This window comes from Henckelia pumila, chromosome 2 (genome assembly GCF_033568475.1).
Source record: "Henckelia pumila isolate YLH828 chromosome 2, ASM3356847v2, whole genome shotgun sequence".
Classification (NCBI taxonomy): Eukaryota; Viridiplantae; Streptophyta; class Magnoliopsida; order Lamiales; family Gesneriaceae; genus Henckelia; species Henckelia pumila.
In genome coordinates this window covers 177,649,645-177,793,123 of record NC_133121.1, presented here as the reverse complement: position 1 = coordinate 177,793,123, position 143,479 = coordinate 177,649,645, and the positions used below count along the sequence as shown (strand labels likewise).

General features: G+C 33.4%; 15 protein-coding genes and 1 long non-coding RNA gene across 26 annotated transcripts; 10 read left to right on the top strand and 6 right to left on the bottom strand.

The window, feature by feature from the left end:
• Positions 1-3,985: 3,985 nt before the first annotated feature.
• On the bottom strand, positions 3,986-9,136 carry LOC140882878 (serine/threonine protein phosphatase 2A 57 kDa regulatory subunit B' theta isoform-like). Its single transcript, XM_073289110.1, has 3 exons — positions 9,014-9,136; positions 7,030-8,544; positions 3,986-4,600 (listed from the first exon to the last, which is right to left on the bottom strand). Exons 2-3 carry the CDS (start codon positions 8,224-8,226, stop codon positions 4,256-4,258), a joined length of 1,542 nt encoding a protein of 513 aa, XP_073145211.1. The 5' UTR covers positions 8,227-8,544; positions 9,014-9,136; the 3' UTR covers positions 3,986-4,255.
• A 2,678-nt stretch (positions 9,137-11,814) lies between these two features.
• On the top strand, positions 11,815-18,934 carry LOC140882877 (ATP-dependent DNA helicase Q-like 5). 4 transcript variants are annotated; one of them, XR_012150296.1, is made up of 20 exons: positions 11,815-12,952; positions 13,053-13,106; positions 13,346-13,458; positions 13,617-13,829; positions 13,926-14,004; positions 14,148-14,201; positions 14,308-14,382; positions 14,482-14,535; positions 14,939-14,983; positions 15,094-15,188; positions 15,274-15,403; positions 15,736-15,834; positions 16,101-16,156; positions 16,251-16,353; positions 17,269-17,397; positions 17,588-17,799; positions 17,884-17,908; positions 17,999-18,114; positions 18,275-18,566; positions 18,671-18,934. XR_012150296.1 is itself a non-coding variant. In XM_073289107.1 (19 exons), the coding sequence occupies exons 1-19, from the start codon at positions 11,819-11,821 to the stop codon at positions 18,360-18,362; spliced, it is 2,874 nt and encodes a 957-aa protein (XP_073145208.1). In that variant the 5' UTR covers positions 11,815-11,818; the 3' UTR covers positions 18,363-18,934. The 4 variants fall into 4 exon arrangements, 2 of the variants coding, with proteins under 2 accessions (XP_073145208.1, XP_073145209.1); XM_073289107.1 differs by having other exon boundaries at positions 18,275-18,934; XR_012150297.1 differs by lacking the exons at positions 17,884-17,908; positions 17,999-18,114; positions 18,275-18,566; positions 18,671-18,934 and having other exon boundaries at positions 17,235-17,397; positions 17,588-17,724.
• Positions 18,935-20,741: 1,807 nt separating this feature from the next.
• LOC140881977 (uncharacterized) lies at positions 20,742-24,832 on the top strand. Its single transcript, XM_073287676.1, has 5 exons — positions 20,742-21,196; positions 22,247-22,403; positions 23,148-23,198; positions 23,768-23,860; positions 24,134-24,832. The coding sequence occupies exons 1-5, from the start codon at positions 21,009-21,011 to the stop codon at positions 24,209-24,211; spliced, it is 567 nt and encodes a 188-aa protein (XP_073143777.1). The 5' UTR covers positions 20,742-21,008; the 3' UTR covers positions 24,212-24,832.
• A 1,862-nt stretch (positions 24,833-26,694) lies between these two features.
• LOC140881730 (uncharacterized) lies at positions 26,695-28,954 on the top strand. Of its 7 annotated transcripts, none has more exons than XM_073287271.1 (5): positions 26,695-26,900; positions 27,011-27,059; positions 27,234-28,297; positions 28,378-28,459; positions 28,560-28,954. In XM_073287271.1, exons 3-5 carry the CDS (start codon positions 27,510-27,512, stop codon positions 28,767-28,769), a joined length of 1,080 nt encoding a protein of 359 aa, XP_073143372.1. In that variant the 5' UTR covers positions 26,695-26,900; positions 27,011-27,059; positions 27,234-27,509; the 3' UTR covers positions 28,770-28,954. The 7 variants fall into 7 exon arrangements, with proteins under 7 accessions (XP_073143372.1, XP_073143373.1, XP_073143371.1 ...); XM_073287272.1 differs by having other exon boundaries at positions 27,231-28,297; XM_073287270.1 differs by having other exon boundaries at positions 27,011-28,297.
• Positions 28,955-44,867: 15,913 nt separating this feature from the next.
• Positions 44,868-48,294, bottom strand: LOC140879029 (uncharacterized). Its single transcript, XM_073282663.1, has 6 exons — positions 48,171-48,294; positions 47,258-47,343; positions 47,038-47,149; positions 46,370-46,715; positions 46,064-46,230; positions 44,868-45,125 (listed from the first exon to the last, which is right to left on the bottom strand). Exons 2-6 carry the CDS (start codon positions 47,281-47,283, stop codon positions 44,868-44,870), a joined length of 909 nt encoding a protein of 302 aa, XP_073138764.1. The 5' UTR covers positions 47,284-47,343; positions 48,171-48,294.
• Positions 48,295-50,826: 2,532 nt separating this feature from the next.
• On the bottom strand, positions 50,827-54,159 carry LOC140884280 (U-box domain-containing protein 6-like). Of its 2 annotated transcripts, XM_073290995.1 has the most exons (6): positions 54,103-54,159; positions 53,676-53,733; positions 53,390-53,575; positions 53,191-53,298; positions 51,860-53,040; positions 50,827-51,763 (listed from the first exon to the last, which is right to left on the bottom strand). In XM_073290995.1, the coding sequence occupies exons 2-6, from the start codon at positions 53,724-53,726 to the stop codon at positions 50,965-50,967; spliced, it is 2,325 nt and encodes a 774-aa protein (XP_073147096.1). In that variant the 5' UTR covers positions 53,727-53,733; positions 54,103-54,159; the 3' UTR covers positions 50,827-50,964. The 2 variants fall into 2 exon arrangements, with proteins under 2 accessions (XP_073147096.1, XP_073147095.1); XM_073290994.1 differs by lacking the exon at positions 54,103-54,159 and having other exon boundaries at positions 53,676-53,774.
• Positions 54,160-56,869: 2,710 nt separating this feature from the next.
• LOC140882436 (small ribosomal subunit protein uS2-like) lies at positions 56,870-59,451 on the top strand. The gene is made up of 5 exons (XM_073288435.1): positions 56,870-57,094; positions 57,786-58,048; positions 58,165-58,362; positions 58,715-58,919; positions 59,204-59,451. Exons 1-5 carry the CDS (start codon positions 56,962-56,964, stop codon positions 59,287-59,289), a joined length of 885 nt encoding a protein of 294 aa, XP_073144536.1. The 5' UTR covers positions 56,870-56,961; the 3' UTR covers positions 59,290-59,451.
• Positions 59,452-61,159: 1,708 nt separating this feature from the next.
• On the top strand, positions 61,160-65,005 carry LOC140883840 (65-kDa microtubule-associated protein 8). The gene is made up of 11 exons (XM_073290435.1): positions 61,160-61,297; positions 61,379-61,582; positions 61,939-62,193; positions 62,290-62,502; positions 62,667-62,822; positions 62,895-63,054; positions 63,137-63,288; positions 63,562-63,649; positions 63,819-63,892; positions 64,238-64,312; positions 64,420-65,005. The coding sequence occupies exons 1-11, from the start codon at positions 61,214-61,216 to the stop codon at positions 64,741-64,743; spliced, it is 1,785 nt and encodes a 594-aa protein (XP_073146536.1). The 5' UTR covers positions 61,160-61,213; the 3' UTR covers positions 64,744-65,005.
• Positions 65,006-65,336: 331 nt separating this feature from the next.
• Positions 65,337-66,107, bottom strand: LOC140885198 (uncharacterized). Its single transcript, XM_073292143.1, has one exon. It carries the CDS (start codon positions 66,033-66,035, stop codon positions 65,628-65,630), a length of 408 nt encoding a protein of 135 aa, XP_073148244.1. The 5' UTR covers positions 66,036-66,107; the 3' UTR covers positions 65,337-65,627.
• Positions 66,108-73,704: 7,597 nt separating this feature from the next.
• LOC140879028 (uncharacterized) lies at positions 73,705-76,078 on the top strand. Its single transcript, XM_073282662.1, has 3 exons — positions 73,705-73,776; positions 74,375-75,912; positions 75,962-76,078. Exons 1-3 carry the CDS (start codon positions 73,731-73,733, stop codon positions 76,076-76,078), a joined length of 1,701 nt encoding a protein of 566 aa, XP_073138763.1. The 5' UTR covers positions 73,705-73,730.
• Positions 76,079-77,827: 1,749 nt separating this feature from the next.
• Positions 77,828-78,962, bottom strand: LOC140885149 (uncharacterized). The gene is made up of 3 exons (XR_012150819.1): positions 78,819-78,962; positions 78,463-78,504; positions 77,828-78,347 (listed from the first exon to the last, which is right to left on the bottom strand). It is a non-coding gene; the product is annotated as an uncharacterized lncRNA (long non-coding RNA).
• Positions 78,963-79,176: 214 nt separating this feature from the next.
• LOC140883821 (transcription and mRNA export factor ENY2) lies at positions 79,177-81,760 on the top strand. The gene is made up of 5 exons (XM_073290413.1): positions 79,177-79,316; positions 79,398-79,485; positions 79,625-79,719; positions 80,243-80,319; positions 81,125-81,760. Coding segments are annotated over exons 1-5 (336 nt in total). The 5' UTR covers positions 79,177-79,314; the 3' UTR covers positions 81,199-81,760.
• Positions 81,761-84,091: 2,331 nt separating this feature from the next.
• Positions 84,092-89,894, top strand: LOC140880347 (meiosis-specific protein ASY1). The gene is made up of 22 exons (XM_073284703.1): positions 84,092-84,132; positions 84,219-84,275; positions 85,347-85,443; positions 85,530-85,598; positions 85,701-85,793; positions 86,040-86,163; positions 86,273-86,342; positions 86,445-86,486; positions 86,617-86,745; positions 86,825-86,938; positions 87,051-87,093; positions 87,178-87,213; positions 87,300-87,424; positions 87,558-87,570; positions 87,668-87,741; positions 87,839-87,922; positions 88,332-88,482; positions 88,558-88,634; positions 88,726-88,783; positions 88,899-89,065; positions 89,200-89,334; positions 89,615-89,894. Exons 1-22 carry the CDS (start codon positions 84,130-84,132, stop codon positions 89,666-89,668), a joined length of 1,815 nt encoding a protein of 604 aa, XP_073140804.1. The 5' UTR covers positions 84,092-84,129; the 3' UTR covers positions 89,669-89,894.
• A 2,510-nt stretch (positions 89,895-92,404) lies between these two features.
• On the top strand, positions 92,405-94,565 carry LOC140880348 (REF/SRPP-like protein At1g67360). Its single transcript, XM_073284704.1, has 3 exons — positions 92,405-92,602; positions 92,707-92,940; positions 93,929-94,565. The coding sequence occupies exons 1-3, from the start codon at positions 92,588-92,590 to the stop codon at positions 94,382-94,384; spliced, it is 705 nt and encodes a 234-aa protein (XP_073140805.1). The 5' UTR covers positions 92,405-92,587; the 3' UTR covers positions 94,385-94,565.
• Positions 94,566-104,456: 9,891 nt separating this feature from the next.
• LOC140883227 (F-box protein At1g67340-like) lies at positions 104,457-106,256 on the bottom strand. Its single transcript, XM_073289610.1, has 3 exons — positions 105,881-106,256; positions 105,575-105,737; positions 104,457-105,463 (listed from the first exon to the last, which is right to left on the bottom strand). Exons 1-3 carry the CDS (start codon positions 106,102-106,104, stop codon positions 104,723-104,725), a joined length of 1,128 nt encoding a protein of 375 aa, XP_073145711.1. The 5' UTR covers positions 106,105-106,256; the 3' UTR covers positions 104,457-104,722.
• Positions 106,257-126,235: 19,979 nt separating this feature from the next.
• LOC140882729 (chlorophyll a-b binding protein, chloroplastic) lies at positions 126,236-127,815 on the top strand. The gene is made up of 5 exons (XM_073288900.1): positions 126,236-126,389; positions 126,486-126,674; positions 126,868-126,905; positions 127,001-127,515; positions 127,613-127,815. The coding sequence occupies exons 1-5, from the start codon at positions 126,334-126,336 to the stop codon at positions 127,628-127,630; spliced, it is 816 nt and encodes a 271-aa protein (XP_073145001.1). The 5' UTR covers positions 126,236-126,333; the 3' UTR covers positions 127,631-127,815.
• Positions 127,816-143,479: the final 15,664 nt, after the last annotated feature.

Below are 143,479 nucleotides of genomic sequence, written 5' to 3'. Positions count from 1 at the left end.
ACCTTTGTAGAATTTTTCTAAAATCTCGTTTGCCGCCAAACCATCCGATCACCGCCCCCACCAAAACTCATTTCAACGGTTGGCTGCTATGACAATTGCCGGCTCTACGAAAATCAGGCGCGCAAATTTGTGCTCCACCATCGTTGCCCACGTGAATATCTCTGTTTGACTCTCCTCTCACTCACCCTCGCCTTTCCAAAGCACCCACACTAGTTCTAATGTGCTTGTTTGGCGATGCTCGCGAGCCTTTGAGGACGATATTTTTAATTCCCGGAAGAATTGCAATTTGCATGGGCACGGTCCTTGCTTTGTCTCAAATTTCAGTTGAATCAACCCTTGTAAATATGGGTTAGCACTGTTGTGCGATGAATCTCTTAGCCCATGAGGGAATCATTACCAAAAATTTTACAAGAATCTTCTTGTGCTCAAGCGGTGGTTAGGGCCGTGTTTTGAAAGATAAAGTAGCATTGGTCAGGGCCGTGTTTTGCAAGATAAAGTAAAAAAATATATTCAAATCTAAAAGTTGCACTCCCACCGACCGTTCGATGAAATCACTCAAGGAGACTGGTCTGCAGATTTTTCTAAGGGAACTGGACTCGCATTATTTATCTACAGTGCAATTCCAAATTCACTCGGCAGCTTCATACTTTAAAAGATAAGTTTTTTTTTCCTCTGTATCAAATTATATCAAATATCTATAGAATCTCTTTATAGTGTGGTTGAGAAAGGGGCAAGCACTATTTCCGGGATTTCCCGATCGCCCACGCCACTATTCGGTGGAACTCAAAGCCCAGACATGTCTGGCATTCAAGGACCACATCGGTGGAACTCAAAGCCCAGGCAGGTCTGGCATTCAAGGACCACATCGGTGGAACTCAAAACCCAGACAAGTCTGGCATTCAAGGACCACATCGATGGAACTCAAAGCCCAGACAGGTCTGGCATTCAAGGACCACATCGGTCGAACTCAAAGCCCAGGTAGGTCTGGCACTCAAAGACCACATCAGTGGAACTAAAAGCCTGGGCAGGTCCGACATTCAAAGTCCACATCAGTAGAACACAAAACCTGGGCAGGTCTGGCATCAAAAGTCCAAATCAGTGGCCCACATCAGTGGAACACAAAGCTTGGGCAGGTCCGGCATCAAAAGCCCACATTAGTGGCATCAAAAAATCCACATCAGTGGCGTCATAAATCCACGTAAGTGGTATTCTCCAAAGCCCGACCAAGCTCGGCATCATGTAATCCCATGCAACTCGTGATTATCTTAAAAGCCCGATCCGCTCGGCAACATCAATTGTTATCTACAGCTCTTTATTTGAGCTCAGTTTCATCAGGTTGTTGTCTCTTGCTCTTTATTCGAGCTATGTTCTAATCAGACTTTCATCTAGACCGTTCGTTGAAAACACATCACGCAAATTCAAATCTAGGCCTTCCAAAGAAGGCACAGGTAGTTCGGGGTTCGGTCTACATTCTTGGTCTAAATTCATTCTTATTTTAGACCAGTTAAGGAGGTACTATTGTTACCCCGAGAAAATATTTTAACTCAAGCCCGTTTATAATTGGACTACCCGATATGACCCAACATGTCAAGGTCCAACCCAGTTTAGACTATGTTGGACTTTGACCAGGGCTGGTCATTATGGGCCGATCTAGGCTGTTTCTAATGGGCCGCAAGTGTTCTTTTCGAGTTCAAGTAGGACTCTGATATATATGAGATAAGCCTGGATCTTTTCAAATATTCACAAGATAGAGATAAACTTAAAGAGGATCCAATGGATGAAGAGTCCCAGTACATGACTTGTTATAATTCAACTAGGTAACTTACTTTATTTTTCCCCTATAAATACAGGTATTGTTATGGTTGTGATTATTCATTATTCATTATTCACTACTCATTATTCATCACACATTAACTCTCACTTTTACATTCATGCACTCATATCTCTCAGTTTTCGCATTAATCATACCCTCTGCCTTCAAGACACTGACTTAGGCATCGGAGGGGTCACGCCGAAAACACCTTCGGCGCCCTTTGACCTAGCTGTTGCTTGCGCAGATTTTGTTGATACCCGACCCGACCTGTTTCATAGAAGATTTGGAGGATCCATTCTACCAGACCGAACCCGAGGTAAAATTTCGACATCATCAAAATGTTTTAGCACACTTGTAGTAGAATAGTGAGAATTCCCATGTTTTATATATTCCATTATTTTTGTTTACATCTTGTATTCATAGAAATAATTAATTTTATAACAAATATTATTTTTGCTTAAAAAAGACGAAATAATTTCTTTTACAATATTTTTTTTCGTGTTTGAGTAATTTTTATGTAAAAAGTTCAAAGATTATGTAGAAACTGATAACTTTAGAAATGATTTTCAGCAAAAAAAAATGTAACTTTTGTTCAATATTTTTTTTTCTGTTTATGGTTTTGGTTTTATATGTGATCAAAATCTAATTTTAGTCCGCTGAATTTGTTATTTTTGTAATTTTACTCATTTTTTTACGTGACGGTATTAATACAAGGTACAATGTGTCAAAATGATGTTGACATATGCAATATCACATCAATACTTTTGTAGAAAAATAATTAAAATTCCTAAAAGTTAAATGCTACATGTTATATGACTTGAAAATTAACAGTACATAGAACCAAAACCGTTAAAAAAATATATATAAGGCCAAAATTATAAATTTCTCAAAATTTTTAATAATTACTATAATAAGTATTTAAGTGGGACGAATATTCGTTATTTTTAAATCTTATGATGTTCTATAAAATTTTTTTTTTGAATTTTTAAGATTGGTATCAATCACGTTGTGATTATATTATTATTATATGTGTGTTATATTTATTGACAATTGGCATATTATGTGCGCTCTCTTCATGGGGGGCAACTCTCTGTAGTTTTGTAAATCAAAGTCTGCTTCTTTTTCATTATTTCAATTAATTAATTCAGTTCAAATTAATAATTTATCACAAAAAACACATTATCAAACTGTGTCACAAATTAACAAATCAATTTGATGAGACAAATTTGTAATTTGACTCAATTTAAAAAAAGTACTATTTCTTACATCAAAAATATTATTTTTTCGTTGTAGATATGGATTGTGTAGATTTATCTCACATATATAAATTTCTAAGATCGTTTTCGGAATGTTTTTTTTAGTCGAAAGAAGTGATATTTGTTATAATTGAGTCTCGAACTCGAGATCTCGTCTCATACTTAAAACCTTGATGTCAAATGAGCTATACACCATCAACGCTTCCGGGAATGTTCTATGCATCAAATCTTTATGTGATTCTGATATTTAATGTAATTTTATCGCAAGGTCTTTTTTTTTAAAAAAAAATTTATGGTCACGACAAAATTTTGTATGAGATCCCTTAATTTAACTCAATAATCACCGTCAATCATAACTAAATTATAAACTATACACGTCAGTACATATATATTTTTTATGAAATCTTTTTTAAGATAATATATTACATATTATATGCTACATGATTTTAAATTTGGACAAACTGATGCCTTGTTTCAATTATTGCTCAAATACAAATTAACTCTCCAATTCCGACACTTCTTTCCTTTATAAATTATCAATCCTCACTGGTCTCTCCTTTTATTTATTTTTTTTTTTTCTTTTGGCGGTCTTTTAATACACACAAGATAAGATGATATTTCGTATAATTGAAGATCACGTCCAATATAATATTCTTTACTCATGGTTTCATGCTAGTCTGAGGTGCCATAATTATCCTTACTAGAAAACCCGGTTGAATTTCGTATGACCATATGGTTTAAAATATCAGAGTTGCATGCATCTTCCCAATTAACTATAGATTTTGGTAAATTGACAAGAGTTTGATTCTTATGATTAGTATCCAAGGCAATGTCGGATGTTCGATTCTCATAGATGACAATTATCTGAGTAACACTTTGTATACAAAACATGAAATTAGAACAAACAACACAGTGATCATATTTCTGCATGTTAAACATTTTGAGATGCTTATACACACTAAGACGGAAGAGTAAACAATCTTGTACTGCTATATAAGCAACAGAGTTACGAACCATGTCTGAACCACTAAAAAAGTAATGTCCAACTGCTAAATCTTACTATCAAACGGATTTCCTCAACTCAAACAAAACACTGAAAAAGAGAAACCCAAGCAATAATTCAAATAAACGTCGGCGGGCAGGCGGACGAATAGGAGTGAAAGGAAGTGTACATCTTCTCCTGTGTCTAAGTTGCCCCGGTTCGAGGGACAAGAATAGCTTGAGTACTAGCAGCCCTTTTCGCGGCAAGCTCTTCCAAGCGTATCCATGTGGATTCACGTTTCTCTTTTTTCTCGTTTTCCTTTGCTTCGTCGTCCTGGAACTTGATCTGGCATGCCTTGAATAGATCTGGGTCGTGATCGTACAAGTTTTTGCGAACATTTAATGTCAAACTGTGCACAACCTGATTCCAGTGGTGTATGGCATTTCTCTCCAAAGCAGGAAAGATGACGGGCAGAATGATTTTGCGGTTTTGTTTGATGAGGCTGTCGATGTGATCGTTGTTCCACAAAAACAGCGCTCTCTCCGCCACCTGACAGCGAAGAATACTCGTAAATTTATTGGTAACCCACAAGGTTCTATCCTCCAAAATTTGATAAAATAATATGAGAGAGCTCAGACAAATCCATGTAATCTTTTCACAGTGCAGAAATTAGTATGATCAGTAACACGAGAATCTAAGACGGTGCTACCATTAACATAACATGCTAGCAAGCCTAGTAAGTAGTAACTTTCTTTCAAAAAGCCTAATCAGTATTTTTCCCACCCCTATGGACGAAAGTTCTCATTTCCCTGTCGAAAAATGTACTACTGACTTTGCAGCCTTATGCCCCCAAAACCAATAGAAGTAGAAAACGTCACGATACTAAATCGAGGGGTCAACCATCACCTCAAGTAAGAACAGCAAGTGACTCCTACTAATTGCTGCCCATTTTCTTGACCATGCTAGTCGAACTGGAGCTACAGACTGTCTTACGAGATGAGAGAGGAGAATTTCAACTGCTGTCTTCGAGATGTCAAAAGGGTTTTCTTTACCTTGTACATACACCGATTGGTCGAAATCATAACATCATTTTCCACCAAAAATGATGTTACTTGATAAACCTTAACAAAACTGAAAGCACTCACTTTATCTCAAAATAAGTCTACTAATCTAGAAGGCAGCCAAAAAATAACAGGATAGCGTGGAATAAAATTTTATGCTAAAAGAGACACGTATGCATCTTAAATCGCACGGTATACACCAATAAAATGTTCCCCAGCCTCTGGCTTTTCACCTGTTAATGCGATAAACACAAAAATACAATTTCATGTATTCTTTCTCTTCAGGGACAATGCCTCTCTCTCTTGACGGAAAGATGCCAATAGCAACACAGGAAGCAGAGATATTATCAATGTCCTCCATTTGAAATTACGAAATAAGGTGACAAAACGAATACTCAAGTCAAAACACACAAGTTTCCATCTCAACATTTCACAGCAATGCAATTTTTCATGCTTTCATCAGAAACAATGGCCACATGCTCAGAGCTGATCAATATCCCAATGGTTGAAAACTCAATTGGCCTACCAAAACAACAAGGTATAACAAGTCGAAATCTTACGAACTTCATAACATATATTGGTCACTGACTTATCACAGATCAAAGTAAACTCAGCTAGAAATACGGATGATTCCGAGCTTGAGCATGACAATTAACACAATTTCAGTAAGTTGAAGCTCAAGGTCAACCATTCGGGAAAAAATATTTTTGCTTTCATAAGTTAAAATTAAAACGTTAGGAAAACACTACTTGCCATATCATAAGGGTCAGTATGGATACGAAAGCTATATAATGAAAAATAATTTATTAAAGATAAGCTATTTCAACGCTATTTCAAGTGCTATTTTTTTATTAAAAAAAAAAAGCAGCAGCAGAAGTAGTAGTAGTAGTAGTAGTAGTAGTAGTATTAATGTTTGACTAACAATACTACACTAGTATAAATGTTTTTTGAAGAAGTAGAAACAAAAGACTAGGAGTCACATTTCCTACATTCTAGCTTCTGGTTGTTTTAAGCAAACCAAACATTACAAAAACAGTTTTTAAAAGTATAAGCACTTGGAAGGAGATCTTCTCTAACAGAGCTCGTTCTAAGAATCAAAGTTTATTACAAAAGAAATTAAAAAGAAAAGGCCCATTTGGGACCACTTCCCAATGTGTGCAAAAATCATTTAAAAAACTAATGGTTCAAATTTGAACACACCCACCTTGCACATAATATTCCAAAAGCTTCAATCTGATCAGGTTATTCCATTATACTTTGTTAAAGAGGGAATGTAAGAAAAAAATAAACAGCATCTGTGATACTGCATCACAGCTGTCACAACTCATAAATATTAAATTTACCACAAGCAACCCTTTATTCCTTGGATCATGAAGGGTCAAACAAAACAATAATTTATCACTGCATTGTTTAAAATGCAGTAAAGAGCTTAATAATAGCTTCCAAACAGATACATCACTTGTAACCACACATCAGCTTCCAACAAAAAGTACTGAAAACATGAACCATATATAATAATGTATTGCCACTGAATCAGAATCAACCTGTTTCCCTCGTATCAGATCCTATCACTAATGTGCATGACAATTACTGAGATAAAAAATCATGGTTCAGTCAATCCTCTAAGCTAGACAGGTCAGGTTTCAAACAAACAAGGTGGAGTTAAGGCAAAACAATCACCATAAACTAAGTTCCACTATCTTAGTAATCTTTAAGAGAAGATAATATGTCACGGCACATTGTAGATATAATAGTTATTTTATAGAATGTAAATGAAACGCCTCAAAGGATTTATGATAAGCCCATGATGAAATTGAAATAAAACCGACTACCATATGTCCGGAAAACATACAAGTAGAGTGAAAAAAATGAACAAAAAAGAAGAGATGGGATAGGCTAATATAAAACAACACATACCTGAAAGTGTAAGCTACTCAAACAGTGTGAAATTTGATGAAACAAAGGTACCATGCAGCGTTGAAACTCAGGTGGCTGCGTAGCTTCTAAAACCTCCTCCAGCTCATTAAGAAACAGAACTTCTTTAGAGCTATTAGTGACTGGCCAATACTTGATCAGTCCCCTAATAACAATATCGGCAAGCTTCGAATCTTTCTCCACAAATTGTGTAATGCAATAAGATAGCTGTTGGTGATACATGGCCAGGCATTTTGGTTTATGTAGAGGAATTAAAGTTCGGACAAGAAAGAGTTTGTGCTCTTCTTTTAGCGGTAAAGCAAATCCATTGATTATACTACCAAGCACTTCGAGAAATTCAGCAATGCCATTATGCTTATCTGTCTCAAAAACAAAATGATAGAAAATGTTGTTGATGGCTTTCCTGATAAACGGCCGATGCACCATAAATTTCCCGTAGATACGGTGTAGTATGGTTTTCAAATATTCCCTCTCTCTAGGATCTTCAGAGTCGAAAAGATTGAGCAATTTCAGAACAAAGGAATGATCAATGTATCTTTTGGCAACCTTAGCATCAGTTTCTGGAGAAGCAACAAATCTTAGCAAAAATTCATACACAACTTGCAGATGAGGCCATGCAGGATCCATGGCAGGCTCTTCCTCGTCCAATTCAACACCATCTATAACCTTGTTATCCCTCGGCTGAGGAGTAAATTCCCGAAATATATTCACAGATACCATCTTAACAACCTCCTGCATTACAGTTTCTGTAAACTTTCCATTCGCAGACGTTATATACTCCACTATCTCTAACAGGGTCTGCCTCTTGATCTCCTTTTCCTTAAGGTTCTTTGTAGGGTCGGTGAAGTCAAACAAAACACAGCACATCTTCACTTTTCTGATAAATAATAACTGCTTTTCAGAGCTTGAGGTATCTTTAAAACTCGGCAATGCTTCATATGAACCGGAGATAGAATTTCCATTTATTTTCAAGTTTTTCTCTCGAAGAAAACTATCTTCTGAATTATTCCCAGTACTTAAAGCCGAAAAAGGGGCCGAAATAACTTCATCAACTGCACTGCTTAACCGTTTACCCCCTCCATCACCTCTCTTCGAAGAAGTTGAGGAACTTGAAGAGAGGCTCGAGTCTCCAGCAGACTTGTGCTTTCTGGGAATCTTTCCGAGTATTTGTTTGATCATGTTTTGAGGAAATTAACCTACTTTTACGCCGATAAAACAGGCAATAAATGATGGAAAATTCAACTTCAAGAACGCCAAATTCTACCAAAATCAACAGAGAGGCGTTGAATCTTTCCTTCAATACAGATTCCCAGACCCAATTTCAAAAGCTATGAAAATTAAACTACTGATCCAACAACAGACAGTGAGGTTCTAATCCAATTTCAGAAAGATCTTTCTGAGTCTGAACTCACCAAGTAGCTGAAATACGCGTCAATCCTTCACGAACCAAAGTCAGCTTGCATTAACTTCATGTTCTTCAAAAAAGGGAAAAGAACCCTTTTTTCCACCCAGAAAAAAACAAAAAATCAACAGTCTCAGAATAAAAGCCACACCAAACCAGAAACCCACTTTCAACCAAAGATCAAAATTCTTCAAACGCATCGATCGACCAATTAAAACCCATCTTTTCCTTCACGACCTAAACGAAACCCACCACTCTCCACCAAAATCAAACCACAAATTTCGAGTCTTTCCACTGAAAATCCAAAACCCAGATACAACGCGAAACCCACCAAAAGAAATCAGCTAAAATTTCAATTATCGCACCACAAACATACTAACAACTAATCAAAAAGCCATCATACGACTCCCCTCGAACTCAATCCGTAAAAAAACAAAAAAAAAAGGAAAGGAAAAGAAAAGAAAAGAAATATTATCAGATAAAACAAAGAGGAAAAAAGCAAGCTTTTATGAGAAACACAAATTTCAACATACAAATAATGAAGGGTTGTTGGAAAAAGCTTACAGTATAATACTCCTCAGTAAACAATCAACATCGTTCATTCGTTCTCTGAATTTTCTTTTACCATGGTAATATATATTCCTTCTTCTGTTGTTTGTTAACGCTGAATACTTTCGTGGATTAAAAAAATTTTCCAAATAAAATTGTTAGATTAATTTCTTTTATTTATATGATATATCCACCATTCCATTATACTTCACCATTCCAGTCTTAGCTGGCCAGCAGGTCAAAGTCAAACTACATTTTCAAGATTAATAAGATTGGAAAAATAAAATAAAAATAACTTCTCTTTTTTTCGACCAAAAAATAACTTCTCTTATGAGTATAGTACTCGGAAAATGGATAATTTCTTTAAAATAATATTTTTTTCGGTCCTGACTCATGTCAATATATTAAATCAATAAATTTGATTAATTAATAAGACCGATATTTTTTTTAGAAAATCCTCGTATAATTTATAGTTCCATCAAAATTATAAATTCATAATTCATTGAAACAATTTAATAAAATATGATTATGTTGTTGTTTTTTTCCATATAATTTAATTATATTATTGTTTTGGTTTATAGGCGTCCCAATAATTAGAGATGTAAATAAGACGAACAGTTCGGGTCACGGCTCGTTAAAAGCTCGTTTGAGCTCGTTTAATGAGGCTCGTTAAGGAAAACGAACCAAACTCGAGCTTTACAATATTCGGCTCGTTAGCTCGTGAACATGCTCGTTAACAAGCTCGTAAGTCATCTCTTAAACGAAAAAATAATAATATTGATATTTAATTTATAAATTTACACTTTACTTATGAAAAATATTGAAAAATCTATAAAAATTAATTTATTAGAATAAAATTACAAATTTTAATAATAATATTATATATATTTCAAATATATAATTTAGTTTTTAATTAATTTATTGAATATTTAAATTTATAGTTTAAATATATTAAGCTCGTTTAGGCTCGATAAAAACGCGAATAAGTTCGTGAGCCATGAATATATTCGTTAAATAAGCTCGGGCTCGACTCGTTTATAAATAAACCGAGCTTGAACATTCAAAAGCTCGACTCGGCTCGACTCGTTTACATCTCTACCAATAGTATTAGTTTGTGTTGTTTTTATTGTATTATGTTTTCTCTTAATTATTGTTTTCAAGTTGCTCAGTTGATGAAACACAATTTAGGTGCTTTACTCCATAAAGAATTCGCAGGCATAATAATTTATTTTATTTTATTTTTTTGTCGATTATAAGGTTTCTAACTTGAATTTGTGCTTAAACAAAAAGTTATATTAATACTGTATTTCCTTTCTTTTTTAAAACGAAAAGTGAATACTTCTGTTAATTCGTTTGCATTTTGCACCAATATTTGACTTATTACTAACTTATTAATAACAAGATCTCAAAATTTAGATAAAATATCGAGTTTGATATCAAACTGTAAAACTCAGTCAAATAAAAACGATAATAATAGCATATTCCGCATAAGAGCTAATAGGTGATTCGATTCTTAGATTTATGTGATTCAGTGGGCATTCTAATGGAATCGAGGTTGATGGGAAGTTGGGAACTATTATAAGCTTTTTAAGGTTATTTTAGATGAATAAAACTTTGATTTTGAACTTGAATATTTCGTTTTTAAATTTTACATTTAGTCAAATAATTATGCATTTGGCTACAGTCAAAATAAAAGTACTTACATTTTTACATTTTTAGTCAAATAATTATGCGATTGGTTATCGTCAGAATAGAAGTACTTACGATATCTTGATATATTTTGAATATGCAATCTTTTATTTAAAACAAATTAATCATGTACCAATTCATTATTAAATGATGATTGAGTACACTATTCTTGGGCCTCCAGCCACCAAAGAACGGCACCTAACCAAAGTTGAAAATTGAAAATTATAAGCTTTTTCTTAATATCACACACACACACACACACATATATATATATATATATATATTATACATATACATATATAAAATTAGATTAAAACCATAAAATTTCGTTATTTTCGTCTTAAAAATACATACATGTTTGAAACATGACAAATGATAAACACTAAACAATATTACATTTAGGGGTGAGCAATATATCGGTCGATTCGGTTAATTCGGAAATTCGGTTTTAGTGTTAGGAAATGTCGGTTAATTCGGTTCGGCTTTCGATTTTCTAAAAAAATTTCGGTTAATTCGGTTAATCGAATTATAAATAATTAAATTTTAAATTTTTTTATTAGGCTTTACATATAATTTATAATATATTTTTAATGTGTTTATATTTAATATTGTACATAATTTTTGTTATTTTAATTTTTTTTAAGCTTAATGTGTTTTATTATGATAAAAATATCATATTTCAATCAATAACTTAATAAAATTTTGTATTTTTTAATTTATTTTGTGAAACAACCGGTTAATTCTGTAACCGACTTAATTAATCGATTTTAATTCGGTTCGATTAAATCGGTTTTAGCATAAATTTGGTTCGATTAGTCTAAAAATACTTCAATTAATTCGGTTCGGTTTTTGAACGAATTAACCGATAATTACATCACATACCATTAACTCGGGATTTTGGTGCGAGATAGATGCAAGTGATCTACAATATCCTAAATAGATCAAGTCAAAACTTTATATTATATGAGTAACTTATTTGAGAATTTATCATCAAAATTTATTGATTATTATTAAAATTGTCAAATTATTTTTTTTTAAAAATGTCAAATAATTTGAACTCTATGTAATAACATTGGCGGGAATTAGATATGTAAGCAACCAGTGGGGAGGCGGCACTCGGCAAATCTTCCGATGGATTCCGATTCAGACTCCGACGGCTCTCACATCTCCTCCTCCCCGCCGCGTGGTCCACCAGCCACCTCGGTTCCACGGCGGTCGCAGGCTCTGATGACCCTTCTGTCTTCCACCAAAGCTAGAGCCAAAATCTCAGCCTCCGCCGGCACCAATTCTCGGTTAACTTTGAAGCCCAAAATCTCTAGGATAAACCCCAATCCAAAACCGAATTCGGATTTGAATGCGTCTAAATCCGAGCCGGTCGAAGCCCAACCCCAGATCTTACGTGATTTGTTTTCCAATTTACCTTTACAGATCAATGAACCAGACAACCTTCAAAATTACAAGAATGCCTCGGAGTTCATCCTTCCTGGAGGCCACTGCACATCCAGATTTACTTCATTAGTGAGCTCAAGGGGTAAAGATCTTAACTTTGAGGATGATGTTTCGGTTCAGACAAAAGGTGAAGGTTGCTCCGAGAGAAGTGCAGATTTCAAAGAATTTAAAATCGAAGCTGTTGATAAAGGGATGGCAAAGAGAAAAGGAAGGGCGGGCCTTAATTTGATAGGAGGTAATGTTCCCGATACACCAACCGTGAAAAGGCCTAAATGTGTAAGTGAAGGTAATTTTGTGAAGCTTAATATTAACGGCTACGGGAGGAAAAAGTTCAGATATTTGAATAAAAGGAACAGCTTCAGTAAATCAGGTAGGCGATGGAAATTTAATAAAAAAAGTAAAGGAAGCAGAAGAGTTGGAGGAGAAGACAGTGGGGCTCTTGATGAAGAAGGTTTGGTTGTGGATATCAAAGAGGGGGAAATTGGACTGTGTTTTGATGATAATGAACTGATCGGAGAGGCCGTGATGAAGGTGAGAAACGAGGCATCCGAAAAGAATTTGTTGAATTTGTTGAAGTTGACGCATGGTTATGATTCATTTAGGAATGGTCAATTTGATGCTATAAAGATGGTGCTTAATGGGAACTCCACAATGCTGGTCTTGCCGACTGGAGCTGGCAAGTCCCTTTGTTACCAACTGCCTGCTATGGTTTTTCCAGGAGTCACACTTGTTGTGAGTCCTTTGGTTGCTCTGATGATTGATCAGCTCAAACAGCTACCTCCCTCGATTCCGGGCGGTCTCTTATGTAGCACTCAGGTTATTGCTCTCTCGGTTTCCTTTTGTGTACTTTGTTTTTTATAGTTTGTCCATCTGTGCTTAGAATTTGTTTACTATGAGTTTCTTGCTTCTTTCTTAGACGGCAGAACAGGCATCAGAAACACTCAGGTCACTGCAAGAAGGAGGAATAAAGGTTCATTTGTGTCGAATTCTTCCATACACTCTCTGTTTCCGCTACTACTTATTAAAACACACATCAAGCTATTTAAAAGTTTCCTGCTTATGCATTCAATTTTTAATCAATTTGTGTTATTAAGTTCTTTTTAACCATGAACTGCCATTGATCTTTTCACTGGCTTATGTTTTTCCCTTGTAAACTTTATTTTTCACCAAAATTGATGGAATTTTAACTTGTTAAAGTTAATGATTCAGGTCCTTTTTGTCTCACCAGAAAGATTTTTGAATGAAGAATTCATATCAATATTTTCCAAGACTTCAATGTTATCTCTTGTGGTCATTGATGAGGCCCACTGTGTTTCTGAATGGTGAGTGCTTGGAGGTTTTTGTTTAGCACTTTACTTATCATCATCATGCTAATAAATGCTACGTGTTGATTTTCTTTGCTTGGTTGTTGTCTTGCTAAACTTAAACATCTCTTAAGCCTTCTTTCACAAAGTTAACTCAGCTTCATTTTCTGGGACAGGTCACACAATTTTCGACCTTCATATATGAGGCTCAGAGGCTCTTTGCTGCATGGTAGGCTTAATGCTGGATGCATTCTTGCTATGACTGCAACTGCAACAACCAGAACTTTGCATGATGTAATGCACGCCTTAGAGATTCCTGCAACAAATCTTATTAAGTCGGACAACTTGAGGGAAAATCTGCATCTGTCGATTTCAATGAGTGGAAACAGGTGAATCCCAAACAGTCTTCTTTCGCTGCCAGGTTGCCTTCGTAAGACTCTTGTTAGTGCTGGATCTCAATAGCTTCTTGTTAAAAACATTTTCAGAATGAAAGATTTGATGGCACTGATAAAGTCTTCTCCATTTTCGGATATCAAAAGCATCATTATATATTGTAAATTCCAGGTATACTTTCCCAACCATATGCATTGTTTGCCTAGAATTCAATCATTTGATTCTCTTGTGGTGCATAGTGAACTTAGTTGGATTTATTTTCCTTTTATCATATTGAATTTTATGCAACTTTTGCCTCTCAATTTGATCTGCAGTCTGAAACCGACATGATAAGCAGATACCTCTGTGATAACAATATCTCGGCGAAGGTTAGACTTGCTAACTTCATTCAGTTGAAAGATACAGAGTTTGATTTAAGGGGTGGTTCCTTAAATGGATGTTGACTATACGAAATAAATTTTGAATATTTCCCAGAGTTACCACAGTGGTATTCCTGCGAAAGATAGGAGTCGCGTACAGGAGTTATTTTGTTCTAACAAGATAAGAGTGGTAAGGAAATATTTCTCATCTTTTCTCGCGGGGTGATTCTTTTTGGATGCTTGCCTTATAATATCTTCTTGTTCACTGATTTGTATTCTTTCTGGGAAGGTTGTTGCAACAGTGGCTTTTGGCATGGGGCTTAATAAAAGAGATGTTGGAGCTGTAAGCAGATCTTTCATTACCCTTTGTTTGAGTCTTGAAATTGGTTTTACATTAATACTTGCGAACTTCTTGTTTTATCATCATGCTTTGCTTTTTGAATGAAAGGAATCGAAATAAAGGAATGTAAATCCAAGATTTAACTGATCACAAAACTGCCCCATATTTAACTCTAAAGCCCCAGAAGTGGGCTAAAAGACATCAAGAAAGAAATTTCAGGGATATTTAACGAATAAATTAAGTACATCTCATGCTGTTTTTTCAAAGTTTTTGTGTGTTAGAAGATTTCTGAAACTCACTACTGCTACAACATTTACTGCTGTGTTTTCTAGTGCATGATAAGCATTTCCACTATGTCAGTGTATATGGAAATTATTGATGAAGTTTCTGAATCATGCTGTTTCAGGTAATTCATTATTGTTTACCAGAAAGCTTGGAAGAGTATGTTCAGGTCAAATTTGGCTTCATTTGTCATTTCAGCTAGTTCTTGCTTTTTTTTTTTTTTTTGAATATATCATGATCCAAGCATCTGAAAATAAATTTGTCATGCAATGAATTCAGGAAATTGGCCGTGCAGGACGAGATGGCAGATCATCTTATTGTCATCTTTTCTTGGATCATACCTCATACTATAAGCTTCGGAGTTTGATGTACAGGTATAATAAACACCATTTTGCAGTACAACCCTCTGTTTGGGTGAATAGAGAATCCTGAATTTTCAATCCACAATCTGATTCACAGTGATGGAGTTGATGAATATGCTATCAACAAGTTACTGTGTCACATTTTTATGACTGGAAGACTCTCAGACAACGAAATTTGTTCCCTAGTCAAGGAATCCGCAGCTCGCAAATTTGACATGAAAGAAGAGGTTCTTCATTTTACTGTTTTTGCTAAAGTTTTTCCATGCTGTTCATACCTCGCAGTTTTGTTCTGGTTATGTTTTCATGAATAAACTCAATGACCAACCTTGAGGCCTCACTCACTTACTCATGTTAATATAAATTTGTTTAGATGCTATATCCAATAGTTCGAGATGGTGTCACAGTATGTAACTATGCATTGTGGAAATATTGTGCTTTGTTCCCACAAACAAATTTACTTGAAAATTGAAATACAAAAAAAGTTTGGTAGTATTGAATTCCTTACTTTTTGTTGATGACCTTGTAATCCTTGTATACTTATTTTGTTCTTGGTTTATAGGTAATTCTGACGATATTAACACAGTTAGAGTTGGGTGAAGTGCAATACATGCATTTGCTTCCACAAATAACAGTGTCTTGCACTTTAAACTTTCATCAGGTGGGTAGCATATGTAATTGTCAGAACTTTGCAAGTGCTTATGAATTTAGTCATCCCATATCGACAGTTCCGTTTAGAAACCATTTTCACGAACTTGGGGAAAAAGTGCAACTCTACCATAGTCTATAAGCTACACTGCATTTTGGAATTTGATCTACCATATAACTGTTTCTAATTGATTGTAATTAATACAACCTCAATGTTGATCAACTTTCGTGAATTAATATTCTTTCTGCATGGAAATTTTGATTATTTGCCTGCTTCAGACATCGCCAGCACTGCTTGCAGGTGGAAATCCTGTGGTCGGGGCGATTATAAAGAAGTGAGCATTTCGTTTTTCTAGTTCTTATTGACATAACTCAAGTAATCTCTGATTGAACAACATTTCCTTTTCTGAATATGACTTGAATAAACAGGTCTGAGGTGAAGGATGGACAATATCTGTTTGATATACCGTCCATTGCAAATAGCCTTAGAATGGAACCTTTTGACTTGTCAAACCATTTGCAGAGTCTAAAGGTTAGCTTGGTTTAATTTGCTCCAAGTTTTTTTTTTTCAATCTTGGGCTGCAGTGTCTGGTTTAAAGAACATCTAGTGACTCTATCCTCTGCATGTCTTCTATAAGCTGAAATATTCATATATTACAGTATCAATCTCTCTCATTCTGGCGCCCAATTTTCATTTTGTCATAGCTAAAAGATTCAAGTTCCTTCTTTTCTTAAAACTATTATACACACATGATTTATGCTCTAGAATTATTGTGCCTATGAACATTGATATTTAAATTAAAGTTTAGTGGAATAAGGGATGTTTAAGAGATTAAATAATACGGATTAACACTAAAAACTGAATTTCGGCCAAATCGATACATACATGTCTGTGTGTATATGTATGTATGGTGTGTGTATAATATTCTGGTCTAGACCCCCCGTTCCCTAAGCCCACATTGGTCCAAACTGATCTGAGTCAAGTTTGGTCGGATCTATTATGGAGGAAGCTCCGTGAGCACGTGGTTGTTCCATTGACAAGACTTGAACTGAAAGCTTGCTTAAGAATAATTGAAATTCTTATCCTTCGAACCAACAGATGTGATCGACATATTAATTAAATGATGTGGTATGGAGACGGGTAATTTTGGAAACCAAAAAGCCACACTAAATACAAGAAAAACAGTTGCTTCATGGGACTCTCTTTACCACATGATATAGATAGATAACTTATAGGGTCATCGCACGTGGGACTTAAAAGAGAAACTATAAGAGGTAAGGAGCAATTTTGCCTGAAAAGTAAATTTTCTTGATCATATAAAATGAAAGATAACTAGAGTAAGGGACTTATTGTTTCGGACCAATGGTAGTATATTTGCAGTCCTAACACAACATAACCATTATCTATTTCAGTGTATTGATAAACTAGAGCATTTTCTTGCATCAGTTGAAGGGGGAAATTACATATGAATTGAAAGATCAGGCCTTCTGTTATCGAGTTATTGAGGTCCCGAACGATATATGTTCTTTGGCAGCAGACCTTTCGAACTGGCTACGTGAGATTGAGACCTGTAAGGTGATTGTTGTTAGTCATCTTATTGGCCGCCTTTCATCCTTCATTCTGCTCTTTCCTTTTGTTTTTGTTCCTTTTCTGTTTCATCCTTCAAGGGTATCTGGTGCAAGTGGAAGATTCAGTACTGAGCATATGCTTCTTGTACTTTACCAGTTGCATTTCTTTAGTAACATGTGTTCTGCCTTTTATTTAGATCCGGAAAATTGACGCAGCGTATAATGCTGCAGTCTTTGCTACAAAATTTTGTGACAAGGCCCAAGGTTGCTACAAGAACCAACACACAGCATGTCTGCAGAGAAAAATTCTGAAGTACTTCACTCGGGATGCTGATGCTCACGATGATGCTGATGCTGATGCTGATGCTGATGCTGATGTTGTTCTCACAAACCAGATGGATCAAAGCAGGTTCAAACTATTGTTGCCAAGTTTTTGCAATTCTTAGCAACTACTGTATCATTGGACTAACATCAACTTTATTTCCATCTGCAGTCCATTTTTACGAGCTGACGTGAAGGTATAAATTTCTGAAATTCTAATTCTTTTTTCCGGTGGAGTGGGACATTATTAGGCAAAGTTGTAACCTTGGTCCCTTTATTGGTGTCAGGTTTTTCTCCGGAGTAATTCACATGCGAAATTTACTCCCCGGGCAATTGCAAGAATATTCCATGGACTTTCCAGCCCTGCCTTTCCCTCAGCTACTTGGTCAAGAACTCATTTCTGGTATATCTACAAAAAAGGGCAATAGTCTATATATCCATAGACTGCAGGGTGTAGTAGGACAGTCAACTCATTAAACTGAATATATCTGATATTTTAGTTGTAATCCGCTCTCGTTTTTTCGAAACTCAAACTGAATGGCCGTTGCTATACTAAATTTCAGGGGAAGGTATGCACAAATGGACTTTAAAGTGGTGATGGATGCAGCAAAGGCAGAGCTCATGAATTTTGTTGGGAAGGACATGATATAACTTCTACGTCCCCTCGGGTGGATGGTGTACTATTACGCAAAAACAGCTCATGTGGATCAAACTATGCAGAGGAGCACATAGTCATAGACTGACTCATAGCTAAAGAAATCCTTCCTAGTTCTTTATCTCCGTGCATGCTCATCATCTTTTTTTCTCAGTGGCCAACTGAACAGGATAACAATAGAAATGTTGGTTCTCCAGGACGTAAGTTTCGTGTTCGACTTACACAAATAATCTTGTTTATGAGATCAATCAAGAAAATGTTCGTTTAATCTAAAATATTCTCTGTTTCTGTTTGTCCTTCGCAGCTAGCTCACCATGGGCCATCAGAAGGTATAAGTTCTACACGCTCTCCGACATGCCGTGGCTCGAAAGATGTAGGAACACCAACAATTTCCAAGCGAAACATTGCTTGCATTGTCCTGCTCGTGTCGTAGTTCTTCATTTTGCAAGCACATAACATAACTTTATATCATTTGCAATGGAGGAGAGAACTAGAATGTAGAAGGTTTTGGATCAAATCATATATAATATTCATGTTATATGTATTATTTGTAAATATATTCCCCATAGTGCTGAGTTTTCCTTTTTATTGCAATACGTGAATAATGTGTAATATTCATTTTGGTACACGAATTTTTGAAAAAATATTAAATTGGTACATGAATTAATGTAAATGATTTAATTGGTACATGATCAAATTAAAAAGTCATTATTATCCATAACCTAAATTTTTGTTATGTCTAATTATTATTATTATTATCAAAATTTGATTATGTACATAATTTTATTTTCAAGTGTATTTTATTGATTAATTTAAAAAAATTTATATTTATTTAAAATTATATCATGATAAATATCATCAACTCAAATTATATAACAACAAATATTATAATATATTAATGAAAATATAATAAAATAAATATATATCACTGGAGCCAAATATTCAACATTAAAGTTTAAGATCATGAAAAAATAAATCTCATAGAAAAAAAACATCACTCATTGTCTCGATTTGCATGACTCTGATTACCTAAAATTTCTCCATTTGATCGAATAATTTGTAAGTATAATTCTTTTAATTGTGCTTGAATTTAAATATAAATAAACAAATATTTATTTATTGTATTTTTATCGATATATTAAATATATTTCAGTCGTATATATGATTTATTTATTGAGTATAATTTATTAATCTATAATTTCTATATCAATTTTTCCTTAAAAAAAGATAATTATTTGATATAGATAGAAAAAAAATACCATTTTATTACATACTTATTAATATTTTCAAAATATATTATATTTGAATAAATAATTTGTTAATAGTAAAATGTAATTTTTTGTAAATTACTCTGAAAAATAAAATGTGATTTTAGTTGAATGTACTAAAAAACAAATTGGACTTCAATGAATTTTACTCGTGAATAATTTCAACCAGTATTTTAACGTAGTGTGGCTCATGGAACTTGACGACGATGGAAGATGAGAAGATAAATTGAAAGACAAGAATAATATAACAATTTTTTTTTATCTTAATTATTGGGGTATCATAGACTTTCCCCTCAGATAGAAAGAAAAGTACAAATAATAACGAACTTATGTCTATTGTAAGACAATAGATAATCTATACTCATATTTATAATAAAAAGTAAAATTTTTAGCATGAAAAATACCTAAAGTGATTTGTCTTTCTCCTTAAAATTCGAAGATACATATATTTAGTAATTTTAAAAATTTGAGAGGAGATATAAATTTGCTAAAATACATGTTTATGGTATTTTGTATCAAATGAAAATGGATTAAATTTGTAATTCGGAAGGAATGCTTTTTGGTATTCTAAATTAAATGTTACAAATGACATATAAGGTAGTAATCTAAAACCTTCGATCTCATCTCAAATAATAAAAACATTTGGGACTAAATCAGCACATTAAATTGTTTAGAATTGAACCGGCAATGACCCCACAAATGAGACTAAACTGTGAATTTTCTTTCATATCATTGTTAGATGATGAATAATTTGAGACTGTAGGGGTGTAAATTAAGTGAATCTAGCCAAATTTGAAACAATTAACATTCGAATTTGAATGATAAGTATATTTAAGGTCGAATTCGATTAAGCTCGAGTTTTAAAATATTATAAAAATAGAAATCGACTTGGAACTAGACTCGAATTATTCAAACATACTCGAATTTCAATTTGAAGCTCGAATTATAAATATGAATTGAGTAAATGCGTTTTATAATCAACCATTCCTATCTATTTTGCGATAGTTTTTGCTTGAATTGGATTCGAAAAATTTCAAACATGTTGAGTTTAGAAATTATTTATCACGTGCTAGTAGCTTCGCACATTTGTAACCAAAAATCCGAACATCACTCGTCAAAACACACGACTCTTTGGTGGTTAAGACTACCTCTTCCCCCCAAGATTGATTCAGCCCCCGTTTCGTCTCTTTCTCCATTCTCTTAAGCTGAAACGTCAAAAATAGGTGTCAAGAGCACAATTATTTGCCTGAATCTATACGGAGTTGAAGATTGAGGAAGAAAAGGACGTGAATAATTGTTGCCCAGATCAGTTTCTTGGTATAAAAGTCGATTTTGAGGATCGGAGGGGGACGAAAGGACAGATAAAAAAAATTGATGGGAATGGATGAAATAGTGGGATCGAACGTGGGGTTGATCCAAGATTCGATGCAGAAGTCAACTGTAGCAGCAGCTGGAGCGACAACCTCGTATGATTCTTCGTCCTCGTTTTTTACGAATGCCCCGTTGATGTCTGCCCTCCTGGCGTTTGCTATCGCCCAGTCCATCAAGCTCGTGACTTCCTGGTAAAATCTCGTCTGTTATGTGTGTTTCTTTGCTATTCTTTGATGGATTTATGTGAAATTTAATTTTTTTCCAGAGATGTTGGAGTTATGATGTTGGGTTGGTGTTCGTTTCCTTCGGTTCTGATTGTTTTAAATTTTTAATTGGTTTGGGTGTAATCAAGGATCAGATCTTATGTGTGTTGGTATATTTTCTTTATATGTGTGAATTTTCTAAACTTGTATTCTTAGAAGATTTCTTTTTAAAATTCTTTTTACATTATTGGGGGTTTTGCAGCTTCCTGCTTTAGCTTGGATTCAAATGTCCAGCTGAAAAAAAACATATATACGGTCGTGGTAGGGGAATTTTAAAAGAAGGGTCTTGAGCTATCTGGCAGATTTGTATTTCTTTCAACATATTATACCAATTACGATATTGAATCAACTAGTTGGAAACAAGGAACATGCAAGGCTCAAATTACTCATCAAGAACTGTTGAAGAATGTGGCTCATGATGATGAATAAGTTCATCAAAACTTGTTCGATTTCGTTCAGACGTCAGATATAAGCATGAATAACTTGCATATGGAATAAATGACATTATATCAAATTGCTATTGGCAATGTTACTCCTCCATTCTTACCTTTTAAAAAACAAAAGAAACATAGATGGCGTCTGATAATGTTTCTACCTTGAAATTTATGTTTTGCATTGGGGCAGAACAATAAAAGTTACGAACTCAACTGCGATGGTTAAGATGATGAAAATGAATGCATATGTTCTTCTTGTTTTCAAGACCAGAAAATTGAGAGGGGGCTTCAAATGTTTGATCTACTTTCGATTTCCTTGGCACCATTCAACTCCCTCAACCCATACCTTTCCATACTAAATTGAACTAAAGTGAAATAAAACTTTAAATGACCAACAAAATAGTCCATTGGTAGATCTGCTGGTTTTTCAGGCAAATCTTGTTTTTGAACCACATTAGGTGTGAATGTTGTACTTTCTGGTCACATGTTTGTGTGAGTGCATGTGTTTTCTTCTGAAAGTATTAAGACAGTTGTATTTCTGTAGGTACAAGGAAAACCATTGGGACCTTAAGCAACTTGTTGGATCAGGTGGCATGCCATCATCTCATTCAGCAACAGTAGTCGCTCTTGCAGTGGCTGTTGGTTTGCATGACGGTTTTGGAGGATCACTGTTTGCTACTGCATTTATATTGGCTTGCGTGGTATGGTCTCTACTGATTTTTTTTCTTCTGTAGCCTTGTGTTGCTTCATTTCCTGTAAGAAAATGCATTTTATCTTAGCAATCGACAACATTCAAATTCAATTGGCCTAGTTCTTCTTGATGATGGAATCCTTGAGAGTCAAATTGGAATCTTAACGTGTCTTTATGCATTGTTGGGAATCAACAACGGTGTGACACTTCTAAGTGCTTCAGTTTTTCAATAGCTGAGGTTGTGTTTCCAAAATAAGTGAAAAATGTCGAGGGTTTTGTTTAAAGGTTAGGTTTATCCTTTTATTTCTGATCGGCGATTCTTATTTGAACAGAAAAGGGTGAGAGGTTAAAACAGGCACTTTTTGAATATCAAAATTCCGTTGAAAGATAGAGATTACATGAATGTTAATGAAATAGTGTAAAATTGTGATAACAGATCATTCCCATATAGTTCTCCAAATCCGCATTTCATCCGCCTCATAGATTTAAAACGCATGAGTATTTTTTGCAACATAACGTTGGAAAGAGAGTTGGATAATGATCCTTTCCCTGCCTGAGGATGTCAGAATGTCATATGCATGTTTCCTTCTTTGAAGGGCCGCATTGGAGAATGCCTAAATTTCCAGCATACTTTGCTTGAGTGTCATAATTTTCATCTGCAGCTTGGTTAACTGTCTGTTGTCGGAAATGGCCTATTGCTCTTAGCTATGAATGTTGCCACAGTAGATTTGTCTTACCAGAGTAATCTTGACAGGTGATGTATGATGCAACTGGTGTAAGATTACATGCTGGACGCCAGGCAGAGGTATGTTTGGATTTTGTTTGTCCATAACATACCTACAGATATCTGTGCAAAGATCCTTTCATCTCCACTTATTTTCGCTTGTAAAGTTAAGAAAGTTAAACATACACCCCATATAAATTATATGTACCAGTGTCTTTTCACACGCCATGCGTGCATACATATATTTAAAAAAAATTATTTTAAATAATTTGTTTAAAAAAATTGAGATATTGTATTAAAATTTAAAACCTAAAAACGTTTTTTTTATAATAATTCTTTATGTTACGAGTGATATAATTATTCAATTTAGAAATTCAAAAGTATAGATAAGGTAAAACAATATTTTATTACGATATGATAAATATAGGTAAGATGCTAATTTACTAAAATAGCTTTAATGATATTTTTTATTAAAGAAAAATATAAATATTTGTAATTTGAGAAAAGAATATTTTTGGTTCATTAAAAACATATCATGGCACTGAAATTAGTTACAATACGTGTCTCAAACTTAATAATATAGTAAGTATAAATATGAGTTTCTAATGCTATGTTTATTCGTGACATGCTTCTCAAATTGCCAATGTCAGGTTCTAAATCAAATAGTATGCGAACTTCCAGCTGAACATCCTCTTGCTGAGAGCCGACCTCTGCGTGAACTTCTTGGCCACACTCCTTCTCAGGTACCGTAAAGGATCGCATGATTATTTGCATAATTGTGCAGTCACTCTACCAAAGTTATACCCAATATGTAAGTGTAAAAAAGTTTCTTAACCTGGCAATATTTTGAGTGCCACGAATCGTCTCTTCCACGTTTCGATGGGGTTGAGGCCAAAGATGGTTTCATGATTTAACTTAATTAAGACAACTGATTGTCTTTTTCCTGTATGATCTAAAGTATCTTGGTTCTTACAAACTCTGGGATGATTCTGTTCTGAACTATGTTCGTATGACAGGTCATTGCTGGAGCATTGTTGGGACTTTTTACTGCGACAGTGATTCATTTGATCGGCGGCTCTAGCAGCCAAGCTTGACACTGTCACTGATCATCAACGTGTGGCAGCATTGTGGTTTGATACATCTTACAGTTGATATAACCACAGATCAGGTCCCAGAATATCCCCTTAACTTGGAACTCTTCAAGATGGGCTAACTTATTTCACTTCAGCTTGTAGTTGTGTGATATGTCTTCTTTCAACACGAACAAGGACAATAATTAGCTTCAAGGTACTTTCTTTTGCTTATGTTTGATTGATGAATTGTAGATATCAGAACGGATTCAAATTGTAGTGGAAAACCACATGGCTTGCTCAAACAGTGCTCTATCACTATGCAATACCATATTTGGGATCATTCAAGATGAAACTTGAGACTTCTTCTTTAAATTCTTTACGCTTTCGTGTATCGCTTCAATGGCTATAGTATGGGTAAAAAGATGGTGGCAATGCTGTGCCTCGTCCTGGAGCTCCACTCCCATGTCTTCGAACCCGTTGGATCATGCGGGTTCCCCATTTTTCACTCGTTTTATTGATCTAGTGGCTAAAATTTTGCCACAGTGCATGGGGTAAATTTCACCCCATATGCCACTGTGAAAACCTGAAAATGGGAACTTTTAGGCTGGAAATTCTTGCAAAATCCGACAATAGAGGAGTAAAATCGATGTTAATTTATGAAAAAAAATTAAAGATATAGGCTCAAATTTTAGTTTATGTAAATTGAATGATTTATTATACACTTCAAGTTGTCTATTATATACTCGTACAAGGCCTAACATTTGAAGATTAATTTACTATTCTAATTACAGTTCCACACTGTTACAGTTTCGGTTTTTAGTTTTAGGAACCGAAACCTAACCATATCTCCTCGGTTCCGAATTTTGATTTTATAGCCAAAATGAAAAACAATTTGATTTCAATTTTCAAGTTATGATTTCGATTTTGACCCCGGTTCCAAGAGAACTGTGAAGGCGCACACTAGTAGGAGATATTTTATGTTACACCGAGACACTTCGTTGTATTTGCACTAAAACATTTCGCTAAAAAAATCTAAGTACAAAAATTGCATCAAGAAAAAACTCTTAGTTACCATAGAATCAGCACACTGATGACCCAAAATTTGATGAAAAGTTGCAATCTTTTACTGCTGGCAATGCCAAGAATCAATTTTTTAAAAAATATATATACACATATATTTCCCCATTTCATTGACGAAAGACAATATAGTAAGGAGTAGGAGCAATCCCTTTCGCAAGTACTATTTTTGTGGGACATTGTTTCTTGATGGGATAGATGCATAACATGGCCATACATTGATAATCACGCCACATACTTGGTGCTCCTATTTTACCATTTTTAGACCCATTAAAATAATCCATTGGCTTAATTATTTAATTCCTTTGTCCTCTAATTAAATACAATTAAGTGTGGCCTTTCGTGCACATATACAAACATGGCATTAATGACATCTTTGGATTCATAAGGCAATGCACATGGCCTTCTTTCACTAATTTACACAAATGGCAATGTCAAACTTGGTTTGGGGGAGCAATTATGCACATGGCCTTCTAATAATAGACCTTTTTAAATTATTTTCTCGTAAGTATTTGTTAAATGATTGTATTAGCGACTCGGACATACGTCGTATTTCATATGTGTGCGATGGATTGCAATGGAATCGACTCTCTTAAGGCCCGTGATCTACTAGAACTTTAGTGTTGCCACTTCATATGGTATAAGCCGTTGAGAATGTGGTGGTGTTCGTTTCAATTTCGCTAGAAAACTACGAAATTATTAATAATCTAATTAATTTTCTCCATATGTTAGGATTGTATGCAATTTTTTAAAATAAGTGATTATGAATTATTTCTTAACAAATTTCTTTTTCATATGTTAGATAGTGTTTGCAACCTCTAAAAATAAACTTTTGACGATTTCTTAACAAATTTAACCTCGTTTTGACTCATTAAATCGATTCGAAATCACATAAAGGGAAATGCCAATGCGGTTAATCAGTAAGAAAAATGACATATATACATCATGATGGTTAAACCTACTACCAACGTTATCTTTAAAATTAGAAATTTATCTCAACGAATAGATCTTTCCATTAGTAGATGATTTTGTTATTCAAAGCTAATATGTAACTTTGTTTAACATTCATTGTATATATATCATTGCTCACAATAACATAACGACGAAACCATACCGAAAAAAGCTGGACAAGAATTGGTGGTTGGTGTAATTATATTGTTCGTTGTCATCCGTTCGTCTGTATGTCGTAACTCCGTCGTTAAACAGCGATGGAATCTCCAAATCCCATTGTTAAAAAATTGTTGTGAATTTGAAACAAAACCCAATTTATAATAAGGTCACTGTCTGCATAAAACAATATGAAAAAAATTATAAATTTTAGTAGCAAATTATTATTCTAAAAATAATACGTGCACCTGGTCAAATAGAACTTCTTCCAAATGATACCGCTCTATCTATATATAGCAGACACCGCATTATCTTCCCCATCCTCTCCATGTGAAATATCTGAGGAAAAATTATCACAGCTTTCGCTCTCGAAATTAAATGGCCCCCCAAACTGATCCTGACACATTAAATTATCAAATTCTGAAGCGCATCCACATGCCACCATTCCATTGGATTCTTGTGCATAATATCCAGCTCCAGCTCTTCCAATCCCTGACATTTCCATGCATTTTTTAACTTGTATTTTGTAAGATTAATAATATTGTAAAGTTTTTTTTGTACACTGATTCCGTTTGATTAAATTACTCTGAAACATCTGGGGAGATGGCAGACTGTGACACTTGAAATGTTTAGCAGCTATACTGGAACTCTTCAAAAGATTCCTCTGTGAGTAAAAGATGTCAAGGTAAGTTTGAACCCACCCCCCAGTGTAGTTTTCTGCTTTTGGGCGCAAAAGGGCTGCTGTGTTTGTGATTTTTGGAGTATTTTATTGTCAAGAATCGGACTTTTTTTTTTGGGTACCATGCATGTGTTGGTGTTGGCGAATTAATTAATGGGTTTCTTGTTTTTGTGGCAGTAGTCGGTGGATCTGAACTCCATTCCCAAACTCTGCCATCCTCGAAAGTTTCTTGGTTTCTAAGTTTTTATTCTCTGCAGTAGCATTTGCTTTGCTTTGCTTTCCTTTTTTCTTCAGTGAATCCGATGGGAATGTGAAGTGAATGAGAGCCCCACAGAATGTACAGTGTTTGTTGTTTCCTCTTTAATTCTTTCTACTTCATTGGTTTTGTTATTTTCTGGGTGCATTTTGAAGCGTGGAGGTTCTTTTGAGTCAGATTGATTTCGAGTACCGTGGAAAATGAGAGGTGTGGAGGATAAGGGATGCTTGAACAATGGCAGCACTACACAGGAGATATCCGGTGGGAGTTGCATTAGTTTCGACTTCCACAAGAGAAATGGCGTGAACCGGGCCGGCGCCTCGCATCACCATCGGACGGCTTTGGGAAAGCCGACGCCATCGAAGTGGGACGATGCTCAGAAGTGGCTGGTGAATCTGTCTAGAGGGGAGAAGAATCAGGCCAAGGCCTCGCCGCGTAATTCGAATGCGGATGACCGGAGATTGATCGTGCCCGTGCCGAAGAAGGACTACTCCAGCGACGAAGAGGAGGCCGAAAACGGCTGCCCTGGCTCGGAGAGCATGAACCGAGACGAGGCCGAAACCAAGACCGTGGACTGCGATGAGTCGGTGTGGCGAATCAGCAAGCCTGTTGACAGTTCTAAATCAGTTGTGAGATCTGTTTGTGTCAGAGATATGGGCACAGAAATGACACCAATTGCTAGCCAAGAGCCATCGAGAGCGGGCACCCCGATTCGGGCGAATACCCCTGCTCCAAGGAGTCCTATAGCATCGGAGCCAGCTGCTTATCCGAGGTGTCAAAACGGGGTAATGATGGCCCCCGAAAGTGAGGCGAAAAACGAGCCGAAAAGGGCCAATGGATCAGCAAGAAAAGCTAATGGAGAAGAACAAGAACCCGATAGCATCACTGAGAACATGAGCAAGACTACTGATCAATCAAGAAACCTGAATGCTCTGGAAATTCGAGCAACTGCTTGGGACGAGGCCGAACGCGCAAAATACATGGCAAGGTGATTGATTTCATGGATTCTGTTCCCAGTTTTAATCGTGTGGCATCATTTTCACCAAATTCATCTATCGATCGTTTTAGGTACAAGCGCGAAGAGGTCAAGATTCAAGCTTGGGAGAATCATCAGAAAAGGATAGCTGAGATGGAAATGAGAAAGACAGAGGTACTAATACTGAATACTCCTATATATACAACATCATATATATTGCAATAACATATTCCATGATCGAAGAGTTGAAAGATTTTGAAAATTTCGCGTGTAGTCGAAGGCCGAAAGATTGAAATCTCGAGCCCAAGAGAAGTACACGAACAAGCTTGCAGCAACCAGGAGGATAGCGGAGGAGCAACGAGCAAACGCGGAGGCGAAAATGAACGAGATGGCTGTGAAGACATCGGAAAGAGCAGATTATATACGAAGGACCGGCCATCTTCCCTCCACTTTCTCCTTCAAGTTGCCTTCTTGCTGCTGGTAGCTGCCTAGTGGCACCATAGAGGATGCTCGGGGGTGGGTCGAAAAATTTTATATTTCGTGAATAATTTTCTCAAAATCTGAGTTTGATCACCTTCTCAAAAATATTAAATCAACCTCTGATGTTGAAAATTTTTATGTTTGGCCAACATGTACTTAGTTTTCAATTATCAAGTGTATTTACTTGTTGAGTTTGTCCTAACTTTGTGCATACTGTTGCTAATGAATAAAGTGTCCCAAATAATATAGGAGGGAGTGTAAATGACTATCAAATTTTGACAGAATGTCGATTCAAAGTCGTGGTTAGAATTAGAATCAATTAAATTGTTCGACACGTATGATTATGGAATGTAATGATGCATAATGACGCTCTCATGCGATGGTGACGTAGCCGTCAATTTTCAGTGGGGGTTGTCAATTTTGCTCTCCAAACTTATGGTTTGTGCGGACTCGAACCTTGAAGTTAAGTGTATAAGGAGAGATCTCACACCAATGAATATATGGTGTAGTATCAATAATAAATACTAGTATATCGTACATTTCGTTTTTTTTTCAAAAAAGATAATAAATAATAAATTGTAAAATTAAAAAATAATAAAACAATAAATAATAAATTGTAAAATTAAAAAAATAATAAAAATATAATGTTTTTCTAAACAAATATTCACAAAAAATATATATATCTTATAAAATGAGTGTCATATTTGTAAATAAAATAATATCAAAGGGCACAAAGTGAGCTTTTAATGACTAAAAAAGAGGAAACTGTATAAAATCACTATTTCGCCTAATAATTTTGGTTTTATTGAAAATTAAGTTAGGAGATAATGATAATTTCAAATCAAGTTTCACCAATTAATTGAAAGTTTGTTAATTAAAGGGTCTCTACTTTGATAATATAGCAAGGTAAAGTAATAGGGTTTTAAAAATTTTCAAACCCTACTTTTTTTGGTTTCATTGACTTTATTTTTAAAATTTAATTTAAATTTAAATTTTTTTTTCAATATGAAAAAATTGAGTGAAGATAAAATTTAAAAAATTAGATTTTGGTTTCTTGATAAATGCTTGTGCAGACACACTTAACGTGTATATATATATATATATATATATATATATATATATATATTTAAAAAAAGGTATAGTCACCTCAAGTGTAACCAAAGATCCAATTTTAATAATAGAGATTTAGATTGATACAATTGATAAGGATTTTAAATAAGTCGATTAACTCACTAAGCCCAACAAAAACAAATAAGTAAAATTTTAAAAGCAAACTTGAAAATGAGAATGAAAGTTGGAAGAACCAAACAAAAACACCTCTATTCCAGTGTAGACTGGAATTACAAGTTTCCTAATCCTACCAAATAAGCTACATGCCCAATTGTTAAGTTTTCTTAAGGGTAAATTACTTAAAAATCCCTAAATCTAAACTTAAAATTATGTCCATGGATTAGTATCCATGTCAGAAAACATTTGTTTCCACTCCCTCACCGAGACCATTTGCTTTTTTCAATTCCATGATCTAGTCAAAAGACACAAAAGCCCTTAACCACCATTGTGAATTGCACTTGAACTCCTCGTTTTTGTCTTCTTCTTACTTCTAATTTCTCACTCTTTCTTCTATAATTTTAAAGATTGATTCCACTTTCTTTTCCTTTTTTTTTAACAAATTGATTCCTCTTTATTGAATCCAAAATAAGTAACAAAAAATAATCAAACCCATCCAACATACCATCGCAATTTATAATCCAATAGATGTTATGTACATAATTTAAAACGAATAATCATGATTCGCATTTATGCTATACTTAAATTAAATTATTTTGTGTCTATAATGCTTTTGTTAGTGTCATTTACTCAAATTCAAGTTATGTATCGAATTTAAAATGAATAATAATAAATTTGTGTTAGTGTCGTTTAATTGATAATTTAAAATTATGGTACACAGTTTTATGAATTTGGATAAAACGACAATGTTTATCAAAATTTAAACTTATATTTCGAGGTTATGTACCCAATATTAAATGAATAATACTGAATACACGTTAAATTATTTTAAAATTAGCATATTTTATATCAATAATAATGTTGTTAGTGTCGTTTAATTGGCAAGAGAGTTTGAAAAATGATCTTGGTCAACCAAATTTTTTGATTTATGACATTCTTTTAAAAAAAATTTGTAAAATAACCTTCAAATACAAAGAAAATGCAAAAAAAAATAAAGAAAAAAAATTGAGAATGTTATATTTTCAAATCATGGTCAAACGGATGTTATTTAGTGAAATAAATCCTTTTTTTATAATATCTTACTCATCAAATATACATATGAGTTTGGATCAAGATAAATACAGTATCCCTCAATATATATATATATATATATATATATATATATATTACCTATATAAAATGAATAATACTGAATCTATTTAATTCCAAAAGTAGCATATTTTCTATAAATAATTATGTTTTTGGTTTCGTTTAATTGGAATCATGATAAGAAATTAATTTTTTTTTTTACCTCTTACTCATTAAATATACATGAGTTTGGATCAAGATAAATATTTTTTTTCTCCAAAACAGGGATTTTTAGAATTTGAAAATGATGAAGATGATCAAGATAAAGGTATTGTCCCTCAAAATTTATATACAAATTCCAAGTATATGTACCCTATTTAAAATAAACAATACTGAATTCGAATTAGATTATCCCAAACTTAACATATTTTGTATCAATATTAATGATGTTAGTTTCGTTTAATTGATAGATCAAAATTGTGATAAGAAATTAATTTTTTTTTTTTACCTATACCCATTAAATAATGTATGTATGTATGTATGTATGTATGTATGTATGTATGTATAATCAAGTAATAGTAGATTTTATTAATAGGTAAAGATCATTACTATGTGCGAACATCTTAATAATAATTAAATAATTGGTGGATCCTATTTCATGAAGTCATAATGTAAACATTTCATAGAGATTTTGTACTTGAAATAAGCTATTTTGTGCCAAAATTAAGTTGATATTGTTTTGTTTATAAAATATACAAATAATGGTAAAAAGTTATTTTTATAAATCTTAGAAATTAATTAGACAAAAAAGTTCGAAAAAAGAGCGTGTTGGTGATCTCTAGATGAAGTCATGTTATGCAAGCGTTCCATAGTCATTCATCCACTAATTACAAATAAGTATATCTCGTGTTTAATAATTACTCGTTGACTTCGATATGTACCCTATTTAAATTTTAATGTACCAAAACTACTAAATTATGTACCTTATTTTAACTTTAATGTACTTGATTTACTAATGTATGACCTTATGTTGGTACTAATTTACCAGATGATGTGCTCAATTGACTCCTATACGTACCCGGTTGCAAATTTAATGTGCCAGATTTAGTTGAATTTGTACCCTCAATTAACAAGTAGTGGAATATTATATTATACTTGTGAATTAGCATGAACAAAGCTTGTTAGACTAACTATGTTATTATTTGTCTATATCGTACATATATCCATAAACACCCCTATGGTTTTGATATTGGTGTTATCTAGATGAAGTCATGTTATGAAAACATTCCATAATCATTCATCCATTACTTAGAAAGAAGTTTATCTCATGTTTGATAATTTTAATCCAAGTGCTTGTGTGAACGTTCCATAAATAATTCAATAATATATGTTTTTGTGTGAAAATCTCGTTAATAAATTCAATATTTAAAATAACTAATCACATTCCGTTCGTTGAATACAACAATCTTCCCATCGAATACTCAAATTGGATCACAATGTGCTCTATTAACTTTTATATGTACCATATTTTGTACTCGGATGTACTTGGTTTTCTTACATATGTACCTTGTTTAACTATTCTATTATTTACTTATCAATTGACATTAGTGTAGTTTTTTTTGTATCAATACTCAAATTGGATAAATATGTGCTATATTCATCACGTTATGTACCTTATTTTAATATTATTATACTTTATTTACTTGGAAATGTACTATCTTGACGTGAGTAATTAAATCTTTAGATTATACTACTTGACAATTGATATAAGTGAAACTTTTTTGAGTACTTATTATATGGTTTTAATATCTCAAAAATATGTCCATACGCACCACTAATGATTGAGAATTTAAATATTGGTGATCTCTAGTTGAAGTCATTGCATATACACATTTCATAGACATTCATGAACCACTTACCAAGACGTTGATCACATGTTTGGTGATCTTAATATATGTTTTGTTTGAACATCTCATTAAAATAACTAATCACATTCACGTTCGGTGGTTACAACAATCTACCCACCGAATGGTTGGAAATTGGGATATTGGTGATCTCTAGTTGAAGTCATAACAAATAAACATTCCATAGACATTCATGAACCACTTACCAAAAAGTTGATCACATGTTTGCTAATCTTGATATATGTTTTTATGTGAAAATCTCATTAATAATTCAATATTTAAAATAATTAATCACATTCACGTTCGGTGGATACAACAATCTTGCCACCATATACTCAAATTGGATAATAATGTGCTCTATTAACTCTTATATGTACCATATTTGTGCTTGGATGTGCCTAGTTTACTTATATACATACCTTATTTAACTATTTTATTATTTACTTATCAATTGACATTAGTGTTGTTTTTTTGTGTAAATACTCAAATTGGAGAAATATATGTTATATTCACCTCGTTATGTACCTTATTTTAATATTATTGTACCTTATTTACTTGAAAATGTACCATCTTGAAGTGAATAATTAAATCTTTAGATTATACTTGACAATTGATATAAGTAAAACTTTTTTGAGTCATTATTATATGGTTTTAATATCTCAAACATATATCTATACGTACCACTAATGGTTGGGAATTGAGATATTGGTGTTCCTAGTTGAAGTCATAACATATAAACATTTCATAAACATTCACGAACCACGTACCAAGAAGTTGATCACTTGTTTTCTAATTTTAATATATGTTCTTGTGTGAAAATCTCATTAATAATTTAATATCTAAAATAATTAATCATATTCACGTTTGGTGGATACAACAATATTGTCACCAATACTCAAATTGAATAACAATGTGCTCTATTAACTCCTATATGTATCATATTTTTACTTTGATGTACCTAGTTTACTTATATATGTACCTTGTTTAACTATTTTATTATTTACTTATCAATTGACATTAATATAGTTTTTTTGTGTAAATACTCAAATTGAAAAAATATGTGCTACATTCACCTCGTTATGTACCTTATTTTAATAATATTGTACCTTATTTATTTGGAAATGTACTTGATAGAATTGATATATTGATAGATTCTGTACAGTAAGAAAATCACAAAAAAATATCAATTCCACCATGAAATTTACACATGATTTACTAAAGTGTGTACCTTATGTTGGAACAAATTTACCGGATGATGTTCACGATTGACTTCTATACATATTTTATTTCAATTTTAGTATACCTAAAATACTCACTTATGTACTATATTTTAACTGTACAAATATATCTTATTTAGCTTTTTTATTATTTATTTATCAATTGACATTACTGTATCTTTTTGTGTAAATATTCAAATGTGTTAAAAAATATGCGGTAATTTATGATTCAGTCCCCAAACCTAAATCTAATTTGGTGATCAGTCCCTGTCAGAAAAAAACTTTGTTTAAACTCTCTGGGCCCACATGTTTTGTTTTGGATGAAATTCGGTACGTAACATGAAAAATATGGTACAAGTACATGATAATTGAGTATCAATTATTTCAAATATTGGTACTAATTTATGATTTTTGAGTACTCAAATATGTAAGCAAATATTGATATAATGACACTTTTTTTTTAGATGACCATCGGTACAAAATATTAGAAATACGGTATTAATATATGATATTTTGAGTATCAAATGTGTTAGATCTGGTATAAATATATGATTTTCGAGTACTAAAAAATATTAATATTAATAACACATTTATCTTATTTGGATAGAAATCGGTACAAAACATTTAAAATATAGTACTCATATGTGATATTTGAGTACTCAATGTGTTAGATCTGGTACAAATATATAATTTTTGAGTACTCAAACATATGTTGCAAGTTCACATTAATAAAGATGTTTAGATACTCAAAATCTTATTTTTGGTACTCGATCTTGAACAATCAGTGCTCAAATATCATGTATCTATACCATATTTTCAATGTTTTGTTTTATTAATTTTTATTTTTTATTTTAAATGTATTATCATTAATTAATTATTTTCTAAAAAATATTATTACTTTATCATGTTATCATTATTTTATTAAATTCACTTCGTATTTTCAAATTTTTCATTAAACATGCATTCATAAACAAGTATTTAAATAATTTCAAGTACCAAAATATTGAACTAAAATGATAAGTTCAAACATGTTGTTTTTCGATTTAGGACTATATATTATTGAACCAAAATTTAAATTTTTCAAGAATATGAATTGCATAATTTTTAATAAATAATAAAAAAATAACATGCTTATATAATTCTAAATCGAAAAAGTTAGCACAATCGCCCCTTCAGATGAGTGGTTGTTGCTCAAGCGCCCCTCATGCGACTGAACAAAGATTTTGATATTTTTTTTTGCACCAAGTACCCATGTGAAATATTAAAAATTCATATTTGACTCATGTGAAAATAATTTTTAAATCTATTCAACCCATAATACAAAATTTTTAATAAAATCCAATTATAAATATTTAGAAAAATTTTTTTGTTTCATTATTTTTTATTTTAAATGTATTATTATTAATTAATTATTTTCTAAAAAATATTATTATTTTATCATGTTATCATTATTTTATTAAATTCACTTCGTATTTTTAATGTTTTCATTAAACATGCATTCATAAACAAGTATTTAAATAAGTTCAAATACCAAAATATTAAACTAAACTGAGAAGTTCAAACATATTATTTTTTCGATTTAGGACTATATATTATTGAACCAAAATTTAAATTTTTCGAGAATATGCATTGCACAATTTGTAATAAATAATAAAAAATAACATTCTTATATAATTCTAAATCGAAAAAGTAACATTCATAAACTTATCATTTGGTTCAATATTTTGGTATTTTTAGATATTTAAATCCTTATTTATGAATCATATTAAATGGAAAAGTTGAAAACACGAATTGATTTGATAAAATAATGATAACGAGATAAAGTAATAATTTTTTTAAAAAAATAAATTAATTAAAAATTAAAAATTAAAATAAATAAAATTAAAATTTTTTGATACTTATCATTCACTTATAATTTTGATTTAATATTTTTGTACTTTTAGGTATTTAAATCTCGTTTATGAATGCATTTTTAATGGATAAGTTGGAAACAAGAAGAAAGTTTAATAAAATAATGATAACAAGATAAATAATAATATTTTTTAGAAAACAATTATATAATCATAATAAATTTAAAATTAAAAATATAATTAATTAAACGAAAAATGTTTGCTAAATATTTTATAATTAGATTTTAATAAAATTTGTGTATTATGGGTTGAATAGATTTAAAAATTATTTTCACGGGGTCAAATATGCATTTTTAATATTTCACAGGGGTATTTGGTGCAAAAAAATATCAAAATATTTGTCCAGTCGCATGAGAGGCGCGTGCGCAACAATCACTGGGGCGAGTGTGCTAATTTTTTAAAAGGTTGTGTTGAAGATGCCTATTAAAATTACATAGGGAAGAAACGTGCATTTTCAATATTTTACAAGGGTGGTTGATGCAAATAACTCCATTTTTTATCATCAATTTTTCTTGCACATTTTGGATTCTCGGGGGAAAAAAAATATTTATGGAGAGAGGATGAGAGGGAAAGATGCAGTAGTGTCGTTAGAAATGTGGAAGATTGACAATTATTATTTAATATATATTAAAGGTTATTTTAGGGTTTAAATAAAAAAATAAGGATATTTTGGTAATTTTAAAACGAAAAGGTAGTTAAAACATATAAATGAGTTTGGTCAGGGGCTGCAGAATTAAATGGGCTGACATGGGGACTGATCCTGGGTTTGGGGATTTACTCTCAATTTACCGTTTTCTTAACTAGTTTATATATATATATATATATATATATATATATGTGTGTGTGTGTGTGTTTGTGTGTGTGTTATTATTGTTATTATTATTATTTATTTATTTTTATTTTATTAAAAATATGTAGGTTGAAATGTGCATTCCTTTGGTGCTCCCATGAATTTTTTAATCCCTTTGGTGCTTCATTAATTGTTTTAGTGCGTAAAATTCATATTCATTTCGCGCATTTGAAATCAAATTCAAAATCATCCACAACATTTCATATTACTTCGATTTCATCCCCATATTTAGTTTTGGATAAAAATCAATCAAATTGATTGTTTTAATAGAGTTTTTTGACTTAAATTTTGGATAAAAATCAAACCAATTAATTGCTTTATTGAGTTGTTTTACTTGAGTACATTTTTGTCTTATTGGACTAATATTAAAAATACATACCATTCTATATTTTGTCAAATATGAGTTTCGAAATTTGGCCACTAAATTTTTTTAAAAAAATTAATTCTTTATCTAATAAATATAAGTATTTTTATGGTTTGATTAAAATTTTATAATATTATTTCAAATATTTTTATTTAAAATTTTTCATATTACTTCAATTTCATCTCCATTTTAAATCTGTATAAAAACCGAACCAATTGAGTGTTTTATTAAGTTGTTTTACTTGAATTCATTTTTGTCTTATTTGAATAATATAAAAAATACATAAATATTCTTCTTCTTTTTTTTAAAGATGATATTCAAATTTTGGCCACTAAATTTTAAAACCTTTAATTATTTATCTAATAAAAATAAGTATTTTTGTATGCTTTAAATATAAGTTTCTAATATTGTTACTATTATTAAAAATATTGTTATTCAAAATTAAGTGTGTCGGTTTGAAACTTAAAATTATTTAAATTTTAAATAATGAAAACAATTATATATTTATATATATATAAATCAAGTAAAATATGATAATAATCATAAAAATAATTAGCAATATGAAATATATTAATAATAAAGGTATTAATAATGTTGTAAGTTTTTTGAATTCAAATAATATAAATAATAACTATATTTACCAAAATAGAGAATAAAAAGTTTAAACTAAAGATGACAATGAGTCGGGTAAACCCGTCCTGACAGGACGGATCCAAAAGAGGGTCCCGAGTTTGGTCAAACTCGCCCACCAAAGTGTATATATATATATATATATAATTATGTTATGCTGCCCACCTCCATGCCCACCCATGAGGTGGCAATCATCCAATGGATGAGATGAATCTTATACAAATAGTTCATTCAATGGATGAGTGTCACCTCATAGGTGGGCATGGTGGTGGGCACGGAAAGTGGGCAGCATAACAAAACTGTATATATATATATATATTATATATATATATATATATATATTATATATAGATAAAATATATATGATATTAATAATATATAATTAATATTTTATCCAAAAATTGAGTGTATGATATTATTTGATTGAAATGAATTTATTTTATTGTGATATGTTTAGTATAAAAATATGTCATTATAATATTTTTTTTTGCTTAATAATTATTAATTAATTAAAAATTAATAAATTTTAATTTGTGAGAATAAATTTTTTTTTCTTAAATATTATCAATATATATTTGAAATTAAATTTAATATTTTTTGTTAATTTTTAAACTTTTAAATTTAATAAATTTATAATTATAATTATTTAGTTTTTGACGGATCCAACAGGTCTAGGAATGGCAACAGGGCGGATTTAGCCGAACCCGAGACCCACCCCGCAAAGGAAAACCCGGACCCACCCCGTCCCGCATTGAAACCCGGCGGATCCAACCCGGGTTGGACCCGTGAACTCGCTTTATATTTAATTAAACACTTTAATATATTATTAATAATTATAATTATTTATAAATATACATGTACAATTTTGCTATCATGCCCACTCACCGTACCCACCTAATGTGCCCACCATGAGGTGACACTCAACTATTGGATGTGATGAATTGTGCGTCCAATAGTTGAGTGCCACCTCACGGTGGGCACATTATCTGAAGACAGTGGGTGGACAGGATAACAAAACTCTATACATGTATATTATATGAAATATATATATACATAATATATTGTGTGTGTATATATAGAAACCATATATATTTAATAATATATCATATATGTACGTTTCAATATATATATATATATATAGAAATTTTCAGCTGCCCAACCAATGATGCCCAACTCATCCCCGACAACTAAAACCCGGTAGTGGGTTTTAGTGATACGAATTTTTTTTTTAAAAAAAAAACTAAAACTCGGTAGTGGGTTTTAGTGGTCGGGGACGATTTGGGCAGGAATGGTTGGGCAGCTGAAAATTACTCATATATATCATATGTGTACATATATTATTTAAATATACAATATACAGTATGAATATATAATATGTACAGTATATATAGCATATATTTATCATATATTTATATATAATATATATAGTATACATATATATAGGGGGGGGGGGGGTCCAGGGCGGGTCCACTCAAACCCGAGACCCATCCCGGACTCGCTATAGGACCCGTTGACTCAGACCCGTCCCGCCCTGAAACCCGTTTGACCGGGTTCGAACCCCCCCCCCCCCCAAATGGGGCGAGTTTGACACGGAACCCGGTGCATTACCATTTCTTTACATGTATAATCCGGATTGGTTCCGCCAGGTTGCGGAGCGGGTCAGGACAGGTTCAAAGGGAGGCGGGGCGGGTCCCGGATTTAACCAGACCCATCCCGTTGTCATCTCTTGTTTAAACCCGAGTGATCAAGATGTAAAACCTATACTTAACCAAATATGTGTGTGGATCCATATTTATTGATATAAAAAAATAAATTAAAGCTGAGTAGTTTATAGTATACTTAGGCACTGTTTGGTTTGAAGTATGATATAAGCAATATATAGATGAGTAATATAATGTAATAAAAATAAATAAAAAATGATAGTTAAAATAGTATTGGATTTGATTGATAGATTATAGTTTATTTGATTTGATTGATTAAATTTTATATAAAAATGTTAAATGACTATTTTGTCCTTTTAATAATAAATAAAAAAAAATTATATTATTTATAAGGGATAATATAGTAATTTAAATTCAATGATTTGATTAATGTAACATAAATAATTAATGATTTGATTGATGTAAAATAAATAGTTAATATATGGATAAATAATATGATGAAAAGAACGTGAGATGAGATGAGATGAGTTATACATATATTAGTAATATGGTGAACAAAACGGTGTCTTAGTTACATATTCTAATAAAAATTGATAGAGACAGACACTTTGATAAAGATGCTTTTATGGCCTATTTTGCTCAGTAAACCATAAATCAAAACGAAGAGGAAAATAATGCAACCCTAGCCCAAATTTGATCAAATGTAACACAGGCCTGCAAGTATCCATGCTAAGAACAGTGTGTTTTTTTTTTCGTTTTTGTTTTGTTTTTTGGTTATGGCATTGCAGTCATCAATGGAACTATTTTTAATGGTTGAATTGTTCTGCAACAATTCAGATGAACTAGAATCCATCCTAGCAGAGTATAACTCAGCCATATTGTCTAGAAGTTTCAATTTCAGAAATGTTTATAAATCATGTCATCTTCAACTATCAAAACCAAAACAATCCAAAGTCCTTTTTTAGTTTTTTTACTATCCTACTAGAAAGCAAGATCCTTATAATTGATAAAAATATCCACTACAAGTAGCAACGTTCAGAGTGTACCTTTGCAAGAAAAAATATACTCTGTCTTGGAAAATATATGAAGAGAATAAATACTCTTATTTTTGTGAACGAGTAAACAGGGGCTCTTATAAAAGAGCAAATACAATATAAAAGGTAACAAATTAGGGTTGAATATTTAACAGATTTCTACTACCCTATTTACAATATTTACTGTCTAAAAATACAAGAAAAAAATCCTATAATATTTTCAGAATAGGAACTAGGTTGGAAAACCGTTGATTGATGAATTTTCAACACTCCCCCTCAAGCTGGTTTGAAGATATCTTCCAAAGTCAGCTTGCTTGTCAGTTTATCAAATTGCTTCTTAGGTAGACCCTTTGTTAACACATCAGCCAGTTGTTCACCTGTTGGAAGATATGACAGACTTGTTATTCCAGCATTGAGTTTCTCCTTGATGAAATGCTTATCCACTTCTATATGCTTTGTCCGATCATGTAGTACTGGATTGTGAGCAATAGAAATAGCAGCTTTATTGTCACAATAGACTTTCATAGGAGCTGAATGAGAAATCTTCAATTCTTCAAGAATTCTTTTTATCCACATTGCCTCGCAGATTCCATGTGCAACAGCTCTGAATTCAGCTTCAGCACTACTTCTAGCTACCACATTTTGTTTTTTACTCCGCCACGTGACAATGTTTCCACCAACAAATGAGCAGTAACCAGATGTAGATCTTCTGTCTATAACACTTCCTGCCCAATCTGCATTTGTGTAAGTTTCAACTTGAAGATGTCCATGTTTTTTTAAAAGCAGACCTTTTCTCGGAGTCCCTTTCAAATATTTTAAAATCCTGTAGACAGCATCAAAGTGTTCTCTTCCTGGCGAGTGCATGAATTGACTCACCATACTAACAGCAAAGGTAATATCGGGACGTGTGTGAGTTAAATAAATTAACTTCCCCATAAGTCTTTGATGTCTTTCCTTATTATTAAGGTTTTCGGCCTTGGCATCTTGTAACTTCAGATTAGGATCAATTGGAGTGTCAACCATCTTACAGCCTAGTAAACCTGTTTTTCCAAGAAGATCAAGAACATATTTTCTTTGATTAACAAATATACCTTCTTTGGATCTTGCAAACTCCATTCCAAGGAAATATTTAAGAACTCCCAGATCCTTTATTTGGAACTCGTTGGCAAGTCTCTTCTTGAGATCTACTAATTCTGTTTTATCATCACCGGTTAAGATTATGTCATCAACATAAACTATCAAGATTGCAACTTTACCGTGTCTTGAATGTTTATAAAATATAGTATGATCTGCTTGACTCTGCACAAAGCCATAGCTAATAACTGTATTTCCAAAGCGTTCAAACCATGCTCTCGGCGACTGTTTGAGTCCATACAAGGACTTGTTTAATCTGCATACTTTATCGCTGCCAAGTCCTTCTTCAAATCCTGGTGGTAGGTTCATAAATACCTCCTCCTCAAGATCGCCATTGAGAAACACATTTTTGACATCAAGTTGATGCAAAGGCCAGTCTAAATTCATTGCAAGGCTTAACAAAACTCTAATAGAATTTATTTTAGCAACAGGGGCAAAATGTCTCCTGGTAGTCAATCCCATAAGTCTGAGTGAACCCTTTAGCCACCAGTCTAGCCTTGTACCTCTCAATACTCCCATCAGCCTTGCATTTTATCATAAAGACCCATTTACATCCGACTACTTTCTTGCCTCTTGGTCGATCAACTATCTTCCAGGTACCACTTTTCCTTAGAGCATTCATCTCCTCCATGACTGCTAATCTCCAATTCGGATCATCCAGTGCTTCATGTACATTCCTCGGGACAAACAAGTGTGAAATCCTAGATGTAAACACTTTATGGCTTTTTGAGAGTCTATGATATGAGAGAGAGTTAGAAATAGGGTGTTCGGTGCAACTTCGAACACCTTTTCTAACAGCTATAGGAACATCCAGATAAGAAATAATTGGTAAAGTAGAGGAAGTAAAATCTGGAATTTGAGTGGGAGTAGGATTACCTGAATTTTCAGTGCCAGAACTCGGATTTTCTGATTGGTGTTGTGCAGGATTGATAGTCAAGTCTTTATTTCTTGAATGAAATTTCTTTCTGGTATAAACGTGAAGCTCAGAATCAAGTTGAAGTACTTTTCCTCCCCCTGCATAAGAGACCTCTTTACTGAGCACCACAGATTCTGGTTTTCCTAAAGGAACAGTACCAGAAACATTTGGTTCTTGTGTAAGACCAACAACATTGGGAAGTGGGTTCGAAACATCCCAAAAATTTTCGTCAACTTCATTCCTCTTCCCCTGAAGGGAATTTTTGGTGAAGTAAGGTTCTGTTTCTACAAAAAAAACATCCATACTCACATGGAATACCCTTTTTTGAGGGTCAAAACATTTGTATCCCTTTTTATTCGAAGAATAAGCCCAAGAAAATACATTTCACAGCACGTTGATCTAGTTTGAACGAAATTGACTTGGGATATGAACATAAACAGTACATCCAAAAACTTTGATAGGTAAGTCAAAATATAACCTTGTTTCTGGAAAGAAATCTTTCAAGCAATCAAGAGGTGATTTATACTGTAACACTTCAGTAGGCATCCTGTTTATCAAATAAGCAGCTGTGAGAACTGCTTCACCCCATAAATATTTAGGTATATGCATGGAAAACATTATGGCACGTGCGACTTCAAGTAAATGTTTATTTTTTCGTTCGGCAATGCCATTTTGTTGTGGGGTATAGGGACAAGTAAATTGATGATGAATACCTTTTTCTTTCAAAAAATCAACTAATTGCTCGTTAAAATATTCCTTTCCATTGTCTGAATGCAAAATACCAACCTTAGCTTGAAACTGATTTTCAATCATCATGCAAAAATCTTTGAATAAAATTTTCAAATCAGATTTTTTATGCATCAGATAAATCCAACATAAACGTGTGTGATCGTCAATAAATGTGACAAACCAACGTTTATCAGAAATTGTAGTTACTTTAGAAGGACCCCAAACATCAGTATGAATCAAATAAAAAGGTCTAGAGGTCTGGTAACTTTTTGGTAAATATGGAGAACGATGATGTTTTGTGAAAAAACAACTTTCACACTGAAATGAGGAACAATCCAAACCTTTAAATAATTCTGAAAATAAATGTTTTAGGTAAATAAAACTAGGATGTCCTAATCTACGGTGTCATAGCATGATTTTCTCTCTAGCAGAGATTGAACTAGTACTACTAAAGACCCGAGCTTCTTTATTATTGGCGGGTGATTCATCAAAGTAGTAAAGACTTCAATTCATTGAAGAGATTGTGGCAAGATCTCGACCTTTTCAACACATATGAGTGGAAATCTATTGATGATTGCAACCACCACAAAAAATTGGTGGAGGACAGCCGCGTCTACAAGCTTCTTGCGGGCTCTGATACCATGTTATAACCATAGAATTTTCAGCATCCCAAGTAGTATATAATGGATCATCAACAGCAGGAATCTTCTTGTCACCTGTGATATACCCGATTTTTCCTTGCCCACGGAGATACATCCGGACAGATTGGGACCAACGGAGGAAGTTGTCGCCATTTAATCGGATGGTCGTGATTCTGACAGATTGTGGCTCAGAAATTTTAATTGTAATCGTAGCCGCAGGAGTGGACTTCGTATCAGAAGGAACTTCGGACATAGCTGCAGAAAAAAATTGGCCGTAAAGGACCAAAACTTGCGATGAAAGCGGTATGGAATGGAGGCTGGCCCAAATACCCAATGAATAGATTGGGCTGGTCAGAAAAGGGCCCAAACCACTCACTGCCCTGTAAACCAAATAACTCTGCGCAAGCGCAAAGTTGAAAGGGATGCCGATGATTTGTTGGAGAAAAAACACGGCTGTGTTTAGCGCAGCAATGAAACTGCAGGCGGCAAAGTGAACGGAGGGTTGTTAGAGGATCAAACCCTCTCTGATACCATCTTGGAAAATATATGAAAAGAAAAAATACTCTTATTTCTGTGAACGAGTAAACAGGGGCTTTTATAGAAGAGCAAATACAATATAAAAGGTAACAAATTAGGGTTGAATATTTAACAGATTTCTACTACCCTATTTACAGTATTTACTGTCTAAAAATACAAGGAAAAAATCCTATAATATTTTCAGAATAGGAACTAGGTTGGAAAACCGTTGATCGATGAATTTCCAACACTCTGTGAAGGAGAAGCGATAAGCGGAGCGGCGAGACGACATCACCTTTGTTTATGAGTGGCATACAGATGCCAATACTATAAATAGAACAGCCACGGCAGAAGAGAGAAACGTAACCATTGATACAAACCCAGCATGCTCCCTGATTCCACAGGGTACATTCCACACGAGAGGGCTACTGTTACAATCGAAACTACAGTCTGTTTGCATGATTGAGCAGTTCCTATTCCTCGCATTTCTTTGTGTGCTGCAGCACATGAATACATCGGGTTTTCCAAATTCGACCCTTGAAAAACCAAGTCCTAAAGGCTGAAAAACCCAGAAAAGCCAGTCAAAATTAATAATTAATAATTCAGAAAAAAACACACACAAAAAAAAAATTGATATAGAAGTTTAAGTTTTGAATATTAAACGAGCATAAAAATAGACCTTACGTGGATCCGTATATCCAAAATTTTAGCAAAATAAGTTAACGTATTTCCATATGGAGAGTTGCATAACCCCCCAATTTGTCAAAACTCAAACATAAAAAATGCTAACTTGGAAATGGAGTCTTCCCTCAAATATCAATGTTCTTTTTAATGCGAAACAACCTCTCGTTTTTTAGGAGGGAGCTTCTCTTGAGCAAATGGGGACTTGAGGGACATGCACCGAAAACTGATGTATTAGTATTTATTAAAGATATTTAGTCCAAAATGTATCTTCATTTCGGAGTTTAAATTTGGATGAAAAAGAGAAAAAAGGAAAGGAAATTTTTTAATGCGAAACGAGGGACATGCACTGAAAACTGATGTATTAATATTTTTTAAAGATATTTAGTACAAAATGTATTTTTATTTCGGAGTTTAAATTTGGATGGAAAAGAGAAAAAAGGAAAGGAAAAATTAAAAAGTGGGTTGTTTGGGATATTTTAAGGGAGGGAAAAGAAAGAAAAATGTTTTAAAATTGAAGAGGAAAATTTTCCTCCTATTTTCTCTTCTTTTCTCCTCTCTTCTTTCCCTTTCTTTTCTTCCCTCACTTCCAAACTGAGCCTAATTGAGTAGCAACCAGAAAACATGAGATTTTATTTTTCAAAGGTATATTTATCTATTTCACGTCACAGTTCAAATGGGGAAGGGATTTTATGCGATTTATCCATTCAGGTACAGTGCTGCTGCCTATTGCCAAAGATAAGTTATCCGAGGATTATTTTGTACACTACATAATTCTGAAAAAATAACTTTATTTGTTAAAATTAAAATTCTTACTTGATACCGTGCATGCAATGGAACCTCAAGGTCAACCTCGAATTCATTATTGTTCCTTGAAAACACTTTGGAAGCAACATCCATATGGATTTCAACAACTGATCTGTTTGACTGAAAAGACGGCAGTTCCAAATTTGTATCACCAAAGACGGCTGCACCAGTGAATACTGCAACAAATTATATGAACTCATGAAACCTCACGAGATACACACAACCTCTCAATCATTGCTCTAAAAAAACCTTAATGTCAGAGACAATGACACATTTATTATTTATGAAGGGTTCAGATAGATCATAGATGCCTACCACCACGCTGGACAAGATGCTGCAGCTCAAAAGGATCAGCAAAGACACCAGTCGGCAGTCTTTCGATAAGTACTACCACACAGGACTGCCTAGTGAGATTGGATTCGAACTCTGGCCGCACTCTGAATCTTAAATATGAATACAGATGGCGGTGAGAACCTTCACCAACAACATTTTGCCGTAGAACAGATGATTCAGTTGTGGCATGGTTATTCTCTTGAAGAACTTTGCTCAAGTCAAGCGGAATTTCATTTTCAATAAAGCTATTGAACTTGGAATCTATCAAATTATCATATTTCTCGAAATACTTCTTTGAGATAAATTCCTCAAGATTGTATATCTTCTCCTGGAAAAGTAAAAGGTAGGATTCAATGAAAATGAATCGTCGTTGTACGAACAAAACTGAAGTATGAGTAGGAAAATTGAATCAACCAATGAAATCAATCCCAAGAAACGGTAATAGAGAAATAGGGATGAAACAAAAAGTTTGATCAAATCGCTCGTAATGTCAGACAAAGAGACTCAGCTTGATGAAATGATCATAATACTAACAATATTCTCATTATCCAGACTTGAAATGAACCAAAAATTGCAATAAGACAACTACTTCCATTTGGAGCTATCAATCCGAATCCTATCACCGAACATATTGTCAGCCTTTAACTTACAGAAGTTGAAAAATGCCGGGCAGACTCAATGATGATAAGAAAAATCAATCCGAATACTATCACCGAACTCATCTTCAATAGAAAACATTTCATCTTCCAGTGCCTAACAGACCTGAAACGTGGGGAGAAAACTGAACCAGATTGGAGCACATCGATAACCGCACCAATGAAATCTCCGAAATCAAAGTCCTACCAAAAATTATGCACCTAAAAACTAAACCTTGATAAAGTATTGAGCTCAAACATTCATGTGATGCAAGGATCGTACCTTCACGGCAGCTAAAACGCAGAAGAGCTTGAAATTCCCTACAAAATGAAATCACATTTGAGAAAAAGCAGCGAACAGGAATTCCTGTAGGAGAAGAATGGTAGAACCATGATTATAATTGACTTGTTGCTTTGTAATTTTAATGATATAGGTAGCAAATCATGTTTTAAAATGGATTGAGATGTAAAATATTTAAATCATTACAGAAACGAGTCAATAGAAACATGGAAAAAAGAAAAGAAGAGAAAAGAAAAAAAAAAGGTATGAACCACATACATGTATGTGTTTCGAAAATATATTTATGCACTTCTTGAGTGTTGATGGATTTGGGAAGTGGAAGGGATACAGCTGAGGTTAAGATTACTAAAATTGAATAAGCACCAATATTTATGAAATCTATTTGATTATTCTGAAGTCTGAACTGAAACTGATCCTTGTAATAAGGGCCGGGGTGTGTGTATATAGTTACATTAGTAATAAAAATTGACAGAGCCCAGCCCAAGATTGAAAAGAAAAACAGTATCTGAGTTTATATACTGCTTCACGAAGTAACACAGGCCTGCAAGGATCTACTCTAAGAGTTTTTTTTTTTTTTTTGGGTATGGCATTGCAGTCATCAATGGATCTACACTGAATGTTTGAATTGTTCTTCAACAATTCAGATGACCTAGAATCCATCCTAGCACCGTAAACTTAGACATATTGTCTACAAGTTTCAATTTTCAGCATCAATGTTTTGTCAATCGATGCCATCTTCAATTATAAAAAACCGAAAAAATCCGAAGTCCTTCTAGTTTTTGACAATCCTACTAGAAAGCAACATCATTATAATTGAAAAATATCTGCTACAGCGTTCAGAGGGTACCTCTGGAGAAGCGATGAGCGGAGCGGCGAACCGGAATCTAGGAGAAGAATGCTGCCGTCCGTGGAAAATCGAACAGTATCTCCGCTAAGCCTCTTTCAGTCTCCATAACAAAACCCCATACCAGACACTTTTCTGTGCTTAATTTTTTACTCGTTTTCGCATTTTAATTTATTTTAAAAGAAAATATATCATTTATTTAAAAAAAAAAACTAAAAATAATTACTCCACTCAGCACAATGAGCACATAATCTCAGAATTATGCATGATATGCATGAATGCAAATAAAAGTCGTCCAAGGCACATAATAGCAAATAACAAACCACTTAATACAATTACACGGCGTCATAGGCATCGTTACATGTTTGAGCCTACCTTATAGTCAAACAAATTACCACAATAAATTTTATGAAACTCTAAAATGATTCCTACTTATTCAAAACATGTGGCAATTATCAGTCCAAAATCAACTTCCATAAAACTTCAAAAATTCAACAATTTAGTCTAAAATTCCAAAATAACTTTCGAGGCTAACATATGACAATACTAAAGCATAATACTTTCGAAAATAACTTTTTAATATATTTTATTCTTTAATTTTTTAAAACATTTTTGTTTGTTTTTTTCATAAAATTTTTGGGTTTTTTATTTTCTCTTTTGGCCATTTTTTATCATACATTTTAATTTTTTTTAAAAAAAACAATCATTTTTTATCTTGTCATTTCTTGTATCATTTTTTCGTCTTATAATTTTTATTTTTTTAGGAGACTAATAATTTATATTTCAATACTATATAATAATGCACTAACTAATTAATGTTAATATAGAAACACAAATAAATAATTCATATGTTGTGCCTTTTCATTTCAACAACATCGTTATACTTTAAAAAAGGTCATTGACTAAAAATGTGTAATAGATACATTTATATTGAAATTAATGATTTTAAGAAAATTAGGGGTGTGTATTGTTTCGGTTAAACCGAATTAACCCATCGAATGAATTCGACAATTCAGTTCAATTAATTCAAAAATTCGGTTTTCGTAAAAAAAATTCGGTTAACCAAATTAACGGAATTATAATTAGTTATATTTTAGTTTTTTTATTAGACTTTGCATATAATTTACGTTATTTTTTAAATGTTTATATATTTATTGTACTTAATTTTTTTATTTTTAATTTGTCCAAACATAATGTGTTTTATTATGATCATGTTCAATTATTGATTTTATAATTTTTATTTTTAATATTAAAAAAAAATCGGTTAATTTGTTTTTTTAGACTTTACATATAATTTATGATTTTTTTAAATGTTATATATTTAATATTGTACTTAATTTTTCTTATTTTTTCCCGTTATAATATGTTTAAAATGATACAAGAAAATGACAAGAAAAAAAATGATATGTTTTAAAAAAAATTAAATGTATATTAAAAAAGGCCAGAAAAACAAAAAAAAAAACCAAAAAAAAATTAGCAAAAGAAACCCAAAAAAATAAATAAAAATAAAGAATTAAATATATTAAAAAAAGTAACAAATTGAATATTGTGTTGTGGGGGTAAACGATGCACAACACCCCCGACTGTGGGGATGCCCACAGTAAGGGATCCAATCCCGTGAAGTGGCCGAGAGAGAAAAAAATATATATGTGTATAAGTGTGCCTTTTTATTTATTTTGTGGCTACAAACTTGACTCGGTCTAAATTATTTAAACTTCTGTGTGTTATAAGTGTAGTGCATCTGCTGAAATTACCATTAGGATCAGCATATCCCACAAAATCTCAATTTCAGCCGAACTCAGATATTATATTATTAAAATAGACTAAGTTAGTATTTTGTTAAGTTTTTAGAAAACATTTCTCAGCTTTTCCTTAGCAAAATTTTGAAAATTTTGAAAAAAATTTGTTAAAAAATTTAAAAACTAAGAAATATTTCCTAGAAGCTCTCACATACACTACTTAACTCAATTATCAGGATATCTTGAGTTCTCATAATGTTTTGGGATAGAAGGACAAATTCAATATGACCATTTGATGTCAGTGTATCAACCTTTTAATGCGACATACTATTTTTGACAAAAGACAATTGACTTATGATATTTATTACTATTTCTTGATAAAGACCTTGCATGATTATATCTTAGCCTCTTCATGCACAAAGATAATAGATTACCTAGTAGAAATTGAAAAATCATTTGAACGTTGCAAAGTTTCCTATAAAAAGCCAATTGAACACTCATATATTAAAAGGCCGAAAAACTCTACTGAAAATTGTGAAGCACAAGCTGAGATTTGTTATTGATTTCTAATAACAGTCAATGACCCTTACGATTTTCAGAAGAAGAAAATTTTATAGGATATTTATTCACCCCCTCTAAACACCTCCACTCATTCTAACATATATAGTGACCGAGATTTAAAACCTATATTTAACTAATAACTTATATGTAATAACTATATATTTTTAAGTTATTTAAATTAAAAAAAAACAGATTAATTTAATAAATGTAAAAATTATATAAATTTTCTATATTAAATTAAATATAGATTCGGTCATTAAGTTATAAATTTTCATACAGTTAAATCCAAACTTGTTAGTTGTTACAATTGGCCTCAAACTCGAAGCCTAACCTTGTACCTGTGACAAAAAATCCGAACTTGTAATTATACACACGAAAGTATCATATTGCATGGTATATATATACACACACTCTCTCTAGTGTCCACCACGAAAACACAAGAGGATCAATAGACTTTACAACACTAATTAGACACATGAAGAATCTACCAGGACTTGTCAATACTGATGTACAGAGCGACTTTTATTCCTCCACCAAAAATTCATAGCTTTCTCCACCGTTCTCCTCGAGATCGACTTGGACAATGGTTTCGGATCATGAGCAGGCAATACCGTATTGCTGCTCTGAGTACTCTCGACCCTCTGTTGAACTGGAGGTGGCGGCGATGCATCCCGCTGCCTTTGTTCTCGGAACAACATGAGAAGCTTTTGAGCTTTCTGTTTTCCTCTCGCGTTCCCGTTTACTGAAATCGACACCAATGATGGTATCACCCCTTCTTGAAGAACAATTTGACTATACTTTTCATTTGCAGTACATAAAACAAGAAGACATGAAGCTGCTTGTTCTTGTTCAACAGGCTCACCAACATCTAATATAGTTGCTAGGCCATTAACAAGACCAGGAGCCTTCATGATTTCGTCTCTGGCGGTGCTACTTGAAGCTAAATAGATTAACACTGCTATGCATTTCTCGGTCCAAGTGTGGTCCTCGGGCTGTGAAATAAGAGCTTGAAGAGAATCAATAATGCCAGATGAGAGAAGGTGAGGAATGTTGGCTGGATGGCTGGAAATGTTATAGAGGGTGTGGAGGGCGTCGAGTTTGCATTGCGTGTTGGATTCATGTTCAAGAACTCTGATCAAGAAAGGGACAGACTCTGAAGTTCCAATCACCGGTTTGGCCGCATCGAGGCAGGAAATGTTGAGGTAAAGTGCTGTTGCTGCTCCAACTGAATCAGTATTGGCAATCATTTTATCAAGTAGTGGAAGTACTCCTGATTCCAACATCAATTCCTTGTTTCTGATCGTCACAACCAAAAAGAAATTAGCAGCGTTTATGATGAAGCTCCTTAAATGTTGAATCGGAAAGCTAACTTATGCTGAGAGACGAGTATACCTATTATTGTTGACAGCCAAGTTGAAGAGAGCCATTGCTCCAATTTCCTGAGCGGTGACAGAACCAGCAGAGACAGCAGAATCTAAAAACCGCAGCAACGCTTCCACGAAACCATGGCTCCCCATATAAATCCTAGCCTCTTCGTCGCCTTTTAGCAAATGTCTTATCCGTTCCACCACTTTACATTTCTTCATCAGGTCATCATCCTCCTTGTCTAAAATGGCCAAACAGTTTTCATATTGTTCGAATGAATCATCTTTTTCGTCACTCTCCAGTGTAGAAACGGCTTCTATTTTCATCTCTCCAGCTTCCTCAATGCCACCACTGACATCAGATGCTGCGTCGATACACTCGAACTTGCACGAGCCAACAGTTCCTGTCAACTTTGAATTAGCAGAATCACCTTCTGACAATACGAGCCTCCAATAATTGAGGTCGAGTGACTCTGGTGGGGCGCAAGGAACAGGAACCCCATTCTGTTCACACCAACTAGCCACCAGGCCCTTCACACAATAATTAGGAGTCAAGGAAAGATGAGGGAGCTGCTGCTGAGTTTTGGGACAAGTAATATGCCCATCATCGAACCATTTCTCGATGCAAACCCTTTCATACGTTTGTCCAGAAGCTATAATAACTGGATCGTACATAAGTTGTAATGATATAGGACATCTAAGCTCTTCCGGTGGGACAGGCATCTGCTCGGATTTCTTCAAGTTTGCCTTGAAATTCAAAGAATTTATTTTCGACAGCTTCTTATCAAGATAACAACCATTTTGCCCAATCTCATGTCCATCGTCGAAAGATTCTTGGATCATTGGGGAGCGAGGTGTTGAAACTTGCGAGTCATTGTCATCCGAGAACTCATTCCTGAATGACTTTGAATAATTTCTCATGAGATGCAGAAGATAAGCTACAATTGACTCTTTCCGGTTGTCTTCTTCAGCTCTGGCTCTTTCTATTAGTTTCTTGAGAGCCCTTCTCTCTCTGAGAGCTGCCCTCAAACAGTTAATACCGAGCTTAGACGCGGCCTCGTTAAAAGATTCAAGCTCACTTGTGTTGTTAGAGTTGCTGTTAAAGTTTCTCCCCTGCTGTAGCAATACAATGATATTTTCCCCAATTTTCTTCTCCATTTGATTAACAGAGAACTCAATCCTCCCAAGTTCAACTAAAATTTCAGCGATCTGAAAGAGGACGTGCAACATTCGAATCAAAAAAATATACTAATGATGCTGCATAAAATTTATTATACTGCATTCAAAACTAACACTTGAAATAGTAAAAAAATATCTTAACTTAAATCAATCAAATAACATAACAATATCCGGTATCACCTGAACACCAATGGGCTGTGGAACTATATCTTCAATCCGCCTTAAACTATCTCTGAGGACACGCCTCGCTTTCTCGAATTTTAGAACAACAGAATCTCCAGTTATAGCCTGATAACAACACCAAAAAACTTCGAATCAAGCCAATAACATATCGAAAGACCACCGCACTTTCCAACGAGTTACAAAGGGGCAGGGGTACCAAGTAAAGTTTACTGCATTCCGCGCAGTGCTGAAGAATAGCATTGGCCTTCTCAAGCGCTATGTGCAAAGCACATAGGGCTTGAATACCAGACGTGCTTCTGGGTCGAGTTGCTTCAATGTTCGGAAATATAGCAAATACTTTCGCATACACAGCGCGTAAGCTCTTGCACATTTCGCGGTGCAGCTGCAGCACCCGCAATCATAAATCTCTATTAAGTCGCAACACGATAATTTCTACAAATATCATGATTGTAGTTGCTTGAAAAGCATTAACAAATCCGTACCTTTGGCTCGCCAATGCATAGCAATCTCTCTTCAATATCAGAATCGTCCATTGAATATCTGCAGAAACATAACACAAACACATAATTGAGATGCTTGGATTCTTAACATTGCACCGGCCACCGAAAAACATGAAAAATACGACACAAATATTAGATTAAAAAAAAAAGTGTCGAAACTCGAAAAAGGAACGAGCTTCGAAATGGCAAAAGGGAAACAATCAGCCGGAATATTCCATTTCCCCGTGAAATTTCATGCACAATCTGCTGATAATAAATTTAAAAAAAAACTCAAAAAGGGAAAAAAAAATCAATAATAAAGAATGATTTTAACACATTTATTCGTGGGATCTCATACAAAACACCAAAAGAACTCAAAAATCATCAAAATATGGCACAAATTCCATATAATCGAAACCAATAAACTCACCCACCCAACAGTCTCGACAGAAGATCATCCACGACGCTTCACGCGACAAAAAAAAACCCGAAAATTCTTCGGAAAAAATATATCCAAATTCAATTGATTATTCCAAAATGAATTCAACATGAAATTTAAAAAATATTTAATTAATATTTTGTGATTATGGAGGGAACGACAGTTGCTGTGGCTGACCCATCAACTTGTCTGTTAGCGGCCGAGCGGATCACACGATGTCATAAATTTTGCATATGAAATGTCCGTTTTGCCCTTGCCGACGCATTAAAGATATATATTTTTTATTGGCAAAATTAATTACTCGGTTACTTTTTAAATTTAATTTTAGTATAGAGTTAAAGAAATAAAATAAAATATTTTTAAAAATTGAATAATTTGGATAAGGTCCCCAAGGCCAAAAATCACGTGTCGGCGTCATCAATATATACTATGTGGGTCATTCGATCCTACACAACGGTATTACCCCTCTCCAGATTGGATGGTTCGGATTGGCCAATTTTCATTCGAGGCCTACAATTTTCATATGGGCCCGGATGAAAATTGCTACTGGTTCATTCGACCCTGCAGCCTTTCTATGATTGGTAGTTTGGATTGGCCAAAAATTATTAGGGCACAACTGACCAAATCGAACGGTTAATGCGAAATTTCGATTTTAGTTTTAGAAAATTTCGATTAATTTGGTTCAGTTTTCATAAAAAAAAAACAATTAATCGAATTATAAATAATTAAATTTTGAATTTTTTATTATGCTTTACATATAATTTACAATATTTTGTTTAATGTGTTCATATTTAATATTGTATTTAATTTTTTTTATTTTAAATTTTTCAAGCTCAATGTGTTTTATTCATTGTTCTAAAAAACGAGATTAAACGGGATTAAACGTGAAACGTGATGAAAACGCTAAGATTTAGGTAAAAACGCGAAAAAACGGTCAACTCTAAGTTGACCATATTAAACGTGATTAAACGTGTTTAATCGAGATTAAACGTGATTTTTGCAAAAAAAATATATATTTTTTTAATTTTTTTAGATAAATTATTTCAATTTAAAAATTTCAAAATAAAACCATTTTCTTAAAAATCAAATAAATAAATCCGGTCATATATTTTTCAAAATTTTTTTCTTCAAAATTCTTGTTTTCTGAGTAATGTTTAAAATTTTTTATACGGTCTAACAATAGATATAGCTAAAAATTATAGTTTTGATATTTTTTTGCTTTTAAAAATTTGAAAAATTATGTGTTATTATTAAATTTATTATATATGTGTGTTATTTATCCTATATATTGGTAATAGATAATTAAAATTTTAATAAAAGTTTGAAACGTTTTTTCATGTTTAAACTTGTATTAAACACGTTTAAACTTGTTAAACTTGAAACTTGATCTCGACGTTTTACCGCGTTTCGCGTGTTTTAGAACCTTGGTTTTATTATGATAAAATATCATATTTCACTCATTAATTTTATAAAATTTTGTATTTTTAAATTTTATTTTGTAAAAAAAATGATTAATTCGATGACATACCATATTAACCAATTTTAATTCGGTTAGGTCAAATCGATTTTATTATAAATTCGGTTTGGCTGACCTAAAAACATTCGGTTAATTCGGTTCGGTTTTCTACCGGATTAACCGAATGTTCACCCCTAAATTAATTATCATTACATGATCCAAAGTGATACATTTGTTTGATAGCTTAGAAGCAATAAGTTGCCATTATAAATAAAAATATTTGTTAAGGAGAAATCAGATGATTACTCTTGGTCTAAATTTATTGATCGTGACTTCAATCTCTAGCAGAATCGAATTGAAACACAGGTAAGATATATGTTTTGAGTTTGGTGTTATATGCATTAAATTTTTATGATATGTATGAGATATTTATTTCATAAAATTAACGCATTAAATTTTCATGATATGTATTAGATATTTATTTCACAAAATTAAGGATGATCTCATATAATTTTTTGTGTAAAAGAAGACTACGAGAAAAAATGCAATTAAATATTTTTATATGTCACTAAAATTTGGGCAATATAATAGGAAGATAATTAATTTTATAGGGATATCTTGGTAGTTAAAATATCACAATAAAAATAAAAATATCGGCTAGAATGATCTAAATTTTTTGAAAAATTTTATTTCGATTCATTTGAAGCCTTTTTTTTTTTAAAAAAAAACATCACCAATTTTTTTTTTTCATATTATGTAAAAAAAAATTGAAAGAAGAGTGAGCTCCGTGTATTCAGCCCATCCTTGAACAATTTATACGGCTGTGGAAATTACATTTTTATCATATAATGTTAATATTTTTCATTTTCCATAATATTATCTTTTAGTTTGCGATCTCAGTCCACTCATATCTATTTTTTTTTCTCCCCAAAATTTTTAGTTATTTTTCACTAGAATGTTCATATTTCGTATTTCATGTCTACCACATCCATCGATGTATGAATTTTTATTGATACGTCATAATTTTTCGATGACATGTAAAAATATGCAAACTAATGGACTCAAATCTTAAATTAACCAAACCAAAAAAAAGAAAAGAAATGTTAACTAACCTGAAATTTTATTCACTCTCGACCCTTAAGTAACCTAATTTTCTAGTTTGGACTTAAAATAGCCCATGTGAAAAGAAACATGGGCCAGTAGAACCAAATAATAAAAGCCCATGAACATTGGGCCTCGAAAGGCAGGGATGGGAGAAGATTTTCTAGGGTTTCTGAGAAATTTGGAGGATATATATCTAAATAAGATCTTCGTCTAGACACTGGCAGCTTTTGCATCGTCGCCTCCTGGAAACCCTAATTTAACTCAGCGGAAGGGCGAAAAGCTTGAAGGAAATGGCGGCTCCAGCTAGGAATCTCTCGCCGAAGGAGGCCGACATACAGATGATGTTGGCCGCTGAAGTGCACCTCGGCACGAAAAATTGTGACTTCCAGATGGAGCGATACGTTTTCAAGCGCCGGAATGACGGTAAGTATGCTCACACCGTTTCTTACGAGTGAATGTGCTTGTTGAACTGTATTTTGATGAGAAATGGTGTTGCTTTGGTTGCTACGTGTGATATACATTTTGGTTTATACACGTGTTGATTTTCTGAACTATATGTGAGATTCAATATTCTGTTTTTAATTGCGTTTATTAATGATTTTTTTTCTTTTTTTACGGTTTTGTAAGCAAAATCGTGAGTGATGCTACCCTCGACTATGATCTGTCTTAGAAATTTGAATCTGAAGGCATTGAAACTGTGGATTTTGCTTAATTTTATGCATGATGTTGAACTCATGCATTCAAGGGAGTAATCACGATAAATTTGGAATAAGCAAGCTCAGAAAATGCGTAAACTTTGATATATTAAAAATGACAGAATGAGCATGATCAAAATTAAACTGGTTGTTATTTTGTTACTTTTTGTTCTAATCTGCTGAAATTAAGTAGCATAGATTATAGTCCAGGAGGGTTCATGGGCCACTATGTTTCATTTGCAGCATTTTACTTATAATTTGGTTGTAAAGTACATTTCAGTGAAATAATCAGTACTGAATACTGTTCACTTACCAATTCTACTTGATGTTTCTTTGTGTACAAAGTTCTTCGGTGCTACTGCTGCACGATTTTTGGTTATTCTGGTTTTGAATTTTCATTCAGATATTTAAATATTCAGGAATTTATATCATTAACATTGGGAAAACATGGGAGAAGCTTCAGTTGGCTGCAAGGGTTATTGTTGCTATCGAGAATCCTCAGGACATAATTGTTCAGTCCGCCAGACCATATGGTCAGAGAGCTGTCTTGAAGTTTGCACAATATACTGGAGCTCATGCAATTGCTGGTCGTCACACACCTGGGACATTCACCAATCAACTCCAAACATCATTTAGCGAACCTAGGCTTCTCATCCTAACTGATCCAAGAACTGATCACCAGGTCTCTTGTTTGAGCATATAGATAGTGCATTACTTTTTTTGTGCTCATAATGAAACATAGAGGGGGATCGTAAAATTCTATGTTTGCTATTTTTATACTTCTATCTATTTTTGCAGCCTATTAAAGAAGCTGCTCTTTATAACATCCCAACCATTGCTTTCTGTGACACTGATTCCCCAATGCGTCATGTTGATATTGGCATCCCTGCCAATAACAAGGGGAAGCACAGCATTGGTTGTCTTTTCTGGCTCTTGGCCAGGATGGTTCTGCAAATGCGAGGTGTCATTGCACCTGGTCACAAGTGGGAGGTCATGGTAAGATGATTTTCTGCAATCTGTCATGTAGCCTTTCTCTTTGTGTGCAAATGCTGCACTTAGTGCATATACTTTCTTTATGGACTACATGTCTTATTTTTCAATCAACTTCATGTGTTTGAAGCGATCCTCAAGAGTAATTTAATCATGTCTTTTGTTTACTTGCTCACTGGCTATATCTTGTTTTTTGACATTTAATAGTTTAAGCCGTTGGACTATGAGTTTTGAGTGACTTTATGGTGTCTGGTTGATTCCTGTGATCAGAAAATTTTGCGTGAATTAAAGGTGGCGGAGGATATTTGTTCGGTTTATTATCGCATGCCATCTCATATAATTTGATTTTTGCTGGCAGGTTGATCTATTTTTCTACAGGGAGCCTGAGGAGTCTAAGGAACAGCAAGAAGAGGAAGTTCCCGCACTCCCTGATTATGCCGATTATTCTGCTTCTGCACTGGCCCCAGATTGGTCCAGCGGTCAGATACCAGATGCCCAATGGGCTCCTGACATGGGTGCAACTGTTCCACCTGTCACTAGTGGATGGACTGCCGATGCGGCGGGTGAGTTTTGTCGTTTTCTTATTATGGAAGTGGTGATACCTTGCTAGTCTAGTTTCGTACTAAATTTTGATTTGTTCTATTTGAGTGCCAAAACTTGCTATTCGTCAACATTGCATCAAAGCAATGAAAGACAATAGCACTCAGCATATTTTTTGTACTGTTTATTGGACCTGATCGCCATCCACAGTTGGGGTTAATCAGCTTTGGGGAATCAAGTTCCAATTTTTTTTTTGTTTTTTATTTATAAAAACTATATTTATTTGAAAAGCTATTTGCGTGTGTAGGTGCGGATGGATGGGACGTAGCTGCCACCCCCCAACCAACGCAACCTCCTACTGTTGATGTCGTGGCCCCAAGTGGCTGGGAATAGAAAAAGAGACTTTGGCTGAAATGAACATGTTTTATTGGTGCTTTCCTTTTTCCTTTCAATAGTATAGATGCTTTCCGTGCATGTATTGAGCTTCATTTGCTTGTGATCTCGTTACTATTGGAATTTTGTAGCAATATTTTGATGAGTTTGGATTTACTTTACCACATGTTTGTTAGTTAATTTAGTCAAGAATGTCTCTGAATCCGACTGGTGAATGGATAGTTTAAAGACTCGGAACTTATTTAATACAGAAACGAATAAGATCGATCCTCCTGTGTGCTAGAGAATGGAGTTTGTGTTGTGCCGATTTCTCTAATTCACACAACGCCCAGACCCATACTGGCTTTGCGTATGCACGTTAACCCGTGTACGTACTGTAGTCGCAAGGGTTGTGGTTAGGAGCAGCTATCCTGGTATTTGAAGTTACATTAGTTTAGAGCAGTTCAGAGAAGGAAAGAATTAACATCTGTAGGTAAACTATACCTCATTTGTCATATATCTCGTGTGCGATGCATCTCATTTGGTGAATAAAATCACGTAACGTTCTGCCAGTCATTAGGCTTTACGCAAAATGGCGGCTAAAAACTCCCCATTTTTGTTGGTATTGTACTAAGAATCCAAGAACTACTTTTTTTTTTTATAGATTATCTTTAAGTTTACCAGTTATACCTGGTTCTTTGCATCTATAGATTATTTTCACAATATAGATTTGGTAAGCCAAAGCATTCGGATCATTATTGGAGGGGGATCGAACTTCAACTCCAGAGGCATACATCTGTAAACAGTCGTAGAAAAACCACAAAAGAAATAAATATAAAGCATTAATTTTGGCATTATCAGTGATTGGGGTTAACATCCTGAGCTTATCTGTGCCACCTAACAGAAGAAATACTGATGGAGAAAGGCAAACTATCGATTTAAGAGTGTTAAAAAGAGTAGTTTGTACCCATCAAAGCACTTAAGAAAGGTGAGCGAGGTGGAAGGTCAGCCTATAGGTAAGGGCATCACTGATCTTCTTGCGAACATGCCAAAAAAATAAGATACCCACAAAGAATCTGGTAATTAACCCACAAATAAAGCTTTGATCTTCATGACCATCAATAAATTATTTTGAAATCGCTACTATCTGTCATTTTATTCAATATTAAATTTATTCTTCATATTTTATTTAACATTTGTTGTTCAAGACAAACAAGTCTATTTGAATCTTACTTGAGCCAGCAACGAACTTTCCACAAATCTGATGCCTTAATTTGATAGTGAACAAGAAGCTGGCACAGGCCACATGGTCACATCCAGCCTTTTATCTCTTACGGGCGAGCTTACTTGGGAATCAAGTTCCGATTAAAGCCTTAAAAAGGGAAAAATAAGAGTTCAGTAAATGAATACTTAATCACTTGATGCGCTTTTATATTTTTACGATGATATAAACACAAATTTATAAAATCTGCATGTCAAAGCATGTAATGGTGGTAAGCGATACGGAGTAATCGCCTTCGAATAAAGATGATTATTTTCAATTCCATGCGATTTTCTATACAAAAATTGCAAGTGACCAAAACATAAGTTAATCAGGTACCAAATCAAGTCGATCCCTTCAAATAAACTTCATGGAGGAAAAAAAAAAAAAAAAGAGAGAGAAGAAAACTTGACCACAAGCGAGGAAACTCTTGAAACCAAAGTTTCACTGTCACCCACCAGTGAAGCCTTATCTTTCAAGCAAATTTTCATACCCAAAGAACACCCCACCCCACCCCCCCCCCCCCCCCACCCCACCCCCCAACCTTATTATGATATATGATCTATCTCTGCTTCACTTTATATAAACTCCTCTAGGATACACAGAATTCAACTTAGTAGCTAAAGAATACACTCCTCTTATACGTACATCATTTCTTTCCACATATTCAACTAAACTTTTCACATGGGGTCGTTCCAAGAGTGCAACGGAACAGGAAGTTCAGCATTGCTGGAGACATCATGTGGATATTTACTACAAGAATTAGAGGCAAGTTTTTCAATCATCTGTGTAATTTCAATTTATTCAAATGATGGCGATTACTGACGGATTATATAACATCTCGTGCAGATGATATGGGATGAAGTTGGGGAAGATAACAATATCAGGGAGAAGATTTTACTTGAGCTTGAACAGGAATGCCTTGAAGTTTATAGAAGGAAGGTAGACACTGCCAGCATGTCACGAGCTCGACTACATCAGCAACTGGCAGAATCTGAGGCTGAATTTACTCATCTACTTCTGTCACTTGGTGAAAGATCACTACCTGGAAGAGTAAGATTGGCTGTCATCTAACCATATTCTGACATTACAAAGTTTGGCTGAAGACCCAGACGACAATCTGAACCTATAGAAAGTCTAAACTAGTATATGCATGCAATGCTAATTTAATGAATGTTATGTACAGAAACTGCTCTAGAATTATGTTACAGCCTAATCCTCAAAATACACATTGCAAAATGATGTCAATATATGTAAACCACTCAGGCGAACTTGTACAACAAAAGGCAGACTTTTGAGAAAGAAAAAATAGGACGGTATCATGTTGCTACAAATAGTACACAGTGATCTTAGCATAAGAATGCTTGTTAAATACCATGCATTGATTGAATCACCTTTCTTGATCACAGCCAGAGAAAATGACTGGAACACTTATGGAACAGCTAAATGCTATAACCCCAGCATTACGGGAGATGCAGTTGAGAAAAAAAGAGCGAGTGAAGCAGTTTCGTGTGGTGCAAGGGCAAATCCATAAAATTTCTGCAGAAATAGCCGGTCGGACAGAGTACAATGATACATCTACCGTCCTGGTAAACGAGAATGATCTTTCTGTGAAGAAACTTGAAGAGTGTCAGGCTGAGCTTCAGAGGCTTCATTGTGAAAAGGTATTGTCACAAATAAAATCTTCAGAAACCAAAAATTCGGTCTTTTCCAAATTATCATTCTAAGTTTAATATTCCATCCTTGTTTATCCATCAAAGAGTGACAGGCTTCAGAGAGTAGAAAAATACATATGCAACATCAGAGACTTGTCAGCCACTTTGGGAATGGATTCCTCCCAGATCATAACCAAAGCACATCCAAGCTTGAACGAATTGTCAGGCTTATCAAAGAATATCAGCGACGGTATTCTTGAAAAACTTGACAGTATAGTGAAGTCTCTTGAAGCAGAAAAACAAATGCGACTTGATAAGGTAAATTTTTTTATCAGCCTAGAGAGGTTCCATTCACGTCCTCCAGGAAGAAACATACTGGAAATAGCTGGACACACTGGATAATAACCAGACTAGATGTAGAAAAGCAAATATACCCTACAAGATATCTTAATAACAGCTTTAAACTGATGCGATTAGTGCAGCTTCAACAGCTTGGTAAAGCATTGGCTAACTTGTGGAATCTCATGGATACGCCTTTGGAAGACCGTCAACAATTTATGCATATCACCAGTCTATCATCAATTTCATCAGATGAATTATTCACCCCTGGAAGCCTTGATCTGGACATAGGTCAACAGGTATGCTAGCTATAGAATTCAGTCCTTGCATGATTTAGTCACACAATTCAATCTGATCCAAAATGTTATAAGGCTGAGACCGAAGTTAAGAGATTGGATCAACTAAAAGCAAGCAAGATGAAACAGTTCTTCATCAAAAAACAAACAGAGCTTGAGGAGATATGCAGTCGATCACACATGGAAGTACCTTCAAGATCCGAAATGGAAAAGATAATCAACCAAATAAATTCTGGTCAGACTGAATAATAATTTAGATGATGTTATAATTTACAGTTTGTGATTTAAGCATTTTGGCTGATAGAACTGTACAAAAGGGGAAATCGATCATGCCGATCTCCTCACAAGTATGGATGAACAGATATCTAGAGCAAAAGAAGAAGCTTTCAGTCGTAAGGTGATCATGGAGAAGGTAGAAAAATGGATATTAGCCCGTGATGAGGAGAGATGGCTGGAAGACTATAGCAGGGTTAGACGCTTTCTTGCTTATGTGGCCAGTCTTGGAGCCAGAGAGGGGCAGGATGGGCACAATCTCTCCCCCACCTCTCCCTTTTTTATCCGTTTTTTAAACTCGTGTTAAAAAAAAATGCCCGCCTCTAAACATTTCAACCTTTAGGGTTTTCGTTTCGCCCCACTGTTAATTGTGAATGACTTGGCTCTGCTGCATAGTCTGTTAGGCGTTAGCGTGAACTTTTATAAAATAAAAAAAAAAAAAAAAAACTTATGCCATCTACTATTTCAGGACGAGAATCGGTATTCAGTCAGCAGGGGGGCACACAAGAACCTTAAAAGAGCAGAACGTGCAAGAGTAATGGTCAACAAGATTCCAGGTTTTTCTCCTAAGAAGTTTATTAGCCTTTACATAAACTCTATCTTCAAGCAAGAGTACGTCATGCATCCAAATTGAAAATAATTCACACTCCAGTATCAAATACCATTAAATGAGTTCAAAGGAAAACCAGTAAGAATTTTCCCTCCATTTTTTTATCCATTGGGCAGCTTTGATGGATTTGCTGATATCCAAGACAAAGTACTGGGAAGAAGAAAGAAAGAATGTTTTCCTGTATGATGAGGTATACTGGCATTGGAATAAGCAATTTAAATATAATCAATGTTGTTGTTTTACTAAAGTGTCCATCCATCCATCCACAACATTTTACATCAAATATTTATTATATCATCAGACATTGACAAAGACACATTGATTTCTCCGAGTATTGTAACTATGCATGCGCACAGTTAATGAGTAGCAAAATTCTTAATGGCGACATGGATCTGAATAGCAGATTCGAAATAGTTCATAACAGTGTAGAAACCAAAGGATGTTTGTGCTTCATGCCTAATTGTCACTAACAACTATTTGATTAAAGAAATTTATTATAATCCACTCTCACAAAAGATTTCCCCCCTGATACTAGGTTCCTCTACTGGCAATGCTGGAAGAATACAATATGTTGAGGAAGGAAAGGGAAGATGAAAAACAAAGACAAAGGGTGACAGCATATGCATATTTTCAACATCTCACACACACACACACATATACATACATCTAACTCTAAGGCTTACATTATAATGGATGAGGTCGCTTCCCTTACTACAGGAGCTGAAGAAGGCACAAAGCAAAGTAGTAACTGAACACGAGAGCCCTTTTAGGACAAGGCCAGGTACCAGTAGTTGGCGCATTTCAGATGGAAGCTTGAATGGGGGTTTTAGCAATGGTACCCCTGTGAACAGAAGGCTTTCACTGGGTTTACAGCAGGTGGGACCAAACATCATGAACTCACCAGCACAAGGCATATCTTTTGGAAAAGGAGGAAGGAAGACACATATACCAAGGATAAGCCCTCAACAAGGCCTTGCTTCACATCTTAGAGAAGATACAGTTTCTGTTGTCTCATCGTTTTCAGGCCCCTTTTCACCCTAGGCCATGAATATCTTTCACTATTTATTAAGGGTGAGCATACTAGAATAACTAACTGGTGTCTTGGTCTGTTTTTAAAAATATCTAAACTATCACCCCACTTCCCATCACCCCACTTCTTCACATTTTCACGTTTTTTAATTCTCACCCAAATCTCAAACACATTCATTCCTCTTTCTTTTATATCACACACATTGTGTGTGCTTATTTGCTAGTAGAAATAATGGCTGAATTTCCCCGAGGAACTACATAGTAAGAGAAATAAGTTAATAGATGGCTTTTGGTAAACAAATTTTCTCTACATATGAATAATTATCTTTTCCACTCTGCGGAGAACTTATAAATTGATGTGATAGATAAAATCTCATCGCCCTGCACGCATTAATATCAATCCCGTCCCAAATGAGATTATTTTGAGTGAAGGCAAATCAGTAAACCAAGTAACGACTTGGGTATACGACCATTTGAATTCACGAAAAGACAAGCATCTAATAGCTAACTATATATACCACATAGCATGGTTGAAGTCTCGTTAATATGCAAAATTAACATGAAGCTACATAAATTACTGTGAATCACCAATACTGGGTATATTTAACCACTTGTAACAGATGATGAAGAACCGTGTCCAACTTACAAAAGATTGATGCATCATCTTACATTCTTAATTAATATCAACAGTCACTATGCTGTGCTTCTCAAATCCTAGCAGCAAGCATATAAATATTTCACATAACTCCACTATACTAGGATGGAATTCCAAAAGCTTGATAACTTACACACGTTGCCCCAACTATCATGGGCAAATCGCCACAAAAAACCTAACAAAACTACATTTCACCACCGTTCCAGAATTTCCAAAACAAATGGAAAATCAAGAAAGACCTCTAAGTGCATTTCTGAAAGAAAGCGTCAATTCTACGAGTGGCGAAAGGAACAGACTTCTCAGCTGGTCGAGCTTTCACCCGCTCCTTCGGAAGCTGCTGATCAGACGGGCGAGAAGGCTTCGGGAGAGAACTGAGGAGAAAATCCCCGGTCGGCTGGTGTCTCTTCACCGCAACTTGCAAATGTTCCAATCGTATGGTCTTTTTCTTCTTCTCCAACGCGACGCGCGCCGATTTTTCGGCCAGGAATTCGATGAAAAGCTCGGTAGAGCAGGCGATCAGATGCAAGGCTTCGGAGTTAACCTTGTTGATATCTTTGTCGAGTTTCATGATGTTCTTCACTCGGCGAGCTGGGATCTCGAGCTGGTGAGGTTCCATAGCCATGCTCTCTTCTTCCTCCTGTGCTGCCATAGCTGTGAAACTGAAGAAATTAGGGTTACGATTTGGGGTATTTGATTTCTTACGATTGGGGGATGCGGCGGGAAAAATACGTCTTTGAGAGCGGGAACATAATTGCACTGACACCCTAATATTGAACATGATTGCACTTCTCCCCTAACATTGAACATTTTGCAAATTTACCCTAGAAATGTAAAAATTCACAAATTAATAAAAAAAAAATTGAAAATACAATTTAATACAAAAATCACAAATTATTTATGAAACAAAAACCTCGTCCCATTTTCTGCACTGGAATTCTTTTTTTTGGTTAGTTGCATCAATTTTGTTATTTACTAGGTAATTTTATAAAAATATCTATAAATATTTTCTTTCACGAAACTCTGTTGGAACATTACGCAGTTTTGATATTTACGAAACTGAACAAGCAAAAACCAAAAGTAAACTGCACGCGCTCAACGAGCAAAACCAAAGAAGAAGAGTGTACTAGTTTCAAACTTTGAAGATATAAACTAAGTTGACTTTTGACCTAAGCTCAACCGAAGAAATGAGGTAAACTGCATTCAGTCTAGAAACTAAACTGAATCAGTTCACATATGCTAGATTAAATCAGTTCCTTAGAGTCAAATTGTTTCAAAGCCAAATCGAAATTGAACGATTGATATACTGAACCATTCAAAGAGACTGCATGTTCAAGACTGAACCAACCCAATTCTTGTGGATAAATTTTTTCGTACATAGCCGACATCACAGAAGTCGGAGCACAACAATGTACAATCTCTTCAGAGAATATACGAGGAAAAGACAAGCTAACGACTTCAATTTGAATTTAAGAGCCATTACAAATCCAAGTATAAATACATATCAAGAAGCACTTGGAGAAGCATCCGACTCATAGAAAACTCGTGCATACATTGAAGCTATCAAAAGTAAACTGAACACTTCAAGCATATCAAATTAGTGAGGATCGCAATGTGCTAAGTGTTGAGTTGTAACACAAAATGTTGCACTAGTTTATCAGTTGAGGTACAATAAACCTCGTTGTAACAAGAATCAGTCGAGGGTTGAGTTTCGTGAGTCTAGGAATTATGAGATAGGCGATTGTGTGTAAGTCCTAGTCTTGGAGTTGACTGTTGCAAAATATTGTAATAGTCAAATTTTTCTAGAGTGAATCCTTCCGAAAAGAAAGAATAAGTGACGTAGGAGTGTTGAAATCTTCGAACATCCATAAACAAACATTTGTGTTATCTTACTTTCAATCGATCACTCTTACTCACTCACTAAGTTATTTGATCACAATTTTAATCTATTAGTTGACAATTAACATCGACACGCGATAACGAAATAGTTCAGTTGACCAACCTCAACTGAACTCAACTTAGAAGATTCGGGGGTCAACTGCTACATTACAATCAATTTGGAAAATTAGCGCTTACACACAAATCGATTATATCGTGAAAGCAGTCTACTACACTCCCAAACCTGTTCCTATCAAACTCTATAAATTTTTAAACGGATTAAATTTTTTGATGACAAAATTAATGAGTTGTTTTTTCGTAATTTTAAACTTGGTCACCACGACCACGAGGTTGATAAATATTTTAGAATATATAAACAATTGATGTCTATAGGTGGAGGTGAGGGCCTCTTTTTGTTAGGTTCGATTTTTTTAGTTTGAATGTCTAAAATTTCGGATAGCAAAAATACTACTTGAAATAAAGCCCGACATCTTCAAAAATAGTCGAATCAGGTATCCAAAATCCGAAACCGAACTCCCAAGTCCCACCTCCATTGGTGTCCATATTCCGTAGACATTAATTATTTTAGAACAAATTTAAAAAAATTATTTGGATGTATAAGATTTTTTTTTCTCCTTTGGGGTGAGTATATAGCAAGAAAGAAAAGGTATTCTAACGAAATTTTTTATTTAGAAAATTTCCACTTTTCCCTTTTCAAAATAGAATAATTTAAGCCTATTATCTAATAAATTATTTTATCTATATTCAATTCAGAAGTGAATACTCTCATGACTCATCATATTTGAATTTTTGTTTGATGGATTTTGATCGTAAATATTGTTTGATACGTGGTATAATATAATTGAAAAATATAAACTTGCGCCATGAACAATAAAAAATAATTAGATAATATATAAATAATTGATATGATATAATTAATTACTTGATATTTAATATCGCTAGTCGCATCCACAAACGCAATGTGTGTATTGTTAAAATATGAATATTTATAATAATTCTTGTTGTTATATTTTAAATAAAATAAAGCTGGATGTACGAAAAATGGAAAAAAATCATGAACATATAACAAAATAGAGATTTTTGCTCTTTTTTTTTTAAGATAATATTTTAGATATTTCGCCTTTGGTTCATCAAATCAATTTTAATTCGCTTATTAATTGGTGTCTGTTTTAATAAAGATATAATAATAACAATAAGATAAGTTGAGTAGGAATCGAGCAATCAATGGTCATGTGTTTGTAATCTTAAAAAAAATATTATAATTTATAAAATATATTTATTGAAAAAAAGTTAGAATTGTTATAAATATATTATTATTATAGATGATTATCTTATTAAAGATATGTGATCAAGATAAATATGTAAAGATAATATTTGTACAGATTTGTATCTTGTAATCTTTCCCTATAAATAGGGGTGATTGAGTTCAATGAAATTTACACCTGAGTATTGACTCATATGAATTCTCTCTTCTCTCATTAATTCTTTCTACTCATCTCTATTTCTATTATGATTTATAACACGTTATCAGCACGATGTTGTAACCAACTGAGAATTAAAATAATTCTCATTTTATTGATGTTATTGGAATAGCACAACGTGTTGTCAATACTCAAATTTATGAGAGATATTCATTGGTGCTCTAGAAGTAGCACAAAAAGAGATATTCATTGGTGCTCCAGAAGTAGCACAATGAAATAATTGATATATTGGTGTCCATGAAATATCATGAATATGTTGATGGCCATAAAATTTCACAACATGATTTTATATTGAGAATTTGAAGAAATTTATGATCATGATACAATATACCGATAATATCAAAAGATTCATGATTTCAATTTTGATATATCGAAAGATATTCATGATATACTATATTGAGATATTCAAGATTAAGATCTGATATAAGATCAAATATATTGAGAATCTCAAGAGATTCCTAGTTATAATATAATATATTGAGAATCTTAATAGATTTACGATAAAGATGTGATATATGATTTCGTATATTGAGAAAGTAAAGAAATCATGATTGATATCTGATATGATATCAAATATCTACAAATATCATTGAAAAAATTGATCTCATGTCAAAATATATCAATATTGACATAATGATAAAAGGATGCAAGATTGTATCAATATTGAAATATTGATAAAAAGATGCAAGATTTGATAATATTCATGAAGAATATTAATATAAGATCCAAGATTTTGAAATATTCTCGAAGAATATAATTTAATGTCCTTTTGATTGTTGAGGATCTTATGAATTGAGAAATTTAGTACAATTTCTCAAAGAATATCGATATATTATCTAAAATTGTGAATATCCACCAGAGAAGATTATTAATGATATATCTGAGATATATATCAAAAAAATATATTAACTTGATATATAATTGTTCTTAATGTTATAACACCATCTATTATTTGTCGTTATTCATATTATATATTCGGCTTGTATACATTCATTTTTAATGCTTGGTGCAAATTATGAAGTCAATGAAAACTTCAAGTGTTTTATGAAAAAACAAAATTCAATCATATGCAAGGACCGAATTATGCTCTTACATTTTCCAATTCAAATGTGTGTGTGGTTACAAATATATGATATTTACATATTGAATTGGATAAGTGTATGGTTGCATACTTAAGAATTTGTGCCGCTGATGGTGTGTGTATATATATCTATGATTATGGGTGGTGTGTATGCATATGTGTGTATAGAAAACATATTGAGTTGCTTGATTTATATTTCATTAATTTTGACTATTGATTTTGATATTTTTCAATTTTGATTGTGTATATAAATTTTGAATTTTTTCAAAATCATTTGATTAAGCTATCACTTTTTAAATGAATGATAAAATATTTTTATCACATGTTATTATCTTACAAGTAGGAACATAAATTTAATGTGAGATGACATTTGTGATAGATCGAATTTCATTGTTGAAGGTAAAAGATCTACTTGGTGCATACAAAAATTTGAAAAGGTAAAAAGATCTACTTGGTGCATACAAGAATTTGAAAAGGTACGTCCAATTTTTCAATTTCAATTATTTTATTATAATATCTTATTTATAATATTTTGTTCAAGGAAAGACAAATATGAAAGTTGTCTGATTAATGTGGTATATTCTTTTAAGTGAATGTGACAGTGCCAATGAACACAGTTGATACACTGTAGTTTAATTCTTCAAGAAAGAATATGTCATCTCGTATGAAGCGAGATATGAATTATAAATTCGGCACAAAATATTGAGATATACGTCATAATCAAGTATTGTACTAAACGTACATTGATATCTGTATCACTATCGTTCTTGAAGTACGTAAAGAGATTTTATCGATATCTATCAAGCAAGATATAAAAGTTTGTGGAAACAATTGATGTCTACCAAATCATATGTTTAATCGTATGTTGATTGAATGTTTGAAAGATCTAGAAGATCGTTTGAGTGACGATGAAAATAATGTTGTGCTTGATATTATAAAATAGTGCTAAACATTGACGTATATGGATTTTTTAATCTAGTAGATATTGATTTGTTTTAAATAGTATATTACAAATAAATATTTCTAGAAGAGCTAAAGAGCTACAGAAGTATCATTGATACAAATACTTTCAGAGTTTGGCATAATGAATTGAATTAAGCATTCAAATTATATATATAGTTGAAAAACTATTGATAGTGTACAAAGATGTTAATGAATAAGCCAAAAGTTTCTGGATCGATAAATATGGATGTTTTTTGAATCAAAGATCAAGAAGATTTTATGAATTCTTATTGGCTTATTAAATTTGATACCACTATCATTAGCTCAAATTGATAGAGAATCCCCACATTATCTGGAATAATAAATAACGTGGGCCCACGAAGCGCAACATAATGTTTGCGAAAATACGTATTGAGAAAAACTTCCAGAATATATATTCAAGACAAGCTTGATCAAAAGAGGATATGCATATCAATTTTATGATTATAAATACATTGGTGTAGTTGATTTATTTTGCCTCCAATCAACTACTAAACCATGTGAATAAATGCGTCATAGTTGGGGATATCTAAAATATATATTATGTCAAATGATTATGTATTGAAATTTAATGTTTGCGCGAGAAATGCATTACATAAATCTCTTGAAGAGATTGTAAATATGTTGGAAATAAATTAGATCTTATGATCAATTAGTTGATCAAATGAGATTTTATGACGCGAAATTCTCATTTGTTATTATTGCAAAACAATGTTTCCAACATTGAGAGGGAGGAATTAGAAGCTACAAGAATATTTTTGAGATCGATCCCAATGAAATATAAAGTGAACATGATGTTCAAAGTATAAATCTCAAAATACATTATTTGATCTTGTGTATAAGATCATTTATACTATTTAGCTTCATTTATGTTCAAGTTGAACAAAGTATATAAATCGTCTTTAGTGACGAAGAACCCCTTTAAAGAAAATAAGTGAATATCTCAATGTGAAAAGAATAACGAAGGCTGATCGTTATAAAAGAATCGATGTCCTGCATGACCATATCTTATACTACTTGCAAGTAAATGAAAAAGAACGCTAGAAGCGTGCACAATCAATTATTTCAATGAATCCAATTTGGATTATGTTATTCATGAAGAATAACAAGTATATTAAAATATGAGATTTCACAAATTATTTGGGATCAAAATGATATAATCATTCGTTGTTTTGCTATTATGCAAAATGATGATTATTTTGAACAACAATTTGTAGAGATTGTCAATAACCAATGATTGACAAGTGACATGTTGTAATGAGCAAATATTAGCAAAGTTTCTCAAAATATTTCAATTAGATTATGAGAAAATATTTGCACTTGTCATAAATGCATTGATTTGACGGTGATATATTTAGAAACATCCTCGAAGGATTTGATGCTTAAAATATTGTTTTTGTCAACTTGAAGAAGAATAAAATATATTTGGTCTTGAAGTACCATATCTTTGACAAAATAAGCATCTGAATAAATTTTTGGCAAATAACTGCACAAGATTGGAATAAGATGAGTTAACAAATTCAAGTGATGCTTGCAAGAGGGGGAGCAATCAAAATTGTATTTTTTTTCCTTTTCTATGATTTTTCCACGTGATTTTTCATAACAAGGTTTTTAATGAGACAATTAACAAGTATCAAGATATGTCGTACTCTTTTTCCTTCATTAGGATTTTGTCCCACTGGGTTATTTCTGATAAGGTTTTAACAAGGCGCATCAATCTTCAGGAAGATATCCAAAGAAAATATTTGTTGTTGTACTCTTTTTCCTTCGTTCAGATTTTTCCCACGGGATTTTACTGTCAAGGTTTTAACGAGGCAACACTTGAATCCCGATGAAGTTCCCAGACATACATCTTGTCAAATGAAGATTTTGACGAATCGATTGCTTGTGCAAATAATCATCTAAGGAGGAGTGTTATAAATATATTATTATTATAGATGATTATCTTATTAAAGATATGTGATCAAGATAAATATGTAAAGATAATATTTGTACATATTTGTAAGTTGTAAAATTTACACCTGAATATTGACTCATATGAATTCTCTCTTCTCTCATTAAATCTTTCTACTCATCTCTATTTATATTATGATTTATAACAAGAATCATATTTTTGAGAAGTAAGTTGCAAAGGTTTTTTTTAATGGTTTGTTTTCTTTTCAATAAATAAAATATGGGTTAATTCCCAATTTAGTCCCTTATTTTTTGACGCGGTCCCGATTTAATCCCTCATTTTTTTATTGACCCAATTTGGTCCTCCAATTTTGAAACGTTTTCCGAAATCGATCCTTCCGTCTATTTAAACGTTAAAATAGATGTGTCGACTTGTTTATCCGGTAAAAGTCACCTATTGTATGGGTTTCTTTTCTTTTTCCTCTTTTTTTTTTTTGCTATCGAATATGTCCCAATTTTTTTTGACCTTGAAACAACATTCGAGCACTTCTATTAATTTAGTTAGGGTTTTCTTGCGGAAGAATGACTCTCGAATTGTTCATCGATGATGTATGTAGCTAGCGTCTTCGTCTTCTTGCGGGAGAATCAATGTTCGAATGCTCCATGGATTGTAGTGGGTGCTTCATTATCTGTATTTTTCCTCATGTGAGTGCTTAGTTAAGCTAGGACCAGTAATCACCATTCAATGTTTATGACACGTATGATGAATAAAATTTATCTCTACGCCTAATTGGAATGTAAATATCAGTGAGTAAAAAGGTTTACCATAGAAATTGAAGTTGCAATATTTTCTATCGTTGCTAATTGATGTGAAGGTTAATGTAATTTTATTATTTTCTTTTCCAAACAGAGTGATAAAGAGTTGGGGAAGAACTGAAGCTTTCGTACATTGTAGTATTTTATTCTCCTTGAAACAGATTTGTAGATATCACACTCGCTATCCCCTTTTTTAATGGCTCAACGTAGTAAATCTTGCTTAGATCACACTCCAAATTATGGTAAGATATACACATATGAATTACTTACTCTTTTGCTTAATTTACTATTTCATAATTTTCATTAATTTATTGAGTTGTTAATTTTTAATTGTACATATTTTTGTAGGACTTCGTGGCCGACCAGATTGCCTTACAATTAAGCTATATTATAATGGGGAGATGAAATCTGGTCTTCATTACAAAGAATATATCGGTGGACAATTCGAATATTTTGACTATGTTGATAGGGATATATTAAAGATGATTGAATTGTGGGGTTATGCGAAGGATGTTGGTTGTAAAGAGAGACAGTCTATCAAATTTTGGCATAAATTTGGAGAGACACTGAAAGATGGAAGATATTTGGAAAATAACATAGATGTTATGGGCATTATCCCCCATATTCCTATTAATTATGAAGTTGAAATATACATTGAACAGAATGATGGTGCGAGCAGTCAGACGGGGTTGGGCAGCATACTAATTAGGATGGAGACATGTGTCAGAGAATCTGAGATGTATAATAATGACGATGAAGATGTTAATGAATTTGATGAAAGTGATTACGATTTTGATGAAGATGATAGGTTGTTTGAAAATTTTGTGGATCATGATGCAGGAGCTAGTAAAGAGAAAGACGTTACTGGTGATGAGCAGATTTCTGATGATTTGCTTCATATGATGCAACAACAGGAAGGGGATGCTGATTGTGTTAATGATGATGGATTTGAGAATCCATTGACTTCTGATGATGATGATGAAATGAGAGATTTTCCTACCTATGATCCAAAGATTGATTCTGAAAACCCACAATTGAAGCTTGGATTGATTTTTAATTCAAAGAAAGAAGCAAAATTTGTAATTGAGAGTCATTGTTTCAGAAGAGGGATGTTAGTTAAGTTCGTAAAGAATGATGGCAAGAGGCTTAGAGCAAAATGCACAAACAACGGTTGTGGGTGGTTAATCCATGTTTCGATGATGACCAACGACAGTTGTTGGCAAGTGAAAACTTTTGAAGAGAAACACGACAATTGCGTTTGGAAGGTTGAAAACAAATGCATTACCTCAACTTGGTTAGGAAAAACATTTGTCCAAAAATTCATCACAAATCCCAAGTTAGGAAGCCTTGAGTTCAAGAATGAGATTCACACATCGATGAATGCAAAAATTTCTAAGAAAGTGGCTTACTTAGCGAAGAGAAAGGCATTAAGTTTGGTAGAGGGAAGTGTTGAAGAGCAATTTGGTAAAATTAGAAATTATTGTGCCGAGTTGAAAAGAATTGACAGAGATACCACCGTTATTTTGAAGTGCACTGAGGATGAAGGTAGACCGAGGTTTCAAAGAATGTATGTTTGCTTTTCTGCATGTAAGTTTGGATTCCAGAATGCTTGCAGGCCCGTCATTGGTATTGATGGTTGTTTTCTTAAATCAAAGACGGGTGGACGGTTGTTGTCAGCTGTTGGGTTGGATCCAAATAATAACATATTTCCAATATGTTATGCATTGGTTGAGGGAGAAACAAAAGATACTTGGATGTGGTTTTTGCAGTTGTTAGCTGGAGACGTAAACATAGAAAATGATTATGCATGGACATTTATGTCAGACAAACAGAAAGGATTGATTCCTGCTTTGGAGAGTTTGTTTTCGAATGCTGAGCACAGATTTTGTGTAAGGCACATGCATAGCAACATGAAAAACGATGGATATAAAAGTGTGGCTGTTAAAAATGCTCTGTGGGCTGCTGCAAAGGCAACTACAGTCAATGAATTTCGTAAGCGAATGCAAGAGTTGAAGGAGATTGATCGTAATGCATACGAGTGGTTAGCAAAAAAGCCCGAGAGTCATTGGAGTAAGGCATTTTTCAGCATTATCCCCAATTGTGACATATTGTTAAATATTATGTGTGAGTGCTTCAATAGTTTGATTTTGGATGCAAGAGATAAGACAATAATCGAAATGTTTGAAGCAATTAGAAATTTGATGATGCGGCGGTTTCAGTTAAATCGTGAGAAGGCCGAGAAGTGGCATACAAGAAATTGTCCAAGGATAAGAGCTATCTTAGCTAAAATTTCTTTGGAGGCTGCCAAACTAATTCCTATGAAATCAGATGATATGCACTTTCAAATTAAGGCAACAAACAGTCAAGAGCAGTACACGGTGGACCTTTCTACAAAGTCTTGCAGCTGTAGACAATGGGATTTGACAGGTATTCCATGCAAGCATGCCGTATGTGCACTTTGGTGCAAACACGAAGATGCTGAGGCTTTTGTTAGCCACTATTACACGACTGAAGCTTACAAGAAATGTTATTCGAGATCAATAATGCCAATGAATGGACCGGATTTGTGGCCTGATTGTGAGTTTTTACCTCCAATGCCTCCGATTTATAATAAGAATAAAGCTGGAAGACCAGCCAAGTTGAGAAGAAGAGAACCTGATGAACCCCCAGCAAAAAGTCATACAAAATTGAAAGCTTCACGTAGACAAAACAAATGTAAAAGTTGTGGTCAACTGGGTCATAATCAAAGGACTTGTACGAATGACAGAAACACACAGCAAGAGGCAACTTCACAACAAAGCAATGCCCAACCAACATACAGAGATTTAGTACTCAACCCAAAGGAGAAATTACAGGTTATTTCAAAACATACTACGAAAATAGTTTCTTAAACTTTTGTTAACATTCATGCATGGAATTGATTATAGGTGAAAAGACCAAGTACAATTGGGATACAGATTGGAGGGATCTCGAACACCTTATCTAATGTGAATGTAAGCTTACTTAATTACATTTTATTATTTAATTTTCACATATTAAACATGTTGTTTAAATTTATTTAGGTGGATCAATCTACCATCATTCAAAAACCAGTGTTTGTCAAAGATGGTAGAAATTACACCACAATCTCTAGACTACAATCTATCTCAATTGATCCAAGAACACATGTTCAATCAGCATCTCAACCAGTGTCAAAGCCTATTTGTGGCCCAAATATCTCAAATAAGAAGAGAATAGTTTCATCACAGATTTCTGTCAGCAAGAAATGATCATTGTTGGATTTTAAGACCACTGTTTTATGATTTCTAGATATTTTCTTTTGGTGCTGATGGTTGTTTGTATTAGTTCTGGTGGTTATTTTGGTGCTGATGGTTGCTTTTTTTAGGTTAGGTTCAATGTTTAAGTGTTGGAATTTATGTTTTGGAATGATGAATATATGATCTTGGTTAAGTCAAAATTGTTTCTTTGATGTTGGATTTTAAGATCATTAAATTGTTCCTTTGATGTTATTGTTGCATTTTATTTAAAATAGGTTTCCAGGCTCACCATTGCAGTGCTCGATCTTGACTTCGACTTCGACTTCGACTTCGGCTGCCCCCTGTTTAAAATAGGATTCCAATTGTTATTTTTCTCTATTTTAAGTTATGATGAACTTTTGCCCTTTGCCAATTGGAAACTCATGTGTTTGCTGTTACTGAGCTATTTTCTTGCAAATATTGGTCAAATATATTTGTACCTAACTAGTCTCTTTTATATAGGCCTGAGCACTCCCAATAGGAGTATTAAAACTTCTTACAGCACCTTTTGCTCATGTTTTATTATCTCGATTCTTGCATTTTGGGCATGTTCTTTCTATTTGAGGTTTACCAAGAGAACCGTGATAATTTGTACTACCAGCTATCAGCTCCTGCTGGTTTGACGTGGATTAGCATCTTTTCTAATTGAAGGTTATTTTTTTACAATATATATTTTTATAAATTAAGCCAGTAAACAAAAGTCTATGCAAGGAGATGGTTGAGAATTTGTATTATTGTGAACCTGAAATTAAATGCCGATGTGTATTTCTTAGGAGTAGTTTTATTTTAACGTGAGAATTTGATGCATCAATCACCTTGTTTGATTAACAGCATCCACATTTCGAGTATTACCTAAAATTCCCTCTGAAATCACAAAATAGTTCCTTGAAAACAAAGAATTAGACCAAATTTCTCAAATTTCTCAAATTAGTTGGGCATATGGTTGTGCAGGAGTTATATTTATTAACATAAATTTCTCAAATTAATTGGGCATATGTGCAAACAAAAGAAATTCTCAAAATGAATTTAATCCACACCTTAGAATGTCAAAATGCATTACATGAAAATTTAAAAAGATAATGTTCGAAACAACACAAACATTAATATATTATAATATTAACCAATAAATAAAAGGAGTGGTAGCAATAACAAGTTCATGAATCATCCTCACAGGTGCAAGGATTCCAATATTGTTTCCATATTTTCATATATCTTCGCAACTCTTGTTACGTGATCGTGATTCGCACATGCTAACTCCATTTGAGCATCCAACAGCTTAGCTATTTTTCTGATTTTTCAGCTTTTGCACTTGAACTTGAACTGGGAGTCGAAGTCGAAGTTGAAGAATTGTTGCCACTGAAACCAAATGAAGCAGTTGCGTGCTGTTTCGAATGTTTCTTCAAAAAATGCATCATAAGTTTTCTCTGCCTCTTCTTTGCTCCAATGATTCGTATAAAAGCCACGAAACTTATTCACTTCGTTATGTGCTTCTACCCAACTATCATAAATACCAGGTTCTACAAACAAGACATATGTCTTCTTATAAATTAGAAATAAATTTAAAAGAAGATGATTTACAATGACCAAAATTATAAATTACGTTAAAAAGATTAAAATTTTCAAATGGCTCACCATTTAGCACTAATGACCTTCACAAGTCCAATCGAGCAAAGCCTGAGAATTAATCAAATTTATGCATAGCAATACAAATTTGAATTCAAACAGAACGTTTACGTAAAAATTTTGATCAAAATTAATTAACACAAAAATGAAAGCAACATATTCCTCAAAAAATTACAAAAGCAGCATATTTCCCACGAAAAGAAATGAATAAAACGGAAGCAAATTGAATTTCAAAGCACCAGAGATTCAAAAAAAAATATAGAAAATAAAAATCTGAAATTAAATTAACATATTTGCAAAACCAGCAAGAAGAGAGTAAAAAATTTCATGAAAAAATAAAACACATAAAGAGAAAGAAAACTTACAGCATTATGGGAGAAGGGAGAAAGAAATCGATCGGGCTCAGGTTTGTAAGGATTGGGAATGAATCGATTGGGAAAAAATTGGGAGAAGGGAGAAAGAAATCGATCGGGCGGTTTGTAAGGATTGGGAATGAATCGATTAGTAAAAAATGAAAGGGACCGGCAAAACAGGTCATCCGTCTATTTTAACGTCTAAATAGACTGAAGGATCGATTTCGGAAAATGTTTCAAAATTGAAGGACTAAATTGGGTCAATAAAAAAACGAGGGATGAAATCGGAACCGCGTAAAAAAATAAGGGACTAAATTGGGAATTAACCCAATAAAATTTTCTAATATAATTTTTTACACAAAATGGACGAATTTAACCAATTCCAGACGTAGGAATCGGGAAAAAACAAAACCCACAGCAGGAGAAACCTCCATCGGAAAACACAGTAGAGGTCGGCGGAGCGAGATTTTTGGCGAACTTTTGCGCACTTTGAGCTTTTCGGATCCAAATGTAAGAATATTCTTTGAAGTACAAGTGAAACATTCGGTGAGAACACTTGTTTTGGTTTGATTTAGTTTGGTTGAAAAATAGGAGGGCGTCTGTTAAACGTCCGCCGACTCCGGATGCTGAAATCGAGCCGGATCGTGAACCATCCCTGCAGGAAATCGTCAACATGAAGGTAATTAATGTTTTCAATTGGTTGTATCTGTTTGTAATTGTAATTCTACAAAACAGTTCAGATTTTAGTAGAGTGAACTATTGTTGATGGAAATCAGAGGCTTTTTTTTAAAATTAGTTTCTGTAATTGTTTCATCTAGTTGATTGAGAGTGGGGAAAAGGAACGGCTGAAAGATCTACTCCGGGAAAGACTCGTCGAGTGCGGCTGGAAGGATGAGATGAAAGCTCTTTGCAGGTTTCTGTCTCTTTCCGGCTGTTAATTGTAGAAATGTAGTCATTTTCTGTTAAAAGCATTAGAATGAATTAATTGGTGGTGTGATTATGTCAGCACTTGTTAATTTGGTTGTCAGTTGGATTTTGTATCGGGAATTGGCGGTATTTAGCTGAAGCTGTGTATCATTACGACTTGAATATAATTTATTCAGCTCAGGAGTTGACGAATCAAGTGTTTGATTTTTTATCGAGGTATCTGTAGTTGTTATAGGGTTCCTTGACATGAAGCTACGCACCCCATTTTCACTGTTCTTGATTGATTATATAGCAGTACTTTGGAAAAGATCAAATAAGAACTGGAGTTTCTTATGATCGGTTAAAGGATAGGTCTCAACTTGCAAACTATGTTTGGAAGACGAAGTTGCTTTCCTCTTTGGCTTGGATAATTTTTTACCCCGTATTTAGTCCGCTGTTAATTTTCAAGCTTATCTTGTGCTACAAATGAATTGATTTATTGAAAAATGTTTTCCCATTTGATCAACAAGGGAATTTGCAAGGAAGAAGGGAAGGAATAATGTAACTGTTGATGACCTTATCAATGCCATAACCCCAAAAGGAAGAGGTGGGTCTCTGAGCTAATTGTTAATACCTCCATGCGTTAGCTGATGTCTTTCTTTTAACTCTTTGTATGCTCCAGATATTAGCCATATGCTTTATTCTTAATTACCTGATTATCAATATAAATTTGCATAGATGTTGCACTTTGCACTTATACAATGCATTGCATCTTCTATCCCGTGTGCACAATATAGTAACTGAAATCCGTGATACATTTGGTACGTCAGAGTTGTTCATCACAAGTAAATTCTTTACCTGGCTAAAACTGTTCTTCATTTGATTTCTGTTTCTGTGATGTTTCACTGTGAAGAATCAAGATATTTTTTTCTCGACTCTTGAATATCAGCATACATACACAATTATCTAATATCAGCATACATACACAATTATCTAATATCAGCATACATAATTATTTGTTCCACTTTATCCGTAATGGATTTTCTTTTTAGTTTCTCTCCCCGTTTTTATGAAAAACTTGCAAAATTTTGGTAAATAAACTATGACTTCTCCACCCCTTCAAATATTAGAAATTAACATTGTATTTTAAATCTGGACATAGATTCTAAAATTGTGTATAAAAGTCATTGGTTAACTATTCGGACGCTTTCAACCATCTTGTATATGCAACTATCACAACTTCTAATGATACACCCAGATAGTTGAGATTTGAGGACATGAAAGATCATCTTTCAGGTGATCAAGTGCTGATGTGGCTGCTTCTTCGTTTTTGTGAGATCCAATAGTTTTGGCATTTTGAATGTTTCTTTTGCTTTTGATCCTGAGCGAATATGGGTTGTTTTTGCTTGCAGCATCTGTCCCCGACTCGGTTAAAGCAGAAATGTTGCAGCGAATCCGTTCATTTCTTGCATCAATTGCTCTGTAACATCATTATAAAACTTGTCGCGGTGTGATGGAAAATTATTGAATGCAAATATGTTGATGACAAAGGTTATCGAGGTGTGCTCTGCCTTGAGGAGTTCACAAGATCAGTACTACTTTCATGCAGATACATTCCGCTCACCACAAACTTTCAATCCCTAAAATTTGTGGTTGCATTTCAGGATGAATCACTTTTTGTAAACTGAAATATGGGATTTGTTTTGTATCCTAGCCAAGGATTCATTTTTCAGAGCTTCAAGATTTCGCACAAATATTTGTCGTTCGACCAAATTGCCATGGTTTTGTTCTTCCAAACGAAGTGTTCACAAAGCTTCTTCTATTGGCCAAGAAGTTTTATTCTCTTCAGCCTACATGGGTGTTTCGCCTTCTCTGCGTGCGTCGACTTGCCATGTTATATGATTTCTTTGTTTAAATTTTTTTATTTTTTGAGAATCCAAGTATTATTCTCGAAAAAAATATCATATTTCCTCATGTCACGTCTCTTTCTGGTCATTTCTTTGTCCTCTGGTGATAAGATTCAAGATCTATGATGTTTGGCCCCTCAGTTTCAATCCGTTATTTTTGAACGTAAAGGGCAGGGCATTCAGAGACAATTTTATGTGGTATTTTTCGCAAGTCAACATGTGAAGTGTGAATCAAGATTTATATCTTTAGGTTTTTGAATTGAATTTGAGGCATAAACAACCCCCTAGTCCACAATTGATTAAGATATTTTGTTGGAATGCTTCTAAGAAATATTCTCGAGTTTTTCTTTGACAAAATTTTCAGTCTCCCGCTACAACAAATTTATGTGATTAAAATTTTATATTATATTACGGTAGTGTTTGAGATTTATTTTAGGAAGCATTTTTTAGGTTTTATTTCAAAAATTTTCAAATTGTGTTAAGAAAAAACTCAAAATTACTTGGAACCAATCTCAAACATTGCTTGTATCATGTTCTACCACAATTACAAACTATATTCAGATCTTGGCTCGATCAATGCTTCAAAGACCAAATAATTTGTATGACTTGCAAAACAAACATGAGTGAATAAGATTGGTGTGCTGAGAAAGGTAAAGTTCTTTTTATTGGAACGCACGTAGTGCTTCACTTTTAATTGTTATTATCTCTTGGCGACTTAGGCATTCTTTGAAAATGATTATAAGAAGCATTTTTTATTTTTTCCTTCACAAAATTTTAAATTTGTGAAAGAAAAGCTTCAGAATTCCTAGAAGTATTCCCAAACATTTATATGGTCCCTTCAAACTCACATTTTTTTTAAAAAAATAGGCAAATATTGAATAAGATTGTATTATTCAAAATGAGATGTACAAATACAATGATGAGCATATGAAAAAACTCTCTTCCTACATTTTATACTCTATATCATGTTGCAGGTTTGTTTGATATGAGTACACGGCACTCTGTGCAAGCATCAATGACTCAAATTATTATTTTTTAGATATGAGATGAAAAAATAAGTTGGACCATTAGGTCTTTCTTTTCGAGTACAGTCCGAAAGATAGCATCAAACTGACGTTATTGTATTGTTCTATGTTTGACACTTGTACACATTTTAGTTTTTCATATTCTATATATCCGTTCTACTGATACACATAAAACACCTAATAAATTGGGTAAATGTATTCAAATTTTTTTAACATGTGTTAGATGTGTTTGATTTTTAAATAACGAAGAATATATTTGCTTGCTAAATTATTTAGGGTTCTTTATGCATTTCAAACTTTTATAAATGACCCGAGCCTTACTTTCTCTATCTTAATTATACAGCTCAAAACCAAATGATTTTGGGACCTCATTCTTTTAAAAAGGGTTGATCCCGAAGGGGACCCCATTCCACATGAGTTAGAAGCCAATTGGCTCATGCGGAGGGTAAATCGAGGGATGTGCACGAGCGGCAGGGACCTGAAGGAGGGAGCACATGACCCAATCCCCAGAGCATACCCCACAATATTTCAGCAGAGAATATGCTCTACACGAGGATCGAACCCGCAACGCTGGGAAATTTTTTTTGGAACCTCATTCTTGCCAATAGGCCAAGTGTTAATTTGTTAATTGAATGTGATTGAATATAATTAAATGTAATAATTTATACAAGATGTTTAAAGTTGAAATGTAATATATTTTTTATTGAGATAAATAAAGTTTTTAATTGAAATAGACAGAATTTTTAATATAAGATGTTGAAATATAATATATATTTTTATTGAATAAATGTAATATTTTTTTATTGATATATATATATATATATAATTTTTAATATAAGATGTGAAAAGTTGAAATGTAATATATTTTTTATTTAATAAATATATTATATTTTTTATTGAAATAGATAGAGTTTTTAATATAAAATGTTGAAAGTTGAAAAATCATATATTTTTTATTAAATAAATGTAATATTATAAGATGTTAAAAATGGAAATATAATATATTTTTTATTTAATAAATGTAATAGATTTTTTATTGAAATAATGAAATATTTGATAATTTTTTTAAAGTTTAATTGTATTAATTTTTTTAATTTTTTTTTAAACAAGGGTCGATCCGGACTCAAACCGAAACCGGTCACGGGCGGGCCGGTTAAGGGTCGGCCTATTGCCGACCCGGACTCGGCGGGTTCGACCCGGACCGTGGCCAGGTCTCTGTGTAAGTTAATTCTGTTGAAAAATGCAAGGTCAAAAATACCCCTTGTTTGAAGTAAAATTACGGGCTCCACCACGCACACAACTTCCGCATGCTCTGTTAACCACGGTTACCAGTGCAACTCTAGTAACTTCCTCTCTAACCAGGGTTAGCTCTGGAACGTATTTATATATAAATATCCCTCGACTTCTCCCCATGTCCCGCCACTTCCTTTCCTTCCAAATTCTAACTCTCATTCACACTTTCTTTCTCTCAGATTTTCCTTCACAATGGTGAGCTGAGAGCTTTCTCTTTCGAGTAAATTCATTGAATTTCCTCATTGCTTTTTTTTTTAAACATTTTCTCCTCAAAATTTCAGGTGGTCGCACAGAAAGTGAAGGAATCAGAGATCACTGAGCAGGACTCGCTTCTTCTCGTAATCACTTTCTCAAATTTTTTTAGATCGTTTAAATATTGAACCAGGTTTCAGTTGATGTTTATCGTTTATTTTTGTATATTAAGTGATCTCCCGGATATCTGTTATGTTTTATGCAAATTTAACCTCTGTCTCGATTTTTGGTGACTCTGTATTTTGATTTGATCGCCTGTTGATTATGGTGTTATTCATGCTATCGATCTACTGTTTTAGTGCTTTGATTTTTTTTTTTACATGAACTGCTGTTTTGATGCGTACATTTCTATGTGGATGCTTATGCAAATTTAACCTCTCTCTCGATTTTTGGTGGCTCTGTATTTTGATTTGATCGCCTGTTGATTATGGTGTTATTCATGCTATCGATCTACTGTTTTAGTGCTTTGATCTTTTTTACATGAACTGCTGTTTTGATGCGTACATTTCTATGTGGATGCTTTTGGAATCCTGTTTTGAGTGTATTAAATGAGTTTTCGAAACATTGCGGAGGCTGTTTGTTGTGTTAGTTGAGCTTGTGAAATTTGGCTTCTGTTTGATTGATCGGTGATAGTGTGATGAAATTGATGTGCGAAGCTTGTTGAAACAATCACGTGAGATCCAAATCAGAAAATGTCAGAAGTGTGCGTCAATTATTCGAAGCTGTTATTATATTGACTTAAAAATTCAGTGAGTTTGGAGAGATGTTTATTTGGTGCTTTCATATTTGGAAGAGTCTAAACCGTTTGAGCAACTACATCAGCAAGAAGTATTGCTCTGCGAGGAAACCAAAGTATATTTAACAATGAATTATCAAGTGGAGCTGCTTATTTTGGTCGGTAGAGTTGTGCATATTATATATGGACCTTACAGATCTAGATTTTAGTTACCAGCCAAAAGCTGCCTTTGACGTAGCTAATTGTGATGATATTGACCTTCTCCTTGCTTTGAATCATTACATTATAGAACACGAGCATCAGTTGGACTTTTGTGCTGTCTCTACGTTAGTAACATAAATTTTTTGTTCCCGTTTCCTTGTAATTTTACATATTACAACATTATTAACAACCATTGTGCAAATGATTTTAATTTGAACAGACAAGGAATCTGTTACGCATTGCTATATTTAACATCAGTTATATCAGAGGTCTTTTCCCCGAGAAATATTTTAATGATAAGTCTGTTCCGGCCTTGGGTTAGTTTACTACACTCCTTTCGTGCATTCTGCTGCGGCTTTCATCAGTTGCTGATTTGAATTCTTTGATCTTCTCATTGCTACAGACATGAAGATTAAAAAGCTTATGCCTATGGATGCTGAATCACGCAGACTCATTGATTGGATGGAGAAAGGTATGAAAAACAATCCGCAGATGCTTTAGAGTCTTCTCAATCAAAAACTATTATCCCAACCTTTTTAGCTCATCCATTTTCTGTGTTTTGCTTTCTTGATAGGTGTTTATGATGCATTACAGAATAAGTATTTGAAAACACTCTTGTTCTGTGTCTGTGAAACAGTGGATGGCCCAATGATCGAGGAATATTCTTGTAGGTCCTTTCATTTCTAGAAGAAAACATGACACAGAGAATAGTTTCAGATTATGATTGACTGAAAACTCATATATGTTATTGAACATTTAAAAATTTAATTTGGCTTGTCAATATTGATTTTTCTCTCCAAAACATAAAATAGTGTTAAACTAATGCTGACGCTTGAACTTCTTTTTCCAGTTTATCTATTATTCGACATCATTTTTTGTTTATGCAGATATTAACAAAGTACCTTTCTTGCAGTTTCATTCAGTTACTCAAATTCTGACAGCCAAGAGGTCTCAATGAACATCAATCGTAGTGGGACCAAGAAGGGAGGGTCGTTCAAGTGCAACTCCACTACAGAGATAACTCCTAGTCAGATGAGGTATTTGAATTATTCTCGAGTTTGAAAATCATCCATTTCCTGCAATCTTATTCTGGTAGAGTCTATGACGAAAATTGTGTAAATTTATGAGACAAGGGCTAATTTTCAGGAGTTCTGCGTGTAAAATGGTTCGCACGTTGGTTCAACTAATGAGAACTCTGGATAAGATGCCTGAAGAGGTGCTATTTCTGGAGACGTTCACTGGCATGGACTATTAGAATTCACTTGATTACCGATATTGGAAATTTTATAAAGCTAATTCTATGCATTCCATTTTTCAGCGCACTGTATTGATGAAGCTCCTATATTATGACGATGTTACGGTAGGACTTTTAACTTATAAACCATGGGGCTTTTATTTCTTGTTGTGATCAGATGGGATTGTTTAATGCCGTCATATCTTTATTCTAACTATGCAGTTTAAAAATTTACTCCTTGTACTTGATATTTCAGCCTTCGGACTATGAGCCCCCATTTTTTAGAGGCTGCACAGAAGAGGAAGCTCATAATCCATGGACAAGAAATCCCTTGAGGATGGAAGTTGGCAGGGTCAACAGTAAACATCTAGTATTAGCTTTGAAGGTGTGACATCTCAACAAAATAGTATGATTTCACATTGTTTTGAGATCTTATAATATTCATATACTCGTTGACTCAACAGGTTAAAAGTGTGCTTGATCCTTGTGAAGATGAGAATAATGACAATCCCGATGATGAGGTAAGCTTGGGAGCTGATTCTCCCAGAAAAGATGTTGACAGTGAATCTGAGTATGAGGTAATTCATTAAATGCCTTTTCTCCTTTCTATTTTTAAGTTACAGGTTCTTTGAAACTCAACCCTATATTTTTTGACCACTCAAAAACTGGCTATTCTAACTGTTTCTCCAGATCAGTGATTCAGATGATGATCGATATATTGTTGCACCTATTGGTAAAGTTACCTCTACTTTTACATTGTCAGTTTAACTTATCGCACTCTTTGTGTAACCAGATATCCATGACATTTTGTTGATAGGAAAGCAGCAATGTCAAGAAAATGGCGCAAGTGAAGGTTCTATACAAGTTGCCAGAAGAAATTAAAGTGAACTTCCACATGATTCAAGTTTAGATAGAATATTGACACAGCTTTCTATTCAGATGATACTCAGGATCCATCAGAAGATGAAAAACAATTTGGGAGGGTCAAGTACTGGATAACCTCGCACCACCTTGATACCGTTGAGCTCACTGACGTTCTCTCAAATTTTCCCGATATCTCTGTGGTGAGGATACTTTTCATGATTCAACGGTGTGAGATGGATATAGTTCTTTTTATAATTCAATAGAGTTTTTGTTGTTTACGCCGTCCAACTTGTGCTTGTTTGTGTACCTGACCAATATTTTCAATGTTTGCAGGTCCTGATCGAAGGTACATATCGAACATCCTTTCACTTTAAAACTGTATAATTGAGTTTTAGTTCTGTAATTTTTGCTGTTGAGAATGCTAAGTCTTCCTTCTGGTCCAGAAATTATGGAGAGGCTGGTGATTGAATGTACTGCATCAAAAACTGGACCAGAAAGTTATTCCATCAATAGGAAGGTAGTTTGCCATTTATTTTCCCATTTTCCCTCTGTCTTGGCTCATATCTTGAAACTGTCGTAATGAATTGACATTGTGAATTATATCTGGATATTAGAAACTTGAGTACGAGTTTGATGCTGTGAAAGAAGAAGATGATGGCAAAGCTAGTAATATGGGTTTAGATCACATGTATATGAAGGTGAAAATTTCTCCTCTTTTATTACTTGGATGGTTCCATGCTCTATTTTCTTAAAAAATAGTGGCTTCTCCAGATTATCTGTAAAATAAATGTGTTCTTCTACCATAGAGTCCCGTAACAAGTATGCATGTTACAAACTGATGAATACCTGTCAAGTTCTTATAGTTGAGAACTGATAATTGTAAAAGTATCAATAGTTGTACATTTTCATGCCTTGAACAACTAACACTTTGAATTTTCATTCTTCTTAATTATCAAACACCTTTGATCCTGAACACAACAGGAGGACTAGTATCAATTGTGATTGTTCATACAACAAACTAATGCTGCACGGGATTATCCCGCATACAAATATTCATGTCCATCTGTAATTTCATGATCAGTGTAGTAATTGTGGCTTTTGTTTCAGGCTTTGTATCACGCTCTTCCAATGAACTATGTAAGTATCTCAAAACTTCAGAGTAAACTTGAGGGTGAAGCCAACCAGGCTGCAGTTCGCAAGCTTATTGACAAAATGATCAAAGATGGCTTTGTTGAAGTCAACGGCAACCGCAGACTAGGTAAATGTATTATTCCCATTGCATTTTCTAACCAAAGGTTCATTTCAATTGACACACACGTTGTCTGTGTCATAGGCAAACGTGTTATCCATTCCGATCTTACTAAGAAAAAGTTGAATGAAGTGAAGAAGATCTTAGGCACAGATGCTATGGTGAATATTATAAAACTCAATTTCTTTCCATAACTCGAAATGTCATTAGATTGTCTGCATTGTTGCCATTTTTATCCTTCAATTTGTTCAGGATCTGGATATGAAGGAACCATTTAACAAGTCCAATCACCCAGAGGCTGAGACTACTGGTGCTCAATCCTGATTCTCTTTGTTAATTCCCGAACATATTTCAATGTCTTAGACTCCTAATTACATCGACGCAGCGGATACCAATAGAAATTTTCATTGGCTTTTACTTTTTAGGCAACAATCATAAGGACTTGTCCACCTGTGGTGGCCTCCACTCAATCGGATCAGATGTCACACGCACACGGGGCAGGTCCGATGCATGCCAGAATGGCTTGAGTAGGATTGAATCAGGCACAACTAGGAGAAGGGAACACGCAAATACTCCTACTAGCCGGATTGAGGTAACTCGATTGTTCCCAACATCAATTTCAGTCGCAGAGCATGTAATATCTGCTGTTAAAAGTGTTTTTCGAAGCATCAATCCACCTATTGAAATATTTAGTAGCTCGACTTAGAGTTGTTGATATGGTTACAGCCAGCAACTTCTAGAGAGAGCTTTGTGCCTCGGGCTGAAGATGGCAGAGCTAATGAAAAAACTAATCACTGTGACGAGATGGACATCATCGGTAGCAAGTCTACTCAGGACAAGCGCTTCAGGAAATCAAGCACTGTATGCTCCAAACTAATGGGTTATACCAAATATTACACTTATCTTTGACTACAATTATAAGCTCTACTCGTACAATGGAGTAAATGCTATGCTACACGGGTGAAAAATCTCATGGTATAGCATCCACATTTCATTCGGCGTAGGCTCACACATTTTGTGGGCTTCGTGTCCAATGAACGATCCGATGGACCGAATGAGTTTCACCCGGTGGATCATAGCTTTCCCCGATACCTAAAATTTTCATTTCCTAATCAATTTTTCGGTGACTCGATGATTTTAGGTCAAGGAGCCCATCCACCAGAACGCAAAGCGCCAGAAATCTCAAGCTGCGTAAAGCTCATCAAGTTAGAACCAAGTGGACGGACTTCAACTTTTTCCAGTCATTTTGTGGTTTTTTCCATTGGGAATCTCTCGTTTTCAATTACTTGTCTTTATAACAACTATATTAGCTATCCAAATCTGGGCGGTGTATTCTTACATGTGCTGGCAATTAAGTAACGTTTAAACAAGCACCACCAGCAGATGGATATAACCCTATGTTTATTTCTAGAGTGCTACAAATTTCCTCCTTGTCAACCGTTGCTTGCTTTTGTTTTGGAGCTATTCGTACGGGGAGTGTGTGGGTGGGTGGGGAGGGGGAGGTCTATTGTTTAATGCGTTTATTTCGGTGTCGGCAAAAACACAGTAGTGAATATGAAATGGATCGATCATCTTGCGATGTCAATTGTGGCTTTTTCTTTGGGTCACTTCACTTCATGGAGATGTTCATTTACCCACAAGAACTAATGCCATTGTGTTCGTTTGAGTGGCAACATTAACTTAGGTGAAAATTTCAAATTTATACTGACCTATATTTATTTGCAGGTAGATTCCGAAAATTATTGAAAAATCAAATAAATTAATAGGAGATTTAAAAAAATGTAGGAAGCAGGTAACATCAATCCCCATTTTGATTTTGGTAAACATTTTTTTTAAAAAAGTGTTTTTTTAAGCTATAATTTTCGGCTTTTGAAAAAACTCTAATTTTGACTTAAGAAAATGATTTTTTAAGCACTTATTCTGTCATCCAAACACCTTATTAACTAGAAAAGAACTTTTTTTCTTCTGAAAACAAACGGGGATAAATTTGTGTATGCGAAAGTTAATATTAAATATTGACATTTGACATCAGAGTATGAATTTTGGAGGGATAAAAGGAGAAATAATCTTTATATTCGAAACCAGCGGAGTATTATAAATTTATAATATGGTCGAAGTTGTCTTATTAGTGATTACCATTTGCAAACAAGTTCCTTTTTAGAATGCAGCAAGGAATATCGTGGTGCAGTCCAAAAGAAAAGTAAAAGGAAAACCCGTGGAGATGGGTTTGGAAAAAGTTCGAAATTAATGTTGGAGTCTTGGAGAGAATTGATAGGTGAACTTATTTTCTTTATGATTAATTCTGTGGGCGCCAATAATCTGTGCGCAATCATGCACTTGGATAAGCCAATTGATTAGTTGATTGACTTCTAAAGAGTGCATAATCAGGCTTATCACCGAGCTTTCTGAAATCGCTTTGAGATTTTGTCAATTATATATTAAACAGCTCCCTCTTTTACTAGTGGATCATTAAATTGAGTAAAATGATGTAAATATGACATGAACTATTCGATAAATAATAATTTGGAACATAATGTATTTTGAAATCTATCGTCTCACAATCAATCATTCAAAACACAACCCATATAGACTAAATTATTATGTATGTCAATGTGACATCAAACTAAATTTACCTAAATTTACCTGTGCGCATGTGTTACTTCAACTAAATGCAAATATTAACAATAAATATGAAAAAAATCTGACAATTGTTAAAAAAAGGAAAAAAAACTTCTCCCACAAATTTATTTTCAAACCAACTAATTAAATTAAATTTCAAAAACCACCGATTTTCAAAAAATTTAACACTGTGTTTGGATCACGGGAATTGGACGGGATTTGGTGGGATTTGGAATTGGAAATACCGTTTTTAGTGTTTGGAAACTTGAGATTTCAAAACATGATTGGTATTTGGTGGGATTTCATAGGATTTCAATTAGTTAAGTGAAATCTTGACAAAATTGGTCGGATTTCACGGGATTTGAGTTTATAAAGCAATAAAATTATTTTTAATAATAAATTCATATACTTTACTTATAAATTTTAAGTTTTTTTTTAATAAATTTTTTATAAAATATCATTTATCCAAAATTTATACTATCAAATTCCAAAATATATTTTAATTTTTTGCCAAACACAAAATGAAATTTTAATTCCATGAATTTTAAAATCCAAATCCAATTTCAAATCCAAATCCAATTCCAATTCCAATTCCAAATTCCATTTTTTAGACATCCAAACACACTGTAAATTACCTAACACATAAGTAGTTATGTCTCTATGCGACGGTCTTACAAATTTATATTCGTAAGACGGTCAATCCGTTCCATAACTATAGTAAAAAATAATATTTTTTCGTGGATCCGATTGGATCGGATCATAGATCTGTATCACAAAAATAATTCGAGACTGATTCGTGAGACATTTTCGTAACATCGTTGTGAAGACAAAAAAAACTCTTATGAGAGCGTCTCACAAAACAATTTTGTGAGACGGATCTCCGATCTGATCGAAATCATAAAAAATATTTCATAAATATAGATCAAATCGATTCTATCTTACAAATATATATGCAGATAAACATATGTAAAAGAATCTATGTGCGTGTTGATAAAACAACAATGAACAAGAAGAGGTGGAATAAACTACATTTGTTTCAAAGAAGAGAAAAATCTTTACAATACAATACAATTTTTTTTTTTTAATCAACAATACAATACAAATTCACTATTAAAGGTTATCTCTTTTGTCATCTTGCATTACCATTAACCAACCAAAAGAGAGCAAAAATCAAAATATTAAAGTTGTTCTAGACCCTTCAAGAATAATATTAAAAATTACCGTAAAAAAAAAAGAGAATAATATTAAAATTGAATGCACCCACTCTCCTGTCCTTCACGTTTGGAAAGTCCAACGGTCCCGTTTGCAATTATTCACAGATTCCACGTGGCTTCACGTCCCCGGCCTATCAGCGAATTCTCGAAATTGCCCCTCAGCGTTCCATAACTCTCTGGACCTCCGCCCAACATTATATAATCCTCCATTGTCCCCTCTTGCGAAAGATCCGAAGAAATTCAAAGAATCTCATCATAAATCTGCGTGCAAGAATCAAGACATGGCTTCAGTTCAGGTAATTTAATTCAATTTATTTATAACTATACTACTTCTTGCTTCTTCTTCTTTTTTTTCTGAATCTTTTGATCCTGATAGTGTTTGATCTTTGATTTTCTTTAGGTGGAGTCGGAGAGGAGCACTGATGTGCAGCTGAAGCACCTGGGTTTCGTGAGGATTGTGGCGATAAAAACAGTTGTAGTGTTGTCTAATGTCTACGGTTACGCGAAACGGAACTCCGGGCCGCTCAAATCCGCCGTCGGGACGGTGGAGAACGCCGTGACGGCCGTCGTTACCCCGGTATACGAGAGGTTCAAGGGCGTTCCCGTCGATCTCCTTGTATTTGCTGACGAGAAGGTGCGTTTTTTTTTTTTTTTGCCTGATTATTGATTATTCTGGTGACCCATGAGATGCAATTTCTGTCTACTTTTTGTGACTCCTTTTCTGGGTGTCAAGTTGGCTATCTAAGGGTTGTAGCATATTTTGCCTGGTGTTCTGTTAACCTCGAAAAGATGGCCTATAATTATTCCTTTCAGCTCTTTTGGGTTTCTTTAGTTATCTTGTGTTTGTCGACTTCGGACTCTTGTTAATAAGTGTGTATTCGAAACCCACGATAAGGAGAAAAAATCCCAATTTGAGGGTAAAGATTCAAGAACATAGAGATAATGGCTAACTAAGTTACTAGATGGGAAGATTCTATGCTGTATCATAGAAACACTCTCGGTTATTTTAACAGGAGATTTTCAGGCGAACATTTCATTTGAAATCAGTCTCGTACAAAAATTGCACTAGCGTAGCATAAATCACACCTACTAGTCGGTAAAGTCCACCAGTTTCCTGAACTTGAATTATGAGTTCTTTTTTTAGTAGATACTGGGAGGGATATATGTTAAGGTTTGAACCCTGAAGACCTGAACCTCATATTTAGAATGCAAATTTCATTTCTATAATAAATTTTCCCAAACACATCCCGGTGGATAGTATTTGTAGCGTTGGAGACTTGGAGCTTGGAGGAAAGTTCAAGTGGCAAAAAATTTTCAATGCACATTTCTGATCTAATACATTTTTAGATGAAAATTTGTTCTTGACCAGTAAATATTATATTCTTTTCCTTTTTTCTGCGCAACATATGTGTCGAAATGCTGGCGGAAATATGCATCCTGTAATCTTACTTAGTAAAGTTCTCCGTTTCCTAGATCGTCTCAAGTTACACCTTCTGTACAAATTTGTATACGACGTGTTTATAGGAAGATGTAAAAAAGAAAGTATCTCACACCCGGTCTTGATAGATGTTACTCTGTATTTATCTCGTTTCACCAAAAAATGTGTTTTTGTTTTTGGTCAGGTAGATGTAGCGGTTCACAAGTTTGACGAGTGTGCTCCACCGACCGCCAAGAAGGTTGTATCGAAGGGCCAATTGATTGTCTTAAAGGCATCCCAGATAGCACAAGATCTGGTGAAGGAAGCTCAGGTTTCCGGTCCTCTTGCCGCCGTTTCTCACGCTGGTACATTGTCCAAGCACTTTGCAGTGAGTCAACTAGCAGTTGTGTGGTACAAAGTTAACCAGTACCCAGCTTTGCATGGAGTGTCTGAGAAAACCGTTGCTACAGCAGCACATTGGTCTGAAAAGTACAACAAATTGGTTGAAGATAAGGCGGCAAAAGGTAATAATCTCTTCAACTATGTTCCGTTAGTACCTGTTGACGAACTGGCCAGAGCTTATAAGCAAGTAGAGGCAGCTGCAAACAAGAAAACGGATGCTAGCAGCAGCTCGAGTGGAAGTGATTCGGATAAGGAATGAGGCGGCCGTGTTTCATTTCAGCTGTCTTTGTAAATGTTGGTGTATTCCAAGCCTTGTTATGATTTGTGAAATTGAAAGCTTAAAGGGGGCTTTTAGAACCTATGAACTATGCACTAGTGTTTCTATGTACATATGACATATTATGCAAGGGTGTTCGAATATTGGGTATGAATCTCTCTTATACGATTGCCTCAGGATGTGATGAAGAATTTTTTTATCTTAAACACTTCGTGATGATCCCACGGGTCATTTTCTACACAACCAATTAAAAGTATTGTTTTTGTGTTAAATATTATCTTTTATTATAAATATTAGTTGAATCAACCGTCCAATTCAAGGTAAGCATTTATGTTATTGAGATTAGCCCTTCAAACCTAGAACGAAATTAAACGCTTTTTCTGGCACGTATGATTTTGAACGCTGTGCGTATGTCAAAAGGCTTCTTTAAAGAAAATAGAAATCACCACATTTGGGATGGTGCCAAGATTCTGAGATTTGTTATATATAGAAATCAAAGCTTTATATGGATCTGATTGATGTTGCCCTTCGGGTTAGCTATCCGAAGGGAGATCATCTAAGGATGATCATCCGACCCAGAATTAAGATTAATTGATTTGATCTGCAATTGATTTTGGATTTGATGTTGGCAGACAGACAGTGTTCATTTATCAGCATCGACCCATCCGCTTTATATGATAGTTTTTTTTTATGTGAAGTAAGAACTTTTTATTTTTTAAAGGGTTATATTATATATATACTTGTATTATATTTATATGTAATAATAAAAAAGAAAGTGGCGACTTCAATAGCTTTTAATAATGTTTTTTCAAGGTATTAATTTTTTTTGTTAGATATACTATTTTTTGAGTGGTTTTTATATAATTTGTTAGAAAACAAATAAGGTATATTACTGATTACTGACATATAAAATGCATGACAGAAGTCAGAACAACAAAAATTGATCCAGTAAGATGACCTAATTTTGATTTTAATCCTCTAATTAGTTAAATTTCAATTTTTAATACAATAACTCAGAGGAAAATATAAATTATGACCATTGAAAATCTAGACTGACAAATTTCCCCTCGTAGTTCCTGTAGCCTATACATTGATGCGGGGGCAGGGCCACGAATGCCCCGGAGTGGCAGGGCCGTATTAAGGCAGGTCAGGAGCCTCAGGAGCCCGGGAAATCAGGTCTGCAGGACTTAGATAAGGCCCGTGTTTTAGGGGCATGATCCCCATAATTATCATAAACCCGAGCTTTCCGGGTTCATCGTACATGACAGGCAAACGTGGCCAACTACCGCACCCACGATCCAGATCGTGGCCACTACCCTGGAATTACAGAGTGACACTCTCACTCCAAGACCTATAAATATCTGGTCACAGATATTTGTAGGGGTATGTTCATCTAAACTTCCAAAGCACTATACTCATTTCTCTAAAAAGCCCACTCTATTTCTAAGTCTAACTTAAGCATCAGAGTGGCCCCGCCGAAAACTCCTCCGGCGCCCCACTAACGTGCTTTTTATTCCCTTCCTTGGTGTGCAGATCATCTTGATTAAGGAAGGACAACTCATATATTACCTCCATTAGCCCGGTCACCACGTCAGGCCCACTTCACTACCCTGATAGCCCGGGCCCTGGTTTTACAAAACCATAATCATTGGCGCCGTATGTGGGAAAGCTTGTTCTATAGACGTAGATATGGCTTCTCATGATCAAACATCACCTGGAGACTACCAGCCAGGACGGAATATTACCATTCCCATGGAGCAGTTCGAATCATATGTCCAAGATGTGGTACGGAAGTCGTTGATAGCTGCAAAGCAGCCACAATCAAAGGACATAACAGTGGAGGAAGAAGGGAATCAGGGTAATCCAAACCCTACTACCCAGGTTTGAGAAGGAGAAGAAGAAGAAAGCTCTTGGATGCACTCAATACAGCCGTCCATGGCGGATGAGTTGCATGAACTCAGGAGGAAGGTACAGAAGTTGGAGGAGGGGGGTTCCAAAATGGCCTGCCCTATCAAAATTCCGGGTTGCCCTTTTTCACAGGAGGTGATAGAGGAACCTTTGCCACTGAATTACAAGTCGGCAAAAATCCGGGAGGTACAGGTCCCCGGCACCCATCTTAAGCCCAAGGCATATATAAGCCCTTGGCATTATATAAACCCGGGAGGTACCAGGCCCCGGCAGCCATCTTAAGCCCAAGACATATATAAGCCCTTGGCATTATATAAACCCGGGAGGTTCTAGGCTCCGGCACCCATCTTAAGCCCAAGGCATATATAAGCCCTTGGCATTATATAAGCCCGGGAGATTCCAGGCCCCGACACCCATCTTAAGCCCAAGGCATATATAAGCCCTTGACATTATATAAACCCGGGAGGTTCCAGGCCCCGGCACCCATCTTAAGCCCAAGGCATATATAAGCCCTTGACATTATATAAGCCCGGGAGATTTCAGGCCCCGGCACCCATCTTAAGCCCAAGGCATATATAAGCCCTTGGCATTATATAAGCCCGGGAGGTACCAGGCCCCGACACTCATCTTAAGCCCAAGGCATATATAAGCCCTTGGCATTATATAAGGCCGGGAGGTTCCAGGCCCCGGCACCCATCATAAGCCCAAGGCATATATAAGCCCTTGGCATTATATAAGCCCGGGAGGTACCAGGCCCCGGCACCCATCTTAAGCCCAAGGCATATATAAGCCCTTGGCATTATATAAGCCCGGGAGGTTCCAGGCCCCGGCACCCATCATAAGCCCAAGGCATATATAAGCCCTTGGCATTATATAAGCCCGGGAGGTACCAGGCCCCGGCACCCATCTTAAGCCCAAGGCATATATAAGCCCTTGGCATTATATAAGCCCGGGAGGTTCCAAGCCCCGGCACCCATCATAAGCCCAAGGCATATATAAGCCCTTGGCATTATATAAGCCCGGGAGGTACCAGGCCCCGGCACCCATCTTAAGCCCAAGGTATATATAAGCCCTTGGCATTATATAAACCCGGGAGGTTCCAGGCCCCGGCACCCATCTTAAGCCCAAGGCATATATAAGCCCTTGGCATTATATAAGCCCGGGAGATTCCAGGCCACGACACCCATCTTAAGCCCAAGGCATATATAAGCCCTTGTCATTATATAAACCCGGGAGGTTCCAGGCCCCGACACCCATCTTAAGCCCAAGGCATATATAAGCCCTTGGCATTATATAAGCCCGGGAGATTCCAGGCCCCGGCACCCATCTTAAGCCCAAGGCATATATAAGCCTTTGGCATTATATAAGCCCGGGAGGTACCAGGCCCCGACACCCATCTTAAGCCCAAGACATATATAAGCCCTTGACATTATATAAGCCCGGGAGGTTCCAGGCCCCGGCACCCATCTTAAGCCTAATGCATATATAAGCCCTTGACATTATATAAGCCCGTGAGGTACCAGGCCCCGGCACCCATCTTAAGCCCAAGGCATATATAAGCCCTTGGCATTATATAAGCCCAGGAGGTTCCAGGCCCCGGCACCCATCATAAGCCCAAGGCATATATAAGCCCTTGGCATTATATAAGTCCGGGAGGTACCAGGCCCCGACACCCATCTTAAGCCCAAGGCATATATAAGCCCTTGGCATTATATAAGCCCGGGAGGTTCCAGGCCCCGACACCCATCATAAGCCCAAGGCATATATAAGCCCTTGGCATTATATAAGCCCGGAAGGTACCAGGCCCCGACACCCATCTTAAGCCCAAGGCATATATAAGCCCTTGGCATTATATAAGCCCGGGAGGTTCCAGGCCCCGGCACCCATCATAAGCCCAAGGCATATATAAGTCCTTGACATTATATAAGCCCGGGAGGTACCAGGCCCCGGCACCCATCTTAAGTCCAAGGCATATATAAGCCCTTGGCATTATATAAGCCTGGGAGGTTCCAGGCCCCGGCACCCATCATAAGCCCAAGGCATATATAAGCCCTTGGCATTATATAAGTCCGGGAGGTACCAGGCCCCGGCACCCATCTTAAGCCCAAGGCATATATAAGCCCTTGGCATTGTATAAACCCGGAAGGTTCCAGGCCCCGACACCCATCATAAGCCCAAGGCATATATAAGCCATTGACATTATATAAGCCCGGGAGGTACCAGGCCCCGGCACCCATCTTAAGCCTAAGGCATATATAAGCCCTTGGCATTATATAAACCCGGGTGGTTCCAGGTCCCGGCACCCATCTTAAGCCCAAGGCATATATAAGCCCTTGGCATTATATAAGCCCGGGAGGTACCAGGACCCGGCACCCATCTTAAGCCCAAGGCATATATAAGCCCTTGACATTATATAAGTCCGGAAGGTTTCAGGCCCCTGCACCCATCATAAGCCCAAGGCATATATAAGCCCTTGACATTATATAAGCCCGGGAGATACCAGGCCCCGGCACCCATTTTAAGCCCAAGGCATATATAAGCCCTTGGCATTATATAAGCCCAGGAGGTTCCAGGCCCCGGTACCTATCTTAAGCCCAAGACATATATAAGCCCTTGACATTACCTACTCTTTTATTTATATATAAGGCATTAAATAATGGATAACAAGAACAGATGAGTTACATTGACAAAGGATTACGAGAGGAGGGGCTCCTACGGCCCAATTACAAATAATAATTCAAAGTGCGAGATTACATGGTTGTATTAAAGCAAGGGTGGCGGGACTGTAAGTCAGGACAACGAGTAAAACTCTAGCCCGACTATTTTTGGAATGAGTAGTGATGCCCCGGTAAGCCAGGAGGGCAGGGCCACGAATGCCCCGGAGTGGCAGGGCCGTATTAAGGCAGGCCAGGAGCCTCAGGAGCCCGGGAAACCAGGTCTGCAGGACTTAGATAAGGCCTGTGTTTTAGGGGCATGATCCCCACGATTATCATAAACCCGAGCTTTCCGGGTTCATCGTACGTGACAGGAAAACGTGGGCAACTACCGCACCCACGATCCAGATCGTGGCCACTACCCTGGAATTGCGGAGTGACACTCTCACTCCAAGGCCTATAAATACCTGGTCACAGATATTTGTAGGGGTATGTTCATCTAAACTTCCAAAGCACTATACTCATTTCTCTAAAAAGCCCACTCTATTTCTAAGTCTAACTTAAGCATCGGAGTGGCCCCGCCGAAAACCCCTCCGGCGCCCCACTAACGTGCTTTTTATTCCCTTCTTTGGTGTGCAGATCATCTTGATTAAGGAAGGACAACTCATATATTACCTCCATTAGCCCGGTCACCACGTCAGGCCCACTTCACTACCCTGATAGCCTGGGCCCTGGTTTTACAACCATCATCATACATATATACCTTCAATGAAAAAGATTGTGTTTAGGATCTTACCAAATGAGTTGGACTCTATGTTGGATATGGAACATATGGCAAACTTTTGATTTGACTTAAAGCGGTAATCATTAATAAAAGTCGAACATAATTTATATATCAGAAATAAACAAATGAGAAGGTAAAATCATGTCTTCACAATAAGTGATAAAACCAGCAGCTCTAACTATTCACGAGTCGCTTTCGCTAATCTACGAACAAAATAAAAATAACAATATTGTCGTTCCAAAGCTAGGACGATTCATACCCAAGCTAGACATCCAACATTGAAGTGTTGAGGACATCTATAATCAAAAGTAAATCAGATTCTCGATTATCTCTACTAACAATTTCTTGGATTAGTCTGTCGCACATAGCTTGTTCATTGCGACTTACCTGAGTAGCGTGGTTTGTAGGCTATTGCATTGATCTGAGGTTTATTCAGTGTACATCAAAAGATAACGACTATGAGTTTTCACGTCATTTAAAAAAAATTGAATCGGACTCAACGATTACATTTGAGAGATTTAAATCCTTCAGAAAACTAAGATAGCGAGTGTTTTGTAAAATTTTTAAAAAGTATTTCTCAACTTTTTCTTAACTAAATTTTGAAAATTAAAGTGAGAAGTACTTCCTAACTCTACAAAACACTACCTTAATTTGTTTAATATCATATGAGTCCTGAGCTCTCGTATGAAATGATATTTTTTATGAGCATTTGACATTATGCTAATGGCATGTAGCATAATCATGTTACTATGGTGGTGTTTTATAGAGCTAGGAAGCACTTCTCAGTTTAATTTTTGAAATTTTGTTAAAAAAAATTGAAAAATACTTCTTAAAAGCTCTCCATCTAAGTGCCCCATGGATGCAAAACACCTCAATTGTGGTCGGATGAAAGCACCATGAATACTATCAAATTTCGGCTCTTCTTTTGATAAATATAATTTAAATTCATATTACCAAGATATTAATTGTAACACATAATCGCGAACTTATAATATTAAAATAAAAATAAAGACAATGAATAATGATGGGGTCTTTGTTATTTTTCAGGAAAAAAAAGCATACCATGAAGCTTGGAATATGATCACTGATCAATTTTTTTAATGAAAAACACAAGACATGTTTGAATCCTAATTTTTTGTTGATAACAAAACAATATATCATTGTTATAAGATTGTCGCCATTCAAATGTACTAACAGGAATACATCTACCGATATGAGAAAATCTACCGATCTATGGATATCTACCGATCGCATGAACGTCAACCGGTTTTATGAGAATATATCAACTGCTCAGACATCAACCGATCAAAGTCACTAGTAGCAAGTACTGATGTCAACCGAGTATAAGATTATATCTATTGTCTCACATATGCGTACCGATCTTATAAGTCACAAGTATTGACTAACGGACCTTTGACATGACAACATTAAATGCGAAAGAACAAGCATTTAAAGAGTCGTCTGATAAATGTTTAATAGCCGTATATAGCATTTATTGTGAAGACACATTGAATGGACAAAACGACAACTCCAGTACAGATATTCAAAAGTCTAGCAGACTTTACTCCACTTAAAAGAGGAAAATAATATGCTAAAATATCTGCTTGAAAAGACTATTCGTACAACGTTGACAAATCAACTAATATAGAGTGCAGATATCCAAGAAAAAGAGACGTTGGAAGACTGAACTATATATATCAGTGAAATATGAGAAGAAAACATAGAAGTGAGCCAATGCATTATCAAAGTTAGATCTAGAGCACTTAGAATTTTCAACACTCTATTTCTCACCCAACCCTCGCTAAGTAGAAGCAAATCTGATCTTCAAGAGATCATTTCAAGGGTTACTCAAATCCAAATTGTTGTTTGAAGAGCATTAGCCTTACTCCAAGGATTTGATAATCTAAGCTTCCAAAGCTTAGTACTATACATCATTATCCGAAGAAGTTTGATACAGACTTAGATCTTATCAGTGTAAATCTAGGAGTTTCATTTTAGGCAGTGATAAGTCCTAACTTGGAGTGGGTGTATTACAAGACGTTCTAATAACCAAAGTCTTCTAGTGTATCCTTTTCGTGAGAAAAAAATAGGTGACATAGAAGATTGAGCTCCGAACATCCATAACAAATATGTGAAAATTTACGTTACTGCATTGCATCATATATATTTTCATTATTATCACCTACCTTAGTGAGAGTTGTTTCCGCACTATCATCTATTAGCTCTTATTCATCTAGGAAGCTGAGAAAAATTGGTTAAGTAGACTAACATTTACTTAACCACATATCTTTAAAGCATAAAATTATTAGATTGTGTATTCATCCCTTCTAAACACGCACCCGATCCCCAAAAAGACATTTTAATTGTTTTTCAAAATTAAATTATAATACAAAGTTCTAAAAAAACTAAATAAATAATACATAGTTCTTCAAAATTCATCCATCATTATATTATTTCATATATTTTTACGTCACTTTCATTTTAACTTCATCAATAATCTCTATGATATTTTATCTCTCAATGGATACAATTGTTTTTAATAGATGCACTATTTTCATTATCTACATATAAAATACTTGTATCGATATATTATTTTTTTTTTTTTACAAAAAATAATAATAATAAGTGGTGGACTAATTCGAGTCCGCCACAATCAATTTCAACTCAGAACCCAAACATCCAAACTCATTTTGATCCACTTATAAATGGGTTGCTAAAATTTTAACTCAACCCCATTTTTTCATCCTTCGGTCACACACACACATATAACCTACACACACACATATATATATTTCACACATACTTTATTAGAGAATCACGATTTATAAGAGAATTTTCAATTTTACCTTTATTTAATGAATGTTTTAATAGGATAAAAAATACTTAGAAGTAATTAATGTATTTAATGATAGAAATAAATTGGTAAAGAATAGAGAAAATGATATTAAGTATAGAAATCACGCTATATATTTGAAACGGATGGAAAAAATACACTCCACATTTGAAAATATATAGAATATTAGATATATGAAATCAACGATGAATCCAGTGTTGGATCCAGAAATTTTAAACCAAACAGAACCAAAGATCACACACACACATATTTATATAAAATCATCACATGACAAAAGTTAAATATAATAATAAAATTTAAATAATATTACTAGATTTCAAATTTAACTTACAATTTACCCTTATAACTTGATATTTTCTGAAAATAATTAATAATAAATTTATTTGACAAACTAAAACATATACATTTTGTAGTAGAAGTAATTAATTAATATTCATAATAATCTGCACAACAAAAAATTTTCTTTTCACTGCAGTTGTTGCAACTGATAAAATCAAAGTCAAACTCACAAGCTTGTAAGCTAATGAGTATGTCACATCTCTTCTTGCTTCAACAATTTGTGTTTAGGTTTAAAAAGCTTAAAATCAATTTGTGTTTAGGTTAAAAACTGTGATTGAGCTTCAATTTTTTTTAAAGACTATGAGCTACAATTTTTAGGTCACTTTGCACATATTAAACAATGAAGATTAACTTAAATTTTTTGATTTTTCTCTTGGTTTTTGTGATTGATTCATAATTTATGTTCATAAATTATAATTTTTAACTGTAGGTCTATTTTAATAATTTTCTTTTAAAAAAAATTTAAGGTGGGCAACTGCCCCCTTGCATCTTAGTGGAGCCGCCACTGGAGTGATCAAACTTGAGAACTATAATGTGCAGAGCATATGAAAGATGACTGGTCCATCATTATTTAATGTATTATTGAGATAGGGAAACTGAAGAGAGTTGTAGGTGATGAATATAATTGATACTTGATAGTATTGTGTTGTGTTAATAATTATTATCATTTATGAGTTAGTCATTGTCCAAATCTATAAAAATGCATTTCCCTATTAATTACTAATTTGAAAAATATTATAAGTTTATGTTGGAAGGTTCAACACACACGTGGAGATGAAAAAATAAAAATAAAAAAAATAAAATTATAACACAAAGCTAAATAGCTAACAGGCCCTTTATGCTATTCATTTTCACTTGTCAATTTTCCCATTGTGCCTTGACACTATTATTTTTACGCAACCACTCATAAAGAAAGGTCTGGAGGTGGCCCTCGGAGACCAAGACCACAATGAGTGCCATGCACATTTCATATTCCGATTTTCAAAATTCTTGACAAGAGCCGGAGGAAGAGCGGCCGAGCTTGACGGTTCGCAGCCGGACGAGTCAGCTGTGGCGAAATCACCTTCCATGGGAGTCGAATTCTCGCGAGAAGAAAGGTGGTCGCATATTGAGTTAAACAATTTTTATTGAGAAAAATGTGTCTCTTATTTTATTTTGTTTAGTCAAAAGGAGAATATTCTCAAACTCGAAATATTATCCTAAATTAAAATACATATGTGAAATGAACTACAAATTATCGAAATATCTCTTTTAACTATGTTGTTGCAACGGCATCCCGTTTTCACATTCAAGATTTGGGATTTTCAAGAATTAATGCGGTTGGTTAATTATTGAATTATATTATTGGCTGGAAACCACATATCTCCATTTGTGTACCACATTGGGTGCTTTGTGCAACCACCATGTCACGTTTTATTTTTGAATAAAACCAAGAGTTTGCAAAGGGTTTATGCCCCACGTTTTCATTTTCATGTGATGTGTCACCAATTGAGCTATGAAAAAAGCACATCAAAATCAAGAAAACTCGCATCATTTGGCCCATAAGTTTTACAGTAAAGACCTAACCTTTTCATCATACATTTCGCACTACTCGATAATTTTAAAAACCCATCCAAAATTTGTCCTAAATCTCCCATTCCACCCCCAAACTATTCTTTCTTAGTCAAGTGGCTCCCTGCCTTCAAGGTCTAAACATACTCTAAACGGTTTTATTCGATGCTCATCGAAAAATATTTTTACCTCAGATACATTTTCGAGTAGCATCGAACTTTCCCTCCCGTTTACACGACCGCTTCGCCATCTTCGTTCAAATTAATCAACGCGTTCAAATCTCCGTAACGGTTAAGTGCTGCTGCTCCGTTACCGTTAGCCTCCGCCCCTCCTTGGGGTCCGCACTCCGCCTTGTGCCGGTATTTCCAATCGAGCGCCTGGCAAGCGCGAGAGCAGTAGTTCACGGTTCCGCACACGGAGCACCGGCGGAACTCGTGCATCCTCGTCTCCGGCCGGCCGCAGCCCGAGTGGGAGCACAAACGTAGTCCCGGGCCGGGATCCCCGCCCCGGCTCGTGAACCAATTGTACAGAAACTGGTTGGCCGGGTGAGTTTCCGCCGCGGGGATGTTACACCCGAAGTCGCTCATCAACGGGCCCTGCAGGTGGCGGTGAGGGCTCCAACGCAGCCACGCCCGGGGGACCACGGCGCCGGGAGTGGCGGTTATGACCAAGGCTAGCTCCCGCGCGTTGGCTTGCAGGAGGAAGCGCCGCCCCTCCATGACGTTCCGGCTCACGCCGTAGCCGTCCTGGAAGCAGTGGCCCAGCTCTCTCATCGCATCCACATGGCCGAGGAAGGCGGCGCGCGAGCAGAGTGCCACCCCTGCGCGGAGGTCCTTGTGGTTCTTCGAGCCGCCGCTGCCGTTGAACTGGATCACGGCCAGGGAGTAGAGCGCCGGCGCGTGGGACGTAATCGCCGCCCTCGCGATCAATGCCACCCCGTCTCCTCGATTTTGGAAACAATAGAACAGAATCTGCAACAAACGAACAAACAACAAAAAAAAATCAAATCTTTTTCCCAAACACATTTCAATAAAAAAAAAAACACACACACACACACAAACACACACCAATGGAGTACTCACCATGCCCAAAATGAAACACGCCTCCACACTCCCGGAATCCACGCACCGTAAGAGGAATCTGTTGCCGGATTCCGACCAGTTCTTAGCTTTGATCGCCAGCATTTTGTCAGAAGCTTTCGATAAAACCACCGGCTGGAGTCCTAAACTGTTCAATCTCTTGCATCTGCAAATTAACGAACATAAGAAAGAAAAAAAAATCAGCCCAACTTTCAATTCACGCAATTCATTCAAACTTTCAAAAAAAAACCAAAAAAAGAAAAAAGGGTAAGAAAAAAAATCCCATGAAACTGCGAGTAGAACGCATACGTTATCAAAACATTGATGAAATCCAGGGGGCAGCCGGCGGTGGAACTGAGTTTACAGAGAATACAAAGAACGATATCATCCGGCAGTTCATCGAACAAATCGCCGCCGCAGTCCTTCTCCGGCGACCCCTTCAACCTTTTCCGGCAACCCTTTTCCTCGCCGTAGAATCCCCTCTCCTTTCTCTTCACCGCCGCAGCGCCTCCCTCCACGCACATATTCGCCATGCCTCCCCAATTCACACAGATTTCAACACACCCTCTTTGTGCGCATATAAATCGATATATACAAATATATAATATGTATATATAGTTGGATTTGGAGAATTTATACGTATTTGTGAATCTGATCGGTCATACTTTCTGTAGGTTTTTGTGTATCTATGTTCAGTTTTCTTGAGAATGAAAACGAAGGTGGGGTGATATATATAGACAGCAGGGGAGAATGGATGCGAATTGACGGAAGTGCCCCTGTTTGTCCGTATTTACCTAAAATAACGTAGTCAAATGAGGATTGACCAGATTTGCGCTGCCTTTTCAAATTACATTTTTATTTTTCCATGTTTTTTCAAAAATATTCTATATTTTATTCCCGTTTTAAATATGGATCGAATCATCTTGTCTTGCAGATATATATCTATCACAAAAAAACCTCTTAAACGGTGTAATGATTTAATTTTATGAGATGAAGCTTCTATTTAGGCCAATCATAAACAAATATTACTTTTTCAGTAGGTTTGTGCTCATATTTACAATAAAAAATTAATAATTTAACATAAAAAATTATATTTTTATTGGGTGATCTAAATAAAAAATTTGTCTCATAAAATTGACTCGTGTGATTGTTTCACATCACTTTTTGTGTTATATCGTTTTGCCAAAAATATTACTTTTTGTTGTGAGCATGAGTAATATTGACATGTTTCATAGATAAATATTTGTGAAATCATCTCACAATATATTTACTCTTAATTCTAATATTTCTATATTGGTATTACGAGATTATCTAACTCATAATGAGAAATAATATTTATAACATAAAAAAAAAATTCATAGAATGGATTGAACACGTCTTATAAAATTGATCCGCGAGATCATTTAATAAAAATTTGTGTATCATTAAATATAAAATGTTTATAGCAAAAGTATATGTTCCTTATAAATTATATATTTTATTTTTATTTCATTACAATTATCATAACTAATTTTGTTAAACATTTTTGTCTTTTGCATGTACTTTAGGTTAAGTGTATTATAAAAAATTTAAAATTTGAATTTCATAGCAAAAAATATATGTGAGTTTTTTTTAAAATAAAAAATATGTGAGTTAAATACATGCAAAGTGTGTGAGTGACGAGTAGGTAGTTTATATTTAGATGAATGTAAAAATGGGACGTCAATGGATTTCACAGAAGGAAAAAAACAAAAACAAATGTATTTTTTTAATTGAATTATTAAATTTGTAGTATATTTTTGTATATACTATATTATTTCGGATCTATATAAATTAATGAATTGGATATACTCCGTATATGTGTATTCGATCATATATTTTTCTTTATCGAAAATACGAAATCTAAATCTAAATATCATGTTTCATTAAACTTCAAGATAAAGATAATGCAAAATTTATTATTCAGCTATTATAATTTATAAGTATGTGAGATGAGTCGATATTGCTATCATTCGGGAATTGCTCAAATTGTACATCCAAGAACTCATATTTTTTTGCATCTGAAATATTCACATAAACATTTGAGGTGAAAAAAAAATAAATAAATAAAATACAAACATTTGGAGTTAGTTTCTCGTATGTTAACATCGAAATTTTCAAATAGATACATATTATTTCAAATTTATATAAATTAATGAATTAGATATACTTCGTACGTGTGTATTCGACCATATATTTTTCTTTATCAAAATATGATAATCTAAATCTAATAAGTATCACGTTTTAATTCGGTTATACTACAATATAAAGATAATGCAAATACTTATTATACGACGACGATCATTTTCTTATTGCACAAATATATACCAATTATAGAATCAAATATTAATTATTATACTAAAAAAATTGAGAATAGACAACAATAGAACAACTCAAATCAATCATATGACCGTCAGGTCATTATGTATCGATATATCATATATTCAATTTGTGATACAAATCAGTATATTTATATGAAATAAAAAGAATGATTATTGCTACTCAAATAAAGACGGATCTAATTAATTTAGATCAATTGTGAGATATAGCACGCCACAAATTTTTACTTAGCTTACTAAAGTCCACCATTTTCACACTCAAATCTCAGCCAACTTCCTTAATTTTGTGGGAACAATTTCATTGAACAAGACAATGCAATGACTTTTTTCTTTTTTCTTTTTTTGGTTAGAAACACAATAACAAATATGATTTATTACATTAAATTCAACCTACTCCAACTCCAACTCTTAGATCTATCTCGAACTCTTTCTCATAATATTATTATTATTTGAATAAAATAAAACATCAAACATTAACTTCATAAATTACTTAAACTTTAGTATATTTAACACAATAATTTTTGAATTACGTATAAAAAATTGTTATATATATATATATATATATATATATATATATATATAGTTTTGCTATTCTGCCCACCCACCATGCCCACCTAATGTGTCCACCATGAGGTGACACTCAACTATTGGACGCACAATTCATCACATCCAATAGTTGAGTGTCATCTCATGGTGGGCACATTAAGTAGGCACGGTGAGTGGGCAGGATAGCAAAATTGTATATATATATATATATATATATAATTTTGATATGATGTTCACCCATCGTGCCCATCTACGTGCCCACCAATAAACTGTTACTCAAATATTGGATCTGATCAAATGTTAATGTAACTCCTACTCAATGGGCTTATGAAAAAGTACTATTTAATTATTTCAAAATAGCTACTTTTCACATATATGAATCAGGTCGATTCATCTTCTGCATATAAATCTGTAAAATCGTAATATAAGAGAGTTATTTGTGTAGAGTTTTATATATATAATGAGCACTCACTGTTCGCATTTTTTGTGAGCAAGGATAAAGTAGTGTTCACTTGTTAGATATACAGAAAGCAACATCAACGGTGCTCTCAAATGTGAACAGAGTAGGTGACCACCAGATAGAAACTATACTCTTAATATTAGGGGTAAAATAGGGTCGGGACTCCTTCCGTAACCCTCTTACCCAATTCTCGTCTTGAAAAGAATCGGAAAATTTTTTTTTCCTGATCACGTATCCAACTCATTTGGGGACCCGGATATTCGGTATCCCGTCGGATAGGAAGGAGGAAATCTCGAATTTTTTTTTATTTTCAAGATTTCGTTAAAAAAAATGATTATTTTATAAAAAAATATTGTTTATAAATTTATATTTCTAGATAAAAAAATAAAAATTCAACTTTAAACATATAATATTAAAATATTCCGAATAATGTTTAAAGGTTTTGTTAAAATAATATCATCTTAATTCATAATATGCATCGAATAATTATTAATAAAATCTTTCAAAAAAATAATTATTAATAAAATGTTTGGATATAAATTAATAGATAAATTTTTTTAAATAGATTATCAAATTATATCTCTTATTCTATTATTTGTTCTAATTAGATAATTATAAAAATAAATTAATAAAATTATTGATTTAATTATTTTTAAAAAAATACACAAAAAATATGATTTCGTCGTTATTCTTCTATTCCATCATTTCAACAATGAACAATTATGTGAATTAAATTTATATTTAATTGTTATATGAGTGGAAATACAATAATATTTAGTTCAATATATTAATAAAATTATTAATAAAATATATTATAATATTATTTTGGGACGGGTCGAAAATCCCGTCGAGATAAGGTTTTATTTTCGATCTCTCTTTCAAGAAAATGTCGGGTAGGGTTTTTTTAAGGACAAAAATGAAATGTGATTCGAAAAAAATTGAGATTTCGAAAATTTTTACAACCCTTTTGTAATATATATATATATGCATGATTTAAAATATTGCACCGATTGAAATGGCGCGTGTATTTGTTGTTTGGTAGAATTAAATGGGGTTGCGTAACACGGGCAGTCGGCGAGAGTGGGTAAATTACAACATTTGGTGGCAAACTCTTAAATGACTCAACCAACACAGGTCAAACAAACACGTACTAAGGCCTTAGGTTACTCATGTTTTTGCGTACTAAACTACAATTTATGCCAACAAAATATTAGGTGAAACTTTACTTTATACACTTTATAAAATCACCCCCAAAAAAAAAATTTCACAAAGTAATTTTTCTGAAATATTATGGGAGAATATTAATTATAATATTAAAGTTGAGATTATAAATTGCATATACTAATCAGGGATGTACAAAAATAGAAAAATAGGTAGGTTAATTATTTTTTCGGTGAAAGTTTGATGCTGAGTTAAATTTTAGCTTTGATTCACCTCATAAATATTGACTTATTTATCAACTTCATGTTTGCTACAATAATATTTAGTTCATAATATTTCTATACACGTGTTGTCTTTAAAGTTTAATAAATATCACATAATCAGTCATCGTCGTTAAGTTTAACGGTATAATTAACGGCAACGACTAAACGGGTAACATCTTTTAAAGTTTAAACTTTGAAGATAAAAAGTGTTGGGTTTAATTTAAATATGCCGGGACTTAACAGTATATTTTTTAAAAAAATTATAAAGATTAAAAAGTGTACTTTCACGACTATTTTAATTATATCATCTATCTATCTTATAAAATTTCATCACCCTAAAGGAACTATTTTGGTTCGACTTAATTACATCATTTTCAGATTTCAAATATAATTAAAAAAAAAAAAAAGCCTTATTTCCAATTGTTCATGACAAAAAGATCATCTCCGTTCACATTTCACATGCAATAATAACCTTAACCTTCCACCAACACAAAAATTCCTCAATTTTCATTCCATATGATCCCCGTTTCTTTGATCTTCATTCTTTTTTCTCCCTAACTTTGGTAATGCTAGAAGATTTATTCATTCATTTGTTTTTCTAAAAATAATGACACACGTATTGTGTATGCCTTGTTTATTAGTATAATACAATGTATGAATGGTTTGTTTACTTGTTTGCATTCTTCTTCTTCTTCTTTTTTTAATTTTTTTTATATGAACAGTCTCTCTTTCTGTGAAAATTATACGAATGTTCTTGATTTCCATAATAATGGTACCAAGTTTTGGATTTTATTGAATAGAAGGCTACATAGTTCTACTAGAATTACTATTTCGAAGTGGAATACAAGCTCAACATTATATATGCACATGCAACACACACACACACATATATATATATATAAGCAATAAAACATTGATATCATGACACCTAAAATGCAACATATAAGAATGTATATTCGCTGGTTATCTTAGCTTGTAATCACATACATCTACTTAGGCAAGTCAATGAAACATAGTCTACATTCCAAGCTTAAAAGATCAAGTGATCATCATATCACGGTTTCTTGTTTAAAAGGTGTAACTTAACTTATGACTATTCTCAATAACTACTAGGAGTTCAAGATTATACTTGAGTTCGTCGCTAACTCGCTGAGGTCGAGAACCTACAACTTGAGCACAACTTTACTACGATCTCGTAAGCGTCTTGGGGCTACCTGACCCTCTCTAAATTGGCTATAAACATTCAAATAACAATGAATGACTCATAAACCTATGAATTCTGCCAAAATTATGAAAATCTCGCACCTATATGTAGACGGAGACCGAACGGTCTGGAATAGTGTTCGGATGATCCGATATTGATCTACCATGTTTTTCAGTGCTTTGACACGTTTCTAAAAAAATTGGGTTCGGAAAGTCAGAACTGCTACGTGTCAAACTCAAAACTACACGGGATTGCGTGGCTTCTTAAGTTTGGATGGCCCGATCAGTTCGAATGGTCTAAACTGGTCCGACCAATCTGATCCTGGTTCGGTCGGTCCGAACTCTTCGGGCCTTCTCCAAGCATTCTTATACTATTTTTATCTGATTTGTCATCTTAAACATGTTTTAACATTTACTCATGTAAAACGGAACTCAGATCATTGTATTCTCAAAATAATAAATAAAATAAAATAAAATAATCTCCGCCGTTGAATATGTATTAACGGAACTCATGTAAAACGGAACTCAGATCCCTGTGTTTTGAAATTTTGATTACAAATACTCTTGAAAAAGCGTACGGACAAGCGGTTGTGTGCCGAAAATTTGAAAACATGAGGATTTATGTGCTCAAAATTAAAAAAAGAACACATAGAACTAATAGATCATTCTTTTTTCAAAAATAATTTTTAGCAATCTCATCATTTCACAGAGGTAGTATGTGCAATTATCTCCAAAAACTATTCAATCCATCAGACTGATTTAACCTGAAGACTAGACCAAAATATTATTATATTGTATAAAATAATAATATAATATAGTAATCGATATATTTTAAATTTCAAAAACCTTAAATATGTGTATATAATAATAATATATATACTTACCAAAGTTTATAATCTAAACAACAACATATATATGATCAAAATATGAAATATAATTCCCTTTAAAAAAAAATATGAAATATAATTATTTATATATATTATAAACAAAAAATAATTAAAATAAGCTGAAACACTATTAAAATGCTATTTTTAAAAATTTTAAAACCAAATAATCATGAATATGTCCAAAAAAAAAACTTTTAAATTTCAAATATAGGAAATAAATTTTTTAGAGGAAATAAGAAATAATTACATTGTAAAAAAAATTAATTTTTTTAAAAAAATATATATATATATTTTTAAAAATATATATATTTTTAAAAATAGATGAATCAGTCGAACCGGTTAACTGGTTTAAGACCATTTCAACCAGTTCTTGACTGAGTTTGATCGGTTTCGAGCGAATTAACTGGAAAAATGATTTTTAGGATTATTTCGGACCGGACCCGTGATCAGTTTACGGTCAAACTGGTCGAACCGACCCGTCTGGTTTGATTTTGAAAAGATTGATTGATATTAGATCTATTTTTTCAAAACTGAGATATTCGTGATTTAATTTTGTTATGTATGTTTGTTTTTCATGATTTTGATAATCTTTGTTATTGAAATGTCTCATCAATGCTACATGAGAAAGAAGATTAAATGTTTGAAATAAAGATAGATAATTGATTAAAGCCTATGGGATAGAGATAGAGGGAGCTAATTGCATCAACACTCCCTGTAAAAAGTCTAAAAGACATAAAACACTCTGTGTAAAATTAATAGCATGTTAGACCCTATGTTTTAAAAAAATTAGCATAAAAACCCTTATAAAAGGGTATAAATGTGCCCGAGTTTGTATAACATAAGGATGAAATGCGCTACATTTTAGAAAACTGAGGGATGTATTAGCCAATTAATATTTTTTAGGGGATTTTATGACTTTTAGACTTTTCACAGGGAATATTAATGCAATTAGCCCAAATAAAAGAATAGGAAAAACCCGAAGATTTCACATAGTACTTCTGATCAAAAAAATAAATCTGATTGATTTCGTAGCCCTCGTTTAATGGTCAAATTTTACATGATCAACTCTATAAGATTTACGAAATTATATATATATACATATATATATATATTTAAATTAACATAGATTACTAAAATTGCAAAAAGTCAAATATATATAAAAAAAATTTCTATCTTTACAAAATGAAAATAATGTCTTCGTAAGAATTTGAAAATAAGACTATCGAAATTATGCAACTATATATGAAAATATAAATTTATCTCGAAAGGCCAAGCGGCTTGCCCAAGGTAAATTCTTTAGTTTTAATAATGAAGAGACGCGTGTTCAATCTCACGTTAAAGGAGAAAAAGATCCTCTGATTGTGGACAGAATTAAAGAAAAAAAATAGTATGTGTGAGAGGAGTTAATTATTTTGAGCTTGTCCCATTTTTAACATAACAAAAAATCCATTAAAAAAATCATGAAAACTTACTTAGATACAAATGATTGTAAGATATATTCGTGCCTACCAAAGATTAGAAAACAAATTGCTAGATTCTTCTTGCTCGCCCGTTTGTCTCCATTATATATATATATAGATAGTTGTAATATGTTGTCCACTCCCATCTATGTGCCCACCATTTAGATGACATTTTTGGTGGGCACGAATATATCTTATGAATGAACACGCGTGTAGGGCTAACATATTGAACTCAAAATACCGAGTTTTCGATATATCGTATCGAAATTTTTTTGATATACAGAAATTTTTTTAGTATACGAAATTTTTTTCGGTATCTATACAATATCAATATGGATTTTTTCTATATCAAATTTCAAAATTTCAGTATCGATACTGGTATGAATTTTTTTCATACCGATATTTTTGATACGATATACCAAAAATCCATCCCTACGTGTATACCTATATTCACTTATGAATGAAGACGAATATGTATATGTATATGTATGTATGTATGTGTGTGTATAAACACTTTAAATTAAAAAAAAAAAATCACTTGTGAAAATGTTAATGTACCGTGTACTTGACTTCAACTATATGTGAACATAAAATTTTCCAAGTTATGAGACTAATGACAAAACGTAATCCCGGGGGCCTGACCATTGGCCCGCAATTAAATTAAATAATAAAAACGTGTTTACAGGTACAGCGATTTGAAAAACCCCAAGTATGTGTCTCCTTTTTTACTTATCAAGGTCAAAGGCGTGCCCCAACATCTACACACTAACACACATATATAATATAATTTTAATAATTCGGGAAAATTTTGTTACAAACTTTAATAATTTTCATTTATGCTTCAAATTTTCTAAATTATTATATTACATGTTCCATACAAACCTTGACTAGAGCGTCGGACGAGCTTTCAGCACTATCTTTCTTCTCTATTTAGATTTTCAGTTTTAGGTCACCGCTTAGTTAAAAATTAAAAAGTCCGATATCATATTCATCAAAAAATTCAATTCACACCACAACCTCGCGTTTGGATCACTTTCACTATATGAATGAATACCAAATTATTATTTAATCAGTTTTTGATAATGTTTGACCTTATTTCATTTGTCGTCAAAATCGTGCAATTTAGGCATCTTAGTTTTGGGGAGTGTTTGGTTGATTCCTTTGCTTGAAAGAATGGGAGTTTATTCTTTCTACGGTCAAAAACGATTGGCCTTTTTACAATAAAAAAATTTCCTATCTTTCATTCCTTCATATACATAATATATTCTTTGATTTCTCAATTACTCTTTAGTTCCTATTTTATCACTTGTAATAAATAATTTATCATATATCAAACAAAAATTGAATAATATTTTTGTTGAATTGTGAACTTATACTATATAATGAGAATAATAATTCTTTATTGTTTGAGGACAAAATATAGTATTTGAAAGGAAAATTTATATATGGTTTTGATTTTTTGTGATTTTGATAATTTATGTTGTTGAATTGAAGTGTCCTAACCAAGAAAAAAATTACAACTAGAAAGCTTATTAATTTATCGGGTATCAATTTATAGATACGTTTAATGTTTTACTGTGTATAATTTAATCATGATTAAAATATTGTCATAATTTGGTATGCGTAAGAAGTAGGTTGAAATAGGATCCCACATATATAAAGTGGGAAGATAGGAAACATGTACGTGGATTTTGCATGCTTGCACCACGTCAAAATTATAAATAGAGAAGTCAAGAACAATGATATTAATTAAATAATTCACAGCCTCAAATTCAAAACAAAAAAAATTTCTTATTTTATTTCATTTCACAAAAGTAAGAATCAAAATAATCTATCTAAGGGATTTATGGTTCAATTAGTTTACATGAACAATAACTGGAATCGAAATCCGTGGTCTCTCATATTTATATATACATATACACAAATCTTTTACTATTAATTAAGTTTGAGCACCTTATAAAAACTGTTTGTTGGTATTTTGGTCTATTTTTCAAATGCCCAAAAATACCCTTTATACTCACTTTCTTTTTCAACAACTTTCTCCTATCAGAATTCCTACCACAATTTTGACTATCTTAAAATCCACTATGCTTATTTTTAGGGAAAATTACTTTTTTGGTCATGTATGTTTGTCACTTTGCGATTTCAGTCCTTTATATTTTCAGATTTCAGTTTTAGTCCGCTATCTTTATTTTTATGGCAATTTTAGTCCTTTTTCTGACGTGGCGCTGATGTGGCACCAATTCAGTGCTGATGTGGAGCTGACGTGTACAGTGCCATGTAAGCATTTTTGAATAAAAAGGACCGAAATTGCCAAAAATCAAAACATGCAGGACTAAAACTGAAATGTGAAAACATAGAGGACCAAAATCGCAAAGTGACAAATATATAGGACTAAATTTGCAATTTTCCCTTATTTTTATGACATTTCAACTTTTTCACCTCCCACATTTTTCAATTTTGAGAAAAAAAAACATGATGTTTGTTCGTTACACACATAATGCATGTGCACTACTATTAGTTATTAGAATCTTTTGGCATGGGATATGCACAGAAACTTATTGATATTATTTTTTTGTTTTTCAGAAATTTTGTGTTAGAAATGAAACTTGGAACTAACTCACCTCAAAAGCTAGCTTTAGAGGTGAGGGTTGTTATTGTCTATATTAAGGACTCTCAGGAACTCTATCCTACCGATGTGGGACAATATTTCAACACACCCCCACACGCCCAGGTTAAAAATAAGATTTGGACCTAACTCACCTCAAAAGCTAGCTTTAGAGGTGAGAGTTGTCCTTGTCTATATTAAAGATTCCCAGGAACTCTATCCTACCGATGTGACACAATATTTCAACATTTTGAAAATTTTAGATATAATATTAAAAGAAAAAACCGTACTATTTTTTATAAGGCTTTGAAAAATTATGGCGTCTTGTAAAATTTTTAAATCTCATTAAATTTAGATTTTCAGTTTTTTTTTAAATTTTAAATATGATATATACAAAGTATATACAAGCGATACATCTAGAGATTACTAATATATTTTTAATAACAAATTAACAATACCGAATCCACTTTGTACGCTCATATAATTCATTACTAGTGTCCATTCCACACAATAATAATTGAATAGATATTAATTTTTTATGTTAAATAATTTTTGTGTGAAAAAACTATTGATTGTATTCAATTTTAAAACATTAAAAAATAACTTTATTATAATAATTTTTAATTTTATGGGTATATGTGATTGTTTAAAATTCAAAATTATATATAAGAGAGAAAAAAAAGTTGTATCAAATATTGTAATTATATGAGAAACCGATTTACTCAAATCGATTTCATAAGATTTTCTTATTAAATGAAGATGGAGTATTTTATAATTTGAGATGAATGTTTTTTATCTATCAAAATTGCACCATTATCAAAATAAGTTACTTTAGAGTCCGAACTAAGTCATACTAAGTGCCAACACACCAAAGTTTCCTTCATATATTAATTTTAATTCCGTTATACGGAGTACTCTATATATTTTTACGAATTTCACACATGTCTAAATCAATTTTAAATCATCGGATTATTATTATAATATTATAAGATATAGTTTGGTACATAGGATATGATAAGTATATGATATATAATATAAGGATAAATTAAGGATAAATAAAATGATAGGAGTGAATATTTGGTATGATTTTAATAAGAGTGATTAAATTTATATATTCGATTTTAATGACAAAATTAACCTTACCGTAATATGGAGGAGAATGTGGCGAGTTTAGAGTTTAGATGTTTTTATATGTGGAGGGTAATCATGTCTTTTTGTAGTATTTTTTTAGTTGCATTAAATTTATCATACCAAATCAAAGGGATATATAGTCTCCGTGTCAAAGTATTTATCAAGTGCTCATTGATTTATCATAAGCTTTTTAAAAATATACCAAACATGGGATGAAAGAGGATAATTTATTAATAACACTTTTATCATGTGCACCAAATTATGCCTAAATCTTTATGCTAAGACGAATTCAATCGAATACAATTCACCACTCATTGGCATAAAATTATTAATAAATTTTGTACTAGATCTATCTCCCTCGGTGATCATGCCAGAGGATACTTAAAAACCCAAATTCTATGTGCAGAGGATGTTGCTTAACGCATTTGTTACTTTAATGCCTCGTAAATTGAGTCGATTCGGATATATATTGGGGGCACACACTTGTGCACGTGATGCCTAGCATTACCTTTTCTTGAGTGTTGTCCAAGCAAATTTATACATATTTTTATTACTCTTTTAACTCCAACATTTAAACCCAAATTCATGCTCAAGGATTATTATATTAAATCCAACATTTAATTTATTGATACATAAGTGGAGTAGGTCAAATAAACGTCTCAGAAAACAATTATATATACATAAGCAGCCGCATACTATGTCGACAATGGATGAAAAGCTAGTAGGGGATATGGTTTTCTTGTTAACTATCACACATTTAGTTTTGGTTTGGCGTGTCAGTGTTTGATTGGTTACTTGTGTGGGACCCATCAAATTGGCCAATCAAACACTGACACGCCACCTTGAGGGTACTGGCGTCGACTTTTTCCATTTAGAGATGTAAAAATGAGTTAGTTCAGTCAAGTTGATCCATCTCACATCACATGGAAAAAAAGATGAGAAACGTTGACGAAATCCGGACCCGCTATGCCAAAATGACGAGCCGACTCATTTTTACAATCCTTATCTATACTATTATATAAAGGTTGAAGGCCTTTGAATAATTATTTTTTTGTGTGTCATGACACATCAAAAATATCTTCCAGTTTTACCCTTTTAATCCACATTTTCCTCCATTTTTTCTCTTCTATATTTTTAAATATATTATCTTCCCAATAATTAATTTTCAACTACTAAATAATATATTATTTCATAAATAAAAAATCATAAAATATCATATATTATATCACATACGCAAATGTGTGTGCTTCTATCGCTAGTAATATATTAATGTTAGGAGAAGGTTTTCGGTATACCGTATTCAAAATATTGTATGAAAAAAATTCATACCGGTACTGATATCGAAATTTCTAAATTTTGGTATAGAAAAAAATTCATACTGATACCGTACAGATATCGAAAAAAATCTGATATACCAAAAAATGTCTATATATATATTGAAAAAAATTCGATACGATATCACGAAAATTCGATATTTTGGTTTGATATCTCAGCTTTAATTAATAGGGGCCACGTGTCTGTGGATTTTTTTTAATGAAGTAGACATATACAAACCCACTCGAATTCTCTTGATCAATAACTATTGCGATATAAATTAAATTCTCTTCGTATATTTTGATAGAAAACTAGTGACAAAGCATAGTCGAATAGTTATGCGACGATATACGTACACACAATTAACCATTTTCTTGACACCTACACATTTTTTTTTTCGGAATCTCATTGTATAAATAGATGAGATGGTGCATGGTGCATGGCTTGTCTCATGAGATAATAAATTGAAAGCTACGAATAACATAACTTTTTTTTAACTCCGATTTACGCAGAATTCAAGTTTTAACGAAACAAAGACGTGGAGTCTTATCTTAGCACCAAATGATGCTAATGAATAATGATCATGGCAGCTAGAGCTAGTTAGTCAATTATTTTTTTTTAAGTGTAATAGTCAATATCTTGTATGCCACATGAACCAAACTTCTATACACACAAAAATATTATATAGGGTACATATTTATATGAGTTATATTTATAATGGACGAGCCATTTAAACAGTACCAAGTGTGAGTTTGGTTATTCGTCATTTGGGACAAATGTTAACTTGCCTTTACTTACATAGTAAGTGATATAGACAGCCCCCTAAATTATATATGTACTGCACCCTTCTTTTCAAAACTCATGTCATTTTCTTAAAAATAATAAAAGAAAATCAAATACACAGTCTAAAGTAACCTATTTGATTATAATAATTATATGATTACCCTTGCATGCGTAACACCACTCACTCAATTTTGATTATCTATCAACATACATAATACAATGAGAAAGAAGATTAAAAAGTAAAAATAAAAAAAGGAAGATGTTTTTGGAATAAAAAAAAATTGGAATTGGAAAAATTGTAATTTTGGTACGGTATATTTGCATGTTTGGTATTTTGGTTCTCTAGACTTACAAATTTCGTTATTCTCGCATGATTTATGATGTAACATTGTATGCATCAGCTCATGTCAACGTCACATGGAGAAAGACTAAAATTATAAAAAATGGAAAGTAAATAAGAGATTAAAATTGAAATTTAATTACACACATGATCAAAATCACAAAATGACAAACTTACTGGACAAAGCTTGCAGTTTTTCCTGAAAAATATTGTTGGTACAAAAAATAACCTATTATTTGAGCATCAACGGATTATATCAGAAAACCTTTTTGAATCACCACTAGTATATATGCTATCCAAGATGCATCGAATTAATCGAATTAATGATCATAATTCCTATCATATAAAAGTTAATGCCATTAACAAATCATTATTAAATATTTTTTCATAAATTTATATATGAATGTTCCTAAATAAAATTAGTTTATAGGGTACTCTTCTTTATTAATTTTTTTTTTTTGGGATTATACATACATACACGCAGATGGGGATAAGGTCAAGATAAGTAGTAGTTGGAATGCATATCTCCAAAAATAAAAAAAATTTATGATTGAATTTGAAGTCTTGAAATAAATATTATTTAAATCCATAGATAGATCGATCTAACATGTAATTAAGGAATGTTCGAGCCTACTAAGCTCTAAAGTTGGTGGGCTAATAGGGAAAAGTAATAGTTAGTTGTAGAATAGGGGTTGATGTGTTGCCATTCCCATTTTTAGGTTACCAAGTCCTTGGAGTCATCACTTCATCATGAAAATTTGTAATTATTAAAGAGAACCAAATAATGCCAAAATGAATAATGCCAAGCATAGTCATGAAGTATAGACAAACACACACATATTTGATATCGATATATATATATTATGTTGGGATTTTTTTTTTTTTTTTTCAATTTAGTTTGAGTTTGATCAGAGTACTTATCGATTTTAATCTGATCAAAATTTGACAGATCAGATGATCAAAATCTCATCTACGTGATTTCGCAAAATGGGTTTTGATGGTATTTCGGGGCTAGCTTTTCTATTTTATTAAACCATTTAAGTATATACTATGTTCATTAAATAGAAAAGAATAAAAAAATATGAATAGATGTGAGTAAGCAATGGATGCATGTGGGATCTTCATTAAAGTATGTTTTGCATGAGAAGAAAGCAATGTTTTACTTACTCGATGAGAGGTAAACGAGAATCAAGTGTAGTTTTCAAACTTTACATGGCAGCATGACTCAAAATATTTGTGTTCTTTAAATTCATGAGGATAAGATTAGGAACCTTTTTTTTTCCTCCTTTATCCATCCCACCAAACTTGCACACACACACACACTCAAATTGTCATGTCATAGGCCTACAAAGCCGAATTATATATCGCCAAATTATTATTATTGTTAGCATTTCTTGGCATGCACCGTGAGCATATGACTAAAACTTTCTTATGCTAAATAATGTTTTTGTGAAAATAAAAATCATACAAAAATTCCAAAGTATATATAATGATAAATGTATATTTTATTAAGGTATGATATTATAGTGATACATAAACAATAACTTTACTAAAATAGGTTTTCGCGATGTTTTTAAAATTAAATTAAGATGAAGTATTTTTGTTGTTTTGTAGGGATATTTTTTATTTATAAACAATTATAGTATAACCACGAGATTTGTTACTACAGGCCATTCATGTATTATAATATGATCGGGCAAAATCCCGGTTCAGTCCTAAATATTTGGACACATTTTCGGTTCAGTCCTAAATATTTGGACGTTCCCGGTTTAGTTTTAAATGTTTCCTAAAAGTTTTCGGTTCAGTCCTAAATATTTATACGTTCCCGGTTTGGTCCTAAATGTTTCCTACAAGTTTTCGGTTCAGTCCTAAATATTTTTACATTGCCGATTTTGTGCCAAATATTTCTCAAAATTTCCCGGTTTGATCCTTCCATCTACTCGTGTGTTAAAACTAACACCGCGTAGTGTTATATCATTTATGATTGTGTTTTATATTATTTAATATATATTTAACATTAAACAAGTTGTAAATAAAACACAAATTTATTAGAGTTTTTATCCAAATTTAAATCAATTTTACACAATGTTCAAAATGAAAATATTAAATTCATGATGCTATAAAATAAAAACTTAAATAAAATAAACGAAACTTGAGAAATTAAAATTTAATGATGTTATTTCACATTTCTATTAATTTTGTTATATTCTCATTCATGATGCTTGCACATTTAAGAAAAAAATTGGAGGTTAGAAAAAGATATATATCTTTTTAAATTTTTTTTATAATTTAAATAATTAGTATTTGAGAAAAATTTACTATTAAATAAAACTTAATTTCATATCACTACTTTAACGGTGGTCAAATAATTCATTATATTTTCTCAATTGTTAACTATAAGTATTCTTCTCTTGAAAAATTTATTGAAAATTTCAAATATTTTGTGAAATAAGTAATACTAGTTATTTGCTAAAACATTTGTTTATTTGTTTGTGATTGATAATGTTTTTAACAATAAGATTGCACTGTTCAATTATTTTTTTATTCTATAATTTTATTTTGCATAATTTATATTATATTTTCATTTGGAAGAAATTATTATTATTATTATTATTATTATTATTATTATTACCTTTATTTTATTTAACTTTTTTTTTTGTTTGTAAGTTTTTTTTATCACACTTTGTTTGTAGATGGAAGGACCAAATCGAAAAATTTTGAAAAATATTTAGGACGAAATCTGGAACGTAAAACATTTATTACTGAACTGAAAACTTTTTAAAACATTTGGGACTAAACCGAAAACATAAAAACATTTATGACTGAATCGAAAATTTTTGAAAAACATTTGGGACCAAACCGGTAACGTTCAAACATTTAGAACTGAACCGAAAATGTGTTCAAATATTTATGACTGAACCGGGATTTTTCCCTAATATGATCATATTCATTTTTGATTACATGGGACACGTGTTTTTTATTTGAATGCTTTGTTGCGAAAGTTTTATGCCGTTGTACCATTAGAGGTGGTGTCATATTAATCAATTAGTTGCAAATATATTATACTTCTGCAAAGATTTTATTTTTTTAATTTTTTTTTTATGACGTGGAAATCAGCAGCTGCTATTTTTCGGTGCGTACAGTGTAAAACCCGGATTAACGCAATAGCCTGCAAATTACGTTAGTCTGGTAAAACACACTAGGCAAACCTTGTGTGACAGACTAGTCCAAGAATGTGTTGGTAGGAAAAATTGAACTTTTAACCTATATCCAAGAGTTCACTTATTCCACAAACCTGGATACCCATTGGAGGCTTTTGTATCGAATTTTTTTTTTCTTCAGATATTTCATCATGTCATCTTTTGAGTTCAATCGCACGTCCATATACTGTCTAATTAAAGTAAACTCTTATACTAACTAGTTTTTAATAAATTCAACCTTATTTAAATTTACAATTATATATACCTTTGTATTATTATTATTGAGAAAGATCTCTTGTTCTTCTTACAAGTTATAAGGTCGTGATTGGATCCGTATGTTTGGTAAAGAAAATAATCTTCTTCAGTTCTCCTTTGAGAATAATTAAAATGGAAATTGTCCAATTGAAACATGAAAATGGGATTGATCAGTCCTAGTTAGAGTGGAAGAAGGGATACTGGTGATATTTTTTAACCTTTTTTTTTTTTTTTTCCTTGCAATAACTTTGTTTTAAATCTAGTAATCATATTTTAAGAATAAATAAGCTAAGTATTTATTTTTGAAATTATATTTTAAATAATTCATTTTATTTTAAAATTAATATTCTTTCTATATATCTATACTATATATAATAGTTGAACACCTAAGAGTGAGGACACCAACTTTTTTTTTTCAAAATTGCCGTTTACACTATATGCATAAGTAAATTTGATTTTATTTATATATATTTTCATGTTTTTCTCAACTAATAACTATTATAGATAGGATAAAATGATAACTTTATATTTATTTTTATATTATTTTAGAAATTAAAAAATAAGAATATAAAAAATTATTAAAAAAATAATATTTATATATAACATATAATACTAAATATGCGCTCAACTCAAGTTCTAGTTATTCTAAAAAAAAAAAAAAAAACTTAAGTGCTAGTTTCTACGAACTACGTGTAAAAATATATCAAACGGGCTTCTAGAATTCTACGAATAGGCCCAAGTTTATTAACTTTGATTGGGCTCTTTTTTATGAGGCAGAGCGAATTCGGGCCTTTAACATTTAAAGATGATTTCCGAAATCGTAACGGGCCATTGGCCCCTCTTTTGGATAGATATGGATTATTTCTGCTTCCAATTCTTTTTCTATCATTTTAGTTCAGGTGGATTTCGGATCCCTAAATTGAAATTATTTGAAATCCATTCATAATAAATTATTTCATTAAATCCCAATTCATGGCATTGAACATAACCAACTCTACAATATTTCAAATTTTTTGGCCATTTAAAGCAAATTTATATCCTTAAATAAGGAAAAGCCTCATTTTCACTTCCATTTTGAAATGAACGTAAAAGGTTATAAAAAAAAAAAGACGGAAAAATTGTAAGAAGTTGAAACTTATTGAAGTTAGCATCGTCAAAACATGTCAAAAGGGTGGGCCGACCTGCAACTCGTCATTTGGCGGGTTAGAAAATTACCAACTCAACTCGCCTATTTCATGAGATAAACTGACTTCTCGACGGACCTAACCAATTTGTGGTCATATTAGGTGGGTTAGAGCGGGTTGACTTGCAACCTCGCATTTGATAAAGAATTAGAAAATTACCAGCTCAACTTCTCTATTTGACGAACTAATCCAATGGATCTCATCTTTATGACTATGGTTGAAGCAAACACTAGATTCTACTTTCAAGCATCTCATACGAAACTTACAAAACATCTCAAGACAGCGAATCAACAAATTTAATTTGAGAATGTTATTGTGTTAATCTATCGATTGCTAGCAAAGTATTGTCATTTCACTTAATATCATTTGGTAGTTTTCAAAGGGTTGCTTCAGCTCATTTTATATGTATAGTAGCTTTTCATGGTTTTAAAAAACAAATGTTAACATTAAATCTCATAGACTTGGATTTACTAGCTAGAAGAAGTTAGATCACACATGTACAAGAAATTTTGGACACTTGAATATGACAGTATTATCCTATTGCTAGGTTGAAGTAAGTTACTCAAATCTGATTAATGGTGAGAAGCTAGTTACTGGTTAGTTGAAGTTGTATGTAAATATTTTCATAAAATCTAAAACATTTCTATACGTCTAGAGTTGTATAAATACAAATAATGTAATTGGACAGTACTGAAATTTTGCCGCTTCAGCTGTTGATGTAAGCACATCGCGGATAAGCCGAACCACGTAATTCGCCGTGTTATGTCCTTTGGTTTTTCTTAAATTATCCCATATATTCATTGTAATTGTTGCAAGATCTCAACCATGGGCATACACGAGTTGAGTCGAACTCGAGTATCGTACTACATAAGCTCTATCCAATTTTAATTTTTTAATTTCGAGCTCAACTCAAACTCGATCAATTATTAAATTTCAAGCTCGACCCCAACTCATCAAAACATTGAGTTACTTTAGGTCGAAAAGCTCAAAAATTTGGTACTATAATTTCAAAGTTTAAATTTTATATTACATGACAAAAATACACTTAAATTATATATCATTTAAAAAAAATTACAATATATATTTATTTGAGCAGCTCACACTAGCTACTTTGACTAGAAACAATTAAAACTCGAACTCGATTAGAAGTCAGTGACTCGAGTCAAATTTTGACCGAATTAAAAATTTAGATTGCTTTAATTTCAACCCTAGTATCTAAAAAAAAATAAAAAAATAAAACCAAATATCTACAACTACCATGAAATTTTATTGTAGCAAAGGAAATAATTTTTATAATATTATTTATAATTTTAATAAATATATATATATAATTAACATTAACTGCACTCCACTTGAGGAGGCATTGGCCAATACTTGATTTGTCAGTGAAACCACACCAACTATGCATGTGAACCACCAACATTTTCAAGATTCTTGGTTGCTATGGTGAGATCAAAAACTCAAATATCAGATTGTGGTGGCCACATGGCATCCCCACCAGCCAATCAAATCCACTCCCCTATCCTCAATAAGATAAGCCACTCCATACATCAACACCCTTTAATAATTCTTAGCATTTGCATTTCAAGAAAACACAAGAACAAGGAATTATGGCCTCTGCTTGTGCTTCATCCACCATTGCGGCTGTTGCTTTCTCTTCTCCCAGGCCAGTCTTCCTCGCCCGCACTCTGCCAACTTTTCTTGCCCATGTTGTTTTTTTTTCGTTCATGTAATCTGAGAAAAATGAAATGTTTATTTGCAGTTCCCAGAAGAATGGCTCGGTTGTGGGTGCATCAAAGGCTGCTTTCTTAGGAGGAAAGAGACTGAGAGTAAGCAAGGTGGGCACTGCCACATCGGAGGCACGATCTGTCAATGTTTCGTGCGTCGCCGCTGATCCGAACAGACCTCTGTGGTTCCCCGGAAGCACCCCTCCCCCGTGGCTCGATGGCAGGTCCGGCTACTTTTGTCTTAAACTATCATGTTTTTACAGAGACGATAGTGTTTGAAAGACGATAGTGTTCGAGAGAATTTTTAGAAAGTACTTATTAAAAAATTTGACAAGTGTTTGTTAGATGGTCTCACAGACACTACCTTCTTGTTTCTTGTATTGTTTTCAATCTCTGATCGGAAATCTTGCTCTGCAGCCTTCCCGCAGACTTCGGCTTCGATCCCCTCGGCCTAGGTAACTTGTTACATGTCTTCTGTCACTTGTCGGTTGTGTTTAAGCATTAAGTTCTTGAGAGTTGTATATATAATCAAGACATTGCTTTGTTGCAGGATCGGACCCGGAGACCTTGAAATGGTTCGTGCAATCGGAGATCGTGCACAGCAGATGGGCCATGCTTGGCGCGGCCGGCATCTTCATCCCCGAGTTCCTGACCAAGTTGGGTATCTTGAACACCCCATCATGGTACACCGCCGGTGAACTAGAGTACTTCACCGACACCACGACGCTCTTCATAATCGAGCTGATCCTGATCGGGTGGGCCGAGGGACGGAGATGGGCGGACATACTGAAGCCCGGGTGCGTGAACACCGACCCCATTTTCCCCAACAACAAGCTCACGGGAACCGACGTGGGCTACCCCGGCGGGTTGTGGTTCGACCCGCTCGGATGGGGCAGTGGATCCCCTGAAAAAGTGAAGGAATTGAGAACTAAAGAGATCAAGAATGGTAGGTTGGCTATGTTGGCTGTATTTGGAGCCTGGTTCCAGCATATATACACCGGAACCGGACCCATTGATAACCTCTTCGCTCACCTCGCCGACCCCGGCCACGCCACGGTTTTCGCAGTGAGTGAAAGATTTGATCAGATTAATTCATGATTCATTTGCTTGCTTGGATTGAAATTTGTGCTTGAAATTCACCTCTGTTTCATTTGTGTTGCAGGCTTTCACTCCAAAGTAAGAGCTGCCGGAGAATTGTCGAATTGAATCGGAACTGGCAGTGTGGTTTTTCTTGATTGGAAATTGTATTTTTAGAGTTGTATTTTGGTAAAAGAATGTTTGAATGGTGTAAAAAGGAGCTTATGCAGTGTACAAATACTTGCAAGAAATCCCCCACTCCGTAAATACATTTGATCCTGTCCATCATGTATCTCTGTTATTTGCTTTTTAAACACCTCAAATTAACAACAGCTAGCTTATCACGTGTAGCTCTTGTAACACAAAAGGTGTTAAGTTTCTAAATTTCGAAACTTAAATTGTAACGATCCCTACTACAAATCGAACCACTCGTGTCGGAGGTGTCTGCGAATTAATATTTATCGAAAGTCTTGAACCACAAATGATCACGATGATCTGCCTCGGTCGTATGCTCGTTGTTTTCGCTCCGGCCAGTTTCTTTCGATTTTTAGGATGAATTCCCGAGTGAGTGATTCACTTTCATCAACTACTTGGAGAAATCTGTTCATTCAACCATTTTCACAGATCCTTCATCAATATGACACATTTCAAGGCGTTTTCTTGAGATATAAAATAATAATTTTTTGACAAGATATAAAACAATATTTTTGATATAAAAAATATGACATTTTTCAAAGCGTATGATAAAAAATATTAATGTTCTCATTACTGGGTCGGGCGAAACCTGTTCGTGAATATATGGAAGAAGAGTTTGTGTTATTTTAACTTCTGAGCTAAAATTATGACATCCTTAATTTATTTTGTATCAGTGCAAGATATGTATTATAATATTAGAAAATCGACAGTCAGTTTCTCACTTCCCATCAACAAAACAATCTTCGGGCAGAGATGAGATAATATAAAAATGAATATCAGGAAGAGTTCAAAGATCGTCTTTTAATTATATATTGTTAACGTGACAAATCATAGGACATTAGATCTATCATTGGGGTATTACTCATATGTTAGGTTGAAATCAACCTAAGGCGTAGATAGTACTGTTTTAATTTGGTGCTTTAATTAGCCAAAATCCGGTATTGGTGTGATAATTAAACTGTTTTTTTTTTTCTTTTTTAAAAAAACAAATAAATTTTAATACCATTTTTGTAAACGTATTGACATATGACATGGGACAGAAGATGGGAAAAAAAAATCAACTTAATTTTGCATTACATGTTCATACTTCAATTTTCCAATCAAATTTGACAAAAAAATCTCATTCAAATTAAACATAAAAAAAACATACTGTTGGGTAAATACTAGTCTTGGGATTTATTGAGTATATGCGGATGAACAAAATGGCTATAGGAAAATTAGTCGAGGCAAGATTTTGACTCTTTTTCCTTACAACGTTATTGCCCCGCCCTGGTGCTTACGGCTATTGGCAAAACGCTTTCCAAGATACAACGACTATCGACTTTAAAAATAGTACCACTACAAATTTTAAAGTCACACGAACTTTGAAATGTTTAGAACGCTATGAATTCGAATTTTACTTGTTCAACTTAAAAATTCAAACCCAAGATTTTATGTCTTGTAAAATTTGGATCTAAGTGTTTTTCTTAAAATTCGAAACACCTCTCGAATTTAATTCTAAAGATCGAATCTAAGCGCAAAAAGTTTAGAAAATCCGAACCAAGATTTTATGTCTTGTAATTCGAATTTTAAGCACTAAAAGCTCGCAGAAGAATTAAACAAAATGATATATAAAAGCTCGCAGCATTGCATAATCTAGAAATACATCAAATGGATGTAAAAACAGCATTCCTCAATGGGGAACTTGAGGAAGAAATATACATGGAACAACACAAAGAAAAAAAGGTGTGAAGACTCGTTAAGTTATTATATGGGCTTAAACAAGCACCAAAACAATGACATGAGAAATTTGACAAAACTATGTTGTCAAATGGTTTCAAAATTAACGAGTGTGATAAATGTATTTACATTAAAGGCACACCCGAAGAATATGTTTTAGTTTGCCTATATGTTGATGATATGTTAATTATGGGAAGTAATATTAACATCATCAAAGCTACTAAGAAAATGTTGACGAAGAATTTTGATATGAAAGATATGGGAGAAGTAGATGTCATTTTGGAAATTAAAGTTACCAAGACATCGAAAGGACGTGTGTTTGTCTCAATCTCACTATGTGGAGAAAATATTAGAAAAATATAATGCGAATGACATGTCCTTGATTAAAACACCTATAGATCCAAATCTACATCTTGCCAAAAATAAAGGTGAACCTGTATCTCAATTAGAATATTCAAAGATAATTGACAGTTTAATGTATATCATGAACTGCACTCGTCCAGATATTATATATGCTGTCAACAAACTAAGTAGATTTACGAGTAATCCTAAGTAATGACCATTGGAAGGAATTGATAAGGGTACTTAGATATCTAAGATACACTTTGAACTATGGATTATATTAAACGAGATATCCTGCAGTGCTAGAAGGTCATAGTGATGCAAGTTGGATATCAGATACAAGGGATTCAAAATCTACAAGTGGTTACGTATTTACCATTGGTAGTGGTGTCATATCATGAAAGTTTTCTAAGCAAACTTATATTGCTCGATTCACAATGGAATCAGAATTTATAACTTTGGACAAAGCAGGAGAAGAAGCAAAATGACTTCGAAATTTCTTAGAAGAAATCCCTTGTGGGAATAGGCTCATGTCCTCAATAATAATTTATTGCGATAGTCAATCTGCAATTGGAAGGGCACAAAGTACTATGTATAATGGTAAGTCTCGACATATACGTTATAGACATAATACCATACGGCAATTGATCTCTAATGGCATTATCTCCATTGATTATGTAAAATCAAAGGAGAATCTCGCGGATCCACTAACGAAAGGTATACCGAGAGATCAAATGAATTGCCTATCAAGGGAAATGAGATTAAAAACCCAAAATTAAATCTTGTAGTGGATACCCAACCTAGTTGACTGGAGATCCTAAGATCTAGGTTCGAAAGGGACAACTAAATTACAAGATTTGAGAAACACCTTTGAGAAATCTCCTACCCATTCCTATGATAATAGGTGTTGTTTGCGATAGGAGTATAAGGATAGGTCTATACCTTTAATGATTCCTAAGACATACGAAATGGTATGTTAGAGTATTGTGAAATACTCTCCTAGGAGATCACCTACGTAAGTGCGAAGTGTAGCCGCTTCAAATATGTAAAGCACTCGCGGAACCAAGCGGTGTCCAAGGCTGAAATGGACACAACAGTGAGAACCAAACGAAATGTTAGAAAGGTTATTGTGTGAGCATAATTGTCTTGGTTTACACAAAACGGCGAATAGTTCAAGGCATCACGTCCACTAATTGCCAAGTAAATCCGATTATATTTCACTAAGGAAGGTTCAAAGCCAAAATCTACCTATCCTGATGCAATAATTTTTCGCTAGAACGCTATTTGTCGAGTCAGCATAGTCACATGCATTAATTTTCATTCATGTGGGGGATTGTTGGAAAAATGAGTTGTGTACTCATTTAAAGTTGATAAATAATTCGAACAAGTTACGAACGAATTCTATATCGCGAGTAGAATTCGTAAGATAATTATTTCTTGATTGATCAAATAAAGTGAATGAGAAATTAATTAGTTCGAATCTATCGTGTTGAAAAGTTAATGAAAATGATATATGTACATGAGTATATAATGTAATATATTATGTTATATTATATCACATATATATATATATATTATAATATATTATGTTACATATTATATTATATTATATTATATAAATATACATAATTCACTCGGTCATGTGGCCTAGTGAATTTAAAGAATATCAAAACATTTGATGTATTTCTAGATTATGCAATGCTGCAATCGATATCAAAACTCGAATGGATGTTATTCTCGTCCTTGGAGAATATGTATCAAAATAATCAAGACCTTCCATTTGTCTATAACATTTGGCTACTAATCTAGCCTTATATTTTTTAAATAGATCTATCAGTCTTGTATTTTTGTTTGAGAATCCATTTGCATCTCAATGGTTTATTTCCCGAAGGAAGATCAACCAATTCTCATGTGTGATTTTGCATAATGGATTCAATCTCATTGTTCATTGCCTTTTTCCAAAAAGAGGCTTCAGGACTTGATAGTGCTTCACTGATTGTCCTTGGTTCATTTTCCAATATATATGTTAGAAAATCAGGGCCAAAATCTTTAGCAGTTTTAACCCTCTTGCTACGTCTTAGTTCTTGTGGTTCTTTCGGGATTTGACCACTCGTATCTTCATAAGTCCTTTTTCGAGAACTTATCTCTTTCTTTTCCTTACAAGAAAACGTTTTTTCAAAGAAGACAACATTTCTAGATTCAATAATAGTTCCTTTGTGCACATCACTTATTTCAGATTTATGTACCAAAAATTGATATGCACTACTATTATTTGCATATCCAATAAATATGCAATCTATTGTTTTTGGTCCAATTTTTTCTTGCTTTAGTTTTGGTACTTTCACCTTTGCCAAGCACCCCCATACTTTTAAATATTTGTAGGAAGGCTTGTGACATTTCCACAACTCGTATGGAGTTTCATCGTTATTCTTGTGTGGTACTTAATTAAGAATGTAGTTGGCTGAAAGGATTGCTTCCCCCCACAAATTCTGTGGTAATCCCGAGCTCAATAACATTGCATTCATCATTTCTTTAAAAGTTCAATTTTTTCTTTCAGCAATATCATTAGATTGTGGTGAATAAGGCGCAGTATCTTGATGAATAACAACGCATTCGCAGCAAAATTCATCAAATGGTGCTCCATATTCTCCACCTTTATCACTACGAATAATTTTTATTCGTTTGTTCAATTGGTTTTCAACCTCATTCTTATAGTGTTTAAACACTTCAAGAGCTTCATCTTTACTTCACAGCAGATATACATAACAATACCTTGTGCAATTATCAATAAAAGTAATGAAATATTTTTTTTTCACCTGTAGTTTGCCCAAACTTTAAATCACATAAATCGGTGTGAATTAATTCTAAAGGCGACGTGCTTCTTTCCACAGATGGAAATGAGGTCTTTGTTAATTTAGCCTCCACAAAAATCTCGCATTTGTGTTTCTTGTTAACATCAATTGAAGGCAACTAGTTTACGTAATGAATTATAATTTACATGACCCAAACGATCATGCCATAAATCACACGACTCAACCAAGTAAACAGAAGCATATCTTTTATTGCTTTCAATATTACGAAATACATTCATCGTATTTAATTTGAAAAGGCTTTTCTCCATATATCCTTTTCCTACAAACATATCACTCTTGGACAATACAAACTTGTTAGAATGAAACACTAGTATAAATCCAGCTTTGACAAGTGCTGATCCAGATACCAGGTTCTTTCGAATGTCCGGAACATGCAACATATCAATAAGGGTTAGTACTTTTCCGGATGTTAGTTTTAGCACCACTTTACCTAGACCCAAAATGTTTGACGTAGTTGAGTTACCCATAAAGAGTTTACGTCCACTAATCGGGGTATAAGTAGAGAACATCTCTTTTTCTACACATACATGTCTTGTTGCTCCAGTATCAATGAACCATTCTTTTGGATTATCCACTAGATTGGCTTCAAACACAACCGCAAACAACATGAGATCAGGCATGTCAGTTGACAATTTATCGTCTTCGGTGATGTTCACTTGGTCCCTTGATTTCTTTCGGTTACCTTTTTTTTTTTTCTAGGCAATCTCGGGCCAATTGGTTGGGTTTGCCACAGTTGTAACAATTTCCCTTGAACTTTTTGGCTTTTCCCTTCTTTGGACCATTTCCTTGGTGCTTTATCTCTCTTTTTTTTTTTGATGGTATTTTGTTCCACCAAATTTTTCCTTGCATCAATCCTTGTTCCGACCTTCCTTTCGGATTCCTTGTTGTCCTCATCTATTCGCAGACGCACGATGAAGTCTTCAAGACTCATCTCTTTGCGTTTATTCTTGAGATAATTCTTAAAGTCTTTCCACACAGGAGACAAATTTTCGATCATGACAGCCACTTGGAATGAGTCACTAAGAGTCATTCCCTCCGCATGAATTTCTTGCAAGATCAATTGTAATTCTTGCACTTTGGCCATAACTGGTTCAAATAACGTTTTAAGATTGTTGGGTAAATACTAGTCCTGGGATTTATTGAGTATATGCGGATGAACAAAATGGCTATAGAAAAATTAGTCGAGGCAAGATTTTGACTATTTTTCCTTAAAATGTTATTACCCCGCCCCGATGCTTACGACTATTGGCAAAACGCTTCCCAAGATATAACGACTATCGACTTTAAAAATAGTAGCACTACAAATTTTAAAGTCACACGAACTTTGAAATGTTTAGAACGCTATAAATTTGAATTTTACTTGTTCAACTTAAAAATCCAAACCCAAGATTTTATGTCTTGTAAAATTTGGATCTAAGTGTTTTTCTTAAAATTCGAAACACCTCTCGAATTTAATTCTAAAGATCGAATCTAAGCGCAAAAAATTTAAAAAATTCGAACCAAGATTTTATGTCTTGTAATTCGAATTTTAAACGCTAAAAACTTAAAAATTCGCAGAAGAATTAAACCTGAGAGAAAAGAAGAGAAAAAATGGTGTAAGATGCAAATGAGAAGGGATCCCTATTTATAGATGTTGAAAAATCTTGATGAAAAGACATAATATTTCACCAATTGAAACAAACACCACTTCACATGAAGTGGTGCTTCCCTTCACCACACCACACGGCCATTCAAAGGCCGTGTGATATTCTTCAAATTCACTCGGCTACATCACCGAGTGAATTATGTATAATTATATAATATAATATGTAACATAATATATTATAATATATATATATATGTGATATAATATAATATACTCATATACATATATCGTTTTCATTAACTTTTTAATACGATAGATTCGAACTAATTAATTTCTCATTTACTTTATTTGATCAATCGAGAAATAATTATCTTACGAATTCTACTCGCGATATAGAATTCGTTCGCAACTTGTTCGAATTATTTATCAATTTTAAATGAGTACACAACTCATTTTTCCAACACATACAACGTGATATAGTTTCAAATTTTGGCATATGTAGACTGTAGTTCCTTATACAGACTAAACACGATCAGTGTTATAAAATGCAATTTCTTAATTTTTAGCTTAATGTATAATTACTTTTATTCACCTTAATATTTATATGATAATTTCTTTTTTTCGAATTCAAATTCAAAATACGTGATTTATTTTTGTTTTTCATCCGATACAAGTTGATAGACAAACATACAAAATAATCTTTAAAAAATTTAAAAATATATTATATATTAATCTAAGAGGTCGATCGGTTAATTAATATAACAATGCTAAGGCCATCTCTAGCCCAAAACTCTATTTTAAAGCCGCTTTATTCTAAAATAGTGCAATTTTTGCACCAAATATAACATTCATCTCCAACCCACTTACTTCAAATCTTACTCTAAAAAAAATATTCTCAAAAGATTCATTTTACCTTACTTTTTATTATTCATAAACATATATATTTATACATTTGCATTAATTAATTACATTACATATAATTTTTATTATATTAATATTATAATATTAATAATTACAATAATATAACTAAAATGATAAATATATTAATTTGGTATTATTATAATAATATATTATTAGAAATTAAATATTGTCTAATTATTTTAAAAATTATTAAATATTTTTAATTACTATAACACAAACTAATTATTTTTTAAATAATCAGAAAAAAATTATTTTTTTAAATAATACCTTAATTACAATTCATTATTTAAAAATTAAACTATTTTTCTTTTTTAAAATTTTATTTTATTTGCATTATATAAATAATAATAAAAACAATTAAAAAAATTTTTAAAAAAAGAAAGTAAAAACCCAATTTGACGCAGGGAGGGAATTCATTGGACGCTACTTTAAAGTAGCGTCTATGGGTTGGAGAAACAACCCTGCGTCAGAATAGCATTTCACGCTATTTTGACGCAGGGTTGGAGATGCCCTAAGAGATAACTCCTTTCTAAAAAGGGGGATGATACACAACCGTCTAGTGCTTAGATGGTCCTGTTTAGAATACTAGACGTGATATTTTGAAACTCTTCTCCACTTATCGTAAATCAACATTTTATATTCACATCTCTTGTATTTATTGCATTTGATACTTATTTATTTTATCAAGTACTGCAAAAATTATAATATACAAGAGCAGTAAGTGTCAAATACATCAATAATGTGTTTTTTTTTTTGTGAGACGTATCGATCTTATGTATATTAGAGTAAAAAATAATTAATATTTTTAACATAAAAAGTAATATTTTTTAATAAGTTTGATTGATCAAATATTCATCTCATAAAATTGAATGTGATACATTTCATAAGAGTTTTTGCAATTTATACAACCATTATGAAACTTAGTTTCATAAACGTAAGATAAATATTTAATAATGGACAATGTTATATGTACATAGACCCTTACATAGAGGCGTACACGCCCTATTAAATTAGAAAAGAATTTCAAATTCTTTAAAATTTCTTTTTTTTTTCACCCTACAATCAATTGTCTTGCTCAAAAAAATATATCAAATTCTTTTAAAATATTTTTAATTTCAACCTACAATTGTTTATCTTTTTCAAAAAAAACTCGTAACGAAAATATTATTACTATTAATTTAATTATTTATTGTGAAATTTTAGGGGTGTCAAAATTGAACCCGATCCAAGTTGATCAGTTGCTATCGGATTAAGTTTGATTTTTGGGGTTCAGGCTAGACCCGAAATATTTGATTTTTTTAAAATTTTTAACAAAATAATTAAATACACATAATAATAATTAATATATTTTGATTTAAATACATAATAAAAAAATCTCACTTATATAGTTCTATATAACTTAAATTTGAACGTACAATTATACAAAATTTAAAATAAACTTACCACACACAATAAAAATTATTTTTAAAAATCAATGTTTTAAAAAATAATAATTACATGTTTAAAATCTATGATACAATACACAATATTTTTTTTCAAACATACAATATATAAAAATATAGTAATTCTTTCTTAATTCTAGAAATAAGTACAAATTTTTTTATAAATTTCTCAAACCAAATCCGAATAAATCAATAGCGATCAATTCGAACTCAACTAACACGATCAACATAAACCTATATGATTTGATTTTTTATTTTGTTTTTAACAAAATAATTAATTATTACACATAATAATATTAAATATATTTTAGTTTATATATATATTTTATCCATAATAAATTTTAATATATAATAATAAATCTCGCTTATATATGATTTAAATTTGAAATTTTAACTTTAAAAATTTTAAAATATATTTTCTATAAGAAAATAAACAATTATTATTTTTTAACTCAATTAATAATTATATTTTCATAATTATATTTTAAAATTTTATAAAATAATTATATTTGTGGAACTAAGTAAAATTAATTCTACAAGTAAGTAATAAAAAATAATAATATTTTCTTAAAAAGTTTTTGAGTAAGACAAAAAATTGTAGGTTGAAAAAAAAAGAAATTTTAAAAGAATTTGAAATTATTTCTTAATTTAATAGGACGTGTACGCCTCTATGTAAGGGTCTATGTACATATAATATTGTCCTTTAATAATTAGGTAATGATGTGCATTAAGGTAACAAAAAAGGAAAATTGATGCGTTGTCCGATAACTTGACGAATAATATACAGGTAAACAGAAATTAAGTAGATGGAATAGTTAATGAGAAGTATATATATAATCGTAATTATATACGACGTTAGCACAAAAATCATAAGCAACATAAATAATCTACACTAGACACGAATAAAGTCAATTTTTATATTATTTTCTTTTGAACAAGATAATTTTTATATTATTAAATACTTTTTATACTATGATTTGTGCGATTATTTGTTTGTTTTTTTTTAGTTGGGGAAGAGTGATTGTGAGGATCCGGGTACTAATCTCTCATTTCAATACAATTAACCAAAGAATCATAATAATTAGTCAAACATCAAAGACTAAATAAAATAAACAAATTTTTTTTTTTTTAAAAAAGTTGCACCTCGCTCGATCTGGTAAATTCACCCGATCGAGCGAGCCCTTGAGCCCTGCTCTTGGGTTGGAAAAACTTTTGGTCTCGCTCGATCGGGTGAAATTGTCCGATCGAGCGAGCCAAAAAGCTTAGTTCTCTGTTTATCAAATTCAAGGGTCGTGCTCGATCGGTGATATTCACCCGATCGAGCGGGCTCAATGTCCAGAAAACAAACAGAAGTTTATTGTTGTCAAACTGATTCCCTTCATCCATTTTTCATCTAGCTTCACCTCATACAAGGTTTATACATAATCAAATTTTAACATCATTATCAACATTCTATCTTGAAAGTCATTGCTAGCATGAATCCTAACATAATATAAGCTGATAGCACAAATCATGACGAATCTACTAAGATAAGCTCAAGCTAATCTCTTATATCATGAAAGGAAGATTATGATACAATATCATCATATTACATCAAGGGAACTTTCATACATTCATGTACAACAAGTCTTGGCAAAGGTCTACAACATGATCATTTTATTCTACATAACTTGGTAAAGGTAGCTACAAAATGATCATTTTCTTGAAGCTAACATAACTCTATATCTAATCTCGGATCACCACTCTATTCTCTCTTGATCTCAATTCTTCATGGTCTTCCTGGACTCATTCCAGTCCCACCTATTGTCATGCACACATACAAACAAGACAATAGCCGGAGAGACTCCGGTGAGAATTTAATCCCAGTATAAAACACCATAAACATGCATAAACTCAAGTACTTCAACTTGAAGCATATTAAAAATCATTCAACAAATAGGACTCAAGGCAACTTAAAGCATAGTAATTTAACATGCTATTAATCAAGTTACAAACATTGTATTCAAGCAAGACATGCTATCAACTCTTCAAACAATCATGTAATATTTCAACTTAAACAAATAATAGAAACTCATCTATTAAAATCAAAAGCAATGCATGATTTAAAATCGGTTATCATATCGGTATTGGTTCTCGTTTTGGGATCCCTAGGAAAGAAACACATCAACCCATCCACCTACTCTCCCTTCGAGGTGATGTTGAGTGCTTATTCCCGAACTTTGGTCCACTATATTGAGCGTCAAACGGAAGGGATAACTCAATCACCTAGCCGTCAAACGTTAGGGACAACTCGATCACCTAAACTCCTCAATATACGTCCAAAAGTCCTATCATTATATTTGGGCAACTCAGCCCTCAAAACTCGAAAGAAAGTTGGCCCAATATGAATGCAACAAACTCAAACGCATCAAGTCAAGACCAACAATACGAACTAAATCAAGTAAGTAATCATATAAGCATCTATTAACAATAGAAGCACAAAGTATGTGGTTTTAGAAAGGAATACTCAATAAATTCATATTGAGTGTGCAAGCCCTTTATTTAGAGGTTGTCTTATACCTTTCAATCTTGGTTTAAAGTTCTTTAACTCTTCAAAATCTGCACACACAACACAACATGTCTCTTGTCACAAAAATCTGCTCAAGACTCAATTCTTTCTCCAAGGCTAGAAGTCACAAACCTTGATCAAACTTCTATCGATTCGAAGCTGAACTTTCCGAGATCAATGTCCCCTGTTTTCAATCTGAAAACACATCATATATATACAAGAACATCAGCAAAAAACTCCTCAATGTCCAGCTCAATAAAAGATATCACAAATCAAATCAATTCTTGACTCAACAGCATTAACGATAAAATTCGGAAATCGTAACTCATTATATCCATTATATCAATCCTATAAACTTCATATAAACCTCAAACCAGCAGGATATATCATACACCAACATATTCAGATGGTAAAACTTTCGAATAAGCTCTTGAAAATCTGTAGCAATTGCAAATGACAACTGTTCTTCGGTTCAACTTCGATATCGTAAAATATATATCAGTCTTCCTCTCTTAGCCAACAAATATCAGTATTTAACCATCATAAACCAGCATAGTAGAAGCCTAAAAATCTCGAGTATAAGCTGGAAAATCATAGCACAATCAATAGTTGTCCGTTCTTCGATTCAATTGCGATATAACGATACGCATAAAGAACATATATTCATGCTCATATCTGGTTGCTGCCAATATTCAGAATTTTGAATTCATCTAAATCAAGATAATACTTACATCAATTGATAGCCCTTCTCGCAAGGAGTCCGGAACTATTTTCGAAATTGAATTCGGACAAACGGATCACAAGAAATCAAGGATTGAAGATGATAAAATATCTTGAGCTTTCCTTTCCTTTCTCTCTCGGTTTTGGTTTCTAAAATTCTGAACAAGTACATGTATTTACACGTTCCTATTCATAATAAAGACATGTGTCCATGCACTTTTCCCATATTTGTACTTTGGCCCCTCAAGTCTTCATTAATTGCAAATCGGTCCTCGACAAATCTTTTTAATTCAATTTCAATCCTAAATAATTTAAGAATATTAGAATTTAATTCAAAACTCCAAAATTCTCAAATTAAATCTACTGTTATTAAAATTAATTAATTTCCGGATTAAATCAATTAATTTCGGGCCTTACAATTCTCCCCCGCTAAAATCGGATTTCGTCCTCGAAATCTCAGGCAATCTATACGCACATAAGATAAGGAATAAGAGAAATACTGAATAAGAACTCATATCAGTATAATAACTCAAAATAACACTGATTCATATCGGATTCAACTTTTCACATAACTTCTTCAATTCTACAACGACTCCACTGAACTGTCACCAGCGGAATAATTCTTATGTCTGAGTTGCTTTTCTTCCTCATCAAATATCTGTATCAGCTGTTTGACATACATCAATGTCTTATCAAACTCAATCTCATCTGATTGAAGTACATAAGAAGTCTTCATTCTAATACGTTCGCAGCATAAAATACATCGCGAATATCAGAAAGCAATAAAGAAAATATAAGTCGATAGGCAATATTGCCTATTCCTTCAACGGTGTAATAAGGTTCAACAATTCTCGGAGATAATATTCATCGCTTGTCAAATCAAACCATGCTTCTAACAATAGAAATCGGCAAACATACTCGGTCTCCCTGTTCAAAACACAAAGATCAGTGTCTGATATTCGTATGTTTTGCTTCTCGTTCATCAACTATCTTCATTCTCTTCTGAATAAACTTCTCAAATCATATCTGATCCGATAACTGATAGTTCTGAAATACTATTTCAATTCAGAGAATTTCTGATTTTCTTGTCATTTCACAATTCAGAACAATATCTCTACATTTATTAGATAGCTGTTACAGAAATTACAATCTCCAAGTGGCAATATTAGTCAGCTAATATCGAATCAGGTATTAGAATTCTGAGCATCTCCTTGAATTTTGGATAGTCAACTCAGACAATCCATCGATAAGAGGATGGTCGTATCTTATCCTATATAACCAAATACTCAAACTATTTGACAATCGATGCCACAATCAATCAAATAAATCTTAAGTTTCCAACTCGACAATAGATTTTCATAATTCCTGTCATCTCATCATGTCATTAACTTCTTTTTCAGCTATCTTCTCATATCTGTAGCATATCCAAGACAACATATTCTTGCATTTGTTGAAATCTACTTCAAGTAAACCGCAAAATCATAACGATTACTAGCACAACAGTACTATACAACTTAAAATATTACTCTGACACACTAGATTTCAACATCTCTGCAATATCATCGAGTCACATCCATTCCAAAATCAAATTCTTTTAGCGATATTTCATAGCAAGGAATAACATTTCTTGTATAGCTCCTCACTATTACATCATATTGTATAGCTTCAAATACAACATATCTTGCCATCTGTAAGAACTATCAAATGTTATATCACAATCTCATATCGATATAGATAGTTTCAAAATACAATTCAACGACATTTGATCTTCTTTCGATTCTGAACTACTAATCTGTTCATAAAGCATTCAATTGATCTCGCTCAGTTTAATTCATTGATAGTCTAGGCTTTAGAACCAATAATTCTATCGATAAATTCTGTAATTTCTCAAATCAATCATCTAGTCAAGGCAAAAAGATAACAATTCATCTTCGTAGCCTTATTCAATTTTTGATAATTAGCACAAAATCTCACTGATCTGTATTTCTTTCAATTCTTGCAGTTCTGTTGGTGCCATTCTATAAGGTACTTTCAAAGTCAATAAGATACATGACATCAATTACATATCAAAGTCCATCGCACAAACTAGAAGTAATCTCATAATTTCATCTGGAAAATATCAGCAATTCGATAATAATTGGCTAATCAACCAATTCTGAGCTAGCTTCCAATACATCGATTGCATAATAAGGAATTTTCTCTGCTCCTTTCTGCAATAATCAAATCATAGATAGAATAGATATCGAAGGGATTCGAAATATCGAACTCTTACCGTAGAATTCCCATTCTTCTATCAATTCAATTCTGAATCTCCTAACTTTCTGAATCAATCTACGACATCCCTGTACTTGGTTACCACATCTAAACCAATAATTCAGTCAAAATCTGACAACCAAGCATGATACAATCTATCTCTCTCACATTACCTTCAAACTGTAGTATACAATTTTCGAACAGATATCACTTCCTTCAAACTCATGAATAGATACCACAGTAGATAAGACATACACAGTAATGCACATAATATAGAAATGTCGTTCAGAGATAACATAAGGGCTGCTCCAATATCTTCAAGCACATAAGCAAAATAATCATACAAAGAACAATTACCTGCTAAACATCATCTGATGCTTGCTTTTCCGGCTGAGTCACTTCTCTCGATGACCTTGCACTATGTGATCTTTTCAAACCACGTTGCGGACATACTCTGGCAAAATGTCCCGCTTGATAGCATATATGGCAACTCCCAAGTACACCCCTGCACTGATCATTAGGATGTCCTCCACCACATTTGTTGCAATACAAACCTGTATACTCAGAACTAATGTGCCTCTGTCCACTAGAGCTAGATGAACTATCTCCTGATTTCTTAAACTTCTTTCCTCTTGCTTTCAAAGAATCTTTCTTTCCACAACTGCTACCACCTTCCTCAAATCTGGGAAATGGTTGCTGAAACTGAGTCAATGGCTGTCGTTGAGACTGTGACACAAACAATGCTTCTCGTTGTTTCATCAGACCAGTCTCTGCTCCCTTTGTTTTATCAAGTGCATCCACAAAGGTGTTTGGTCTACCAACATTCACCAGTATAAATACATCTGGATTCAGTCCATTAATAAACTGATCAGCTTTAGCCTCTTCATTCTCAGCTATATGTGGAGCGAATTTCAGCAAAGTAGAGAACTTAGCAACATATTCCGCAATAGTCAGATTGCCTTGTTTCAGATTGGCAAACTCTGCATTCTTATCTTTTCTATACGACACTGGAAAGAATCGTTGATAAAATTCAGTTTTAAACACTTTCCAATTAATCATCGTACCTCGATTCTCAAGAGCCTTCTTGGTTGTAATCCACCAGCTCTTTGCAACATCTTGCAATTGATACTCAATCAGTCTAATTCTTCTATCATCTGCATAATCAAGGGAATCAAACATCATTTCAATATCCTCTAACCAACCTTCACACTCAACTGAAGTCTCAGTTCCTTTCAAAGTAGGCGGCTTGAAAGATTGAAATCTTTTCAGAAGTATCTCCATTGGTTATGCTGTAACATCACTCATATCTCTCAATGTACTGCCTTGCTCTATTCTCGGAGCTTCAGGTGTTTGT

Excerpts from the sequence above, each read along its gene's own strand:
- LOC140880348 (XM_073284704.1), top strand. Across the intron at positions 92,941-93,928 it reads TTGTATTTGCTGACGAGAAG|GTAGATGTAGCGGTTCACAA; the intron begins GTGCGTTTTTTT and ends GTTTTTGGTCAG.
- LOC140881977 (XM_073287676.1), top strand. The coding sequence starts at position 21,009 with ATGGGAATGGATGAAATAGTGGGATCGAACGTGGGGTTGATCCAAGAT. Across the intron at positions 22,404-23,147 it reads CATTTATATTGGCTTGCGTG|GTGATGTATGATGCAACTGG; the intron begins GTATGGTCTCTA and ends TAATCTTGACAG. Across the intron at positions 23,199-23,767 it reads ATGCTGGACGCCAGGCAGAG|GTTCTAAATCAAATAGTATG; the intron begins GTATGTTTGGAT and ends TGCCAATGTCAG.
- LOC140885198 (XM_073292143.1), bottom strand. The coding sequence starts at position 66,035 with ATGGCAGCACAGGAGGAAGAAGAGAGCATGGCTATGGAACCTCACCAG.
- LOC140882877 (XM_073289107.1), top strand. The coding sequence starts at position 11,819 with ATGGATTCCGATTCAGACTCCGACGGCTCTCACATCTCCTCCTCCCCG. Across the intron at positions 14,005-14,147 it reads TTATATATTGTAAATTCCAG|TCTGAAACCGACATGATAAG; the intron begins GTATACTTTCCC and ends TTTGATCTGCAG. Across the intron at positions 17,800-17,883 it reads AACCAGATGGATCAAAGCAG|TCCATTTTTACGAGCTGACG; the intron begins GTTCAAACTATT and ends TTCCATCTGCAG.
- LOC140881730 (XM_073287271.1), top strand. The coding sequence starts at position 27,510 with ATGAGAGGTGTGGAGGATAAGGGATGCTTGAACAATGGCAGCACTACA. Across the intron at positions 28,298-28,377 it reads CGCGCAAAATACATGGCAAG|GTACAAGCGCGAAGAGGTCA; the intron begins GTGATTGATTTC and ends CGATCGTTTTAG. Across the intron at positions 28,460-28,559 it reads TGGAAATGAGAAAGACAGAG|TCGAAGGCCGAAAGATTGAA; the intron begins GTACTAATACTG and ends TTTCGCGTGTAG.
- LOC140880347 (XM_073284703.1), top strand. Across the intron at positions 87,923-88,331 it reads TAGATCACATGTATATGAAG|GCTTTGTATCACGCTCTTCC; the intron begins GTGAAAATTTCT and ends CTTTTGTTTCAG. Across the intron at positions 89,066-89,199 it reads CTCCTACTAGCCGGATTGAG|CCAGCAACTTCTAGAGAGAG; the intron begins GTAACTCGATTG and ends ATATGGTTACAG.
- LOC140882878 (XM_073289110.1), bottom strand. The coding sequence starts at position 8,226 with ATGATCAAACAAATACTCGGAAAGATTCCCAGAAAGCACAAGTCTGCT. Across the intron at positions 4,601-7,029 it reads TGAGTAGCTTACACTTTCAG|GTGGCGGAGAGAGCGCTGTT; the intron begins GTATGTGTTGTT and ends CTTCGCTGTCAG.
- LOC140879029 (XM_073282663.1), bottom strand. The coding sequence starts at position 47,283 with ATGTTTGAGCTCAATACTTTATCAAG. Across the intron at positions 46,231-46,369 it reads GCATCTTGTCCAGCGTGGTG|TATTCACTGGTGCAGCCGTC; the intron begins GTAGGCATCTAT and ends AATTTGTTGCAG. Across the intron at positions 45,126-46,063 it reads CATTGCATGCACGGTATCAA|CCTTTAGGACTTGGTTTTTC; the intron begins GTAAGAATTTTA and ends TGGGTTTTTCAG.
- LOC140879028 (XM_073282662.1), top strand. The coding sequence starts at position 73,731 with ATGGCTCAACGTAGTAAATCTTGCTTAGATCACACTCCAAATTATG. Across the intron at positions 73,777-74,374 it reads AGATCACACTCCAAATTATG|GAGCTAGTAAAGAGAAAGAC; the intron begins GTAAGATATACA and ends ATCATGATGCAG. Across the intron at positions 75,913-75,961 it reads ACAGTCAAGAGCAGTACACG|GTATTCCATGCAAGCATGCC; the intron begins GTGGACCTTTCT and ends GGGATTTGACAG.
- LOC140882436 (XM_073288435.1), top strand. The coding sequence starts at position 56,962 with ATGGCGGCTCCAGCTAGGAATCTCTCGCCGAAGGAGGCCGACATACAG. Across the intron at positions 57,095-57,785 it reads TTTCAAGCGCCGGAATGACG|GAATTTATATCATTAACATT; the intron begins GTAAGTATGCTC and ends TTAAATATTCAG. Across the intron at positions 58,363-58,714 it reads GTCACAAGTGGGAGGTCATG|GTTGATCTATTTTTCTACAG; the intron begins GTAAGATGATTT and ends TTTTGCTGGCAG.
- LOC140883227 (XM_073289610.1), bottom strand. The coding sequence starts at position 106,104 with ATGGCGAATATGTGCGTGGAGGGAGGCGCTGCGGCGGTGAAGAGAAAG. Across the intron at positions 105,738-105,880 it reads TTCATCAATGTTTTGATAAC|ATGCAAGAGATTGAACAGTT; the intron begins GTATGCGTTCTA and ends GTTAATTTGCAG. Across the intron at positions 105,464-105,574 it reads CGTGTTTCATTTTGGGCATG|ATTCTGTTCTATTGTTTCCA; the intron begins GTGAGTACTCCA and ends CGTTTGTTGCAG.
- LOC140884280 (XM_073290995.1), bottom strand. The coding sequence starts at position 53,726 with ATGGACGATTCTGATATTGAAGAGAGATTGCTATGCATTGGCGAGCCA. Across the intron at positions 53,041-53,190 it reads CACAGCCCATTGGTGTTCAG|ATCGCTGAAATTTTAGTTGA; the intron begins GTGATACCGGAT and ends GTCCTCTTTCAG. Across the intron at positions 51,764-51,859 it reads TTGGCTGTCAACAATAATAG|AAACAAGGAATTGATGTTGG; the intron begins GTATACTCGTCT and ends TGTGACGATCAG.
- LOC140883821 (XM_073290413.1), top strand. Across the intron at positions 79,486-79,624 it reads AGGAAATCGTCAACATGAAG|TTGATTGAGAGTGGGGAAAA; the intron begins GTAATTAATGTT and ends TGTTTCATCTAG. Across the intron at positions 79,720-80,242 it reads GAGATGAAAGCTCTTTGCAG|GGAATTTGCAAGGAAGAAGG; the intron begins GTTTCTGTCTCT and ends TTGATCAACAAG.
- LOC140882729 (XM_073288900.1), top strand. The coding sequence starts at position 126,334 with ATGGCCTCTGCTTGTGCTTCATCCACCATTGCGGCTGTTGCTTTCTCT. Across the intron at positions 126,675-126,867 it reads CCCCCGTGGCTCGATGGCAG|CCTTCCCGCAGACTTCGGCT; the intron begins GTCCGGCTACTT and ends CTTGCTCTGCAG. Across the intron at positions 126,906-127,000 it reads CTTCGATCCCCTCGGCCTAG|GATCGGACCCGGAGACCTTG; the intron begins GTAACTTGTTAC and ends GCTTTGTTGCAG.
- LOC140883840 (XM_073290435.1), top strand. The coding sequence starts at position 61,214 with ATGGGGTCGTTCCAAGAGTGCAACGGAACAGGAAGTTCAGCATTGCTG. Across the intron at positions 61,583-61,938 it reads AAAGATCACTACCTGGAAGA|CCAGAGAAAATGACTGGAAC; the intron begins GTAAGATTGGCT and ends TCTTGATCACAG. Across the intron at positions 63,289-63,561 it reads GGCTGGAAGACTATAGCAGG|GACGAGAATCGGTATTCAGT; the intron begins GTTAGACGCTTT and ends CTACTATTTCAG.